The 144,179-nt window shown below is 45.4% G+C and overlaps 2 protein-coding genes across 2 annotated transcripts; one reads left to right on the top strand and one right to left on the bottom strand.

Moving 5' to 3' along the window:
• The first annotated feature begins 28,358 nt into the window (after positions 1–28,358).
• On the top strand, positions 28,359–44,769 carry si:ch73-15b2.5 (rho guanine nucleotide exchange factor 19). The gene is made up of 12 exons (XM_068016997.1): positions 28,359–28,438; positions 28,735–28,820; positions 29,900–30,144; positions 33,211–33,371; positions 34,367–34,519; positions 35,014–35,140; positions 35,936–36,010; positions 36,711–36,803; positions 42,037–42,188; positions 42,700–42,846; positions 43,267–43,337; positions 44,657–44,769. The coding sequence occupies exons 2-12, from the start codon at positions 28,766–28,768 to the stop codon at positions 44,680–44,682; spliced, it is 1,305 nt and encodes a 434-aa protein (XP_067873098.1). The 5' UTR covers positions 28,359–28,438; positions 28,735–28,765; the 3' UTR covers positions 44,683–44,769.
• A 3,441-nt stretch (positions 44,770–48,210) lies between these two features.
• arhgef19 (Rho guanine nucleotide exchange factor (GEF) 19) lies at positions 48,211–133,885 on the bottom strand. Its single transcript, XM_068017361.1, has 16 exons — positions 133,616–133,885; positions 98,844–99,500; positions 85,609–86,046; positions 75,026–75,158; positions 74,472–74,545; positions 69,236–69,483; positions 67,673–67,833; positions 65,519–65,671; positions 65,028–65,157; positions 64,562–64,636; positions 64,133–64,222; positions 59,649–59,812; positions 57,258–57,416; positions 54,188–54,270; positions 52,003–52,107; positions 48,211–51,154 (listed from the first exon to the last, which is right to left on the bottom strand). Exons 1-16 carry the CDS (start codon positions 133,668–133,670, stop codon positions 50,997–50,999), a joined length of 2,883 nt encoding a protein of 960 aa, XP_067873462.1. The 5' UTR covers positions 133,671–133,885; the 3' UTR covers positions 48,211–50,996.
• Positions 133,886–144,179: the final 10,294 nt, after the last annotated feature.

Genomic DNA, 144,179 nt, shown 5'->3' with positions numbered 1-144,179 from the left:
GGTCTGTGACCACTACAAGAGCTTCCTACATGTGTGCGCTCGCTTTCCTGGCTGCCATGACTCCTTCATCCTCTGCCAATCCAGACTGCCGCAGCTTTTCATTCCAGCCCCCCAAATTATGTGATTGGATTCTAGGGAACAAGGGATATCCCTTGAAGAGATGGTTCCTCACCCCTCTACGTGAACCCGAGACAGAGACACTACAGCTGAAGCTATCTGCTCACTAGGACCAACAATTGGGCTTCTGAAGATGCAGTTCCACTGCCTGGACCAGCCTGGTGGAACCCTGCAGGACACTCCTGCAAGGGTCTCGCGCATTGTGGTGGTCTGCTGCACTCTCCCTAATATCCCCCTCCAGAGAAATGTGGACCTTGAAGACGGTGATGCACTAGATCAACACAGCTCATCGGAGGAAGAGGAGGAGCAGGAGGTGGATGAGGAGGATGAAGAGGAAGGTGAAGAACGCAGAAGTGGCCCTCTGCACAGGGAGGTGGCCAGGCCCAGCATGGGACTTGAGGGTCTTGTCAGGATGCCATCAACATCAGCAATCATCTGATCCAGGCGTGTTTCAGCTGAGCCCCTCTAGGACAGGAGGGCAGCATGGTCTGGAACTCACTTTGAGCTGCCTATGAGAGTATTTCCATTGAAGGCGCAGTTTGGGATAGACTGGGAGAAGGTGGCATAGTGGTAATGTCACTGAACTATTAATCCAGAGGCCCAGCCTAGTGCCCTGGGAACACGGGTTCAAATCCCACCATGGCAGCTGGTGAAATTCAAATTAGTTAAATAAATTAAATTAATTTTTTTTAAAATCTGGAATTGAAAGCTAGTCTCAGTCATGGTGCTTTGAAACTCTCATTGATTGTTGTGAAAACCCATCTGGTTCAATAATGTCCTTTAGGGAAGGAAATCTGCTGTCCTTACCTGGTCTGGCCTACATGTGACTCCAGACCTACAGCAATTTGGCTGACTCTTAACTGCCCTCTTAAATGGCCTCGCAAGCCAATCAGTTCAAGGGCAATTAAAGATGGGCAATAAATGCTGGCTTAGCCAGTGATGCCCACATCCCATGAAAGAATAAAAAAAGTCTCACTGCCAATGAAGGATGCACATCTGTCCAGAGCTTTCACTATCTCCATTCAAGGACCTTGCTCCCCCTCACCACTTCATCCATTTTTCTGTCATTAATAAAAGGAAGTGCACACATCTGGCTTTACATGGTGTTCAAAAGGTGAAAAGTGCATAGTTATAGGTGAAACAAACCCCAGTGAACCACTCAGTGCTCTGCCCGACGCGATGGCCTCCACTCTTGGCCACTACATTGTGCTGACCTTGTGGCCTCAGATGAGGTGGAGACAGCTTGCTCTCTTGTCTCTGGTTGTGGCTGAGATGCCCGTGGCAGTCGTCCTTGTCGTGGAGGTGCCAGTGGGGATTATTGCAGGGGCAGCCTCGGTCACTGGGCCCTGCTGCATAGATGTTGCTCAGTCAGAGGGGCCGAGGAGACTGATGATGATGATGGTGCCCCATGAGGCGCGGCCCCCTCATCCTCCTTGGTGAGTGCCTCAGCCTTTGGCTGACACTCCGAATGGCTGAAGGGGTCCACCAGCTGGGGCACAACTGGCATCCCCTCCAAACATCTCCGCACCATCAGCGCCACTGACCAGTCAAGGCTACATAGTGTGGAATGCATCCTGGGAATGTCAGTACCAGTTCCTGCATGCACTCCGAGTGCTGCCACATATGGCTCTCCATGAGGTTGGCCACTCTCTCCATGGAGGAGTTCTTGCACTCAAAGCCCTGAGCCATGGTGGCACACATGAGCTTGATGGACTCCTCCATTCTCAGCCTTTGACCCCGCACTGCCTCAGGGAACTCCGACATGTGGGAGCACATCGCCTGCTGCTGGTCCAAGTAGACGCTCCTTTCTTGTGACTCAGAAGCCCTGCATTGGTGCCCAGCTGAGCAGGGCTGTATCTGTCCTCCATCCTCCAAGGGGAACTGCCCACAGCTGCCTCTGCCTCTCTCATCTCCTCCTGCGCACTCATGATGTGCTCATCACCCAGTGCCACCCATACTATGCGCATGTGAGGACCCACCAAGGTGACTGTATCTGAGCTGGTGGAGGGGGCACTTGTAAGTTATGACAGTGATTGCCCTGAAGTCTCTTCTGGCTTTGCTTGGCCTGGTGCAAAAACAATAATCTGTCCTTCTGCCCTATCGTTTGAAGCTGTGGGAGACACAAGAAGAGAGTATGAGAACTAGCCTTGGAGAGGGCTGAGTCTTCGCCATGCTGTCTGTCGGGCTGGAGTGCAATGCACCTCCTAAATCAATGCATTCCAGTTTATATTCACCCTCTCCACCAGGGATGCTCATCTCACCTTCCCTGACTTGCTCATGGTCAACCACCCTGGCAATCTCCAGTCTCCCTCTTCCATGGTGGTGTTGATGTGAAGGATGGGGACCCCTCATTGTCTGGGCCCTTTTGTGGGCATTATGAGCCCAATTCTCCTGCAAGTACAAAAGAGAATGAGATAAGGCACTCCTGGCCTTTATGGCAAATGCTGTCGGCTCATTGACATTAGGAACTGCATGTATCAGTGCTGGCACGTCCTCATCAGCACTATGGCTCTGAGACTTGCTGAGGGGTTAGTGAGTACCCTGGGTTCACATACCTCCCATGTTCAGGAGCAGCATGTGCCCTCAGGCTCCACAGCTGGAGTGTCTGCTGGAGAGTGAATACCCAGAGGCATGTCCTGAGGGTCTGGCGCACTCACCTTGCCAGAGCGAATAAGGGCATTGAACCTCTTCCTGCACTGCACCCGATTCCTCCTGACAACACTCAGTCTGCTCACAGTCTCCACATCCTCCATCCGGGGCTGCTTGGTCTGGGGGGGTGGCCTTCTCTTGCCACCCTCTGGAAAGAGGACCTCCCTCCTCTCCCTTACTGCCTCCATGAAAACCTTCATGACGATCTCCAGGTCTGCATCAGCAAAGTGAAAGCAGCCCTGCCCCAGGTTCCAACCCTCTGCCTTTCCTGCTCCATGAGTAGTACAGCAATTGATTCACTGAAATGGCAGCCACAGTAATGGATGCCGCAGTCTGTTTAAATCAGGCCTACACTTCTTCAGTCCCGTCTCCATTCCTGCCCGGCGACCACTAATTAGCCGCCCAACCCACCTTCCAGCCAATTAACAGGCTACCCTGTGAAAATCGGGTGCTGTGACTGTGTACTCCCAGCGGTGGGATTGGGAACCTGAAACAGTCCCAAAGTCCATTTCCCAAACCCGGAAGGAAAATCAGTCCCCAGTCTGTGCAATGATAGTTAGTCTCAGTCGGGATGGCAGTAGAGGAGCTGTAGGTGGCCTCAATGTCCCTTGGTTAGAAACTGGAATATCAGCCAGGGTTCCCGGTCCCCAACACAAACGAATTATCTCTGCTGGAAATTGTAATGTAAGTTGACATCAGATGTGGTTAGGATCGAATACCTCAGTGATGCCCTGCATGTCGAACAGTTCACTGATACTGGCTCATCCAAACATGAAGAACAGCCACTTTAGTGAGGCATTGCATAAGAATGTCAAACATTTTTTTATTATTATTCGTTCATGGGATGTGGGTGTCACTGGCCAGGCCAGCATTTATTGCCCATCCCTAATTGTCCTTGAATAGGTGAACTGCCTTCTTGAACCGCTGCAGTCCATGTGGTGTAGGTACACCAACAGTGCTGTTAGGGAGGGAGTTCCAGGATTTTGACCCAATGACAGCGAAGGAACAGCGATGTAGTTCCAAGTCAGGCTGGTGTGCGACTTGGATGGGATCTTGCAGGTGGTGGTGTTCCCATGCATTTGCTGCCCTTGTTCTTCTAGCTGGTAGAGGTTGCGGGTCTGAAAGGTGCTGTTGAAGGAGACTTGACGAGCTCCTGCAGTGCATCTTCTGGATGGCATCACTGAGGTATTCGATCGTAGCCACGTCTGATGTTAACATATGTCACACTTCCCAACAGAGATGACTGGTTAGTGTACAATGGGCTGCAAGGCTTCATTCTGCTTAAGGCCTGGAGCACTAAGGCCACAACCTGGTAACCAGAGCTTCGTAAGTCAGGCAGCATCTGCCTGACCTGCTGAGTATTTCCAGCACTTTCTGTTTTTATTTCAGCCTTCCAGCATCTGCAGTATTTCGCTTTTACACCGGAGCTTTGTGATTGACAATCATAACAACCAATGGTAAAGGGGCAGATTTGATGTTGCCAGTTCAGTTGCCCATTGACACTGTGGGGAGAAACACAGAACAAGCCAGCTTGAAATCAAACCACTCACCCTGACCCCAATGACTGGGCCTCCTTTTGTGGCTCGGTGTCATACTTTGTTTTATAATGCCCCTGTGAAACGCCTTATTATCTTAAAGGTGCTATATAAATATAAGTTGTTGTTGTATTGAATCTATAACTATATTGGCATCAATTTGGAATAATTGTCAGTACAACAACACCCAACATGCATTTATATAGTGCCTTTTAACGTAATAAACCATCCCAAGGCACTTCACAAGAACATTATGGAGCAAAATTTGACACTGAGCCACGTGAAGTGATATTAGGACAGGTGGCCAAAAGCTTGGCCAAAGAGGCAGGTGTTAAAAAGTGTCTTAAAGGAGGAAAGAGAGGTGGAGAAGCAGAGAGGTTTATGGTGGGAATTCCAGAGCTTCAGGCCTTGGCAGCTGAAGGCACGAGCACCAATCGTGGAGCGATTCAAACTGGGAATGCTCAAGAGGCCAGAATTAGATGAGTGCAGATATCTCAGAGGGTTGTGGGCTTGGAGGGGATTACAGAGATAGGGAGAGGCGAGGCCATGGAGGGATTTGAAAAGGAGGGTGAGGATATTAAAATCAAGGTGTTGCTTAACCGGGAGCCAATGTAGGTCAGCAAGCACAGGGGTGATGGGTGACTGGGTCTTGGTGCGAGTAAGGAAACGGGCGGCAGTGTTAGAAAATTAAGTTGCAGAAAACCATTTAAAACCTATGGGTATCATGAAAATGTTTGTAAAAATAACATCTAAATATAATTGTGTAAAATTTACAGCACAGAAACAGGCCACTTGGCCCAACTGGTCTATGCCAGTCTTTATGCCCTGCGTGAGCCTCCTCTCACCCATCTTCAGCTCACCCTATCAGCATAACCTTCTATTCCCTTCTCCTTCATATGTTTTTCCGGCTTCCCCTTGAATGGATCTACACTATTCACTGCTCCGTGTGGTAGCGAGTTCCACATTCTAAACAGTCTCTAGGTAAAGAAATTCCTCCTGAATTCCCTATTGGAATTACCGGTGATGATCTAATCTACTTATGGCCTGATATATCTAAATGTAAGGAAGTCCTTATATGGTTTATCATTATCTGTTCCTATGTTAATATTTGCTGAGTGTGGCTCATATCAAGGGCAGGATTTTTCCACATGGTTTGGGAAACAGTCACTCACCTGTGGTTTTCCTGATTTAGCCAATTAATGGCCAGAGGGCAGGCTCGCTGTCCAATTAAGGAGGCGCGTGAACTCTCGAAGCTGGGGGGGCCAATAGGAGGCCCTCCAGCTTGAAAGCAGGAGCAGGAGACCATGGTAGGTAAGTGAGAGAGAGGGCAGCTCAAAATGGAAGGGCCCGCCCTCTCTCCAACCTTTTCCAATTTAAAATAAAAAATAGATTCAGCATTCAGGCCAGCACTGTAGGGGTGGTGGGTGCAAAATGGCGGCCTGCAGCTGCAGCTGAACCCGAACCCAGGCAGGCAGGCAGGGCCTCTAAGCCTGTTTGGGGCCCTGGCTCCCTAGCTTGTTGCCAGGAGGCTGCCTCCTGAGCCAGGGCAATAATAAAGGAGAAGTGCAGCTATCTTATAGGAAGCCATTTTAAACTGAGGTCAATCAGAGTGCTGACCGCTACCTCGATGTGTTGTCACTTATTTTGAATTACTCACCCATTTTTCAGAAATTAACAAAATATTACTTTCAATTACAAAATATTGCAATTATTTAAGGATCTCCTATTTGTAATGGGCAGCCCTGACTCCAGAAAACTTGTGATAAAAATAGTTCAAACTTTGAGTTTAATTGATCTTTTAAAACGCTCTATATCTCAGTCAACAATTTTATGACAGGGTGGGGTGGATAACTTGAAACATTACGCATACAAATCTCCAAATAGCTCAACATCCTCTGCCCCTTTATAGCATTTATTAAACAATTCATCGAGTGGCTTTTCTGTTATTAGGTAAACAACTTTGGAAATCTGCCACTAAATTGCATAACAGTCAAGATCAGGGAGATACTTTCCATGAAATATTTTTGCTGCTTGTATAAACTCATAAAAACTGGGATCAGAACCAACGGCAGGCAGGAGTAACGGACAGGAATCAGAACTAGAATCGGAATCAGATTAGAATCAGAATCACAATCAGACTGGAGTAAAAACCAGAATTAGACTAGAATCAGAATTAGAACCAGAATTCGACTGGAATCAGAATCAGAACCAGAATCAGACTGGAATTTGACTGGAATTCGATTGGAATCAGAATCAGAACCAGAATCAGACAGGAATCAGAATCAGAACTGGAGTTCGACTGGAATCAGAACCGGAATTCGACTGGAATCAGAACCGGAATTCGACTTAAAACAGAATCAGAACCAGAATTCGACTGTAATCAGAACTGGAATTAGATTGGAATCAGAACCAGAATCAGACTGGAATCAGAATCAGAACCGGAATTCGACTGGAATCAGAATCAGAACCGGAATTCAACTGGAATTGGAACTGGAATTTGATTGGAATCAGAATCAGAACCCGAATCAGACTGGAATCAGAATCAGAACCCAAATCAGACTGGAATCAGAACCGGAATTCAACTGGAATCAGAATCAGAACCTGAATCAGAATCAGAACCCGAATCAGAAGTAGAAACAGAATCAGATTAGTATCAGAAGCTAAAGCCGATTGGAATCAGAACCAGAATCAGAACCAGACTAGAATAAAACTGTAATCAACACTGTTTTATTCCAGGGATAAGTTCAATTTCAGGGCAAATGGCACTTATCCATGGCTGAATTGGGAAATGCATTTCCCATTGTGGTACTGATCTATGTAAATCATGATCTCATGTTCTATCCTCAGTCAGTGCTAACTTAGCTGATCTCATTCAGAGTGGTAATGGGGCAGTACAGGTGGTCTTGGCACTTATGAGTTAGGGATGGGGGAAAGAAATTAGCCAGGGTTCTTGTAGTGTTCAATGGATTAATTGATCTGGGTTTGATTGTATTAGTCTGTTCACTGATCAGTGTTAACTGTGCTTGATTGCTTAAGCATGGAACTGATGAAACTGAAACTGCAGACAGGCTGGAATGTTCCAGCAAATACAAGAGTGTTCTGAAAGACACTATAATGAAATCTTGTAAGTGCTGAGATATTTTAAAGTACTGTAAACAAACTAGTTGTTGATTTAGAACTAGTGTCATATCTGCATTGTTCTGAGACAAATCAGATATATAAAATATCCAGCAAGCCGGTGAATGCATAACAGTTCTCACTTCTGACTGCTATCCAGTGCCTCCTATGTGCATGCATGTCCATCGTGGACAATATTGGGCTCAGTTATTGTGCCCTCTCACAGCTCACTATCTCTGCTTACACATGAAGAAAGCCCATTAGACAGGCTATTGGATGGCAACTGGCAACACTGGAGTTATACACCAGTAAATGTCAGCAGCTTAAGGAGCGAATATATAAAGAGTAGGGATAGATTTGAGAGAATACCCTTGGGAGCACGGAGGCAGGGGCAGCATGATGAAAGATGGATGTGACAATTTCACAAACTTACTGTCCCTACCTGGAATATTTCACATTGGTTTTCAGCCATTGCTAGTGAAGGTATCCTGCTCTCCCTCTCTGGGACATCTCCATATGACTTGTAGCACCACGCCACGAATGAAAATGTCCCCATGGGCGAGTGATAAGCTAATATATATCTATCTCTCTCTTAAATACCTTGACTAATGTTGAATACAGCCTATTGAAACAGTATTTTATATAACCCTTTGTACAAGAAATTGTTGCTGGATTTGCTTCCAACCATCTGAGCTTTAATTTTAACTTTATTCCCCTTTGTTCTGGGTTCTCCTAATCAGGTATTATGAACACTGGACTTGATAACATGATTATGTTTTAAAAACTGTGATTTTTAAAGAGGTTAAGATGGAGTCCAAGAGGTCAGGTGACCTCACATCCCCTCTGCTCAAGGACAAGACAGAAATCTTGCTTACCAGGACAGCAGAGAACACAGATCAAAGACTTTCTTGAGACTGCAGGGAATAACACCTGTAGGACAATGGGCTTCACCCTCCCAGACTTTTGGATCGTAAACAAGGAGTCAATGGCTCTGAGAATGTAAATGCACCAGGCAGCTACTAACACCTGGGAACAATGGAAGACCCAGGTGGCTCTGCAGAAACCAGACTTCTGCACTTTGCATACTGGAAAAGGACAATAAGCTATTGACATTTGATTCCAGATAAATTGAACAGATTTTCTGAAGGCAGACAGGCTGTAAGTACAGAAGACCAGTGATGGCAGCCTGAGAGCAGGCTGTAAAAATGGAAGACAACCAGCGGAATAAAAATAAGAAATGCTGGAAATACTCAGCAGGTCTGGCAGCATCTGTGGAGAGAGAAGCAGAGTTAATGTTTCAGGTCAGTGACCCTTCATCAGAACTGGTGCCTAAAGAGAGAGAGAGAGAGAGGGAACAACTGCTCTCAGAAAATACTAATACAGTGAAAGGCTGTGAAGACTTGAACCTATTTGAAAGTTGAGGTTTGCAGAGAGGTAAAATTTCAAGAGGATCACCAGGAATCACCTTATTCACGGACATCCAGATTGAACGTTCTCGGAGAAGTGAGCGAAGAGGACATTGACTTGGAGAAAGGTCATTGCAACTGAGAGGAGTACAAGACTTTTAACCATAAAGATTTCGCCATCAAATAGGACTGTGTAACGTATTAGTGTGGTGTGAGGTTTACAAGTGTTTTAATAAATAAAGAAAATACCTTTCTTCATAATTTGGAGCATCAGCTACTTACAAAATACGATTTAGTTCATGGGAATTTCTTTAGTTTAGTTGTTATAATAAAAGTCTTAAAACATGAAATCTTGTTGGGTAATTCTTTAAATTGATCTGAGGGTTCATATCTCATATTTCAATATTAACAGTCTCAGTGAAGTCGTAACACAGGTGACGAGACATTCTCTAACTACCCCATCAATTCCCTGATATTCAGGAACACAACACCTAAACCAACTGAGGAACTATTTATAGTCTGTGAAATCATACTTAGCAAACCTGGAATTTGACTGCAGTCGACCTTTTGCGCAACATCGCTGAGCTTTTCAGGGAATCTCATAGCCAGGAAATAGTAGCCCAACAGCCCTTATGTGAATGGGCTTTTCCATTTTCCAAATCGTCCATATTTTTGTTGAGGTTCCAGATAAAGCTTGGAATGTCTAGTATGTGATTTCCTGCACTATCTGCCGTCACCCATCCACCAACCCCACTTTCTACACCAGCAATCTTTGTAGCCTTTCGAAGTGAGATTGCCAATTAGTGCTGAATTACCGGCAGTTTTGATCTCTGGACTCATATGCTTTGGAACTGGAGTAAGACTACATGACCCACTTTATGTAAGGCCCTAGTAGTGGAAGAAGGGAGAGATTAGAACTAGCATGTGCTGGCTTCAAATCCAGGTCTCAGAGGTGAAGATGTGATTGAGTTTGCATATTAATCTTACAACTCCTCACTATTATAAGGATGGCAATTGCCACATCAATTCACAACCAGTCATTACTATTTTGACTCCTGGTAATTGGCAACAATTCTTACAGTCAATGACACATCTAGATTTACAGTAAATATAAAAATAAACACAAACTAAATTGTCTGCCCAGCCAGGAGGGAGAGGCAATTCATAGTATGAATCTCTCCATAGAACCCCAACCACAGACAAATCAATTTAGAAAATTGAATGAGGGGCAGTGTCTGATTATTTAAAAGACTATAAAAATAGATAAGGGACAAAGAAGGAATCCCATTTGCAGATAGGCCAAAAATAAAAGTGTACATCAGGAATGGGAATATTTGAGGGATGATGGAATGGAGCTATGTTTTATAACAGAGCCAGACTTTAGAGTGGCCCAGGATTTTGAATGAAGCCTGAGTTAAGAATGGGTCCAGGATTTAAACTGGGACCATGTTTAGAATAGGATCAAGGATTTAGATTAGAACCAGAATTTAGAATGAGCCCATACTTTTGAATCAACCCAGAGTTTAAAATGGACCTAGAATTGAGAATGGTCCCAAGGTTTAGAGTTCAGAATGGAGCCATTGATTAGAATAATGCCAAGATTTGGAATGTGCCTTGTGTTTAGAAGGGGTTCAGGCTTTAGCTCCTATTCTTCCCAAGCAGAGAGTAAAACCTGATCAGCAGAACAGCACAAAGCTGTGAATGGTTCATGTTTTGCAGGCCAGATAATGCTCTCACTTTATCTACTGTAAACGTGGCTGAGATTACACCTTAGATCTTTTATTTAACCAATAAAGAGATAATTGACCTTTAGTCGGATTGACACACAGACAAACCAACAAGGAAAATAGCTAAATGGAGCATAGATAGAGGGACTCACAGATAGAGAGGGCAAGGTACATATGGACAGAGAAGCAGGCAGAGGATAGATAGAGAATGATAACAGCATTTCACATCATGTGTGTACAATGCTCAAGAACCCATTCATTGTCTGACCTTTGAACTTCCTGTTTGTGCTTTGGAAAACAACATTTCAGGGATATGGAGCAGCCTTGCTCCATCAAACAAACACGATGGCTATAGAGAAACAGCTGCCTCAGCGCATCTCAGGATTATGCCGCCACCAATGGGAGCATTGGGCCTAGGCAGGAATGTGCCATTGAAACTCTTCCAACACAAAGCTTAACACTTTCATTACCAATGAGAGAGATGGTCAGTTCCACAGTTTCTCACTCAGCATCAGCAATAATTGAATTGGAAATTACACGTCAATAGCAAATGGTGCACTAGTGTTATGGAAAATCACAAAATTCATCAAAACCAGTACATACAAAGGGGGCCACTCAGCCCCTCTACCTTATCCTCATATAGACCTACAATCTCCTATCACAACACCTAGCTTCTTTTTGAATGGCTACAGAGTTTGTAGGCTTCCACCAGCCTACACAGAGTCCATTCTAGGTATTAATCGCTCTCTGTGTGAACAACAGTTCCTGGCATCAGTCCTGAATTTATCCTTTCTTAGAATCCAGTCTGAGATGCTTTTTCTATCTTACTGTTTTACTTGGAAGTTGACTAGTCGCAAGCTGGAACTCACTGCCCAGGCAGCAACAAATTCTGACAGGCAGCATTTCCATTTACTACTCGAGGGAAATTAGAAATGAGACAATTAGATTTCTGCTACTTGGATAACTATCAGGCCCCATCTCCCTCTTCCACTGGCAGCAGTTGAAAAAGAGCAGAAAGATCTACCTGGTCAACAATACCTCCCTCCCCCAACATTATCAAGAACAGATTACTTGGTCTTCATCACATTGTGGGAACCTGTGTTCAAAGTGGCTGCTATGTTTGCTCAAAAGTAATTAGTTGAGTGAATTATTTTGGGATGGTTCTGAGGGTTATGATAAGGAGCAAATCATTTCCTGTTCAGTCCCATTGGGCAGGATTTATTGTCTGGGATATTATTTATCTGGGTACAATTTTTAAATGCAGGATAATCTGAGTATCTAAGCGATCTTGACAATTGCCTGACAACAGTTGAAGTCAGCTCTTTGTATCCATGTCTTCTTGTGAAAGATGTGCTGCATCAACAATTGAGATTAAAATTATGGTGGCCATTGTTTATTCAGGAGGATTCTTATGTGATTAAAGGTAATAAGCTATAACCATAACTACTTTGTCTTGTCAGATTACCTCAGTATTTTAATTCTAGGAAATATGCTACTAAACCTTTGGGTTAATTACCCATTTCAGACCCAGGAATTTATCAGGTGAGAGAGATGCAGTGCTGAGGAACAGATGACAAAGACACCTTTGTTACAATGATCTCAACCATTATTTGATTGGATATAATTGTTGTGAGTCCACTTAAGTAACAAAGCCTTTCTGTTGGAACTAAAGCATATCATTATTACCGAGACATTGTGGGATCATTGCTGCTGAGGTGAAGTTGCAATTACCACAAGGTCTGCCGAACTGATCACACAGAATGGAGGGTGTTCCTCATTGTTAAGAAATAATGACTGTTATTACTTAAGTACACATGTCTTGACAATTAGTCTGCCTTAATGTTTCAACATGACCTCTGTACCATTTGGCAATGTTCATTGGCTCACAGATTTGCTGTGGTATTCAGTAATTGTTAATTAATGTGTTTCATTCCCCAGTGTGGAACGGATTGAGTGTGAGCTCTTTTTAAACAATGAGCTGATCTGTGTCATGGATTCATGGACATTGTTTAAACAAGTGTGTTATCTGATATACTGGGATTCTTTATCCCTCCAATTTTCTCCTTCACCTGAAGGTACTGCGTCAAGCCAGAATTCAGTTCCACTAGCACCTACAGCAAAGTGACCATTTTTTATATGATCCATAGGCTACTTGAGCAGGAGAGGCGTCACAATTGAGCCTGATCCAGTTCTCACCCAATGTCCACCTACTTTCCATTACAGCAATTCCTTAATTAGAGATTAAGGAGGATCTAATATATGCAGACTCCAATCCAGCACAGACCAGGGATCAATTCAAGAGTATAATGTTTGCCCTGCCAATTTGTTAGCAATGCCAGGTTTTTTTAAAATCCCTATCCCAGGTGGTGCATTTATCTACTCAATGAGCTCCTAAACCAGTAATGAGAGAATTTGTCTTTAAATGTGATATTGGCATTGTGTTCCAGCCAGACAAGACCTTGAGTATTGGGTCAATTTCTAGTCACTAAGTCATGGAGCCAACCATTCAAGCACTGGAAGCACTGCAATGAGGAACCATGAGGCTGATCTCTAGCCTTCGGGGTATGACTTTCAAGGAAAAACTGGAGAAACTTGGGCATTTCCACCATATAAGAGAGCACCTGAGCAAGGACGTTTTCCAGAGCAGACAATTAACAAACAACATGGAAAAGTTAAATTTGAAAAAGCTCCTTCAACTAAATTGTGACTTAGGACAAGTGAACACAGATTCAAACTAATACAAGACAAATTTAGGACTGATACCAGCAAATTCTTCACACAAAGACTAAACACTGGAGCCTGAAATCAAGCAGCGGAGCCAAAAACCCTGGAATCGTTCAAGGAACAATTTGATGCCGTAATTAATGAAGGAACTTTATAATCTGTCTGAATGGGTGAACAAAAATAGAGTAAATGGCTGCCCTCATCTGTAATTATTTTGTGATCATGAGTCTACTGAAGTGGGTGTGGACCTGTTTAAATAGTACATGGCTCCGAGTGACATCTCACCAGTAAAGTGACAAAGCAGTAAGCCCACACAGCTTTCTGTTTCCAACAAGGACGAAGAGCTGGAGGGGGGAGGGCAGGACCAGGCAACCCACTCAATTCAAAGCAATGCCCAATTAAGCCTGTTAACAAGCTTGTTGTCAGCTCATTTAGGGCTAGTCTGCAACTTTAGTGGGAAAGCACAGGTTCCACACTGGATCTGGAACAGTCCAAGTGGGAGGAGGAGCCAACACAGCTTGGAACCAATCATGGCTATGCCATTCAATGAGATAGGTTCATAAAAGGGTGAGGGGATGCATATCCATTGGCACACAGTTACTGTCTGGCGAGTAGAGTTTGCAGAGCAAGTGGTCAGTGTGCACTCGGTCAATTGAGGGGCTCGTGACCCTCCAGGGATTTTGTGGCCATAAGTGGGGTAGAGTGAGCATTGGGACTGCAGCTGACAACTTGCAAGGCAGCAGCTGGACATGCGATTAAGGTTCTCAGAGATAGGGATGGGTAGTGATTAGAATTAACATCTTCAGGAGCAGATGCAGAGCCCAAGGCATAAGGAGGGCAGAAGAGAGAAACAAGGGGCAGAAAGGCAACGAAGGTTATACCCTCAGTATCGAGTGTACTGCAAAAAAAGAAGCTACCTGGACATGCCAGAAAACCAGTGCCATAGGAGACTGTGCCTATCTAGGCAGATGGCATCTGAAATTTGTGCTCTTGTTGAAGAAGACCTCAGACCTCCCAGCACTGGCCACCATGTCCTGCCAGTAGTCATCAAAGTCAGTGTGGCCTTGAACTTCGTTGCTTCTGGCTCCTTCCAAGGATCAGCTGTGGACCTTGTTGGCGTCTCTCAAGCAACAGCACCCATTGCATCTCACAGGTCACTGGTGCCCTAAAGCTGGGCAGTACACACAATTTCAAATAGGTGGGGCCTCACAGGCACAAAGGGCAGTGTGATTCACCTCTATCACTGGATTCCCACATGTACAAGGCATCATCGATTGCACCCGTGTTGCATCAAGGCACCCAGTAAACAGCCAGTGAGATTCTTCAACAGGAAGGGTTTCCATTCCCTAAATGTTCAGCTGGTATCTGACCACAACAAGTGCTTTATGTATGTGTGTGCTCACTATCCTGGCAGTTGCCATGACGTCTTCATCCTCTGGCAGTCCAGGGTGCCGCGGCTCTTCACGTCACCACCGAAACTCCGTAGATGGCTGGCAGGGGACGAGGGTTATCCCTTGAAGAGATGGCTACTCCTACTTTAACTGGACCTCGAGACTGAGACACAGAGGCAGTTTAACCAAAGCCCATTTGCTCACTAGGACCATCATTGAGCAGGCCATCAGGCTTCTGAAGATGCAAACCCATTGCCTGGACCAGTCGGGTGGTGCCCTGCAGTACACCCGCATTGTGCATTGTGATGGTCTGCTGCACTCTCCATAACACTGCCCTGCAGAGAGCTATGGAACTTGAAGAGGGTGAAGCACTAGATCGACAAAGTTTATAGTAGGAGGAGGAAGAGGAGCAGGAAGATGCAGAGCAGAACAGTGCCCGTGCTCTGCAGGGAGATGGCAGGGGCTGTTTCAAGAGTCAAAGCACTTATCAGAATGGCGTGAATGCCAGGGCATATCTCCATCACAGGGCCTTGCGACATAGATGGTCCATCATTCAGAGGGTCCAAGAAGGTTGATAATGATGCTGCCTTGTGAGTGATAGCACCCTGATCCTCATCGGTGACTGCCTCAGCCCTTTAATGGTGCTCTGGATCACTGTCGAGGACAACCAGCTGGGGCGCAACTGACATCCACTCCATCTTTGCACCATCTGTGCCACTGACTGGTCAATGCTACAGAGTTGCATTCTGTGCATGTCAGTGCATTGTTCCTGTATCCACTCTGGGTGCTGCTGCATATGCCTCTCCATGAAGTTGTCCACTTTCTCAATGGAGGGGCTCATGCGTTCAAAACCCTGAGTCATGGCAGTGCACAGGAGCTGGATAGACTCCTCCAGTATTAGCCCATGATTCCGCACTGCCTCAGTGAACTCCGACATGTGGGTGCACATCTCACACTGCTGCTCAAAGTAGAACTACCATGCTTGTGACTCCTGAGGCCCTGCATCTACAGTCAGCTGAGTATAGGTGTGTCTATCCTCAATCCTCCAAGGGGTCTGCCCACAGCTGCCTCTGGATCTCTCACCTCCTCCTGCCCCCTAGTGACATGTTCTTCACCCAATGCTACCCTTTCTAACTGCGCACAAGAACCCTCCAATGTATCTGTGGTGGTGGAGAGTGTGTTTGAATGATGTGATGGTGCTGGGTCTGTGGATTCCATGTCACCGAGGATCCCAGTGATGCTGCAACAACACTGGCATGTTCCCCCTCCATACTTGGCCCTGTGGGAGACAGAAGAAGGAGATCGTGAGAACTCCCCTCTGACAACCAATGCCTCTGCAGAACTGAGGCTTCCCAGTGCAGCTGAAGTTTTAGCATGCTGTTGCATGGGGAGGAGTGCACTCCAGCCCTTTCATCTACACAATTCAATATCTTTTCACTCTCATCTACATTCCCATTTCTCCATCCCCCACTTCTTCAAGCAACGCCACCCTCGCGATTTCCATCACCACCTCCTCCATTGCAGTCAGGATGCTCCTCCGTCTGTGCGAGCCCTCTCCCGAGCATTTTGCACCTTCTTCTCCTGCAAGGACCAAAGAGAGAGCGCTGAGGAAATGCCGGCCTCTCTCTCCAATTCCAGTAGCTCCTTTAAATAAGATGCTGCATTAATCAGTGCTGCCAGCTCCTCAATAGTGCTAGAGCTTTGAGCCTTGCTGACGGGTCATTGATTACCCTGGGTGCACATTTCTCCCTTCAGCAGCACTATGTGTCCGCAAGTTGTTCAGCTAGTGTTTATGCTGGTGGCTGCAGTCTTAGAGGCCTGTCATCTGGGTGTCATGTTGCACTCACCTTGCCAGAACGAAGAAGGTCATTGAACCTCTTGCGGCACTACACCCAGGTCCTCCTGACGATACTGCGGCTGCTCACATGCTCTGCCACCTCCAGCCAGGCCTGCTTGGTTTAGCTGTGTGGCCTTCTCCTGCCACCCTCTGGGAACAAGACCTCTCGCCTTTCTCGCACCGCCCCCAGTATGACCTCAAAGGCGGCATCGCTAAACATTGTTTCAGCCCTGCCACAGGTGCCAGGCCTCAGTCTCTTCACCTGCTCACTTCTGCCTGCCATTGGGTTGCAAGATGGCTGCTACAATAATGGCTGCCGTCATGTCTTTAAATCGGGACCACCCTTTCAGCCTCCTTCCCCCTGCCTGCTGCCGCTAATTGGTCGCCAAACCTGCCCTCCAGCCAATTAGTGCCAACCTCAGGGAAAATCGGGACCAAGTTACTGCTTAGTCCTCGGAGCGGGGTCGGGACCTGGAATTGGTTCCGATGTCGGGGTCATGACCCCAAATGGAAAATCCTGCCCTAAGAGTTTGGGGTGTGTATAACAGGCGGCTGAGAGAAATGGTTAACAAAGATGAGGAAACAAATTTCCTGCCTCAATAATGTGTGACGATCTCCCGTCTAATAAATCTGAGTAAGGTGCTTGCGACAGGGTGGTCTGCTTAACCGACATTTCCACCCTCGACAAGTTCATGTTTCCCCTGTCAAAGGACCCCCATTATGTAAACTGGGCAGACACTCCAATGCAGTGCTGAGGGAGTGCACAAAGTATCTTTCAAAGATAGGCTGGGAAATAGCCAATTTAAACGAGATTGAAAGGAAATGAGCCCAGATAAACTGCAAAGAAAAGGTGGCATAACAGACAGTAGGCGAACAATGGGAAAGATTCCAAAAGGAAACGATTAGGGTACAGACTAGACATACTCCACAAGAAGTAAAGATTGAGCAGCAGAGGCGAAAGTTCCATGGATGAGGAGAGAAATTAAAATTAAATTAAAACTTAGAAAAGTCTATGAAAATCTAGGGCTAATAAAGCAAAAAGAAATCAAGTCGAACATAAAAAATATAAATGGGAAACAACATAGGTGAGGAAATATGAAGAAAGACTGGCAGGTAACATAAAGGCGAATAGCAAAGGATTCTATAATAAAGTAAAGGAACAGGTGAAGATAATTGAGGCACTAGGAAAGGACGAGAAAGAAGAGGAGTTAAATTAATTAAAGCATTAAGCAGATGCTAACAAAGAGGAAATATTAGCACAATCATTTATGTGCTGGCTTTGTGTATACAGCTCCTAACAGTATAACTGCTCTTCCTTTAGCAACTAGAGCTACCCCTCCAACAGGGATCGAATGGAGTTGTAATCTAACTGCTTATACAAGTGAAGACACAATACCGCAACTCTCTGTCTGCTCCTTAAGAAGAAATCCTAGAAAGATGGAAAAGCAAAGTGGGATACACATCACATGTCGATGTGTCCCCAACAGGAATCATAAAGCTATAAAATGATGTACAGCTAGATCATGCAAGCCATGAAAGATAAGAATCCCATTTGGGGGAGATTTATCTAAAAGCCTGGATGGTTAGAACAATTCCTGAACTGGCCACATAGAAAATAGGAGCAGGAGTAGGCCATTCAGCACTTCGAGCCTGCTCCGCCATTCATTATGATCATGGCTGATCATCCAACTCAGTAACCTGTCCCCGCTTTCCCCCCATATCCTTTGATCCCTTTCGCCCCAAGAGCTATATCTAACTCCTTCTTGAAAACATACAATGTTTTGGCCTCAACTACTTTCTGTGGTAGTTAATTCCACAGGATCACCACTCTCTGGGTGAAGAAATTTCTCTTCATCTCAGTCCTGAAAGGTTTACCCCGTATCCTTAGACTATGACCCCTGGTTCTGGACTCCCCCACCAATGAGAACATCCTTCCTGCATCTACCCTGTCAAGTCCTGTTAGAATTTTATAGGTTTCTATGAGATACCCCCTCACTCTTCTGAACTCAAGCGAATGTAATCCTAACCGACTCAATCTCTCCTCATATGTCAGTCCCACCATCCCAGGAATCAGACTGGTAAACCTTCGCTGCACTCCTGCCATAGCAAGAACATCCTTCCTCAGATAAGGAGACCAAAACTGCACACAATATTCCAGGTGTGGCCTCACCAAGGCCTTGTATAATTGCAGCAAGACATTCCTGCTCCTGTACTCGAATCCTCTCGCTATGAAGGCCAAAATACCATTTGCCTTTTTTACTGCCTGTTGCACCTGCATGCTTACCTTCAGCGACTGGTGTACGAGAACACCCAGGTCTCATTGCATATTCCCCTCTCTCAGTTTATAGCCGTTCAGATAATAATCTGCCTTCCTGTTTGTGCTACCAAAGTGGATAACCGCACATTTATCCACATTATACTGCATCTGCCATGCATTTGCCCACTCACTCAACTTGTCCAAATCACCCTGAAGCCTTTCTGCATCCACCTCACAACTCACCCTCCCACCCAGTTTTGTGTCATCTGCAAATTTGGAGATATAATATATATATCCTAGGAGACCCATTATAAGGATGGTGTGTGGAAGAATTTGTATGGCAAAACCTGCAACTGAAAAATCTCACAAATCTTTAAATCTGGTTCCAACTGTCCCAAGGTTAAGGGCAAAGGCCCCAGTAATGAATTAATGGTGACCAGACGCATGCAGCATTATATAATGATGCTAGATTTGAAATTATTCCAGTGTTGTTTGATCTAGCAAGTGTAACCTTTCCCAAGAGATTCTGCTAATCCCAAGTATGCCGTATTGTACAACCTTATGATGATAGAATTGACCCAAGATATTAGTCAAAGAAATAGAGAGAAAGACATGGATGAGAAATGGCCACTAGAGGTGGGAGGTCCAGAGAGCGAAACAGGAATGGACCCTTTGCTGGCCACTGCTAATGACATGGGCAATAACATTACACATAGGAGGGAAAGGAGAGGATTAGGAAGTGGATAGGAATAGGTGCCTCTGCTGAAATAATGGCTTGGAACCAAAAAGGTATTGAATCCTTATGATGAGGCTATGGGACAACAGTTAAAGGGGCTGTTGTCAGGAGTTAACAGACTGGGTGGAGACCTGATCCATGAACAGAATCAGGCATTTGTTTCCACAATGGAAATGACAGGAAAGATGACACAAATGATCAAGAAGGCCAGTGAGATAGTAACCAATATAAATCTGGAAGACTGGGACCATGGCATTTCTAGGGCGATAACCTGTTCCAAGTATGGACAACTCATGCTGAATCAAATTCAAGATGTGCTGAATGATGTTGAAAACAACCAAATCCCGAATGTTATTACTAAAGACCAGGTTAGCGAGTGGTACAATGAGTTGGAAACTCCCAAAACATAACCACTGCAAAGCAGGCCGATACGGGTCAGTGTACTATGTCAGAAAGGGCTGCACTAACTGACAAGTAAAATGGGGAACGGTCCCTGTAGTCGTGGCTCTTCACCTGTTAAATAATCAGCCCATCCCTTGAGAAGTATTTGAGGTGGCATTAACTGGTATCTTGGAAAATGTAATTTTCCCAAGACCCTTGTGTGGTGACCTGAGGGGCTGGAAAGTCCCAGATATCACACGTTGTTCAAAACGAAAGCTGGCCTGGATCTGTAAAAATGACAATCTACAAAACCTCTCATCCACCTGTGTTTTTTTCCTTGATGAGAACTCACTTAACTACTGTATGATTATAAAATGGGGATCAGAAATAAAACAGCCTCAGCTTATCTGGAAAGGGGTAAATCTCGTGTCATCACTGCAGCCACTCATTTGTTGCATGGCAAAGCTCTTGAACCCACGTTCTGTTTCACCCCAATAGAACTGATGAAGGTGGGTAGAATCATCCTGACCCCTGTCCAGGTGCACAATGTAACAAAAATGCAAGTCACCATCTCTCTACAGGCTGAGGCCTTAGGAGCAGAGGCCCAGACTGGACACCCAATTTCCACCCCACCCACCCCTACCCCTTACCCTTAGTCTTAAATCTATCATTGAATGGACAATCACTTCTCGGCAGCACCTGGTAGAGCTGAGACAACAAAATGTTACAATAAAGAAACAAATACAAACGCTGGGACATCATGATTGTTGGGAAGTCACGCATAATATCAGGCCACAGTCGTGGGTTAGGATTATGTCAATGTTGTTTGTGATTATACTGTTTATTATGGTCGTTGTTATGATTATTTTAATTTGTGTAATAGGAAGGGAGCGAGAGAGAAAACAGGGAGCTACAGACCTGTTAGCCTTACATCAGTCATTGGGAAAATGCTAGAATCTATTCTAAAGGATGGGCGGCACAGTGGCGCAGTGGTTAGCACCGCAGCCTCACAGCTCCAGCGACCTGGGTTCAGTTCTGGGTACTGCCTGTGCAGAGTTTGCAAGTTCTCCCTGTGTCTGCTCCGGTTTCCTCCCACCTCCAAAGACTTGCAGGTTGATAGGTAAATTGGCCATTGCAAATTGCCCCTAGTGTAGGTAGGTGGTAGGAGAATGGTGGGGATGTGTTAGAGAATATGGGGTTAATGTAGGATTAGTATAAATGGGTGGTTGTTGGTCGGCACAGACTCGGTGGGCCGAAGGGCCTGTTTCAGTGCTGTATCTAATTTTTAAAAAATGGACACTTGGATGATCTGATTGGGCATAGTCAACATGGATTTATGAATGGGAAATCATGTTTGACGAACCTGTTGGAGTTTTTTGAGGATGTTACTAACAGAATTGATAAACGGGTGTCGGTGGTATACTTGGATTTTCAGAGGCTTTTGATAAAGTCCCCCACAGGAGGTTGGTTAGCAAAATTAAAGCACATGGAATAGGAGGTAATATACTGGCATGGATTAAGGATTGGTTAACAGACAGAAAGAAGAGAGTAGGAATAAATGGGTCATTCCCGCATTGGCAGGCTGTGACTAGTGGGGTACCACAGGGATCAGTGCTTGGGCCCCAGCTGTTCACAATATATTTCAAAAATTTGGATGTGGGGACAAAATGTAGTATTTCCAAGTTCACGGATGACACAAAACTAAGTGGGAATGTATGTTGTGAGGAAGATGCAAAGCAGCTTCAAGGGGATTTGGACAGACTTAGTGAGTGGGCAATAATGAGGCAGATGGAATATAATGCATGAAAAATGTGAGGTTATCCACTTTGGTAGGAGGAATAAACGTGCAGAGTATTTCTTAAATGGTAAGAGATTAGAAAGTGTAGATGTACAAAGGGACCTGGGTGTCCTTGTCACTAAGTCACTGAAACCTAACATGCAGGTGCAGCAAGAAATTAAGAAGGCTAATGGTATGTTAGCCTTTATTGCAAGAGGATTTGAGCACAGGAGTAGTGAAGTTGTGCTTCAAATGCATAGAACCTTGGTTAGACCGCACCTGGAATACTGTGTGCAGTTTTGGTCCCCTTACCTTAGGAAGGATATTATTGCCGTAGAGGGAGTGCAACGAAGATTCACCAGACTTGTTCCTGAGATGGCAGGATTGACCTATGAAGAGAGAGTGGGGAAACTGGGCCTGTATTCTCTAGAGTTTCAAAGAATGAGAGGTGATGTCATTGAAACCTACAAAATACTTAAAGGGATAGACAGGGTAGATGCAGCTAAGATGTTTCCCCTGGTTGGGGAGTCTAGAACCAGGGGACACAATTTCAAAATAAGGGGCAGCCACTTAGGACAGAGATGAGGAGAAATTTCGTTACTCAGAGGGTTGTGAATCTTTGGAATTCTCTACCCCAGAGGGCTGTGGAAGCTCAGTCATTGAGTATGTTTAAAGCAGAGATTGACAGATTTCTATATATCAATGGCATAAGGGGATATGAGGATAGTGTGGGAAAAAGGCATTGAAGTGGATGATCAGCCATGATCATATTGAATGGCGTGACTGGCTTGATGGGCTGAATGGCCTACTCCTGCTCCTATGTTCCTATGTAAGACAAACCGTTAGTATGTCAAACATTTACGCACTCGGTACTGCATAAAGCATATACAAGGTAGGGCTTCGATTTTCTTTAAATTGTAAATACGTGAGAAATGGTATGGAGAGCAGCCCAAGGTGATAGGTGGAAATGACGTATGAAAGTGAAAGTTCATTATAATTACTTGAGGGGTGACAGAAGAACTATGGACCTATTAATACCAGTTTTAAGGAAAATTAAAAAGAAGCCCTGGATTTCTCAAAAAAGCAGAATTTGATCAGAAGTATAAACACAAAGGATAGAATACAGAATTGTTAACCTAACTGATTAGAAGACTAAATGAGACAGTGTACTTCCTTGGTGATAAGGGATGAGGTTGAAGAAGACAGCCACCCAGCTGGACCTTGAGAGACTGTGGGAACGTTAGAAAACTGCTTCTGCGTCAGAGACAGAGAGGGAGGATGGAAAGTTTCTAAGAAGTTTGCTTTGCAAGCAGCCAGGGTATAAAGAAAGAATGTTTAACCCTGTAAAAGGAAGAAGAGAGAAAAGCTGCAGTCGGTGAGAAAGGAGTCCACTGTCCAAAAAGGAAAACAAGGTCAAAAGTGTGCTGTCAGACAGGGTGTGATAAACATTTCGTTTTGAGTGGTGTACTCTTTCCTTTAAGATTGTTAACTGTTTATGGAATAATTTGTAGAAGTAATAAAGCATTGGTGATTTTTACCAGTATGTATGCGGCTGACCTTCCCTTTGGATTTGAACCTAAAATCTATAGACGTTAGAGTGAAAAGCTACAAAGTGGGGAACATCCTACACTAATACCACCAAAAAACAGATTAACTGGTCATTTAACTTATTAGTGTTTTTTTGGGACCTTGTGGTGTGCAAATTGGCTGCTGCATTGAGAACATTTCAATCATGACTGCATTTCAAAAAGTAATCAATTGCACTTTGGGATATCCTGAGGATGCTTTTTTTTGTTCATTCTTGGGATGTGAGCATTGCTGGCAAGGCCTGCATTTACTGCCCATCCCTAATTGCCCTTGAGAAGATGGTGGTGAGAGACCTTCTTAAATACAACTGAGTGGCTTGCTAGGCCATTTCAGAGGGCAACCATATTGCTGGAGTCACATATAGATCAGGCTGGACAAAGGCAACAGATTTCTTTCCCCAAAGGGCATCAGTGAACCATATGTGTTTTTACAACAATCTGGGAGATTCATGGTCACCATTACTGATACCGGCTTTTCATTACAGATTTTATTTAATTAATAATTTAATGGAATTCCTCAGCTGCTGTGGTGGAATTTGAACTCATGTCTCCAGATCATTAGTCCAGGCCTCTGGATTACTAGTTCAGTCACATACTCCTTTGCTACCATAATATGAAAAGGCACTATTAAAATGCATATTTTACATTTAAGACTTTAGTTACTCTGTTGTTACTCTAGGTATATGGTGTTTCCATGTCTCAGGCTACCCTTGCAAGTGAGCCCTATGTCCCAGAGGGAGTGTTTTCATTGCTTAGGTATCTACTTAAGTTCATAATGTCATAGAGTCATTACAGCACAGAAAGAGGCCATTCAGCCCGTTGAGTTCCTGCCAGCTCTCTGCAGAACAATCTAGTCAATGCCAATCCCCCGCTCTGTCCCTATAGCCCTGCAAGTTTAGTTCCTTCAGATGCCCATCCAATTTCCTTTCAAAATCATTCATCATCACCACTTCCACCACCCTTGTAGACATTGAGTTCCAGGTCATCACCATTTGTTGCATAAAAAAGTTCTTTTTTTTTATTCATTCATGGGATGTGGGCATCACTGGCCAGGCCAGCATTTATTGTCCATCCCTAATTGCCCTTGAGAAGATGGTGGTGAGCTGCCTTCTTGAACCGCTGCAGTCCAGGTGAGGTGGGTACACCCACAGTGCTGTAAGGAAGAGAGTTCCAGGATTTTGACCCAGTGACAGTGAAGGAGTGGCGATATAGTTCCAAGTCAGGATGGTGTGTGACTTGGAGGGGAACTTGCAGGTGGTGATGTTCCCATGCATCTGCTGCTCTTGTCCTTCGAGGTGGTAGAGGTTGCGGGTTTGGAAGGTGCTGTCTAAGGAGCCTTGATGCATTGCTGCAGTGCATCTTGTAGATGGCACACACTGCTGCCACTATGCGTCGGTGGTGGAGGGAGTGAAAGTTTGTGGATGGTGTGTCAATCAAGCGGGTTGCTTTGTCCTGGATGGTGTCTTGAGTGTTGTTGGAGCTGCACCCATCCAGGCAAGTGGAGAGTATTCCATCACACTCCTGACTTGTGTCTTGTAGATGGTGGACAGGCTTTGGGGAGTCAGGGGGTGAGTTACTCGCCGCAGAATTCCTAGCCTCTGACCTGCTCTTGTAACCACGATATTTATATGGCTACTCCAGTTCAGTTTCTGGTCAATGGTAGCCCCTAGGATGTTGATAGTGGGAGATTTATCTAGATTTAGAATGTCAAGGGGAGATGGTTAGATTCTCTCTTGTTGGAGATGGTCATTGCCTGGCACTTGTGTGGTGCGAATGTTACTTGCCACTTTTCAGCCCCAGCCTGGATATTGTCCAGGTCTTGCTGCATTTCTACACGGACTGCTTCAGTATCTGAGGTGTCACGAATGGTGCTGAATATTGTGCAATCATCAGTGAACATTCCCACTTCTGACCTTATGATTGAAGGAAGGTCATTGATGAAGCAGCTGAAGATGGTTGGGCCCAGGACACTACCCTGAGGAACTCCTGCAGTGATGTCCTGGAGCTCAGATGATTGACCTCCAACAACCACAACCATCTTCCTTTGCGCTAGGTATGACTCCAACCAGCAGAGAGTTTCCCCCCTGATTTCCATTGACCTCAGTTTTGCTAGGGCTCCTTGATGCCATACTCGGTCAAATGCTGCCTTGATGTCAAGGGAAGTCACTCTCACCTCACCTCTTGAGTTCAGCTCTTTTGTCCATGTTTGAACCAAGGCTGTAATGAGGTCAGGAGCTGAGTGGCCCTGGCGGAACCCAAACTGAGCATCACTGAGCAGGTTATTGCTAAGCAAGTGCTGCTTGATAGCACAGTTGATGACACCTTCCATCACTTTATTGATGATTGAGAGTAGACTGATGGGGCGGTAATAGGCCGGGTTGGACTTGTCTTGCTTTTTGTGTACAGGACATACCTGGGCAATTTTCCACATTGCAGGGTAGATGCCAGTGTTGTAGCTATACTGGAACAGCTTGGCTAGGGGTGTGGCAAGTTCTAGAGCACAGGTCTTCAGTACTATTGCTGGAATATTGTCAGGACCCATAGCCTTTGCAGTATCCAGTGCCTTCAGTCGTTTCTTGATATCACGCGGAGTGAATCGAATTGGCTGAAGTCTGGCATCTGTAATGCTGGGGACTTCAGGAGGAGGCCGAGATGGATCATCAACTCGGCACTTCTGGCTGAAGATTGTTGCAAATGCTTCAGCCTTATCTTTCGCACTGATGTGCTGGGCTCCCCATCATTGAAGATGGGGATATTTGTGGAGCCACCTCCTCCAGTTAGTTGTTTAATTGTCCACCTGCACCCACACATCCACCCTGCACCTCTCATCCAAAGCATTAAATCTGCATCCCCTAGCCATGTGGAACAAACCTTTCAACCACTGGTTTTAGTCTAAGCTTTCACATGATCCTTCTTGTTCTGGGAAGGTGGGAAATTAGCACCACATTAGACTTTGAAGAGTTTTACAGAAGCAAAATACGGCAGATGCTGGAAATCTGAAATAAAAAATAGAAAAATGCTGGAAATACTCAGCAGGTCGGGCAGCATCCGTGGAGAGAGAAACAAAGTTTTTTGTTTCAGGCCCATGACCTTTCTAATGATAGATTTTTACAATAACTGATAAGATTCGCTCATTGCAAAGTAAAAAAGGAATAATTTGCAACTATTGTGCTAAAATGTAGTATAAGTAATCTTCTGTAACAGTTGCTTTCCTTTTACTGTCATCTATGAAAGCAATTTAGCTTTACTGTCTCTCTCTCTGCAAACTATAGAACACAAGAACTAGGAGCAGAAGTAGACCATCGAGCCTTCTCCGCCATTCAATACCATCAGGGCTGATCTTGGGCTTCAATTCCACTTTTATTTTTTGAAAAGGGCAGGCTAATACTTTCAGAAAAGTGATCAGCACAAATTTCTGTTAAATTAAAAGAAAAAGCCTATCACACAATTATCTGAACAAATCCAAAAAACATTGTATTTGAATTGAGTTGCTGGACTGTCCCTGAGACCTCTGCCTCAGGGACTGACGCTATATCGGATTCTGAATTTCCTTTGCTATGTTTAGTTTAGTTTAGAGATACAGCACTGAAACAGGCCCTTCGGCCCACCGAGTCTGTGCTGACCATCAACCACCAATTTATACTAATCCTACACTAATCCCATATTCCTACCACATCCCCACCTGTACCTATATTTCACTACCACCTACCTATACTAGGGGCAATTTATAATGGCCAATTTACCTATCAACCTGCAAGTCTTTGGCATGTGAGAGGAAACTGGAGCACCCGGAGGAAACCCACGCAGACACAGGGAGAACTTGCAAACTCCACACAGGCAGTACCCAGAATTGAACCCGGGTCGCTGGAGCTGTGAGGCTGCGGTGCTAACCACTGCGCCACTGTGCCGCCCCTTGTCTCTAATGATTCTCTCATCAACAGGTAATGGGTGAATCCTCACTGCTGTCCACAGACACAGACGGACATTACCAACAGGAATGGCTGGTTAGCAATAAGAAGTAGACACTCTAAGAATTCCTCTCTCCTCTCCCCACCCCTCTCCATTTCTAATAGAGTACCCACGTCCACTATTAGACAGTTGCCAAAAGCAGTTGTTAAAGTGAAGTGGAGGAAGTCCTGCCAATGATGGCGGGCAATGAATGTAATTTAGATTTAGATATACAGCACTGAAACAGGCCCTTCGGCCCACCGAGTCTGTGCCGACCATCAACCACCCATTTATACTAATCCTACACTAATCCCATATTCCTAACACATCCCCACCTGTCCCTACCACCTACCTATACTAGGGGCAATTTATAACGGCCAATTTACCTATCAACCTGCAAGTCTTTTGGCATGTGGGAGGAAACCAGAGCACCCGGAGGAAACCCACCTTTATTTTAGTGGTAACTGTAGTAAGCATTCGTCACTGGAAGTGGGAGAGGATGAGGCCGTGCATTCTGAAACATATGGAACAATCTGGAGAGCACATTCAAACTCAGCAGACATGTGATTCTGATGGTGTCATTCTGATGGAATTTGCTGCCAGTGGTGGCAACCGCCTGCTTGACACCCCCACCCCCACCCCCACCCAACGAGAGCCATGGCCAAACTCACAGGCACCACCGTGTAAGGTCGCTCCTTCTGATTTGGCAGAATTCTATCTTTAAATTTAAGGGAAAAAAACAGAAGGACAAAGGGGCAGGACGCCAGTCAGGATGGAAAGAATAAAACAGACATTGAGGTAAACCAGGAAATGGTGATGCCAAGCCTGTAAATTGTGGGAGGAATTAATTCATTGTCTTCAGCCATTCAATTAAGCATTACAGATTGGGAAAATTAGTACAAGGGTGCAAATGAGGCAGGAGAATGGCACCATCAGGCTGTGGAGCTGGTCTGATCCTCTGCAATATGGATTCAGTCAGCTCTTGTTAATCAAATGTTTCAGGGGAAATCAGATTAAACGGGAGAGTTGAATGTGACGAAGGGGTTTAAAAATCAGGCGTCTCTGACAGTCGAGTTTTATTTCTTGATCCGTTTTAATTAATTTTGGCCGCGTTGTTCGTGCAGCCGATGTGAGCCCCTCCTATTGAATCGCATCGGCGTTTAACTCCTTATCTCAGGATTCCTCCTGTCTGTGGTTGAAGTGATTTCTACCAGTGACGGCTGGTCCCAGGCGATTGGGTCCAGGTATCGGTGAGCTGTGTACTTTGAGTTAAGGGTATTGTGAGCTATCGAGGAATGAAAGAATTTAGGATCTCGCCTTTTCCCCCTCCTTGCAGGGGATTTTTAGACTAAAAAACCTCCCCTTTTCCCCTCCCACTGTTTGGGTAACCTTCACTGCACATTGTCCTGTTAAGGCAAGGTCTGAGCCCTGGTATCCAGCAGCCCAGTTCAGTTTGGCTAGGCGACTGCTTGCAAACCTTTGAACTAGATAGGGTTCAGTTCTCAATTTGGAGCAACTAGCCAACATGGTCTTTTATGTTTTACAGAGCTTGGAAGGTGCCCACTGGCAAAAGGGAAATGTCTGAAAGAATTGAGTTACTGCAGAAAAGGGAATCCAAGTATGTCCTGACACGTAAGTGAATCTTGCCTCTGAGTCAGAAGGTTGCAGGTTCAAGACCCACTGCAGGGACCTGAGCACAAAAGTCTCTACTGACATTCCAGTGGAGTATCACGGGAATGCTGCAGTGTCGGAGGTGCTGTCTTTCGGATGAGATGTTGAACCGAGGCCCCCTCTGCCCTCTCGGGTGGATGCGAAAGATCCCATGGTGTTATTCTGAAGAAGTGCAGGGGAGCTCTTCCCCAGCTGTTCCAGACAATATTTATCCCTCAATGAACAGGGCGGCACAGTGGCGCAGTGGTTAGCACCGCAGCCTCACAGCTCCAGGGACCCGGGTTCGATTCCGGGTACTGCCTGTGTGGAGTTTGCAAGTTCTCCCTGTGTCTGCGTGGGTTTTCTCCGGGTGCTCCGGTTTCCTCCCACAAGCCAAAAGACTTGCAGGTTGATAGGTAAATTGGCCATTATAAATTGTCACTAGTATAGGTAGGTGGTAGGGAAATATAGGGACAGGTGGGGATGTTTGGTAGGAACATGGGATTAGTGTAGGATTAGTATAAATGGGTGGTTGATGTTCGGCACAGACTCGGTGGGCCGAAGGGCCTGTTTCAGTGCTGTATCTCTAATCTAATCTAAACATAAATTATCAGGGTGTTAACACGTTGCTGTTTGCTGTGTGCAAATTGGCCACACTTCAAAAGTGGCTGTAAAGTATTTTGAGATATGCTGATGTTGTGCAAGGTGCTATATAAATGCAAGTTTTTATTTCATTATCCCTGTGTTTTTCTGTTAAATTGGGGTAAGAGGAGATTTAATGGATGTTGGAGTGATGAAGAGACTTCTAGCTGGGGAGTTGTTAAATCATCAATTTAAAGGTTAGGAGAAACAACACAGGATGGCACAGGTGTGTGAGGAGAGAACAGGGCAGTAGGATTATTTTTGGATTTCCCCAGGAAAGAAATGGCACAGACGCAAAAGACCGAATGGTCGTCTCCTGTCCTGTAAAACATTTTATGGCCCTGTGCGTTCCCTCGTGGTAAAGTTGGAGCACCTTGTATATGAACAGGTTCTCATGTGTGGGTAATTGATCATTTCAGAGCCACTGTACCAGAATTATTGGCTCCAATCCATGTATGAAGCCCCAGCAACACCTGGGAAAGCCTCTTCTCTGGTGGATACAACACTCTCTCTTGCCGGCCTTGTTGCGTCTTCGATACTGAACTCTGCTTCCTCCCAGTTTTCTCCCAAAGACTCCAGCTTCACCTTCTGGCATGAGATCCCCGAAGTGAAGAAGAGTGGCCTGTTGGATGTAGTTAGTGCCCAGGAGCACAAGCTGCAAGAGGTGAGCATTAATGTCAAACCATGGGAGGGAGGGACCCCAGTGGCTATGAATTAACACATAAGCAAAATAGTGCAGATGCTGGCAATCTGAAATAAAAACAGAAAATGGTGGAAATACTCAGCAGGTCAGGCGAGATCAACACCGTTATCGTTTCAGGTCGATGACCTCTTGTCAGAACTGGATGAAGTTAGATGTATAACCATTTTATAAGCAAGTACAGAGCCAGGGAGGAGAGGAAGGAACAAAAGGGAAGGTCTGCAATAAGGTGGGAGGCAGGAATGATTAAATGACAAAAGGATTAATGGTGCAAGACGAAAGGGGGTGGTAATGGAACGATTAAAGAAACAAAAATGGATCTGGGGGAGCTGTAAATGGTAGCAGTAGAACCATTAGTAGTGCCTGCTGTCTGAAAAAATGGGAGCAGTGGTTATGATCTAAAGTTATGGAAATCAGTGAATTAACTACTGGATAAAAGGTCACTGACCTGCAATGTTAACTCTTCACTCTTGTTTCTCTCTCCACAGATGCTGCCTGACTAGCTCGGTGTTTCCAGCATTTTCTGTTTATAATTAACTGCAGCATTTTTAAATGGTCCTTTTGATCTATAGTCACTAAGCAATTGGTGTTCCATTATAAATTGTGGTTTAGGATCAGGACAATTGTCACGAAAAAAGACACCATGGTTGCTTTGATGGTTCAAATAATCAAACTGCTGGACGATAACCTCTTCAAGCCTTTAAGTAGAGTAAATGGCTGATGCAGCAGTGTTCATAATGAGTCGGAGGCAGGAGTGGGGCTTGAACTCTTGTCTGAAACTGCAGCAGTGTCTCCCAAGTACAGCAGGATTATTTCTCCAGCAAAATGCAGTGAGTGGGGGATAATTGCAGAATAGAAATGATGTGAGTAAAATCAATCCCAATTATTGGTAGCAGTGTTGGCTCCAGACCTGATTTTCATGGGGGAATTATTCAATCCTCTCCATTCTCACAGGGACTTGTCCCTACATGTGGCCTATTTTTAAATGGTGAGCTTAGTTGTTAATGTAGTGTAAATTTGATTTTCAGACATGATGGCCAGAATTCTTTGAGGCCGCCTGAGGTGGGGGGAGGCACGGAGAATGGCAACAGGGGTGGTGGGATGGAGGGGCCATCGCCCAGTGATCTTCCCATTGGTGGGATAGGGCAATGACAGCCTTCCCACCTAGATGCCAATTGAGACTCTTAAGTGGCCTATTAAGGACATTTTCTGCCGTGTCTGGGATCTTACCAATGGGCGGCGGGGGGAGGGTGCCTCCACTGCACAGGGAGGATGCTATTAAAATGAGGTGACCTCCTTGTGGGCTTGGGGAGGTGTGATCCCTCTCATGAACAATTTGTGGCACATAAAGGATCCCCACCAGGATCAACTTTACCCCTGGACTACCCTCCCCCTGGTGTGAGCCTCCCCACCCCACCCCCACTTGCTGGGGCTTTCCGGACTGGCCCCGGTGACCCTGCCTCACCTACCTCTGTTCCACCGCTGTAAAGGCCTGCTACCCGACTCGAACCTGACGAGACCTGTGACGTGTCGGGTTCGGGTTGGGTCGCACTTCCGGATCTGGCATTTGGGCTCTGGTCAGGTTGGATCGGACACACTCCATCACCACCTCAGGTAAGTGACTTTAATGTTAATTTACTTTTTGGACTTTAAAGGTGGTTTTGCTGCTGTTATTTTAAGCTTGTGCAGGTAAGGAAGAAAGTGAGAAACGGAAGGTAAGTTAACTGGTCGGGTCGGACGCGGGTAAAAATGGAAGGACTCGGGCCGGGTGGGATGGGGTTCTGCTGGGCTCAGGTCTGGTCTCATTTGCAGACCCAAGCAGGCCTTTACACCGCTGGGCCTGGGTCTGAGGCCTCTGCACTACTGGCAGTGGCCACTGATCCAGGTGGTGCTGCTGGCCCTTTGATTGTGCAGCAGCTCTTGAAGGTGGGATCTCTGTCCCTATTAAGTCATTTAAAGGGATGGGGATCCCACTTCGTTAAACTTTGACTTAACTAGATCACTCCAGGGGGCATGAAAAGGCAGAGGTGGGGTTCCCTCCCACTTTTTCGGACTGGCACCAGGTGTCCCACCTCTAGCACGAAGTCCAGCCCAATAGCTTGTCTCCATCTTTTTGATTCTAAATTTATTTAAAAGTAAGATAATACTTTGGACTGGTGTTTAGCCTGATTGCGGCTGTTGCAATTCAATCACTTATATAGTGCCTTTAAAAAAAAAAAAAAAAAATCCTAAGGAACTTGACAGATGCACAGAAAAGGAAAGTTTGCTAAGAATGACTGACTGAAAACTAGTTGAAAGAATTGGGTCTTGAAGTTTTTTTTTTAAAGGAGAGAAGTATCTAGGAAGGGAATTGCACAGAGTAGAATCAAGAGGCTGAAGGCCCTGCCACTAATGGTGGGTTGAAGGGGGGAGTGGGAAGGTCAGAGGAACAGCATTCACGGGAGTGGTGGGGGGAATGTAGAGCTGGAAGCAATTGTAGAAGTGGGTTGGGGCAAGGCCGTGAAGGGATTAAAGCTGAGCATTTAAAATGTAGGGGGATGAGGAATCAATGTAAATCAACGAGGTCAGGGGGGGATGTGTGAATGGGACTTAGTGCAAGATGTGCGGCTGCATTTTGGCCAAGTTGGAGTTTATGGAGAGTATGTTACTGTGCTGATTTGTATCCTCTATCCAGATTGATGGATGTCGACATGCTAGGTATTCTCTAGCTGACAATCTGCTGTGATTGAGGTCAATTATTAAACCAAGACTACAATAACCTAAACAGAGAAAAGAAACCGTTTCCAAGTCATGAGTAAAGGTTTTCTTTTTGGGGGGGGCGGGGAGGAAATGGGGGTGGGAAGTGAACTGTAACAGTTGAAAACCTATGTATTCAGCTACCAGTCCATCCCTCTAAATTTCAATCTAAATTTGTGGAAGTATAAATACTGTTCTTGCAATGTGTAGCTGGGAATGGCAGTGGTGTAATTCAGCAGAGGTTAGGATCCAGAAAGTTCTGCTCAACATAATGTGACTGTTTCCTCTCTTCAGGCAATGTTTGAAGTTATTACATCTGAAGCATCTCACCTGCGGAGTTTGACGGTAGCTGTCAATCATTTCAGTAAGTGCCCAGAGCTGTTGGATATTCTGACTCTCATGGACTGGCACATGCTGTTCTCCAACGTGCAGGAGGTGAAGGACACAAGTGAAAGGTGGGTGTGTACGGCAAAGGTTAGTAAATAATGCATAATCGTTCTTCCAGAAACCAAATCGGAAAATGATTTTCCAATGAGTGAGAAAGTGTCCGCCAGGACCTGGCAAAAAAAACTTGCTTAAGTGCAAATCACCATCTTCCTGATAGCTTGGGGTCAATGCGTCCTCGTAGTGCAGTGCATTGTGCAGACCACAATTGTGCTGCACAGTGGCGCAGTGGTTAGCACCGCAGCCTCACAGCTCCAGCGACCCGGGTTCGATTCTGGGTACCGCCTGTGCGGAGTTTGCAAGTTCTCCCTGTGACCGCGTGGGTTTTCGCCGGGTGCTCCGGTTTCCTCCCACAGCCAAAGACTTGCAGGTTGATAGGTAAATTGGCCATTATAAATTGCCCCTAGTGTAGGTAGGGGAATTGTGAGAGGGTACTGGGATTAATATAGGATTAGTATAAATGGGTGGTTGATGGTCGGCACAGACTCGGTGGGCTGAAGGGCCTGTTTCAGTGCTGTATCTCTAAATAAATAAATAAATATCCCCAGTTCAACTCTTGGTCTGTATAGAGGTAGCTGGGCAGTGGTGAGGGTTCTAGAAATTCGCCCCCAACCCAGGGCAAGTGCATGTGCAGGGAAAGGATTGCACTTGGCTCTGATGACCTTGACAGTTGAATGGCTTGCCAATGTTCATTGTTTAGGTTCAACCATCAATGGTCACTTAGGTAAGGACCCAAAAGCCTGCAGACATCCACGGAACTGGATCATAACAAGAGTTAGTGCTGTTTGGAGAGGGGCAGAATAGGGGAAAGACCAGTAAGGGGAGGCCTGACTGGCCAGCCAGAGGAAATTCTTCACAAATCATTGTCGCAGGGAAGTTCTTGGGTTTCCTTAATCATGCAGTAAATGTTATTGCCTTTGGTATGTCCCTTGGTGCATGTGCTGCATATTTATCTGCACACATGGCCACTTTAACCAGCAGGCTGTAACTTGTGGTTGTTCGACAGGTTTTTGTTGGACCTGGAGGAACGCCTGGAGGAGAATGTCTTTGTCAGAGACATCAGTGACATTGTGCTGCGACATTGCACTAACTTCCACAGAGTCTATATCCCATACGTCACCAATCTGATGTACCAGGAGAAGATGATGCAGCAGCTCATGTGAGTGAAGCTAACTCGCAATAGTCTCCTGAGTTAACTTGATGTAACGTCAGTGCAGCAACTGACCGAACGTCAATGAGCACTGCAGGTGTCCAGTGTAAAATTGTGCCAGAGATCAGGAGCAGGTCAGACTTGCTCTCTGAGTACCTGTGTATTCAAAAATGCTCAGTCATTGCTGTAACTATCCATCCCCCACACGATCTCTCCCTCTCTCTCCTTCCTCTCCTGCACACATCTCCACTTGTGCTGCGTGACCGACCAGTCAACAGACCCGAGTTCTGTTCTCCCTGTCCTAAGACCATGTATCCGGATGTTCTATGGGAGAAAGTGGCCAGCATATAACCCACTAATCAACTGGGCAGTGAATCCCAGATAGACCGGGAAGTATAATAGCAGGGATTAAAATTACAGTTTCAAAATATGCTGCATTCTTATCTGGGGGGAGGGGAGTGTGTGTGTGTGTGTCCTTAGCCCTCTGCTTGGTTCCCTGACAGGCTGAAGGAAGAATTTCTGCAGGTCCTGAAGAAACTGGAGGAACAGCTGATCTGCCAGCGGCAGCCACTGAAGTCCTTCCTGATCCTGCCATTCCAACGAATCATACGGCTGAAGATCATGCTTGAGGTAACCCCCTTCAGTTTCTCTTTGTGCATTTAATACTTTCTTCCCACAGCTATCTCTCTTTATCCCCCTCTGGCCACTGAGGGAAAGTGATCTGTCGAAGTGCAGCACCTGATGATTTTCACCCTATAGTTTTGGTACCAATGACATTATAACCCACCTAGAAGTCAAGGAAGTTTCCAGCTCCTACTGTTAAAGGCTACTTGTTCCATCTGCACATGGGCCACTCGCCTCAATCTATGGCAAACAACCAGTGCTGAGTGTGAGCAGAGCGTGCGCGGACTGTACGAGCAGCTGTTATGGTAACCAGCTGGAAACTCCTTTCTATCTTGGGTGGTTTGAGATGCAAAATCCTGGCACTTACTGTTGATTTTAAATGTAGAAGTACCTGTAAGGGGAGGGGAAACCTGATTTGGATTGTGAGATTAAAAGTTTCCTTAGCTCACTTCTGTTGGCAATGCTTTTGCTATCACATCACTTGCTTTACAGATTAATAAGCAGGTTGGAGTACAGTTGGTTTCACTGGATTTCTCCTTAAAACATTTCAAAGTCTTGAGGTTCCCCCACCCTAAGAGTGTTGAACTTGTGTTGCGTTCTGTGCCTTTACTTCATCAATATTTTAAACATAGTTGCTGAGATGAACTGTGCGAGTCGGCCGCTGTCATCAGAGGTGGAAAAAATTTCTCGCCTTGTTTAATGCATGTCAATTGTTAGGCCTTCATTGCCGGGTTGGAATGTGTAGAGCTTCATCTGTATTGGCTGCCTACTAACCAATTAATTATTTTTGGGTTCTTCCAGAATATCTTAATGCTGACTTCACCAGAGTGTCCGATGGCAGATTCAGTCCGGGAAGCTGCAGAAGCGATTAAGGAGGTGAGGCCTGTTGCCTTTTGTTTGGAGATCCCTCTGACATGAAGACAACCCCTGCCTGTCTGGGTAGCTGCTTTTACATTGTTCTCCCTAGGCCCAGGCAGCAATGTACATGCACTTCTCTCCCATATTAACTTCCCAAATGTGCAGCCCCTCTCTGTGAACTGAGACTCAAATGTTCTTTTCAGTTTTTTATTTGTAGCTCCTGCTGCCTAAGGGACTGGCTGGAAGAAATGTTCATGTCACGTGGAATGGTTTTGCATCTTGATCTTGCGTCAAGCTGCATAAAATCCCCAATACATGCTACAGGAGTGCATGTGCAGCACTGTGTAAACAAGTTATTCGTCACTGTAGCGTCCTATTTTCTGAAACCATTTAAAAATGGCCATGTTATGAAATCTGATAGTTTTAGTTTGATCTTGCCGCTGGGAATGCGAAGCCCATTGATTAGGTATTGTGCAACACAATACCTAATGTGCAGCAGTGGAAGACTGAACCAAAACTACTTTGAATGCTCCCCGTAGCCTTGATGCTGCTGTTTAATTGGAAAGGGACCTGTTTTTCAGGTTGGGTTAGGAGGGTGACTACTTCATGAGCAACATAAATGTGGGTAAGAGGGAGTGGTGGATATAATTATGGGAGGTGGTAATGTGGCTGGGGTTGAAGATTGGAGGAAGGTGACATTCTTCTGTTCCTCTTGCAGATAGTACATCAATGTAATGAAAATGTAAAGAGGATGAGACAGATTGAGGAGCTGGTCTCTCTGGAGAAGCAGCTGGAATTTGGCAGTACCAAGGTGTGCATTAGCAGAATGCAGTGTGGCTCTGAAATGAATTGAGGGAGTTGCTTGGCTTTTCTGATGCTTTTATAGAACAAAGAAAATTACAGCACAGGAACAGGCCCTTCGGCCCTCCAAGCCTACGCCGATCCAAGTCCTCTATCTAAACCTGTCGCCTATTTTCTAAGGGTCTGTATCTCTTTACTTCCTGCCCATTCATGTATCTGTCTAGATACATCTTAAAAGACGCTATCGTGCCCGCGTCTACCACCTCCGCTGGCAATGTGTTCCAGGCACCCACCACCCTCTGCGTAAAGAACTTTCCACGCATATCCCCCCTAAACTTTTCCCCTTTCACTTTGAACTCGTGTCCCCTAGTAATTGAATCCCCCACTCGGGGGGAAAAAGCTTCTTGCTATCCAACCTGTCTATACCTCTCATGATTTTGCACACCTCAATCAGGTTCCCCCCTCAACCTCCGTCTTTCTAATGAAAATAATCCTAATCTACTCAACCTCTCTTCATAGCTAGCGCCCTCCATACCAGGCAACATCCTGGTGAACCTCCTCTGCACCCTCTCCAAAGCATCCACATCCTTTTGGTAATGTGGCGACCAGAACTGCACGCAGTATTCCAAATGTGGCCGAACCAAAGTCCTATATAACTGTAACATGACCTGCCAACTCTTGTACTCAATACCCAGTCCGATGAAGGAAAGCATGCCGTATGCCTTCTTGACCACTCTATTGACCTGCGTTGCCACCTTCAGGGAACAATGGACCTGAACACCCAAATCTCTCTGTACATCAATTTTCCCCAGGACTTTTCCATTTACTGTATAGTTCATTCTTGAATTGGATCTTCCAAAATGCATCACCTCGCACTTGCCCTGATTGAACTCCATCTGCCATTTCTCTGCCCAACTCTCCAGTCTATCTATATTCTGCTGTATTCTCTGACAGTCCCCTTCACTATCTGCTACTCCACCAATCTTAGTGTCGTCTGCAAACTTGCTAATCAGACCACCTATTCTTTCCTCCAAATCATTTATGTATATCACAAACAACAGTGGTCCCAGCACAGATCCCTGTGGAACACCACTGGTCACACCTCTCCATTTTGAGAAACTCCCTTCCACTGCTACTCTGTCTCCTGTTGCCCAACCAGTTCTTTATCCATCTAGCTAGTACACCTTGGACCCCATGCGCCTTCACTTTCTCCATCAGCCTACCATGGGGAACCTTATCAAACGCCTTACTGAAGTCCATGTATATGACATCTACAGCCCTTCCCTCATCAATCAACTTTGTCACTTCCTCAAAGAATTCTATTAAGTTGGTAAGACATGACCTTCCCTGCACAAAACCATGTTGCCTATCACTGATAAGCCCATTTTCTTCCAAATGGGAATAGATCCTATCCCTCAGTATCTTCTCCAGCAGCTTCCCTACCACTGACGTCAGGCTCACCGGTCTATAATTACCTGGATTATCCCTGCTACCCTTAAACAAGGGGACAACATTAGCAATTCTCCAGTCCTCCGGGACCTCACCCGTGTTTAAGGATGTTGCAAAGATATCTGTTAAGGCCCCAACTATTTCCTCTCTCGCTTCCCACAGTAACCTGGGATAGATCCCATCCGGACCTGGGGACTTGTCCACCTTAATGCCCTTTAGAATACCCAACACTTCCTCCCTCCTTATGCCGACTTGACCTAGAGTAATCAAACATCTGTCCCTAACCTCAACATCCGTCATGTCCCTCTCCTCGGTGAATACCGATGCAAAGTACTCGTTTAGAATCTCACCCATTTTCTCTGACTCCATGCATAACTTTCCTCCTTTGTCCTTGAGTGGGCCAATCCTTTCTCTAGTTACCCTCTTGTTCCTTATATATGAATAAAAGACTTTGGGATTTTCCTTAACCCTGTTTGCTAAAGATATTTCATGACCCCTTTTAGCCCTCTTAATTCCTCGTTTCAGATTGCGCCTACAATCCCGATATTCTTTCAAAGCTTCGTCTTTCTTCAGCCGCCTAGACCTTATGTATGCTTCCTTTTTCCTCTTGGCTAGTCTCACAATTTCACCTGTCATCCATGATTCCCTAATCTTGCCATTTCTACCCCTCATTTTCACAGGAACATGTCTCTCCTGCACGCTAATCAACCTCTCTTTAAAAGCCTTCCACATATCAAATGTGGATTTACCTTCAAACAGCTGCTCCCAATCTACATTCCCCAGCTCCTGCCGAATTTTGGTATAGTTGGCCTTCCCCCAATTTAGCACTCTTCCTTTAGGACCACTCTCGTCTTTGTCCATGAGTATTCTAAAACTTACGGAATTGTGATCACTATTCCCAAAGTAGTCACCTACTGAAACGTCAACAACCTGGCCTGGCTCATTCCCCAACACCAGGTCCAGTATGGCCCCTTCCCGAGTTGGACTATTTACATACTGCTCTAGAAAACCCTCCTGGATGCTCCTTACAAATTCTGCTCCATCTAGACCTCTAACACTAAGGGAAACCCAGTCAATGTTGGGAAAATTAAAATCTCCTATCACCACCACCCTGTTGCTCCTACAGCTTTCCATAATCTGTTTACATATTTGCACCTCTATCTGACGCTCGCTGTTGGGAGGCCTGTAGTACAGCCCCAACATTGTTACCGCACCTTTCCTATTTCTGAGTTCTGCCCATATTGCCTCACAGCTCGAGTCCTCCATAGTGCCTTCCTTCAGCACAGCTGTGATATCCTCTTTGACCAGTAATGCAACTCCTCCACCCCTTTTACCTCCCTCTCTGTCCCGCCTGAAGCATCGGTATCCTGGGATATTTAGTTGCCAATCATGCCCTTCCCTTAACCAAGTCTCAGTAATAGCAATAACATCATACTCCCAGGTACTAATTCAAGCCCTAAGTTCATCTGCCTTACCTATTACACTTCTTGCATTAAAACAAATACACCTCAGACCACCAGTCCCTTTGCTTTCATCATCTGCTCCCTGCTTTACTCTTTCCCTTAGTCACGCTGATTTCATTATCTAGTTCCTTACAGGCTTTAGTTACTACATCCTTACTCTCCACTGACCTCCTTTGATTCCCATCCCCCTGCCACATTAGTTTAAACGCTCCCCAACAGCGTTAGCAAAAGCACCCCCAAGGACATTGGTTCCAGTTCGGCCCAGGTGTAGACCATCCAATTTGTAATAGTCCCACCTCCCCCAGAACCGGTCCCAATGTCCCAAAAATCTGAACCCCTCCCTCCTGCACCATCTCTCAAGCCACGCATTCATCCTGACTATTCTTTCATTTCTACTCTGACTATCGCGTGACACTGGTAGCAATCCTGAGATTACTACCTCTGAGGTCCTACTTTTTAACTTGGCTCCTAACTCCCTAAATTCTGCTTGTAGGACCTCATCCCTTTTTTTACCTATATCATTGGTGCCTATGTGCACAACGACAACTGGCTGTTCACCCTCCCCCTTCAGAATGTTCTGCAGCCGATCTGAGACATCCCTGACCCGTGCACCTGGGAGGCAACATACCATTCGGGAGTCTCGTTTTCGACCACAGAACCGCCTATCTACTCCCCTTACAATCGAATCCCCTATGACTATAGCCCTTCCACTCGTTTTCCCGCCCTTCTGAACAGCAGAGCCAGCCACGGTGCCATGAACCTGGCTACTGCTGCCTTCCCCTGGTGAGCCATCTCCCTCAACAGTATCCAAAACGGTATACCTGTTGTGGAGGGAGATGACCACAGGGGACACCTGCGCTGCCTTCCTGCTCTTTCTCTGCCTTTTGGTCACCCATTCCCTTTCTCCCTCAGCAATCCTAATCTGCGGTGTGACCAATTCGCTAAACGTGCTATCCACAACCTCCTCAGCATCGCGGATGCTCCAAACTGAGTCCATCCGCAGCTCCAGAGCCGTCATGCGGTCTAACAAGAGCTGCAGCTGGACACTTCCTGCACATGAAGGAGTCAGGGACATCAGCCATGTCCCTGAGCTCCCACATTGAGCAAGAGGAGCATGTCACGGGGTCTGAGATCTCCTGCCATTTTTAATCTTAAGCTTAAACTTAGTTAAACGTTTCGTTCCTTTTTCACCAATCACACGATAAAACGAAAAAGAGAAATAGAAAAAGCCTTACCTTATCTACACACCACCGAGTCCTTTTTTTTGGTTAGAGCAGGAGGGCGGGTGGGAGACACTACACGTGTAGTGTCTCGGGTTCAGAAACGGCCCAAATATATAGGGTTTTACTTACCCAGCAGCCCCCTGGTCTCCGCCGAAAACAAAAGGAAATTAAGTTTACTTTAAACTGACCTTCCCAGCTGCTCACTCGCTCGCACTCTCTGCTCCCGAAAAAGCTGCTGCAAAGCTTTGATATCCCATTAACTGCATGCTGTAGACAGTAAACGTGCACCATAAGGATGTCCATTAGCAAAATGCATTGATTCCTCACTGCAAGAGGTGGGCAACTTATTTTTTTCAAAGTCTTGTACTGAATATTTGCGACAAAACAAATGCAGCTGAAAAAGCTCAGCAAGTCAGGCACAGCATCTGTGGAGAGTAACAATGATTCAGGTCATTACTATTCATCAGAAGCTATATGTTGTTCCTGGCCTTGTGCAGATTTAAAAAACAATGCAGTTTTATTGCTGATCCACAATGAAATTGAGTTTGAGTGGAAACCACTTCCACTCCTGACTGCTGTGCATTCAATAATGAGCAGAAGTTGTTTAAACCAGCCAAATAAAAATTTTGCAAATGACATTGTTCAAATTTGAAACTTGTATTTCCACGTGGATATTCTTCTTTCACCCCCTCCCCTGCAGGCCCATTCCCAAATCTTCACAGCGAGTGTCACACACATCCGTATTGGATCATAAACTTTGGGGATTGTGACTCCATTTCAGTTGGTTCATTGCTAGCCAGCTTGGAGGATGTGAACTTCCATTTACGTACACTAAGGCATTGCTGTCCACATTTTGAAGGGGTGTCCACCAGGGGTGAAGGTGAACGCCTGGGGCTGTTTTTCGATGTTGAAATGGGGAAATGCCAATAATGGTGACAAATAATTTCTAGGAAGGAGTGTAATCCAATTAGCCTTGAGCAGCCTAACTCTGACAAGCCCAGAGTTTAGGGAGTGGGGAATATATTGAATTGAGATGTTTTAGTTTTTCAGGTTTCATCCTGATTTGCATAGTTACTGGTGATGAGTAACTCTTCCTCCTGCCCTGCAGTCTCTTCCTCTTATCTCTCAAACACGCTTCCTGGTCAAAGAAGGTGAACTTGTTGACATATCTGGCCATGAATCCGGACACACAACTGGAAGTGCAACCAAATCTATATATCTTCATCTATTTAATGATCTCCTGTTGCTGTCTAGGAAAGAGTAAGCATCTAATTACTAATTTTATTTTTTGCTTCTATTAACCAAAGACTAAATTGGCCATTTGCTTTGATTCTAAACTTTTAGATGCTGCTGAAATTTCACTCCAATAAATCCGTTCAGTATCTGGGTGGCAGGGCAGGTGACTGAAAGCTGTGCTCCATATGATGCATACAAAATGGCAACGGCCTTTATTTGCATACATTGACATCATAGGTCACGTGTGCGGCAAGCCAAAGTATACAAAGGTGTTTATCCGAATAGGCTACAATGGTCAGTCACAAACCCACAATGGGTGAGGGACCAACCCATGCCTTGCTACCAGTTCCACATACACCAGTCTACTAGTGAAACTATTTGAAATCTTCCTGAACTTGGGTTTCTGTAAAGTTCAATAGAATTAATCACATTCATGAGGTCATGTTTTAAATTGAAGTGGAAATGATTATTCGATTTTAATCCTCCAGCACCTCTGTTCTCTTAACTCGGAATCTTTTTTCCTCCCCTACTGCAGTAACGGTAGATACTTGGTGCTGGACTATGCCACGATCTCAAAAGTGAGAGCTGATTGTTTCGAGGCAAAGTCGCTGGTTTTTATTCTCTGTCTGGCTGGGAATCACAAAGGAACTAACAGAAATGTTATCGTGGGAGCAGGAAGTGAGTAAGTGTTTATGGATAAAGAACAGATAGCAATCTCAAGATCAAAGTAATGGAAATTCACAGCAGGTTAGTCGGTGTGATGAAGGGACTAGTTGACATTTAAAGTGAGTGGTTTATCATTCAAATGTTGACTGGCTCATCATACATTTTGCTTTTTTTTTTTCTTGCTGCTTCCTCTTGCTCGTGTGTGTGTGTCCCTGTCCTTCTATTACTCTTTCTTTCTGATGCAGGATTTCTGCGTCCTCTTCAGGGGAAATTCATGGTCCAACTCTAAATCTTGAAAGCAGTCAGTGATCGGGGCATCCTTTGCAGTATCGGTTTATTAATCCATTTTTATGAATATAATTTGTTATACGCCATTCTGAGTGGGCTGCATTGTAACCTCGCCCTTTCCTATCTCCTCTGTTCTTGGACTGAGCAGGTGTGAAATGCAAGAGTGGGTTGCAGCCATTTCTACTCTGCAACGAGCTGGAAGTGAGTCACCAAACAAAGGTGAGTAGACATGCAGCAGCGTCGGGAAGGAATGTTCCATTATATCAAGCATGGTGCGAGGAAAGGCCAATCATTTGTCCAGCTCAGGCCTCCAGGACACTATCTAATCTACCTTTTTTATCAATAACTCTACCCCACCCATTTAATTGCATTCAGTCACTGCACCTACTCCCTTCCAGTATGGCTCAGAATCTATTTCTTTACTCCTATTTGTGAAGCATCTTGATATTTCATTATGCTAGGTGCTATAGAAATGCATGTTTTTGTTGCAGGATTGCCCATATTTAATCTGTTCCATCATGGCCCCTACCCCACCTATTTAATCTAAATGAACGTTCCAAACCAATATCCCTCACCCACCAATGCTAATGCAGGGAAACTCCAGATTATTCATCCATCCTCGTGTCTCTACTGGCCTGCTGCGAGCCTCTATCTATCCCAACAATCTCCAATTCTGCTCATGACCAAATATTCTCCAGTTCATTTTTGAAGGAGTTAAGTGACTTGGCACCAATTGCTTTTGCTGGGACTCTATTCTCCGGGAGGGGTGAGAATGGACCCTCGTAAGGTTTCAATTTTAAGTCATTATTTATATTTATTATATATTTTGGTTTTGTGACGATTAGCCTCTAATAACCACCATCCTTTTGTGACTCCAGCCATAGGGTTTCCCTGTTGTGACCCATATCAGCCTCTGATTGACAGTGGCTGCCAAACTGGGGTCTTTGGATCCCTGGGGGTCTGCAGAGATCTTCCAGACATTCTGAGATGCAGACCCAGCCCACAGGTGGGTGACGCCCAAGGTGCCATGGTCAAAAGTAAATGAGTGAATGGTAGCCAGAGGCATGCTGTGCTCCCCGAGCTCCTGATCTCCCCCTGCTCTTGTGCACTCAGGGCTCCTGTTCTCAGTCGGGTGCGCTTTCCCATTGCTCTTAATACTTCCTCTCCCTGGGAATCTGCACTTTGTGCTCTTGCCAAAGATAGCCAGATATTGCAGGCACACCCATCTTACTGGCATCTGTTGAGTGAATACCTGTTTTATTAAAAGCGTTATTAAAACATGTTTTATATGCAACACTTCTGTATGAGTATTAAATAGTATTCTAGTTTAAATGGGGGTTTGTAATTACTAATCCATTTGAAGAGGCATCCTTCAACTAAAAAGGTTTGAAAACCAACTACTTGTATCTACACAATCGATTTGTTTTGTAGAATTGCAGAGATGGCACCATGTCTGCCTCAATTTTTTTTTTCTTGAAACTGGGATGTCCACCTCTTTGTTTTGTCTTGTAACTTTGCTCTACTCTGGTTTTACTTAGGAATCCTGGGAAAAGCAGAGCCCTGATTTGCGTCAGTATCTGGCAGGAATGAAATGGACCCAATGTCAGAGCTGTCTGTCTCCCCCTGTTCACCCTTCAGTTATGGTTTTTCTGTTGAATGATGATCATGATACTGAGGAACACCCATTGGGCTTGGCAGCTCCTTGCTTCTTATCTCACTTTCTTAACTATCTGTGAAGTTTAGGCTTGCGCGCTTTGCAAGAGTGAAATGACCTCCTGCGTAGGTGACTGTGACTGCTCCTCTGGGCAGGTGACTGTGACTGCTCCTCTGGGCAGCTGTTATCACTGAAGCAGTAATGTACCACAAACCAATCCCTTGTACATGAAGGTGAAGGAGCAATAACCTGTTTTAAATTGTACAGCAACTTGGTATGTACAAACAAGCAAATCCAATCACTCCACAGTCTGCAAATTCAGTGGCAACTAAAGAGCGTCTTGGGTGCTTGAAGAGATTGCAGTTGGAAGGTGAGATTGAAGAGCAATTTTAAACCAATATCGAAGATTTTGGTATGACGGCATCGTGAAGGATTCTGTGCAGTACTTTATTTTGATTAAGGATGAGCCGCGCCTTGTTAAAGATGTAGAATTCTCACGTATTGGGTTACACAGCCAAAGATATCAATTTCTAGCTGCCAGCGTTCTACTCATTTTTCTCTGCACAATTCTAGCTCCGATATTTGGCCTTATGGGATATAGACTGAGCAAGATGATCTACACCTCCCCATTGCAAACCTCTTCTGCCTTCTCACTGTGGCACGTCATCAGTTTCAGATTGGAGGAGGGGTCGTCTACTGTACATTGAATTGGTTGGAGTTCCTTGTGGAACTCGTAGGGATGCTTCTGAAAATGGGCATTTGTTTTAAGATGTAAAATTTACTAAAGCTACAAAATTTTTGATCATGTACGTTTTTTATGCAGAGGACTAATAAAGATTTTAGAGTTTACTAAACTTCCTCCCAAGTACAATTAATTTTTCTCCGCCTCTACCCTTCAGTGTAACTGGCTACTTTTGAATTTGGAACTGTTGCTGGATCTCGATGCCTAGTGAGAGTGACCAAGACTCCAGCTGGGTTCTTGATTAATGGCAAGTCATGAAATGGAGACAGATTAAGAGCTTTCTCAATTGGGACTCCTGTGTCAAAGTAGGGACTCTGTTGTTGGATAATGGGAAATCATCTTGAACAATGGGTGCGGGAGAATGGTGGTTAGTCTGCTTGCTACTAGAGTTGTGGGAATGAGCTGGGTAATGGCAGTTACTTGAAGGAACTGTGCCTTAATACTTCAGTTGAGGCGATGACTAGTCCACATCCAACATATAATCTGTGTATCAAGCTGGACACCTTGACACTATATTTTTGAAACAAATATAAAAGATCTAAGCAATAGAGCTGACATAGTATTGAAGTGTCCGAACTCAGTCTTTTCTGTACAAAGATGTAAAGTGCTTCACTCTCTGGATTTTTTCCCCTTCCTGTCTTTCCCTGTTCTATTGCCAGCATTGTTTGGTGACTTTCCATTCATTCTGTTTATCCCAATAATATACCTGAACTCAGAAATTCACAATAACCAGGTACATAATCGCTACAAATCAGTGTGACTGCACCTCCCATTGTTTTTCAAACATTGCTTTAACCATAAACAAAAGGAGTGTTACGTTGTCTGGGATCCGTGTGTGCTATTTCCATCTCCCTCCTCTGCAACATTGAGAATCTGTCTGTCTGGATGCATTTTGAGTGTTTCAGCACCAGCCCATTCTTTCATGGGATGTGGGCATCACTGGCAAGGCCAGTATTTATTGCATATCCCTAATTGTCTTGAACTGAGTGGTATGCTAGGCCATTTCAGAGGGCCATTAAGAGCCAGCCACATTGCTGTGGGTCTGGAGTCACATGTAGGCCAGACCAGGTCAGGATGGCAGATTTCCTTCCCTAAAGGGCATGAGTGAACCAGATGGGTTTTTACAACAATCATTGTTTAATTGGCTTTTAATTACAGATTTGTTAAATGAATTCAAATTTCGCCATCTGCCATGGTGAGATTCAAACCCATGTCCTCAGAGCATTAGGTGAGGACTCTGGATTACTAGTCCAATGACATTGCCACTATGCCACCGCCTCACTGCTGAGTGGTAGCTTGTTCCATAATTGGGCGGAATAATGTCTTCACATTTAAATTGTACTCCGTACATCCTTGTGCACAAATTTCCTCCCCATGCCAACGTTGCTGATTTTTTTTTTTCTTGATTTTCAAAAAATTTAAAGCATCATCCCCCTTCCCCCACATTTCATAGTAGCTGCCAGAATCCCCCTCTGAATGTCATGATGTAAAGTTTAAACGATCTTTGTTCCTTGTAGCTTGAATCTGGTGGGCTCTGATGCCTGTAGATGCTTCAATCTCTGTACATTTTGTGCTACTCTTCCTGTTTGTTAATGATTTATATACTTCACCTTTGTGATGGTTTTAAGTCAAAGAATGGACCCATTTTCTCACCCAAATCATTTTCTGCTTGGAAATTTGAGGTTTCAACAGATCAGAGAAAAGCAAGTTCAACATGTTTGAACCTTAATCGTAACTGTTGATGGGCCTTTCAATAATAGGTATTGGAACGAAGCACAATCCTGATCTCACCTGACCTCCTTTCCAGTAGGGATCACTAGACGAGAATCAGGAATGGGAATCCTGGCTGATTTCCCTCACCCCCTCCTTCCCTGCACCCTCACTGACTAAATCAGCTAATAGTACACGACTTTCTGCTTTGCTTCAGATCCCACACCACATTCTGCTTCTACTTAACCAATCCATGAGGCCCGGGAGACGACTGATTGTAGTAAACACAATGCCACACAACACTGGAACAATGCAGGCTCTTGCAGCATCATGAAATGAAAGTCCCATTAACAGTAGGAAGACTCTGATCCCCAAACACCCGATTAGTAACTGCAACTTGCACTCCTGCTGCCCAGTTTTCTAATCTGCTTTTACTGGTGACTGTGCAGGATGCATCTTGTGGATTACTCTGGAATTCCCTCCCTAATCCTCTCTACCTATAAATCACTCCTTAAAACTTACCTCTTTGCCCAAGCTTTTGGTCACCTGTCCTAATACCTCTTTATGGAGCCTGGTTTCAATTTTTGTTTGATAATGCTCCTGTGAAATGCCTTTGGATGTTTAACTATGTTAAAGCCACCAGATAAATACAAATCGCTTGGTGTGTGTGTATAGTTGGCTGATCTCAGCTGGGTGCTGCAATCTGCACCGACACCTATATGCCAAGAGCCAGGGGTTAAAAGTCAGCCAGGATTGCTGCTCATCATTGCTGTGTTGTGAGACCTGCTGGAAAATGTGTTGGATGAGGGCATTATCTAGCTTGCTCGTGTTGGATGACATGATCATTGAACCTGCCGCCACTCAGTCTTGGTTCACATATGCAAGCAATGTACTGGAAGGTGGAAGGTTCTTATGCATCTGTAGCCCAGTGGGAGTTGAGGGGAGAGGAAAAGGGAGAAATTTAGTAAAATGAATAATTACGCACATCAGAACTAATCACATGACAGCAGTCATGGATATCTTTAATTATTACACCAGAGTAGAAATGTTCCAACAATGTTTTGATGGTGTGTAATCATTAAACATCAGATGATATCTGGAAATTGCTGCATTATTCCAACATATAAATCAACTGTCAATAACTAATATATTTGATCCAAGCATCAAATCTTTGTGCTCAGGAACTCTCTGTTGATGCTGTGTACATGACCTGCGTACACTGCAGTACAGCAGCTCCATTATCTCCTGGAAATGTACAAAGTGCCTGTACAAGTGTGCCCCCAGTAGGAGCACCAGTTTAAGATGGCAGTGGTGAAACTGTCGCTAAGAAACCTTTGCAATAATGCTCCCGGTCATCAGCGACATGTTGGATTCGGATACAGGTTCTAGCGATGCTGAAGGTGAAGGATGTTCATAGGCATCCAACGCTTGATTCAACACCAAGTAATGGCCTTGGAGGCTTCTTTAATGGGACCAAGATCAAGTGTAGAGGAATGGCTTTCCAAACACTTTCTGCCTCAGTAGAACTTCTCAGTCTGCACCAGGCAGACTGGTTTGTGTCTCATGGCCTCTTTTTGTTCTGAAAAATACGCAAGCATAAATGCCATCATTCCGACAAATAACACCTGCACCCCTCCAGGCATCATTTAAACCAGGATCCCAAAGGTGAAATTTCAGTGTTTCATCACCTCCTACCAAGAGTTAATGTAAACTTGCATTCTCCTAGTGAAATATATATACACGGAGCAGGGGTGATTCCATATCAAAATTATAACAAGAGTATTTAGAAAATGGCAGCTTCCAAATCAAAGTAATAACTTAGCACCTTAGCAGAAATAGCAGTGTAACCATGGTTATGAGCACTGGGTACATGCAGCTCATGCCTGTCTTGCAGGCATCACCCTGTCATGATGAACACTTGGGTGTACAGAACGGTAGGGATACAGTGGGCAGCCTGGGGGCTGCTCTGATGATACAGTGAGTGGGTTCTGGGGCTGCTGTAATGATAGTGAGTGGGCATTCACTTTGTAGCGTCACCTCTTTTTGGTGATGTTGCGATGTGGGCAATCTTTGCAAGGGCACATTTATTGTCCATCACCAGGTGCCCTCGGGCAGTGGTGAATGATTGTTTATATTGGTTGACCACTTCAGAGGGAATTGAGTCCAGCAGTTGGGCCAGACTAGGTAGCAGTTGCAGGTTCCTTTTCCCTGAAAAAACATTAATGATCCAGTTGGGGTTTTAACAACCCTTTGCATTATTTTCCCCAGTCTCCTGTCTTGCCATGCTGGAAATTGGTGTCTGGATTGCTCGAGCAGTACCCTAACCTCTATGCCAGCTGTACCCCAGGCTGTGGCGACATGGGTGAGATGCCTGAGGGTAGTTGGTACCTAGATGGCAGAAGAGGTGGGGAGAGAATTGTCCATTACAAAATATGAAGTTTCCAGCAGTCGCATCCATAAAGTCACTTCCATTACCCTGCACGCTGAATAATCAAATGCTCGGCTCCTGCACTCTCCTCGGGCACTGTGGCCGGTCCTTGTTTCTCCCACAGCTTATGTCAGTCCCAGGCTGAGCTCCATCAGAATTCTGGAAGGTTCCTTTGTGAAATGATGGTGACTCGGGCAGACCCACCTTAAAACAACCTTTTTCCCCTCCAGGTCTGGTAGTTGGGTGAAGGGACCAGTCTTATTTACATAAGGAATTGGTGACCGAAACAGTGGCTGCTTTTGAGGAATTTGACCCTGGGTCGGAGAGTCCGTCTGCTCTGCCAGGGAGGTCATTGGCTACAGGGAACCATAGAAACACATGGCTGTTTGCACCAAGTCTGATCTATTGAGGCAATTGGATCCATTGTTCAGTAACTGTGATTATGGGCACATGGCCCCTTGACTCCAAACTGCTACTCAGTGGTGTAGAGGAGTCTCTGCTTGGCTGAACATTGGCTTTTTCATGGTTTGTATTTCGCAGGTGTTAAGGGGTGTGACACCAAGTCGCATTAAAGCTGTGGTGCTGTCAAAAATGAGTGGCAATGCAAGCTTTCCGACTGTGACTGACTCCTCCCCTTCACCTAGCAGAATGTACAGAACCGCAACAACTTTGTACGACTTCCCCACCCACACTCCCTGCGTACCAGAGGGAAAAGACCCAACAGCTCTTGGGGGAGATGCATCACGAGCCGGGCACAAAGGCACAGTCAGCATGCTCTACTCTGAGGACAGTGGCTTGAAGGTTCATTTTGAATTGTCGCCCATGAACGCTGAGCCTGTCCTGTCCAGGCAGAGCGAGGACAAAAATGAGAGCCTCTGGGCTTAACTGCGTCAGAAGTCATTTTCCCCTCTTACCTCGATTTCCACTGCATTGCTGCTTAACCCACCTTCCCACCGCACCACTCCCTTCCCCCAACCCCCGGTTACAAGTCTTGTAAATCAGATACAAAAGGAAGTCAGCCCTTTGCCACTCAGAGCTGCCACTGCAGCAGCTGCTGGGACACAGCCCCTGTAGCCTTTTCCTTCCAGCCCACTGGACTCCCACTGCAGAAACTTATGGACACTACTAGGTGTCTCCTTGAAAGCTGGGGAGTAAGGGGAATCTAACCTGTGATATACCACAACATTCCTGCAGGCACCAGAAATCAAAGTTGCTCACCAGGGGACATAGTCACTCAGGGACTCCACACTCAGTGCCTAGAACCTGTGCAGTTTCCCCATAAAACCTGGGATGTGCTCATTGTCCATGCTCCGCATATTCTCTCCAACACATCCCGGCCACTCGTTACTGGCATTCTTCCTGCAGTTTCTGGGTTGCGTGCTTAATCCGGTTCTTTTCCCATAGGTTTCGTATCCTGGCATTCCGGTTTGTTATCTCTTCCACATGACTCAGTGGAAACCACCCTCGCTCTCCGTCCGACAATCGAATCCCCTCGATCCAGCCTGGAATGAGATTCAGAAAGAAATGTCAATGAGAAGAATGGAACAGCACGGGATCAGTTCCAGGTAAAACTCCTCCTGATCACATCCACCACTTCACGCAAACTCCCAAAAACCTCAGGAGCTTTTGCATGTTTCAGTCCCTCTACTGTTTGAGGCACCTCCACGCCCTGGAGCCCTTCGTTACAGAATTATACCACTTTGAGCCTGGGAACACTGGTTCACATCCCATCACAGAAGATGATGGAATTAAAATTTTCTAATCAAGTGACATAATCTGCAGGGCTATGGACCAAATGCTGGAAGGTGGGATTAGAATGGGTGGATCGTTTTTTGGCCGGCACAGACCCAATGGGCCAAGTGGCCTCTTTCTGTGCCTTAAACGTTCTATGATTCTAATCAGGGTATTTAAAGTGTTAAAAGGATTGGATAGGGTAGATGTAGAGAAATGATTTCCTCTGCTGGGGGAGTCCAGAACAAGGGGACATAATGTTAAAATTATAGCTCAGCCGTTGAGCAAAATCTAGAAGCACTTTCTCACACGAAGGGTAGTAGAAATTTGGAACACTTTCCACCAAAAAGGTGGTGGATGCTCCCGGTCAACTGGAGTATTCAAGACTGAGATTGATTTTTTTGGTGTGTGTGGATATCAAGGGATATGAAGCAAAGGTGAGAAAATAGAGGTGAGGTGCTGATCAGCCATGATCTGGTTGAATGGAGGAGCAGGCCCGAGGGGCTGAATGGCCTCCTAATGTTCCTCTGTATTGATGCTCAAGTTTTCTGCATTCCCCAGGCACCCTCTGATGCTCACTTGTGCAGCAGTCTGAGGGCTCAAGCGATGTTTCTCTCACCGTCTTTCGTTCTTGTCTTCACTTCAAGGACGTCAGCCTTCTCCAGTGCCAGCTCATCAGCTTCCTGGGCCTTGTAGGTCTTGACACACTGAACCTGCGGAATGTCTGGTTGGAAAGTAAAATGTAAGCTGCTGGTCAGGTGGTTCATAAACAGATTTTTGTCTACTTTAACCCAAGAGCATTTCTTGTTTGGCATTTGTAGAACCTGAACTATGTAGAGCAGCTCCCATTCCCTAACCTGTACTGAGTTGACTGATCTCAGCCAGGACAGCAGCTGGAACACTGTATTAGCGCACAGAGTACCTGGGTTAGTGAGGGAGAGATTCAGCCATGGTCACTACACCTGATCCGCAATGGAAAAAAGCAAAGAAAGAACTTTCATTTATCTAGCACCTTTCACGACCTCGGGATGTCCCAAAGCACTTTATGGCCAATAAAGTACTTTTGATGTGTAGTCACTGTTGTAAGGAAAGCCAGCAGCCAACTTGCACACAGCAAGATCCCACAAACAGCAGTTAGAAAACAACCAGATGATCTGTTCTAGTGACGTTTGTTGACAGATAAATATTGGCCAAGACTCTGCGGATAACTTCTTTGTCCTTCGAAATAGTGCCGTGCAACCTTTTACGTCCACCTGAGAGGGCAGACGAGGCCTCGGTTTAACGTTTCATCTGAAAGATGGCACCTCTGACAGTGCAGCACCTCCTCTGTACTTCACTGGAGTGTCAGCCTAAAGTTTGTGCTCAAGTCTCTGGAGTGGATATTGTTCCCATAACCTTCAGACTCAGAGGCGAGAGTGAACCAACAGAGCCAAGGCTGACACTTGGGGTATATGTCTGTGTGGATGTTGAGAGATGGCCCAGCTCCAATATCCCCTGTGGTTGTATATCTTGCCCACACCCACCAGGTAGGTTCACACAGAAATGGTCACGTCAGTGAGTTACTGGAGAGTGGAACTGTACCTGAGCCAGGCTTGGAAAGGGAGGAGAGAACAGTTCCAAAGCATGATGTGCTGATATTACATTACAGTGTGACAGGCACGAAGTTCGAATGCAAAAGAGAAATGTTTCATGGGCTGAGTTTCTGTTTATAGAAGCAGTTCACAATGTCTGTGAGGACTGACATTATCCCATTGTATCCCATGGATAGCTCATCCCTTTTCCACAATTTCTGTACAAGCTAATCATTGGGATGTCATCCAGTACTTTAGTCAGCTGTGCAGTCACGCCCCACAGTCAGCGTGTGCAATCTTCATCCCTGAACTGAGCTTCTGACCCCAAATCCTCTCCAATATAAAGACCGCCCCCGCTTCAATCTTCATAACATCTCTATACATCAGCCCATCCGCTGCTGAAGCCCTCACGCCTGCCAATGTCTCCTCAATCAGACACTCCAGCACCTCCCATTCTTCACTTTTTGTCAACTCAAACTCATCCAAAACTCTGCTGCTCACAACCTACCCACACTCCTGCCTCGTTGACCTACATTGGCTCCAATTTAAAATCTTGTGTCTAGTTCCCTGCATGGTCTCACCTTCCCCTTACTCACTGTAATCTCTTCTAGCCCTATAGCCCTCCCTTTACTCTCAATTCTTTTGTGCAATACCCTCTCCCTTTGCCCCACTGTAAGCAGTTATGTCTTTAGCTGCCTAGGTCCCACTATCTGGAAATCTATTCTTAATCCACTTCACCTTCCTTCAAGCTCTTCTTAAAACCCAACTCTGTAACTAAGTTCAATGTCAGTTTTCATCACACGTTTGAAACACCTTGAGATATTCTCGTACATTTACAGATGGTTTATAAATGCAAATTTAGTTGTTATTACTTCTTGTGTGAGTCTGTGGACTGAGCCTGTCCCTGGACTGTCCAAAAGAATGAGACAGCTTTAGGGATTAATTAAACCACCTAGTTTAAGACTGAACACCCCTAAGAAGCTTTTTGGGGCACTTATGTTGAAAGGAACGATATAAATGCAAGTTGTTGTTAAAGTTGAGCTACCAACAGGGAACCTCAGCTATGTAGAGGCAGTCTCACCTATCAGCTACACCGATGGAGAAATTACCATTGCACAGCCCACAATTTCCCTTTCATTTAAATATTGGCAGTGTGCATGAAGAGCCAGCATAGCTTCCTGCTATTGGTGGAAACTCAGTAAACGACCCTACATGCATGTATGAAAATCTCACCTTCCTTCTCCAGCTCTATATGATCTGTGTTGACGTCTTTGTCCGTGAGCAGCATAGCCGTTATCCAACGTTGTTTCTCGTTCCTAAGGAAAGAGAAATGAGAAAAACACAATGGATTCTGTACATGAGCAGCACTGGGTACATGGACTCTGTGTGTGAGCAGGATTGGGTATGTGGGCAGTGTACGTGAGCAGCATTGAGTACATGGACTCTGTGTGTGAGCAGGATTGGGTATGTGGGCAGTGTACGTGAGCAGCATTGGGTACATGGACTCTGTAAGTGAGCAGGACTAGGTACGTGGGCAGTGTATGTGAGCAGCACGGGGTACCTGGGCTCTCTACATGAGCAGCATTGGGTACATGGGCTTTGTATGTGAACAGCGTTGGTTACATGGGCTCAGTATATAAGCAGTGTTGGGTACACAGGCTCTGTACATAAGCAGCATTGGGTACATGGGCTCTGTAAATGAGCAGCACTGGGTACGTGGGCAGTGTATGTGAGCAGCACGGGGTACCTGGGCTCTCTACATGAGCAGCATTGGGGACATGGGCTTTGTATGTGAACAGCGTTGGTTACATGGGCTCAGTATATAAGCAGTGTTGGGTACACAGGCTCTGTACATAAGCAGCATTGGGTACATGGGCTCTGTAAATGAGCAGCACTGGGTACATGGCTTCTGTATATCAGTAGCATTGGTTACATGGGCTCCGTACATGAGCAGCACTGGGTACATGGCTTCTGTACATGAGCAGCATTGGGTACATGGGCTGTGTACGTGAGCAGCCTTGGTTACATGAGCTCTGTTTATAAACAGCATTGGGTACATGGCCTCTGTTTATAAACAGCATTGGGTACATGGCCTCTGTTTATAAGCAGCCTTGGGTACATGGCCTCTGTTTATAAACAGCACTGGGTACATGGGCTGTGCACATGAGCAGCATTGGCTGTCTCTCTACCGATACTTACAGATCACTGTATTTCCTATGTTTTCTGTCCACCACTCCCACTTTCAGCTGCTCTTTCCCTGGGCACCTTCCCTTTGCAGCTTCAGTGGATGTAACCCCTCTCCATTCAGGTCTTCCCACACAATTGTCCGGAGCCCCAAACCCTGCTTCTATGTGAAACAACAACTTGCATACATGTCCTCCAATCCAGTAAACACTATTCACTGCTGAAAGTATCGTATCCTCAACAGGAAGGTCAGATGCGACCACATTACTAAGTACGTACATTCTGACCTTCCTGAACCCTGCGACCTGATTTCTTCCATTCCCACTCTGGCCTCTTACACTGTTCTCAACAGGTTCGACACAACGTCCCGCAACTTCTCCTAGGCACTCTGCAGCCCTCTGGCCTGACTACTGACTTTAAAACTTCAGACCTAAACTCTCTCTTTCATAGTGTTTACAACAGGAGGTGCTGGTGATGTGGGTTAAATAGAGAGGGAAGTTTGACATTTTGGGTTTCGTGCTGGTGGGAGGGAGGCTGCACCGATCATGTTGTTTGCTTTTACTCTCGAGGGACTGACAGACCTATTAATTTTCCTGCCAGCATTTTCTGTTTCCATTTCAGGCCTTCTACATTAGCATTTTTTTCTCTCTTCACTTTACCCCATTTCCTCATCAATCTCTTTGACTTGGTCTCACCCATAACCTTTCACCCCCTTAACTATTCACATTCTTTTGCTATCTTCACAAAAGCAAAATACTGCAGGTGCAATAGTTCTGATGAAAGGTCATCGACCTGAAACGTTAACTCTGTTTCTCTCTCCACAGATGCTGTGAGACCTGCTGAGTATTTCCAGCATTTTCTCTTTTAGTTTTGGCTTTTACTATCTTTCCTTTGCCTCGGTAAGATGCTTTTTAATAGTCTCTTTACCATTTCTATTAAGCAGTTTTCTAGTTATTTGACCCTTTAAAGTCCCTCTTTGTTATTGGAAGGTCTGTTGCACCCTGCCTCCCCCCATTTAGTTCTAACAAAGGGTGACATCCCAAATGGTAATTTGTCTTTTTCCTTTACAGATTTTGGGAGTTTGGTGGCACCTGCTGGTTCACTGGGTATGTGCACTGCCCAGAGTGATGGTGGTTTACTGTAGATTTGCAGGTCCCAGGTTTAATCCCTGTCTTGTGTCAAGTTAGCTGAGCTCAGCCAGCAGAGCAGCTGAGTCTCCATAGTTGGTCCCAGCACCCCGAGTTATACAGGGGAAACATCCGTCCAAGTGCTGTCCAGTGACTCCTGCTGGAAACTGGCTGTGAAAATCAGGTGGCAACAGGGTGGGAGCTCAGTTTGAGGGTCCCCTAGTCTGCTGCGACTCACTGCCCATGCTCACGAACAAAAGACTGCCACGTCTGAGATACTGGGGGGGCCCTTGGCATCTGTAGAACTCTACCCCCAGTCCTGAACTTCTGTCTGCAGGTGACTGGCCTCGACTGTCTGGCCCTATGTGGCTGCACCTGAGTGTCTGCCCTCAAATACCTGCTGATGATTGTCTGTCCCATGTGGCTGACCGCTTGTGGATTAACTCTATGGCGAAGCTGCTAAAACTCAGTTTCTCTTTTCCTCGCTTTCCCTCCAATCCAGTTGAGGACAAGCCGAGAGTCTCAGCCTTGTCACTTATAAGAGTGAAGTGGCCTCATGGATAATTGAGAGAAATGTGTTGTATGAATTCAGAGAAGGGCAGACTTGTGCTGTGCTGGTGTCCCTGCTACATGAAAGCAGTTTTAAATTAGCTAAATTATTTAACAAAAAAGGAATCATTGCACATGGCTTTGGGCGCTGCCAGACTTGTCAGATGCTAGAATAAATTATTACTGATTGATTGATTACTGATCAGAAGCAAACTTGCCAATCGGGTCTTTGTTGGTTCACATCAGTTAGTTTACCTTTTATGAAAAAATGATCTGTCCGATAATGGAATGGGTTAAGAGACCTTGTTTATTGGGAGTCTGTGCTCCCAGCACTATACTAGCACCAGAGTTTGCTCTATGCTGCAATAATGCTGCCCGTTACAATCGCACAGTAATGGCAGTGCCTGATTATTGTTCCGTTGTGCCAATGCCAGTTCACTCACTCAGTGCGGGCTCGCAAAAGGATCTGCTGCTTGGCGTGATGCTTCCCGAGCAGCTGCAGATGGAACACATGCCCTGGGATCCCGTGCACCTTCATGTTCAGGTCCTTCGCTCTCAGCTCCTGGGTCTTGGCGTGGACAAACACGGCGAATTTCCCTGTACTGAGAAAGGATCAGCAGCCACTTTGTAACATTACTGTAATCTGCCAAAAAAAGAACATGAAAACAACCCTCTCGGCCCTCAGAGGGCTGTTGGAGCACGGAATACTTGACTACTTTAACACTAGGAGCAGTTGAGAAGGAAACCATTGCATCTTTCGAGGGAAACAGAGGAAAATACAGATCTTTGGGAGAAAAGAGCAAAGCAGTAGGATTAGGTTTGCATTGCTCTAGCAAAGAATTGGCATAGCCATGCTGGACCAAATGGCCACTTTTTGTGCTGTAAAGTTACATGATTCACTTTGCCTTTGATTGAAAGGTTGGAATTCAGGCCAGGGCCTGGATCAGGAATGCAATTTTCTATTCATTCAGTAAGAAAGGGTTTGCATTTGTATAGAGCCTTTCATGACATCAAGATGTACCAAAGCCCTGTACAGCCAGTTAAGTACTTTTGATGTTATAATGTAGGAAATGCAGCAGCTGATTTGCGCACAGCAAGCTCCCACAAACAGCAAAGTGATAATGATCAGATAATCTGTTTTAGCAATGCTCATTAAGGGTTAAAAACTGTCCAGGATCCCGGGTATGACTCTCCTTGTTCTTCTTTGAAGCAGTGCCATGGGATCTTTACTTTGTCCAGAGATGTACCCAATTATATCTAACAGCATTTATATTGGCCACTTTGATGTCCTTTTCCTACTCCTGCCTTGCCCACTTGGGTCACTGGGATTTGATCCCTGCATTGCTATAAACAATGTTTCTGGATTAACTTTGTCAATTCCCTTCAGTTCTTATTCTGGAAAACTTCAATTAGGTGACCTCACAGTCTCCCCTTCGCCACAGTAAATATACTCAACCCCCTTTAACCTTTGCTTTATTTCAGTTCCTGGTGTTCAGTTATTGACTGTGGTGGGTCTGTGTATTTCTCAAGGATTTAGTTTCAATCCAGCTTGGAGTCCTTTTTTTTTTAATCAGCTCTGGCAGCCCCCGTTTTTTTTTTTTAGTTACATTTATCCCCTCTGGTTTTCTCTGCATGGATAAGGGTTCCCTGCTCAATGTGTAGACACAGAGAGTTGAGTGTCCAACAGGGTATATGATCTGAATTGGTATCTATGAGTATGATATGGGCAGCACAGTGGCGCAGTGGTTAGCACCGCAGCCTCACAGCTCCAGGGACCCGGGTTCAATTCTGGGTACTGCCTGTGTGGAGTTTGCAAGTTCTCCCTGTGTCTGTGTGGGTTTTCGCTGGGTGCTCCGGTTTCCTCCCACATCCAAAAGACTTGCAGGTGATAGGTAAATTGGCTGTTGTAAATTGCCCCTAGTGTAGGGAGGTGATAGGCAATATGGGATTACTGTAGGGTTAGTATAAATGGGTGGTTGTTGGTTGGCACAGACTCGGTGGGCCGAAGGCCCTGTTTCAGTGCTGTATCTCTGAATAGATATGCTGCAGTACCTGCAATGGGGCATTAAACAGGTAGGGGTGGGAGAGGGATGGAGCTGTACCTCATTGTAATGATCTGCTTCTTCATGGAATGCAATTTTTGACAATATTTTTAGAAATCCCAGAGCCAGGTTAGCTCACTGCCCTGTCATGTTATTGAGTTGTGTCGATCAGCACGGTCCCAGGTTCTGTCTCAGCACCAGCAGTCTTTGAAACACTACAATCAGTGTCAGAGCCCCTGAGGGGGAAGAATTAACCAAGGTTCCATTTCATCGTGCAGTGGCATGACTGGGAGGTGTAGGTGTGTGGACACAGGATATGTGGCCGGCGTGTGTATGTGTGTTTGTGAATGTTGCAGAAGGACACGTTGAGGGCCCGGACTGGCTAATACCCTGCAGACACTGACAGTCTACATCACAGATGAAAGTTGTAATCTTATCTGAGGTATTGTGCTTGTGGAACCAGACTACAGCAGAAGACAGCAGCTTTGGGAAAGTTGGGAAGCTGGATGAAGTATTTAGATTTATACAGGTAGATCTTGGTTGCTTCCTCTTTGTAAAACAATCTGATCAAAACCCATTTGAGCCTTTTCAACAGGGCCAGATGCTGCCACAGTGCCATCTAGTGGCACATGTCAGGAATTGGCCCCAGACTGGTTGAAATGTTTCATCAATCATCTGGAGCAAAGAGGAGGGGGCTTAAAGCAAAGCAAAGTAAAAAATGGAGATAATAACAGAGGCAGCAGCAGTGATTCATATTGAGGGAGAATATATGGTAACCGTGTGTACACTTACTCCTTCTTTCGGCTGACCAGGAGGCAATCATTGAAGAGATGCAGGTATATCAGCCTCGTGGAAATCTTGAACTTTGACCCGGCTGTATTATTGATCTGTGAATCCACTTCAGTCAACTCCCCGTGCTTCACCAGCCAGCGGGACTGTGAGATCAGCGGGATAATCTGGGGAGGGAGGCCACCAAAGTCAGAAATCCGTGACTGGACTTTGAGAACTCCAGACAATAATCCTTATCTACATCCTGACATTGGGCTCAGAATGTACGCTCAGGTACATCGGTCCATAACCTCACTGGTAGGAGTGACTACCATACAGTCCTTGTGGAGACAAAGTCCCATCTTCACACTGAGGACACCTTCCACTGTGTTGTGTGGCACTACCACCATGCTAAATGGGATAGACTCCGATCAGCTGCTCAAAACTGGGCATCCATGAGGCACTGTGGGCCATCAGCAACAGCAGAATTGTATTTAAGCACAATCTGTAACCTCATGGCCCGGTATATCCCTCGCCTCTACCATGACAATCAGGATGAGGGCCAACTCTGGTTCAATGAGAAGTGTAGGAGAGCATGCCAGGAGCAGCACTAGGCATACCTAAAAGTAAGCACCCAACCTGGTGAAGCTACAACACAGCACTAGGTACATGCTAAACAGCAGAAGCAGCATGCGGTACTGAGGGCTAAACGATCCCACAACTAATGGATCAGCTCAAAGCTCTGCAGTCCTGCCACATCCAGTTATGAATGTTGGTGGACAATTAAACTGACACGAGGAGGAGGCTCCAAAAACATTCCCATCCTCAATGACGGGGAGCAAAAGAACAGGCTGAAGCATTTGCAACCATCTTGAACCAGAAATGCCAAGTGGATGATCCATCTCAGCCTCCTCTTGAGGTTCCCCAATATTACAGATGCAACTCTTCAGACAATTTGACTCACCCCACATGATATCAAGAAACAGTTCAAGGCTCCAGATACAGCAAAGGCTATGGGCCCTGACAACATCCCGGCAGTATACTGAAGACTTGTGCTGCAGAACTAGCTGCGCCCTTAGCCAAGATGTTCCAGTACAGCTACAACACTGGCATCTACCCAACAATGTGGAAAATTGCCCAGGTATGTTCTATTCACAAAAAGCAGGACAAATTCAATCTGGCCAATTACTGTCCCATCAGTCTACTCTCAATGATCAGCAAAGTGATGGATGGGGTCATCGACAGTGCTATCAAGCAGCAATTACTCAGCAACAACCTGCTCACTGATGCTCAATTTGGTTTTCACCTGGGCCACAGCTCCTGACCTCATTACATCCTTGGTCCAAACATAGACAAAAGAGCTGAATTCCAGAGGTGCAGTTAGAGTGACTGCCGTTGACATCAAGGCAGAATTTGACCGAGTGTGACATCAAGGAGCCCTAGAAAAATTGAAGTCAATGACAATCAAGGGGAAAACTCTCCACTGGTTGGAGTCATACCTAGCGCAAAGGAAGATGGTTGTGGTTGTTGAAGGCCAATCATCTCAGCCCAGATCATCACTGCAGGAGTACCTCAGGGTAGTGTCCTAGGCCCAACCTTCTTCAGCTGCTTCATCAATGACCTTCCCTCCAACATATGGTCTGAAGTGGGGATGTTTGCTGATGATTGCACAGTGTTCAGTGCCTAGCACAACTCCTCAGATACTGAAGTAGTCCTTGCTCACATGCAGCAAGATATGGACAACATTCAGGCTTGGGCTGATAACTGGCAAGTAACATTCGCGCCACACAAGTGCCAGACAATGGCCATCTCCAACAAGAGAGAATCGAACTATCTCCCCTTGACACTCAATAGCATTACCATCACTGAATCCCCCACTATCAACATCCTGAGGGTTATCATTGACCAGAAACTTAACTGGACCAGCCATATAAATATCATGGCTACAAGAGCAGGTCAGAGGCTGGGAATTCTGCAGTGAGTAACTCACCACCTGACTCCCCAAAGCCTGTCCACCTACAAGGTACAAGTCAGGAGTGTGATGGAATACTCTCCACTTGCCTGAATGGGTGCAGCTCCAACAACACTCAAGAAGCTCGACAACATCCAGGACAAAGCAGCCCGCTTCTCAACACCCCATCCACCACCTTCAACATTCACCCCCTCCACCACTGACACATAGTGGCAGTAATGTGTACCATCTACAAGATGCACTGCAGAAAGTCGCCAAGGCTCCTTTGACAACACCTTCCAAACCCACGACTTCTGCCACATAGAAGAACAAGGGCAGCAGATGCATGGGAACACCATCATCTGCAACTTCCCCCCAGGATTCCACCCCCCCCACCCCCCACCCCCCCACTGTGGTTGACAGGTCCCTCAACCGTGTCCTGCCCATTTCCCAGAACTCTACTCTCACCCCTTCCCCTCCCTCCCAGAACCACAACAGGGTTCCCCTTGTCCTCACTTTCCACCCCACCAGCCTCCACATCCAAAGGATCATCCTCCGCCATTTCTGCCACGTCCACTGTGATGCCACTACCAAACGCATCTTCCTCTGTCAGCATTCTAAAGGGATCGTTCCCTCCATGAGACCCTCATCCACTCCTCCAGTACTCTCAACACCTCGTCCCCTTCCCACAGTACCTTCCTGTGCAATCGCAGGAGGTGTAATACCTGCACTTTTACCTCCTCTCTCCTCACTATCCAAGGCCCTAAACACTTCTTTCAGGTGAAGCAGCGATTTACTTGTACTTCTTTCAATGTAGTATACAGTATTCGCTGCTCACAATGTGGTCTGCTCTATATTGGGAAGACCAAACGCAGACTGGGTGACCGCTTTGCGGAACACCTCCGCTCAGTCTGAAAGCGTGACTCCGAGCTTCTGGTTGCTTGTCATTTCAACACTTCCCCCTACTCTCATGCTCACATCTCTGTCCTGGGATTGCTGCAGTGTTCCAGTGAGCATCAACGCAAGCTCGAGGAACAGCATTTCATTTACCGATTAGGCACACTACAGCCTGCCGGACTGAACATTGAGTTCAATAATTTCAGAGCATGATGAGCCCCCCTTTTTATTTTCAGTTTTTTTTCTTTTTTCTCTCATTTGGTTTGTTTCATCATTCATTTTTCTTACCATGTGCCTTTCCACTGTTTTTTTCATGTTTGTGCTTTGGGGCTGTTCATTTTTCTGTCCATTAACACCCTCTCTGCACTAACGCTTTGTCTTTCAGCACACCATTAACATTCCATTTGCCTTTGCTCCATGACCTTCTGGTCAGTTATTCTCTGTGACCCTGTCCTATCAGCACCTTTACTTTTGTTACCTCTTGCCCCACCTCCGCTTTATTTGCTTAAAACCTATTACATTTCTAATATTTGCCAGTACTGATGAAGGGTCACTGACCTGAAACGTTAACTCTGCTTCTCTCTCCACAGATGCTGCCAGACCTGCTGAGTATTTCCAGCATTTCTTGTTTTTATTTCGGATTTCCAGCATGTGCAGTATTTTGCTTTTATTTATTTAAGCCACACACCATCCAGTAGAGGAACTATATCACTGTTCCTTCACTGTCAGTGGGTCAAAATCCTGGAACTCCCTTCCTAACAGCACTGTGGGTGTACCTACACCACAAGGACTGCAGCGGTGACTCGCCACCACCTTCACAAGCACAGTTAGGGATGGGCAATAAATGCTAACCTTGTCAGTGACGCACATATCCCAAAAATGAATAAACAGAAACATTCTGACTCACACAGGTTTCTTCACACTCACTGGGATAAGGAGTGGAAGTGAAACTATAACTGCACTCTCCTTCCCAGAAAGCACGTGAGTATTCTGGAAATGCGAAATTCTCTGGGAATTGTGCAGTGGGTGGGACATTTTCCTTTCACTCTGGGAACTGAATTTGAATACAGCCCAGACTGATGGGGGCGAATTATCCTCTGTTCACTGGCTGTAAGTGTTCTATGTATAATCTGCTAGGCAGTTTCAATTCAGTTCCACGTCACAGCAACTCAAGCCACCCCATAATTAGCCACTCAGAAAGGCCACAGGATGGCTGGTGTTGCGATTAAAAGAAAGATTGCAGTGGAGGGTCATCTTCTGAGGTTGAGGTGCACCGTGTTGCAGTGAGTTTTACTGTGCATCAAATCTGCGCAGTACCTCACCTGGGAGTGCTTAATGCTGATAGTTAGTCACTCGCTCTTTCTCACACAGCCCAGCCAACAGGCTTTGCCTCAGCTTGTCTCTATAACTGGCAGCAGTTACAAATGAGGGGGGTTAAAAGCCCTTGTCTTGTGGTTTCCCTCAGATCCAGCCGCTGGTGACCCTTTTAACAAGGCTCTGCACTCACCTCTCCCACTAATACCACCGTGCACCTGGATTACTCCTTTTCCGGCTCATCCCTCCCTGCGAGGATGTTCCCGGCCTCTTCCCACAGCAGCATGGCTAAAATGAGGAACCATATTTGTGGGGGAGTCGCGATACTTGGTATATTGTAACCTACCTTACTTTCAAAATGGATTTTGTTGTTCAGATGAATGAGTTCCTCAGTTCTCTTCATTGACTGTACACTGGAATTACACTCCTGCGTGAGCTGGTGGACAGACAGAGAGAATTGAGTCACTTACACCTCCAGCATTCTCTTAGGTTGGCTCCATCTTTCATTATGATTTAAAACTCCCAGATTTAAAAAAAAGTGCGATTGAATTCTTCCTCACCCAATCCAGGCCAGAACCGCAAAACCTGTCTGAACTCCCAAGCCCCAACTGTCACCACCCCCCATTTCACCCCCCTCTCCCCCCACAAACTCTGCGTGTACCCTCAAATCCATAAGCCTGGCCTGGACCTCACCCAGGCTTCACCTGCACTCTCCAACCCTCTACGTCCTGTCCTATGTCTCCTCTAAAAAGGTCAGACATTCAAAGCCTTTCACCTTCTTGAGTTTGTCGAAGGCCTTTGTGGCTGTCTCTTCATCCTGGGAGCCCTGTTTGGTGCGTTTCAGTATATTCTGTAAGACAGAGGGTTCATCCTTTCGTTAAGTTGAAAGACTTGCGAAGCTGGGTCTGTTCTCAAAACAGAGAATGTTAACGAAGATTTAATAGAGTTGAAAATTTTGAGGGGAGGTGAGGAGAAATTATTTTACCGAGTGAGTTGTTATGATTTAGGAGGCACTGCTTGAAAGAGCAGCGGAAGCAGATTTCAAAAGGGAATTCCGTATATAATGGAAAGGAAAAAATTTGCAGGGCTATGGGGAAAGAACAGGGGATCCTGCACGTGGGACGATGGGCTGAATGGCCACCTTCTGTGTTGTAAGGTTCTATGATTTGTAGGTTTGTGGAATTTGCAGGGGTGTGATTCCCCGTTTTATGATTTGCAGATTTCTGACGTACGGGTTTTACCTCCACCAACATCTTGAGTCGCATTATCCTCTGGAATGGCAGGATTAGAAACGAGGTGAGGGGAAGCCGCTGACAAACCTGATCCTCCTCCAGCCTGGCCAAGATACCGGGAAACCTGGGATTCTCCTGTCTGCAAAGGTGATCCAAAGAACAACTGGGTCACCGTACGTGTTTACGTCATAAACAAAAAACAATTCCGAATCACACCTCCACTTTCCAGGTGGACTAACTGGATAGTGTTCAGGATGAGGAAACCCAGCTGATCTTCCCCCCCCCCCACCCCCCCTCCTTACACTGAGCAGCTAACTCAGCACTGGCAGGAGATCAAACCGGGACCTCGTGGTCTCTATATTCACTCTCACACCAGACATGCATTTATTCACTGAGCCATCCCAACCTCCCATTAGTTTGTGCAAGCAGATGTTGCAAAAGTGAAGACTGAGCTGCTCTCTCTCTGCTCTAACATGGCAATGGGAGGTTTTCGCACGTACAGCAGCCGTTGGTAGGTCTGTTCCTGGTAGGCCTGGTTGGTCACATAAGGCAGGTAGACTCTTCGGAAGGCAGGGCAGTGAGCCAGAACAATGTCACACACGTCAAAGTTTAAGATATTCTTCTCCAGCCTCTCCTCCAGCTCCTGCAGGAACCTTAGAACAACAGAGTAGAAAACACTGAGCTGGGGCCCAAGCTAGCAGTGAGAAAGCTAATGGCCAACATTTAGCAAACTGGTCGCAACTATAATTACAAAGGAAGCAGAAACCAACCAGTGTATGGAACATAAAGCTATAGGAGCCTGTCATTAGGCCCGAGAAGCATGGTTGACCACCATTTCTTCTCATTATATCCTCTAATCTCACATATCCACCTTCTCACCATATTTCCCCCAATCCCAACTACCCACATTCTCAACGTATCTCTCCTTCTCACTGGATTGTCATATATCTCAACCCCATCCATCCACCCTTCAAGTCATATCCCCCAATCCCACTTATCCACATTCTGAGCCTTACCCTTAAGACTTTCTTTCTCCAGAAACAGATATTATTGTCTCTTCACTCTACTTAAACTGCTCACATCAATGTTCATCCTTGCTAACTTCAACCACAACTCAATGATCCATTAGCTGAGGAGGTTCCACCTCACGTCCCTCCTTTGAGTTGGTTTATCCAATATTAGCAATGGTCTGTAGTGTCAACAAATGGAAATTTGATTATCTCATCCAGATGTGTCTGAGCCAGGCAGGCAGGTGGACTCTGAAGTCTTGGTTCTCCCTGAGCATAGCCATTTTGGCGGGGGGTTCCAACCCTAAGCCGCACATCTGTTAAACCACAAGCAGTTGTAGAAATGCCCTCCACTGAGATGGCAGAAAACAGCAGCCCAGTGTTTGGCACTCCACCCAGTGGCACGGTGCCAGCTATCTGCCTCAGTTCCATATTGGTAAAGTTGATGTGTCTGCATACCCTCCACCACTGATAATACACAAAAGGCACAAACAGAACTGTCTGCCCACCACAGAGAATCTCATTGAATAGAAGTAATAAATACATCAACTAGGACCAATCACATAAAGTATTCATTTGTAAATACTTATTAAAGTACTGTAGAATGCTCGCATCACAATGTGTGGTCAATATAATTTGTCTAAAGTATAATTCAATGGGCAATTTGACACATCAGCCTCACGCTGTAAACAGAGAGAGAAGAATCAGAGGCAAGTTTAATGTGGATTATTGCTGGCTGTGATATTTTAATCAGGCCCATTGGTTCAAGGTCAGGCTGAGCTAATACTGCATAGTTGTGGGAACGGGTGGTAATTTCGGCACAATTCCAGTTGCAACTTCTAAAGTTGCAGAAAAGGTTGCTTTGTTTTCCAGAAAATGGTTCTTTCCTAACAGCACTGTGGGTGTACCTACTCCACATGGACTGCAACGGTTCAAGAAGGCAGCTCACCACCACCTTCTCAAGGGACATTAGGGATGGGCAATAAATGCTGGCCTGGCCAGCGATGCCCACATCCCACGAACGAATAAAAAAACATTAGGCCACAATTAAAGCACCAGATCTTTTAACACAGTGTCACCTGACCCCAACACAAGCTGTGAAGAGCATGTGGAGAATTTCATACCATTAAGCAAACCAGGCAACTTTTCCACCTTGAATTTTTCCCCCTCCTCTCCTGATGGTGTCTCCTTGTGCCTAGGTGCAGGGTCCAGGGTACAGCTTCCACTGTGCCACCCACCCTGTGGTAACTCGCTCAATTCTGAAACCGAGACTTTGAGCATCAGCAGATGATTTACCCATGCAGAGCATCGAAGCCCATCCTAATCCTGCCCTACCCAATGCCTATAGACACAAACACACTTATTTTTCACAGGGGTCACTAGCAGCGGGGGCGGGGGGTGGGGGGGGGGGGGGGAGGCGGTGGGGGAATGCTGGCTGATTATTTTCTCTCTCTTAGCCAGGTCCTCTCAAGTCAGTTGTAACACCCCCTCCCTGATCTGTGTGGCTCAGTTTCACACGGAGAAAAAACGTTAACAACTGCGCTATTAGGGGAATTAACTATTGCTGATCCTATCATCCACATCCCATTGTCTCTGCAGCCTTGTTCGGTTACTCCAGTCCTTTGCTCCTTTTTCTGCAAGACTTACTTTTCGCTGACTTCTTTGACATCAGGCAGTTTTGAGAAGAGCCACTGCTTTTCCTGGGTGTTGAGACATTCCTGGAGTTCCCTGGAGTTCTGGAAATGTTCGACTGTGATGGTGAGACTCCGAAGGTAGGATCCTTCAGAGGTGACCAGTTCAAACTTGGCCTAATGGATACAGAGATTTCAGCTAAGGTGGAGCTTCAACAGAGACTACACAGAGCAGCTTGAATTCAATCCAGGTTCACAACCACTCATAAAAGGTGGAAAAGTGCCAAAGAAAACACACAAAGGAGTTGGACAGTAAACACTACACAGAACAGCCAGTGCCAGGAATCGGTTGGAGGGCAGCGTCAGCAAGGTGATGATCAGCAGAGTGCAGCCTGAATCTGAAGGGAGGGCCAGTCTGATGACTTGGCAGCAGTGCCAATGGCTCCTATATATTGAAGTGGTAACAATTAAGATACTCACAATGCAGCTAATGCTTCCAAATTTGTCTGCTTCAATCCCTCATCAGGGAATTTAGTGCGCAAAAATAATTTCTTAAGCACTAGTAGTGACTTATTGAGTCACTGAAGATATGCCCTTTCTCTGCTGCACTGTTGGAGATTAGACACTCAACTGGTTTCCCAATTCTTCATGTACCAATAGGTCTCACGTTTAATACTACAAGAGCTGTACAAACAGTTCCTAAGTCAGCTGTGCAACCTGGAAATTCCCAGGGAGAGGTTGAGCACTATGTGGAAAGAATGAAAACTGTTGACTCTGGACTTAGTCTAGGCAGCACCTAGCAATTTGCATACGTGCATACAAACTAGGAGCAGGAGTAGGCCATTCAGCCCCTTGAGCCTGCTCCGCCATTCTGTAAGAATATGGCTGATCTGTTTGTGGACTCAATTCCACTTTGCTGCCTACCTCCGATACTCTTTGAATCCCTTGTTTGTCAAGAATCTGTCTACCTCTGCCTTAAAAACATTCAATGACCCTGCCTCCACCGCTCTCCAGGAAAGAGAGTTCCACAGACTCATGACCTTCTGAGAGAAAACATTTCTCCTCATCTCTGTCTTAAATGGGAGACACCTTATTTTTAAACCGTGGCCCCTAGTTTTAGTCTCTCCCACATGGGGAAACATCCTTTCAACATCCACCCTGTCAAGTCCCCTCAGGATCTTATATATTTCAATATCACCTTTCACCCTTCCAAACTCTAATGAGTACAGACCTAACCTGTCTGACCTTTCCTCATAAGATAACCCTCTCATCCCAGGAATCAGTCGAGTGAACCTTCTCTGAACTGCATCCAATGCAATTATGTCCTTTTTTAAGTAAGGTACATGTGCCTCAGGCTAGGCTGTTTCACAATCAGGGAATGATGCAGATACAGGAAAGGAGGCAATAAATTGAAAGAGGTGTGAAACAGAAAATGTAAAAGAGCAAACAGACTCAAGCTTTCCTGAATGGTTGGGTTTTATCTGTGACACATAATGACCTGCAGCCTTGTTACTACATGGGGAGATCGGCACTATTGCTGCGTTACTGCGACTCTATTTAACACGAAGGGCGCACTGACCTCCTGCAGCTTCCGTTGCTCATTGCCCATTCGGTCCAGTAACCCACTTCTCCGCACATCAGGGATGTCCTGCCAAAGAGCAAATGCATTCCCTCGGACTGACCGCTGTGACCAAGATGTGTTATGCGGTAACGAGTTGTACTTGCTGCTTAGGATCACATCGTCGTCCTCGATGACCGTGTCTGCCCGTTTCTGTCGTTGGATTTCACGGTCACTCGCTACGTTGCTGTACTCCTGGTACAGGATCGCTGTGAAAACACACCCGGTAGAGTAATTAATACGAGGGGTGTGTATTGGACGTTATGTTTGGTGGATCTACCAGTACCAGAAAGCAAGGTTAATTGGGCAAATTTGTACCAGAAAAAGGTGCAGGGGCAACTGGCTAATGTTCAACTCCCAAGGACCAATATAATCTCCTCTGGAAGGTCCCAGACATTCCTTTGTATTGAATCACACCTCGACTTGTTTGCACCACATCATATGCGATTGTCTACTTTGTGGTTAATCTCTGAATGATTGTGAAAATCCTCCCTAATGGGTCAGTGCATTGCATTGCCCACTGTAGTCCTGAAGCAGACACACCAGAAGAGTCCCCTGTTTGACCTCTGGCCAGTGCTGAGTCAGCTGATTTCAGTCAGATTGACAGTACAGCACAACTGGCCTCAGTGCCCCAGAGTCAGGGAGGATTGAGTGCTGCTGTTGGGAACTGTTTACGTGTGCGAGGACATGATTCAGTTTGGTTCTACTCCATTCCAATGAAAAGAAAGACTTGCATTTATATAGTGCCTTTCACACCTACAGGACATCCCAAAGCACTTTACAGCCAATGAAGTACTTCTGAAGTGTAGTCACTGTTGTAATGTAGGAAACATGGCAGCCATTTTGCACACAACAAGCTCCCACAGACAACAATGTGATAATGACCAGATAATCTGTTGTTTGTTGATAAGTCCCCGGGACCTGATATTCTACATCCTAGAGTGTTGAAAGAGGTAGCTATGGAGATAGTGGATGCACTGGTGATCATCTTCCAAAATTCTATAGATTCTGGAATGGTTCCTGCAGGTTGTAAGTATTTAAGAAGGGAGGGAGAGAGAAAACAGGGAATTACAGACCCGTTAGCCTTACATCAGTCATTGGGAAAATGTTAGAATCTATTCTAAAGGATATACTAAATGGACACTTGGATAATAATGACCCGATTGGGCATAGTCAAGATGAACTTATGAATGGAAAATCATGTTTGACGAACCTGTTGGAGTTTTTTGAGGATGTTACTAACAGAATTAATTAAGGGGAGTTGGTGGACGTGGTATACTTGGATTTTCAGAAGGCTTTTGATAAAAGTCCCCCACAGGAGGTTGGTTAGCAAAATTAAAGCACATGGGATAGGAGGTAATATACTGGCATGGATTAAGGATTGGTTAACAGGCAGAAAACAGAGAGTAGGAATAAACGGGTCATTCTCGCGTTGGCAGGCTGTGACTCGTGGGGTACCGCAGGGATCAGTACTTGGGCCCCAGCTGTTCACAATATCTATCAATGATTTGGGTGTGGGAACCAAATGTAATATTTCCAAGTACGCAGATGACACAAAACTAGGTGGGAATGTGTGTTGTGAGGAAAATGCAAGGCGGCTTCAAGGGGATTTGGACAGACTTACTGAGTGGGCAAGAATGTGGCAGATGGAATATAATGTGAGGTTATCCACTTTGGTAGGAGGAATAGATGTGCAGAGTGTTTCTTAAATAGTAAGAGACTAGAATGTGTAGCTGTTCAAAGGGACCTGGGTGTCCTTGTCAATACGCCACTGAAAGCTAATATGCAGGTGCAGCAAGCAATTCGGAAGGCTAATGGTATTTAGAACATTACAGCGCAGTACAGGCCCTTCGGCCCTCGATGTTGCGCCGATCTGTGAAACCATCTGACCTACACTATTCCATTTTCATCCATATGTCTATCCAATGACCACTTAAATGCCCTTAAAGTTGGCAAGTCTACTACTGTTGCAGGCAGGGCGTTCCACGCCCCTACTATTCTCTGAGTAAAGAAACTACCTCTGACATCTGTCCTATATCTATCACCCCTCAACTTAAAGCTATGTCCCCTCGTGTTTGCCATCACCATCCGAGGAAAAAGACTCTCACTATCCACCCTATCTAACCCTCTGATTATCTTATACGTCTCTATTAAGTCACCTCTCCTCCTCCTTCTCTCCAACGAAAACAACCTCAAGTCCCTCAGCCTTTCCTCGTCAGACCTTCCCTCCATACCAGGCAACATCCTAGTAAATCTCCTCTGCACCCTTTCCATAGCTTCCACATCCTTCCTATAATGCGGTCTCACCAGAGTTTTGTACAGCTGCAGCATGACCTCGTGGCTCCGAAACTCGATCCCCCTACTAATAAAAGCTAACACACCATATGCCTTCTTAACAGCCCTATTAACCTGGGTAGCAACCTTCAGGGATTTATGCACCTGGACACCAAGATCTCTCTGTTCATCTACACTACCAAGAATCTTCCCATTAGCCCAGTACTCTGCATTCCTGTTACTCCTTCCAAAGTGAATCACCTCACACTTTTCCGCATTAAACTCCATTTGCCATCTCTCAGCCCAGCTCTGCAGCCTATCTATGTCCCTCTGTACCCTACAACATCCTTCGGCACTATCCACAACTCCACCGACCTTACTGTCATCCGCAAATTTACTAACCCACCCTTCTACACCCTCTTCCAGGTCATTTATAAAAATGACAAACAGCAGTGGCCCCAAAACAGATCCTTGCGGTACACCACTAGTAACTAAACTCCAGGATGAACATTTGCCATCAACCACCAGCTAGCCAATTTCTGATCCAAAGCTCTAAATCACCTTCAACCCCATACTTCCATATTTTCTGCAATAGCCTACCATGGGGAACCTTATCAAACGCCTTACTGAAATCCATATACACCACATCCACTGCTTTACCCTCATCCACCTGTTTGGTCACCTTCTCGAAAAACTCAATAAGGTTTGTGAGGCACGACCTACCGGTCACAAAACCGTGCTGACTATCGCTAATGAACTTATTCTTTTCAAGATGATTATAAATCCTGTCTCTTATAACCTTTTCCAACATTTTACCCACAACCGAAGTAAGGCTCACAGGTCTATAATTACCAGGGCTGTCTCTACTCCCCTTCTTGAACAAGGGGACAACATTTGCTATCCTCCAGTCTTCCGGCACTATTCCTGTCGACAATGACGACATAAAGATCAAGGACAAAGGCTCTGCAATCTCCTCCCTAGCTTCCCAGAGAATCCTAGGATAAATCCCATCTGGCCCAGGGGACTTATCTATTTTCACACTTTCCAAAATTGATAACACCTCCTCCTTGTGAACCTCAATCCCATCTAGCCTAGTAGCCTGAATCTCAGTATTCTCCTCGACAACATTTTCTTTCTCTATTGTAAATACTGACGCAAAATATTCATTTAACACTTCCCCTATCTCCTCTGATTCCACACACAACTTCCCACTACTATCCTTGATTGGCCCTAATCTAACTCTAGTCATTCTTTTATTCCTGATATACCTATAGAAAGCCTTAGGGTTTTCCCTGATCCTATCCGCCAATGACTTCTCGTGTCCTCTCCTTGCTCTTCTTAGCTCTCCCTTTAGATCCTTCCTGGCTAGCTTGTAACTCTCAAACGCCCTAACTGAGCCTTCACGTCTCATCCTAACATAAGCCTTCTTCTTCCTCTTGACAAGTGCTTCAACTTCTTTAGTAAACCACGGCTCCCTCGCTCGACAACTTCCTCCCTGCCTCACAGGTACATACTTATCAAGGACACGCAGTAGCTGCTCCTTGAATAAGCTCCACATTTCAATTATTCCCATCCCCTGCAGTTTGCTTCCCCATCCTACGCATCCTAAATCTTGCCTAATCGCATCATAATTTCCTTTCCCCCAGCTATAATTTTTGCCCTGCAGTATATACCTGTCCCTGCCCATCGCTAAGGTAAACCTAACCGAATTGTGATCACTATCACCAAAGTGCTCACCTACATCTAAATCTAACACCTGGCTGGCTTCATTACCCAGTACCAAATCCAATGTGGCATCACAAGAGGATTTGAGTACAGGAGTAGTGAAGTCCTGCTTCATTTGCATAGAACCTTAGACCGCACTGGACTACAGTGTGCAGTTTTGGTCCCCTTACCTTAGGAAGGATATTATTGCCTTAGAGGGAGTACAACAAAGGTTCACCAGACTTGTTCCCGGGATGGCGGGACAGTCCTATGAAGAGAGATTGGGGAAACTGGGCCTATTTTCTCTAGAGTTTCGAAGAATGAGAGGTGACCTCATTGAAACCTACAAAATACTTAAAGGGATAGACAGGGTAGATGCAGCTAAGATGTTTCCCCTGATTGGGGAGTCTAGAACCAGGGGACACAATTTCAAAATAAGGAGGAAGCCACTTAGGACAGAGATGAGGAGAAATTTCTTTACTCAGAGGGTTGTGAATCTTTGGAATTCTCTACCCCAGAGGGCTGTGGAAGCTCAGTCATTGAGTATGTTTAAAGCAAAGATTGACAGATTTCTAAATACCAATGATGTAAAGGGCTATGGGGATAGTGTGGGAAAAAGGCATTGAAGTGGATGATCAGCCATGATCGTATTGAATGGCGGAGCAGGCTCAATGGGCTGAATGGCCTACTCCTGCTCCTATGTGATGTTGATTGAGAGATAAATATTGGCCAGGACACCAGGAATAACTGCCTTGGTCTTCTCCAAAATAATACCATAGAGATGTTTCACATCCACCTGAGCAGGGAGGCAGGGCCTCAGTTTAACATCTCATCTGAAGAACAGCACCTCTGACAATACAGCACCCCCTCAGGTCTGCACTGGAGCATCAGCCTAGATTTTTGTGCTCAAGCCCTAGAGTGGGACTTGAACATAAAACCCTCTCAGTTAAAGGTGAGAGTGTTACCTCCTGAGCCATGACTGATTAGTTTTCCCACACTTATTGTCTTAGCTCACACATGAAGAATGATAGCTTAAAGGAGTTAAGAGGTGGTGTGGTGCATCACTGCAACCAAAGTACAGCAAGAGTCAGCATCTTTGAAGAGGAGGGAAAAAATTGGGCAAGACTCTGAACATCTCCTGCTGCCGATAGGACCTTAACACAACACAATTCAGAACTTTCAGGTGAGGAGGGAGGAGCATGAATTAATTTTTACTCACAGTTCAGTAGAAACATGGAGGGTCTCCTTCCTCTCAGCTGTTTTGCATTCAATTCCCCTTCCGATCCCACTCTCCTGACAAACAGAAGTCGAAACAGATGCGAGTCACATTTAATGTCATTCCTTCTCTAACACACAGTGTTGCTTTGATTTATTTACTGTTTGATATTTTACAGGGATTCCTATGAATCTGCCTAATTGACATTTCTATTGTTGATATTAATGTTGGAGAGCATATAAGTTACTGCATGTGTGAATGTGCATAAGTGCAAGTGTGTTAATGAGAGAATGCGAGATGTGTGACTACAAGTGTGTGTGGTGGTTGGGGGATGGGGTGGGTGGTGAATGTATGACTCTGTGTGTGTGTGTGAATATGTGTGATTGAATGTATATGTGAGTAATTGTGTTTTTGTGTATGTATGTGTTTAAGAGCATGTATTTATCACAGTGATACCTCCACGTGCCAGTCCCAAGTGCAAGAGTATAAGTTAGCCCCAGGAGTTGGTGTATGTGCCAGTCCCAAGTGCTGGTGTATAAACCAGACCCTAGCATTACCTTGGAACGAGGCTTGACTTCCATGAGTTGGGTGGAGGACTGTCAAAGATGAGGCCACCCCTTTGTGGCTTTGGAGACACATTGCTGTTGATTGCGATGAGAGATTTACTCTTCTGCTTGGCGCTCCCGCTACCTGAGGACAAAGTGCAAGAAGTGAAACAATGAGATAGCTAGGACATCAAGAGACACCCAGGGAGAGGGCTGGCATCACACACACACAAAGCCCAGGGAATACCAAGCAGAGGCAGTATATATAGGTGCCAAATATCAGCCACTGCCACGCCCTTCAAAAAACCTGGTTCAGGAGATGATTGGACAGTATTGCAGGGACAGAGTGGCCAGCCTTTGTGTGAGGGAGTTTCCCAGCCTTTCTACAAGCTGCTATGACATCGCAACACAAAGAAAGCCAATAATCCCTTTCACAACAACAACTTGCATTTATATAGCAGCTTTAACATCGTCAAACGTCCAAAGGGCCTCCACAGGAGCATTACAAAACAAAATTTGACAACGAGCCACATAAGGAGGCATTAGGACAGGTGACCAAAAGCTTGGTCAAAGAGGTAGGTTTTAAGCAGCGTCTTAAGGGACAAAAAAAGGGTGGAAAAGATGAGTTGAATCAAAGCCCACAGTGAGATCCATCACAAATAACGAAGAGTAAAACCGGAGCACTGAGTGGGACCAAATATGCAGAATTTCTAAGATGAAACGACATAAAAAGGCAACCATCGCAAAAATCGGAAATCTGAAGTAGAAACTGCAAGTAAACACAGGGGTTACACCAGCAACGAAAAGAGGAAATATTTCATGAAATATTTAGCATTCTGATGAAGGGGCGCAGACTGAAACATTAACTCTGTTTCTCTCTTCACAGGTGCTGCCAGACCTGCTGAGTATTTCCAGCACTTACTGTTTTTATTTCCGATGTCCACCATATGCAATATTTTGCTTTTGAATATTTAGTGAATGTTTCTAACCTTTCAGCAGAACCCAAGGATGACAATTGTAAAGAACTGCAGATACTCTGCTAGTGCAGTTGGGGGCAATCTTCTGCTACTGGGATTAAAGCATATTATGGGACGAAATAGAAACCACTGCACTCTGTGCCTGACTCACACTGCACCTGAATTAAACAGCGTCAGTCAATGCCCAAAGCAGGATAGCATCCCCATACAGAACTGTCAATGTTTATGACACAGAAGGAGCCCAGGTGGCCCATCATTACTTGGGCAGCTCTTTGCTACAGCAATGCAAAACTCATTCCACTGCAACTTTCTCTGCTTCAAATATTTCTCTTAAAAGATGCAGTGCTCACTGCTTCAACCATGCCCGGTGGACAGGCATTGGGGAGACGGTTACTCACTGCAGAATTCCTAGCCTCTGACTTAGTTCAATCTCTGGTCAATGGTAACCCCAGGATGTTGATAGTGGGGTATTCAGCAATGGTAATGCCATTGAACATCAAGGGGAGATAGTCAGATTCTCTCTTGTTGGAGATGGCCATTGCCTGGCACTTGTATGGCGCGAATATTACTTGCCAGTTATCAGCCCAAGCCTGGGTGATGTCCAGGTCTTGCTGCATCTGCACTCAGGCTGTTTCAGTATCTGATGAGTCATGAATGGTGTTGAACATTGTGCAATCATCAGCAAGCATTCCCACTTCTGACCTTATGATGGAGGGAAGGTCACTGACGAAGCAGCTGAAGATGGTTGGGCCAAGGATACTACCCTGAGGAACTCCTGCAGTGATGTCCTGGAGCTGAGATGATTGAGCTCCAACAACCACAACCATCTTCCTTTGCACTAGGTATGACTCCAGCCAGTGGAGAGTTTCTCTCCTGGTTCCCATTGACTCCAAAATAAAAGCAAAATACTGCGGATGCTGGAAATCTGAAACAAAAACAAGAAATGCTGGAATCACTCAGCAGGACTGGCAGCATCTGTGGAAAGAGAAGCAGAGTTAACGTTTCGGGTCAGTGACCCTTCTTCGGAACAGTTCCGAAGAAGGGTCACTGACCCGAAACGTTAACTCTGCTTCTCTTTCCACAGATGCTGCCAGACCTGCTGAGTGATTCCAGCATTTCTTGTTTTTGTTCCCATTGACTCCAGTTCTGCTAGGGCTCCTTGATGCCATACTCGGTCAAATGCTGCCTTGATGTCAAGGGCAGTCACCCGCACCTCATCTCTGGAGTTCAGCTCTTTTGTCCATGCTTAGACCAAGACTCTCAATAAGAAGAGTGGAATCAGCACTAACCCCTGGGGTACAGCACTTCCAACACTTCTCTAATCTGAGGAACACCTATTAGCCTTAATTCATTGCTTCCTGTCCATTAACCTACATTCTATCCATGCTGGCAGATTTCATTTTACACCATAAGCCTGAATTTTTGGAAATTTCTCCTTTGAAATTTCATACTGAACACTATCTGAATATACATCCATATGGATTTCTTCAAAAAACCTTTAATGCTATCAAGATGAAATACTCTGGGTACAAATAGCAAGGGCATTAGAACTGAGAAATATCTGTGTAACAGGGGATTTTAACTTCCCAAGTACTCAATGACCCACTAGTGCATCCATCTAGAATTTAGGACAGGACTGGTGAAAGATTGGTAGATATGTTTGCTTACAATGTTATGGCAGAAACACGGAGAAATCAGGTACTGGACCCAGTTTTCAGTGGTGACCCTTCATGTGGGGGAATCATCTGCCCAATAGTAAATATTTTTAGATTTAACTTGATCAACCAAACTAATGCTATTGGAAATTTAATTCTAACACCAGACCCAACCAGGCAGGGATAACACTGAAAAAAAAAAATGGAATGCATTTAAAACCATTCTTTAGCAGAAGGAAGCCATGAATGTAGCAAGGCACAATAGAAGGGTACCAGTAAAATAAAACCAAATTAACCAACTGGTCAAGTCCAAAGACAATTTGGACTAAAACAGAATTACTTTTATAGGTTTAAGGAAATTAACTCTCTGGTCAGTAAAGATGGGTGTTGAATTCAGTTGAGTGTGATAGCCAAAAAGGAGACTGGAAAAGAAATAGATAAGTGTATGGTAATAGTAAGATTTTTTCAGCTATCTTAGGAGTCAGGAGTAAAGACTGCATAGGGCCACTGAAGGATTTTACAGGGCAGATTCAGATGCAGTCCCAGAATATGGCAGAGATCTTAAACTTTGCATCAGTTTTTACTACTGAAGATGATGCTGAGTTGCTAATCGTGCAACATAGGGTTATGCTGAACGTTGCACATATTAAAGTGGACGTGGATATAGTCTGAGAAAATTAATGGAGCTGCGGGCTGACAAGTCCCCGGGTCCTGATGGACTTCATCCAAGGGTCTTAAAGGAGGTGGCTAATGAGGTAGTAGATGCGTTGGTGTTAATTTTTCAAAATTCGCTAGATTCTGGAAAGGTTCCCTCAGACTGGAAAGTAGCAATTCAAGAAGGGGGAAGGCAGAAAAAAGGTTACTATAGGCCAGTTAGTTTGATGTCTGTCCTGGGGAAGGTGTCAGAATTGATCATTAAGGAGGTTATAGCTGGGCACTTAGAAAAACTCAAGTTAATTGGGGATAGTCAACATGGTTTTGTGAAAGGGAAATCATGTTTAACCAATTTGTTGGAGTTCTTTGAAGGAGTAACATGTGCTGTGAATAAAGGGGAGCCCGTTGATGTACTGTACTTGGATTTCCAGAAAGCATTCGTCAAGGTGCCACATAAAAGGTTACTGCGCAAAGTAGGAGTTCATGGTGTAGGGGGTAACATATTAGCATGGATAAAAGATTGGCTGGCTGGCAGAAAACAGAGAGCATGCATAAATGGGTCCTTTTCTGACTGGCAGGATGTGACGAGTGGAGTCCTGCAGAGGTCTGTGCTGGGGCCTCAACTTTTTACAATTTATATCAATGACTTAGATGAAGGGAGTGATGGCCTGGTAGCTAAATTTGCAGACGGCACAAAGATAGGTAAGAAAGTTGTGAAGAAGACATAAGGAGGTTGCAGACCGATATAGATAAGGTTGAGTGAGTGGGCAAGTACTGGCAGATGGAGTATAATGTGGGAAAATGTGAAGTAGTTCACTTTGGCAGGAAGAATAAAAAAGCAGAGTATTACTTCAACAGAGAATGTCTGCAGAATTCCGAGGTGCAGAGGGATCTAGATGTTCTCATGCATGACTCACAAAATGTTAAGATGCAGGTACAGCAAGTAATAAAGAAGACTAATGGAATGCTATCCTTTATTATGAGAGGAATTGAAAATAAAAGTAAGGATGTTATGCTTCAGTTATACAGGGCATTGGTGAGACCACATCTCGAATACTCTGTGCAGTTTTGATCTCCTTATTTAAGGAAGGATGTGAATGCATTGGAGGCGGTTCAGAGGAGGTTTACTAGATTGATACCTGGAATGAGCGGGTTGTCTTATGAGGAAAGGTTGGACAGACTGGGCTTGTTTTCACTGGAGTTTAGAAGAGTGAGGGAAGACTTGATTGAAGTTTATAAGATCCTGAACAGTCCTGACAAGGTGGATGTGGAAAGGATGTTTCATCTTGTGCATGAGTCCAGAACTAGGGTGCACTGTTTTAAAATTAGGGGTCACCCTTTTAGGACAGAGAAGAGGAGAATTTCTTTTTCTCAGAGGGTTGTGTGACTTTGGAACTCTCTGCCTCAGAAGGTGGTGGAGGTGGGGGTCATTGAATATTTTTAAGGCAGAGGTAGATAGATTCTTGTTAAGCAAGGGAATCAAAGGTTATCGGGGGTGGTTGGGAGTGTGGAATTCGAAATACAAACAGATCAGCCATGATCTTATTGAATGACAGAGCAGGCTCAAGGGGCCGAATGGCCTACTTCTGCCCCTAATTCGTATGTTCATATGTATGTAGTCCTTAGCACAATGGGAAAAGGAAACTGAATGGCTACTTGAAGGAAATATACTTGCAGGGTTATGAGGATCAAGTGGGGGAGTGGGACTGACTGAATAGCTCCTTATAGTCGGCATGGGCTTGATGGGCTGATTGGCCTCCTTCTGTGCCATCAATGACTTTATGACTCTGAAACAAATGGGGCTGTTGACCCTGATGGCAATCACCTATGGGTGTTCAAAGAAATGTGGGCTGTGCCAGGAGGGTCACTTGCTGATATATTTAATAGCTTCGCAGGGGTCTGGTATTGTCCCCATGAGCTGGACAGAGGCTCATATGATGACAATATTTGAAAAGGGTAGTAAGTCAGGACTGAGAAACTGGAGGCTTATTAGTTTTACTCCAGCTATAGGCCGGAGTTTAGAAGAATGAGAGCTGATCTCAGAGAAACGTACAAGATTCTGTAGGGACTTGACAGGGGAGACACTGAGAGATTGTGTCCCCCTGGCTGCCGAATCTAGAACACAGGGGCACGGCCTCAGGATACGAAGTTGATCATTTTGGACTGAGATGAGGAGAAGCTTCTTCAGTCAAAGGGTTATGAATCTTTGGAATTGTCTACCCCAGGGTTCTGGATGCTTCATTGTTGAATATATTCAAGGCTGAGATAGACAGATTTTTGGTCTCTCAGGGAATCAAGGGATATGGTGAACAGGTGGGAAAGTGGAATCGAGGCAGAAGATCAGCCATGATCGCATTGAATGGCAGAACAGGCTCAAGGGGCCGAATGGTCTACTCCTGCTCCTATTTCCTATGTCCTTAAGTTGCTCGAATAAGCATTCAAGACTCACTGTATGATCAACCTGAAAGAAAAGGGGTTATCAGGGAATCTTAGTGTGGCTTCTCCTTATGAGCATGTCTTGTCTTACCAACCTAGTTGGTGCATGATGAAAGCTTGATTGATATTGGCTATCTAAACTTTCACAAGGCCTTTGATTAAAAAAATAGTGCTATGCCACCGATGTTGGACTGACTCCCCCTTCTTGAATAGAGGTGTTAAACTGGCTATCCTCCAGTTCACAGCACAATTTGCATATCAAAAAAAGACTGCAAAATTGTGGTCAGAACTACTGCTCTTTCCTCTCTTCTACCCTGTTCTTCTGTACGTTCTAAGCTGGGGTCAGTTAGTGGCATTCTGGCATCCGAGCCAGAGGATTAGTGAGTTCAAGCCCCTGGGGTGATGCTTAAAATTGTAAAAGTACAGCACAGAAGGATGTGGCTTTGCCATCACTTCAGTGTGATCATAGAAAATAGGAGCAGGAGTAGGCCATTCGGCCCTTCAGGCCTGCTCCGCCATTCAAAAAGGATCATGGCTGATTGTCTAATTCAGTACCCTGTTCCAGCTTTCTCCCCATATCCATTGATCCCTTTGACATTAAGAAATATATCTGTCTCCTTCTTGAATATATTTAATGACTTGGTCTCCACTGCCTTCTGGTGTAGAGAATTCCACAGGTTCACCACCCTCTGAGTGAAGAAATTTCTCCTCATCTCGGCTCTAAATGGCATACCCCGTATCCTGAGACTGTGACCCACTGGTTCTGGACTCTCCAGCCATCGGGAACATACTCCCTGCATCTAGCCTGTCTAGTCCTGTTAGAATTTTATAGGTTTCTATGAGATCCCCTCTCATTCTTCTAAACTCTAGTGAATATAGGCCTAGACAACCCAATCTCTCCTCATATGTCAATCATGCCATCCCAGGAATCAGCCTAGTAAATCTTCTTTGCAGTCCCTCCATAGCAAGAACATCCTTCCTCAGTTAAGGAGACCAAAACTGCACACAATACTCCAGATGTGGTTTCACCAAGGCCCTGTATAACTGCAGTAAGACATCCTTGCTCCTGTACTCGAATCCTCTTGCAATGAAGGCCAACATACCATTCGCCTGCCTAACTGGTTGCCGCACCTGAACGCTTGCTTTCAGCGACTGGTGTACAAGGACACCCAGGTCTCGTTGCACCTCCCCCTTTCACAATCTGTCACCATTCAGATAATAATCTGCCTTTCTGTTTTTACACCCAAAGTGGATAACCTCACATTTATTCATGTTATATTGCATCTGCCATGCATTTGCCCACTCACTCAACTTGTCCAAATCATATTGGAGCCTCTTTGCATCCTCCTCAGAGCTCATATTCCCCCCCCACCCCCAGCTTTGTGTCGTCTGCAAACTTGAAAATGTTACCTTTAGTTCCCTCACCCAAGTCATTAACATAGATTGTGAATAGCTGGGGCTCAAGCACTGATCCCTGCGGTACCCCACTAGTCACTGCTTGCCACCCGGAAAAAGACCCGTTTATTCTTACTCTCTGTTTCCTGTCTGTCAACCAATTCTCAATCCATGCTAGTATATTACCCCCAATCCCATGTGCTTTAATTTTGCACACTAACCTCTTATGTGGGACCTTATCAAAAGCCTTCTGAAAATCCAAATACATCACATCCACTGGTTCTCCCTTATCTACTCTGCTAGTTACATCCTCAAAAAACTCCCGTAGATTTGTTAAGCATGATTTCCCTTTTGTAAACCCATGCTGACTTTGTCCAATCCCGTTTATGCTTTCCAGGTGTTCTGCTATCACATCCTTTATAATAGACTCTAGCATTTTCCCCACTACTGATATAAGGCTAACTGGTCTGTAATTCCCTGTTTTTTCTCTCCCTCCTTTTTTAAATAGTAGGGTTATATTTTCCACCCTCCAATCTGTAGGAACTGCTCCAGAGTCAATAGAATTTTGGAAGGTGACCACCAATGCATCCATTATTTCCAGGGCCACTTCCTTTAATACTCTGGGATGTAGATTATCAGGCCCTGGGGATTTGTCAGCCTTTAACCCCATTAATTTCCCTAGCACTATTTTTTTACTAATACTGATTTCCTTCAGTTCCTCCCTCTCATTAGATCCTTGGTTCCCTAACATTTCTGGGAGGTTATTTGTGTCCCCCTTTGTGAAGACAGAACCAAAGTATGTGTTTAATTGTTCTGCCATTTCTTTGCTCCCTGTTATAATTTCGCCAATTTCTGACTGTAAGGGACCTACATTTGTCTTCACTAATCTTTTTCTCTTCACATATTTATAGAAGCTTTTACAGTCAGTTTTTATGTTCCTCACAGGTTTACTCTCATACTCTATTTTCCCCCGCTTAATCAACCTCTTTATCTTTTGCTGAATTCCAAACTGCTCCCAATCCTCAGACTTGCTGTTTTTTCTGGCAATTTTATGTGCCTCCTCTTCGGATCTAATACTATCCCTAATTTCTTTTGTAAGCCACGGTTGAGCCACCTTTCCGGTTTTATTTTTGTGCCAGACAGGAATGAATAATTGCTGTAATACATGCACACGTTCTTTAAATATTATCCATTGCCTATCCACTATCAACCCTTTTAGTAAAGTTCCCCAATCTACCATGGCCAACTCACGCCTCATACCTTTGTAGTTTCCTTTATTTAGATTCAGGGCCCTAGTTTCGGATTCCATTACTTCACTCTCCATCTTAATGAAGAATTCTATCATGTTATGGTCGCTCCTTCCCAAGGGACCCCGCACAACAAAATTGTTAATTAATCCTTTCTCATTGCACAATACCCAGTCTAAGATAGCCTGTTCTCTAGTTGGTTCCTCAACGTATTGGTCTAAAAAACCATCACATACACACTCCAGGAAATTCTCCTCCACAGTAATAGTGCTAATTTGGTTTGACCAATCTATCTGTAGATTAAAGTCACCCATGAGTACAGTTGTACCCTTATTGCATGCGTCTCTAATTTCCTGTTTAATGCCATTCCTTACATTTCCACTACTGTTTGGGGGCCTATCGACAACCCCCTACCAACATTTTCTGGCCCTTAGTGTTTCTCAGCTCCACCCATAAAGATTTCACATCATGATTTTCCGAGCCAATATCCTTCCTCACTATTGCATTGATTTCCTCCTTTACTAACAACGCTACCCCACCTCCTTTCCCTTTTTGCCTGTCCTTCCTAAATATTGAATACCCCTGGGTGTTCAGTTTCCATCCTTGGTCACCCTGCAGCCATGTCTCTGTGATCGCAACTATATCATAACCGTTTATTATATCTATTTGCGTTGTTAATTGCGAATGCTCCGCAGATTAAGACACAATGCCTTTAGACTTGTCCTTTTAACATTGTTAGTCATCTTAGCTTTATTTTGCACTTTGGCCATATTTATTTCTCGCCCTTGTTTTCTTTGCCTTCCACTTTTGCTTTTTACCTTTCTGTCTTTCATTTCTATCCTTGTTTCCCCCTCCTCTGTCTTCCTGCTCAGATTCCCATCCCCCTGCCATTCTAGTTTAAACCCTCCCCAACACTAGCAAACACCCCCCCACCCAAGGAAATTGGACCCGGTCCTGCCCAGATGCAACCCATCCAGCTTGTACTGGTCTCACCTTCCCTAGAACCGGACCCAAAGTCCCAGGAATCTGAATCCCTCCCCCCTACACCATTTCTCCAGCCATGTATTCATTGGATATATCCTGCTATTTCTGCTCTCGCTAGCACGTGACACTGGTAGTAATCCTGAGATTGATACCTTTGAGGTCCTACTTTTTAATTTACGCCCTAACTCTCTATATTCAGCTTGTAGGACCTTATCCCTTTTTTTACCTATGTCGTTGGTACCGATATGTACCACGACAACTGGCTGCTCGCCCTCCCCCCTCAGAAGGCCCTGCAGCTGCTCAGAGACATCCTTGACCCTAGCACCAGGGAGGCAACATACCATCCTGGAGTCTCCTTTGCAGCCGCAGAAACGCCTTTCTGTTCCCCTTACAATTGAGTCCCCTATCACTATAGCCCTGCCACTCTTCTTCCTTCCCTCCTGTGCAGCAAAGCCACCCATGGTGCCATGAACTTGGGTCTTGCTGCTTTCTCCTGAGCCATCTCCCCCAACAGTATCCAAAGCGGTATATCTGTTAGAAAGGGGGATGGCCACAGGGAACTCCTGCCCTACCTGCCTTCCTCTACTCTGCCTGGTGGTCATCCATTCTCTTTCTGCATTTGCAGCATTTGCCTGCGGTGTGACCACCTCGCTAAACGTGTTATCCACGACGATCTCAGCATCGCGGATGCTCCACAGTGAATCCACCCGCAGCTCCAGCTCCGTAATGCGGGTAGCCAGTAGCTGCAGATGGATACACTTCCTGCACACATGGTCGTCAGGGACACTGGAAGCGTCCCTGATTTCCCACATAGCGCAGGAGGAGCATATCACGGGTGCGAGTTCTCCTGCCATGACTTACCCTTAGATTACTTAGTTACTCCCTTTAATTAAAAAATACTGAGGGACTACTGCATTGCCAGTCCCATCTGTCTGTTCTAATCTTTCAGGTGGATGTTAAAGATCCCATGGCACTATTTGGAGGTGGCTTGGGCCAACATTCCTCCCTCAGTATCACTAAAAGAAAGATTAGTTGCTCATTCATCTCATTTACAGTTTGCAGAACCTTGCAATGTGAAAAATGGCTGACATTTTCCCACATACTGCATTTCAAACAGTAATTCATTGGATTTGGGAATATTTGGACAATAGTGATAGGATGCCATAGAATTCAAGTTATTTCTCTCTATTCCATCTTCCAGTGCAGAAATGAGCCGACCTTCCTCCCGTTTCACAGTTAAGGCTTACCTTCGAAGGAGAAAGTGGTCGCCTTCTCTCTAGACGCAGATCTTCCAGATAGGGACTTGCTGAGTTTCAGAGCTTGTGCTACCTTCTTCTGAGAGAGGTGCAGTCTGTTTATCAGTTCTGATGCTGAAAAGCGCCGTTTCTCCTGCTCCATGCAGCCAGCGATGCACGGCATCGGACTCAGGCTGCCTGTGACAGATAAGTCATTTTTTAGCGCTGGATCTGGCTCCAGTTCAGGCAGTGATTCTGGTGGGAGCTCATCAGAGGCAGAGTCATCCAGAGGAACTTCATCCTCCAGTGAGAAGCTGTTGCTTAGGAAATCATTGTCTTTCAAGTCATCGTCGAACAGGGTCCCTGTAAACATGGACTCACAGTCCAGACTCCCACTGCTGAAGGACTCATCACTCGGACAATCTGTAGAGTAAACTCTAATTTTTCTCCCTGGAAAAATAACAAGATTTTGTCAGCAAAAACTCAACATGCAAGCTTCAATCTGATGCCAAATGTTCTCGGGGAATTATAAACCAATCACCTGGAAGTTGTAACTTCCACGTCTGGGAAGGTTTTTCACCTTCGTCTCACACTCAACCTCTCTCTTTCTCCATCACAACCTTTCATGTCTGTCACCATTTTACCTGCACTGCTCTGGGATTTTGGGCCCTAAATGTTCCTCCCTTGTTTGTCCAGCTCTAAGTCTGCCACCTACACACTCTTCTTCTTCTCTACATCTTCATTGTGTTCAAATCCAGAGTCATTTCACTGCCTCCTACTCATTCTCAGACCACATAATCTATCGAGCCTCTCACCTCTTAGCCTCTCTATCCCTCTGCAAAATACAAGTTTTTCTAACTCAAGCCTGGTCTCACCCAATCACAACATCTTGATTTACCTTGTCTTGCCTTCCACTGCGTGAACCTAACTGGTGTCCTGCACGAAAGATCCCTCAATTTTTAAGCTGTCCGATCAGCCATCTACAAGTCAACTCTGGAGTCAGTAAACACTTTGCTGGAGGAAAATAAACTGCAATGATCTGTGTAAATTGTATAGGACCCAGCTCAGATCAGCTCACAGTGGGAAAAACCTCACTGGAGACTGTTTCGATCAAGTCAATAACAGCATTACATGTAGCCAATTTACACGTGGTCAATGGTCTGCCAACCACGTTGTCAGATAAGAAACTGTTTGCTCTTTTTCTCTCCTCCCCTCTACTCACCATCCCAGCAATGCAGCATCCAAGGAAAGCACCATCTGAGTGCTGCCTTGACCACTGAATGCGCTGTCTAAGGGATGCACCATCTGAGCGATGTACTGACCAAGGAATCCATCAACCAAGAAATGTACCCTCCAAGGAATTCACCGTCCAATTTGTGTGGGTCAATTTGTCATGATTAAAACAGATAGGAAAATGTAAAAGAGCCCATAGCAATCTATCCTGAAGTTAGGTGTCTTTTATTGAGGGCCACAAGGATCAAGGATCATAATCAGGAATAATAGGACAGGCCTATACCTCAATATAGTGAGTTCCTGACAAGATTCCTGTTGCTGTAGGCAGCACCAAGTGAAGGCTGGGCACTTCCACACAGGAAACTGATCAATTCAATAGTTCTATAAAATAGTTCCACTTTAATAAGGCTATTTCACTTGCTATATGGAAGCTGAGATAACTCCGCCTCCTAATAACTTTGGCCCGGAATTTGCAGGGCTTTTGAAGGCAAGCGGTCAGCACTTGCCATCATTACCCCACTGAATCTGACCACAACAAGCCTGGATTAACGGGGAAATCCTGAAGTTGCAGTCTGTCATTCGCTGCTCCACCATAGCCTGCACTGTGGATACCCCACCCAGAACTGGCAATCAGTGAAATCAGTTGGCTTGGTGAGAACTTCCTCTTATCTGCTCTTATCACAGTTAGGAACCCCACAAAAAGTTATGCCTCATTCAATGACTGGGTTTTTAAACAGTGATCTGAGTAGTAACAACTGGTGAACAACTGCTCTAGTCCTGAAAACATAATCTTATATTTGTGGAATGTTGTTAAATGTCTCCATTGTGATTAATTGCTAGATATTTTTAAACTAGATTTTTTGAAATTATTTTTTTTAAATGTAAAGTTTTTTCATGATATTTCGGCTTCCAACTTAACCCCATGTGTATGTCCCAATCTTTATTTCAATCTCTATAACATTTTAAAAAAGTGATTTGATTATTAGTGCTTTTCATTTCCTGCTTGGTTGTCTATGTGAATTCTTTAATGTGATTGGCTGCTTGGACAGATTGATGACATCGCTGCAGCTCCACGCTGGGAATTCCCATTAAAGAACACGACAATCAATTACACGTCGCAAGAGTTAAAGTTCGCATCACGGAGATCGGTAAGATATCTCAATGAGGCTTTTCTCGGGGTCAGCTGTGAACGCCCTTGCTTTGCCGTTGACCGCAAAATCCGAGTCATTACCTTGCTCTGCTAGAGGTGGAGGGGAAGTGGATAGTATTAAAGATTCTTAACATAACTCAACATCACTCATTGTCAGGTTCACCCTTGATGGAAACTTGTCTCAGGCCCAGAGATAGCCACCTGACTGTCAGTGAGGAGAACTGGATGGCTTAACAAGTACTCGAGTTCAATCACATTATGCACAGAAAAGTCTCAAAGTAATCTCAAGAAAGCATGGGTGGGTAAATATTCTGTTACCATGGCAACAGTCAGGCTGCCAAAAATCATTATCTTAGGAAATGTTCAAAATGTAAGTAAATACGGGCAGGTTCCTCCAAGAATTGTTTTGTTCCTACACCAACCCTCACCAGGTCATGTCTGGTGGAACAGCATAACAAATCTTTAAGGGCTAAAATTAGTAGCTATTTAATAACACCAAGCACACACGCACACCTCGTAACTCACACCTTCTCGTACACACACACCCACACACTCTTGCACATAAAGTCACAACCTCAGGCCTTATGCACACAGCAACAATTGTACCCTCAAGCTTTGCGTACTAATATATCCACACACAATTTCTCACGTGTACCCTCATTCCTTTGTGCACTCAGTCGAAACCTCACTTACACTCACATATAGGCTCGCACACATTCTCATCCACGATCACTTTTTCACACTTCCACATGTAAACTCGCACATGCACAGATACTTTCACTGGAGCATAAATAATCCTGTGCACACACATACTTACTCACATACCACCTTGCACTAGACACTGGCAGACACATAGGGCTGGATCAACAGCGAGCTCAAAAACTAGCAGCCCGCCCCCATGGGCCTCATGCCAAAGAGCTGCCACAGTCTCCAGTGCAGCGGCTCATTTAAATAACCAGGGCAGGCCGCCTCCCTCAATCACGTGGAGGGGGTGGACTGTCCGTCCCCTGTGCGCAGGCGCTGACGCCATTTTTAAAGGGCAGTCAGCCCTGCCAGCATATTTAAATACTTAAAGCTCTACACCAGCAAAATTAAATAAATAAAGTTCCAACGCCCATCCTCCCCCACCCCCAATAATAATTACATTAACTATTTGCCCTTTCCCCCCAAAACACAACTTAATCTGACCTTCCCCACCCAAACTGCACAAAGTTTAAAGTACAACCCTTCCCACCATCCCTTACACCCATGACGTTTATTTGACCCCTTCCACCACCCCTACATCCCGCACTGATAATCTTGCCTCCTCCCCCTTCCCCGCCAGTGTCGTGCCTTGTTTCCCCGGATGAGAATCTGCAGGCACGGGAGTGCCAGCCGCCCCACCAAAGATTGCGGTGGGCCCTCAATATTACAGGTAAGTATATGTTAATGTGTTCATTTAATTAATTTGCATATGTTGATTGTGGTCCCGTCGCCCAGCAGCCGGGTGGGGGGGTCGCCACACTGCCGCAGGGAGGGTCGGGCCGGGCCTTGTCAGCGTCGAGGTCCGTGGCGGGCCTCATCTGGAGCCATCTTCAGGCCCCACCCCGCCACGGATCTCAAAATTGACGGCTCCTTAAAATCCAACCCTTACACTAGTGCTCAACACACTAGCGGACGTTGTGCTTACATATGATGGTTTGCCCATACACTGAAGCACATGTGCACCAGTAATCACTCAAACATACACTAGTGGACACTCACACATACACTCACAGAAACATGTACTTATGGACATATACATAGGCACACATACAAACCTGCACTGCACACTGGTGCAAACATGTACTGGTACACACACATTTGCTCAGACAGAACCCTGGAGGAATCACACATTCGTGTACATTTGCACTGGTTAAACGCATAATCATGCATTATCCACCTGCTTATGCATTTATAATTCTGACCACATAATCCCCGCTATCACTAAGTCCGCTTACTTTCACCTCCGTAACATTGCCCACCTCTGCCCTGCCTCTGCTCATCTGCTGCTGAAACCCTCATCATGCCTTTGTTACCTCTAGACTTGACTATTCCAAGGCTGTTGTCCCACATTCTTCCCTCCATAAACTTGAAATCATCCAGAACTCTGCTACCTGTGTCCTTACTCGCACCGTCCCATTCACCAATCACCCCAGTGCTCGCGGACCTCCATTGGTGTCCAGTCAAGCAACACCTCGATTTTAAACGACTCATCCTTGTTTTCCAGTCTCTCCATGGCCTCACTCCTCCCTATCTCTGTAATCTCCTCCAGCTCCAACACTCTCTGAGATATCTGCACTCATCTAATTCGAGCCTCTTGAGCATCCCTGATTTTAATCACTCCACAATTTCTGACTTCAAATACCTAAGCCCTAAGCTCTGGAATTCCCTCCCTAAACCTTTCCACCTCCTTGTCACTCTTTTCTCCTTTAAGACGGTCCTAAACCTCTTTGACCAAGCTTTTGGCCATCTGCCCTAATATCGTTTAATACCTTATGTGGCTCAGTATCAAATTTTCCATTACAATGCTCCTGTAAAGTGGCTTGGGACACTTTATTTCATTAAAGGCGCTATATAAATACAAGTAGCTTAGTTTAGTTTAGAGATACAGCACTGAAACAGGCCCTTCGGCCCACCGAGTCTGTGCCGACCATCAACCACCCATTTATACTAATCCTACACTAATCCCATATTCCTACCACATCCCCACCTGTCCCTATATTTCCCTACCAGCTACCTATACTAGGGGCAATTTATAATGGCCAATTTACCTACCAACCTGCAAGTCTTTTGGCTGTGGGAGGAAACCGGAGCACCCGGAGAAAACCCGCGCAGACACAGGGAGAACTTGCAAACTCCACACAGGCAGTACCCAGAATTGAACCCGGGTCGCTGGAGCTGTGAGGCTGCGGTGCTAACCACTGCGCCACTGTGCCGCCCCAAGGAAGCGGAAGTGCTGAGTGTTCTTTCAGACACATGCACTCACACATATACCCTCAGCACACATACACTTGTGGAAAGATGTATTGCATTCATGCACTTGCATGTACATACACTTGTGTAAATATGCACACACACAAATACACATGCATACACACTCACACAAGCTCTCCTGATCACGTCATACAAGATAATTCATTAGGGCAGGAGCAGGTGCACATGGGTTTATTCTAGTGAATGGATGGGTTTAAATCTACTTTCCAGTATAAACATTGTACCACTCAGGCAGCCCAGGGCATTGACTCCCATAAAGCTCATTGCACAGGTACCAGCAGCAGACCCCCAGCAAAAGCAGGTCCATAGCCGGATGTGTGTGGGATTTCACTCCAAGAAACTTGGTTGTTACTGTATTGCTGGGGATGAGGGACAATGTTGTCTGGTGAGGATAGCAGACCAGGAATGGATCACGGAGAAGTGAAGTTAGCTGAATATTCTAGTGTTTTGGTTGGTAATCTTTGGAGATCAAGGATGTATTTGTGCAGAATTCTTCCCTCAGGAGGTTAGATGGTTTAATTGTAGTCCATGGTAGGATTCAGAATCATGAGGGATCTGGACAGAGTGGATAGGGAAAAAGCTGTTCCCACTTGTGAAAGGATCGAAGACCAGAGGGCACAGATACAAAATGATTGGCAAAAGAAGAAAAAGTGACATGAGGAAAAACTTCACGCAGCGAGTGGTTAGGATCTGGAATGCACAGTCTGAGAGTGTGGTGGAGGCAGGTTCGGTCGAAGCATTCAAAAGGGAGTTAGACTGTTATCTGAAAAGGAAGAATGTGCAGGGTTACAGGGAGAAGGCAGGGGAATGGCATTAGGTGAAGTGCTCATTCAGAGAGCTGGTGCAGACACGATGGGCTGAATGGCCTCCTTCTGCACTGTAACAATTCTGTGGGAGGAGATTAGATAGTACAGATAGAATTCATGGTCTATGGGTCATGAGAGGAGTGGGTTTGATTAGCCTGTTTTCATTCTGCACTTGCTTCTTCAAAGATGGCAGGTGTCCACTGGTACCTTGCCCAAGTGGAAACATTTTATGTGTGAGTCTTGACAGTGAGCATTGGGAGTATCACAGTTAAATCCAATTCCGTCCTCAGCCGATATCCACACACTTACACACTTTCCACCAGGGATAGCTATAGAGTGTCCAGCAGCATGAGTGAGTGGGCAAAGATCTGGCAGATGGAGTATAATCACTTTGGCAGGAAAAATAAAAAAGCAAAGTATTAAACAGAGAACGAGTGCAGAATTCCGAGGTGCAGAGGGATCTAGATGTTCTAGTGCATGAGTCACAAAAGGTTAGTATGCAGGTACAACAAGTCATAAAGAAGACTAATGGAATGCTATCCTTTATTACGAGAGGAACTGAAAATAAAAGTAAGGATGTTATGCTTCAGTTATACAGGGCACTGGTGAGACTACATCTCAAATATTGTGTGCAGTTTTGGTCTCCTTATTTAAGGAAGGATGTGAATGCGTTGGAGGTGGTTCAGAGGAGCTTTACTAGGTTGATACCTGGAATGAGCGGGTTGTCTTATGAGGAAAGGTTGGACAGACTGGGCTTGTTTTCACTGGAGTTTAGAAGAGTGAGGGGAGACTTGATTGAAGTTTATAAGATCCTGAACGGTCTCGACAAGGTGGATGTGGAAAGGATGTTTCCTCTTGTGGGTGAATCCAGAACTAGGGGGCACTGTTTTAAAATTAGGGATCACCCTTTTAGGACAGAGAAGAGGAGAGTTTCTTTCTCTCAGACAGTTGTGCAACTTTGGAACTCTCTGCCTCAGAAGGTGGTGGAGGCGGGGGTCATTGAATAATTTTAAGGCGGAGGTGGATAGATTCTTGTTAGGCAAGGGAATCAAAGGTTATCGGGGGTAGATGGGAGTGTGGAATTCGAGACAAAAACAGATCAGCCATGATCTTATTGAATGGCGGAGCAGGCTCAAGGGGCCGAATGGCCTACTTCTGCTCCTAATTCGTATGTTTGTATGTTTGTATTGAAGAGGTCCTGATTGCAATCATAGTGACCCAACCATCTCCCTGAGATCAAATAAGAGGAACTCCCTAATAAACTGGCAGAGCCATCTGAAGAAGCCCAGCAGTTCCTCGCAGTGCGCAATGTCCGGCTCCTTGGTTTAACAGCACTGAATCTGTAATTCTTTCTATTGGGCTCCAGATTCAGCTGCAGGAATGGGCGATGGTGGTGTAGTAGTACTGTTGCTGAACTAATAATCCAGAGGCCCTGGCTAATACCCTGGGGACACGGCTTCAAATCCCACCAATTTAAAAAAAGGTCAACTAATTAATTATTTAAAAAAATCTGGAATTGAAAGCCAGTCTCAGTAATGATGCCTTGAAACTATCATCAATTGTCATAAAAACTCATCTGGTTTACTAACGTCCTTCGAGGAAGGAAATCTGCCCTCCTTACCTGGTCTGGCCTACTACGACTCCATACCCATAGCAATGTGGTTGACTCTTACTCAGTTGTCAAGGGCAATTAGGGATGGGCAACAAGCACTGGCCTTGCCAGCAACGCCCACATCCCATGAAAGAATGAAAAGGCCTGAAGCAGCACAGCACTCCCACATAATACGCACAGACAGCCAGCAGCAGCTGAATAAGGAACAATCTGTGCTCCCGCTGTTAGTTGGCGTATTGCAGCTTCCCTCAGAGAAGAAAGGGGTTGGCGATCCCTGTTTATCAAACCTCTGCTAAGAGTGAATGTGTGTCAGTGGCCATTCAATGTACTTTTCCCATGGCGGGGACGGTTGAGATCAGCAGCTTTCTGTGAGGGGCACTACCTATATTCTCCTGCCCTTGGGAGACAGGAAGATGAAGAGACTGAATAGAAAACCAAACATTCACTTGTTCTATTCCCAGTGAAGGAGTCACAGTGACTGAATATTGCTTTCAGGGGGGGTCACTGGATGCTGTTGGAATAACTTTAAAAAAATAATAAAAGGGTTTTGTTTATAAATGTGAACAGTGGGGTGCAAATGGTTAAACAAGTGCAGTAACTTATTATAAAAGGAAAATACTGTGGCTGCTGGAAATCTGAAATAAGAACAAAACATGCTGGAAATGTTCAGCAGGTGTGGAAGCAGGACTGCATTTTCCCAGCCCATTAGAGACAGGCTGGGAGGCAGGAGAGCCAGCAGGGGAAGGGTTCAGGAGAGGAGCCCAATATCTTCCCACCACCATGGCTTTAATGCCAGTGCCAGGGAATGTGGTGGCACAGCCAGCACTTGGCGGCCAATTGTACTACTTAAGTGGCCAATAAGGGTCATTTCCCACCTCCGCGGGCATTTTGCCCCCATCGGGAAGACCCATTGGCAGCCTCCCAGTGGGTTCTGGGGGTGGCCCCTGTTTTATAGGCACTCCATGGCTCATGGTGGGGGTCCCCCCCCCCCCCAGCAGTAATGGCCACCCCTGTGGCAATGACATTGCCAGTGCACCATGAACCCCACCCCCCCCCACCCCGTGATCACTGGGGCCGGCCTGCCTGGCATCGGTGTCCCTCAATCTAACTTGAGGGCGCCCCACCATTGAGGTGCTGTCTCCCTGGAGCTGCGGCCTCAGCACTGGCCACCGCTAGCATAGGTGCTGCTGAGGCTACCGAGCTGCTGGCCCTCTGATTGGGCCAGCACCTCTTGGGGGCAGACTGCTGTCCTTATTTAGACGGCGGCCCGGGTGGGAGCCTCTTAATTGGCCACCACTGGCTATATGCTATCCCAGTCTTGCCACCTGCCGAAGTGGGGTCGCCTCTTGCTTTTGACCCCGGCATCGTGACTTTCAGTAAGCAGAGAAATTCATCCCAGAGTTAACATTTCTCCACAGATGCTGCCTGACCTACTGAGTATTTCCTACATTTTCTGTTTTTATTTCAGATTTCCAGCATTCACAGTATTTTGCTTTAATCAGGGGTCAGCCACATGTCTGTGCACGGACACCAATGTCTGTGGTAAAAGATTTTGAGGTCCTGGACTGGTAATTTCAGGGAGGAGAAATTTCCCATTGGCCTCTTCTTCCAGACCAGTCCATTTTTTAAAAAGAAATCGCAGCTGTCAGTTTCACAGCTGACAGGTGCTTAGAGCAGAGACAGCGCTTCCGAACCTCGGACAAGTTCATGGTTTTCCGGCGGGTTCTGATTTTTTTTAAAGCCCGCCGAGAACCACAAACTTGTCCGAAGTTCGGAAGCACTGTCTCTGCTCTAAGCACCTGTCAGCTGTGAAACTGACAGCTGCAATGCTTTTTTTAAAAACCTGATCAACCACAAAGCAGCTCAGCAGAGAGTTCCCACTCTCAGCAACTGACAGAGAGAAGAGAGAGAGAGAGAGAGGAAGGGGACCGAGGTGGGGGGGCAGAGAGAGGGACAGATAGAGAGAGAGAGGGGCAGAGGGAGAGAGAGCGGGACGGAGAGAGAATGAGGGCAGAGAGAGATGGGACAGAGAGAGAGAGGGGGGGCAGAGAGAGAGGGGGCAGAAAGAGAGAGAGGGGGCAGAAAGAGAGAGGGGGCAAAGAGAGAGGGGGCAGAAAGAGAGAGGGGGCAAAGAGAGAGGGGGCAGAGAGAGAGGGCAGAGAAAGAGAGGGGCAGAGAGAGAGAGGGGGCAGAAAGAGAGAGGGGACAGAGAGAGAGGGATGGTTGAGAGAGAGGGGGTCAGAAAGAGAGAGAGAGCAAAAAGAGAGAGAGGGCAGAAAGTGAGAGAGGGGACAGAGAGAGAGGGGGGCAGAAAGAGAGAGAGGGGCAGAGAGAGAGGGGACAGAGAGAGAGAGAGGTGACAGAGAGAGAGGGGGAAGAGAGGGGGGCATAGAGAGAGGCGGCAAAAAGAGAGAGAGGAGTGTGCAGAGAGAGAGAGAGGGCAGGGAGAGAGAGGGGGTGCAGCGAGAGAGAGAGAGAGGGGGATAGAGAGAAAGAGCGAGAAAGTGGGGAACGACACAGAGAGGGGAGGATAACACGATGGGGAGGGGACACAGAAAGGGTGACACAGAGAGCGGGAGAGAGAGAAGCACAGAGAGAGAGACAGACAGAGTGAGAGGGAAGTGGGAGAGAACGTGATCATGATCATTCCTGACAGATGGATATCTATCCGGAATACGCTGCATCGCTATGACAAGTGTGCGGGTAGACATTGGCTACTTGTGCAAGCAAAAGATGCCAGGTATCTCACTAAGTTAGTGTCCAACATAGTGACCAGAAAGTAAGTCAATAAATTAGTCTTCTCATGTAAAGCTTCTTCACAAAATGCACCCTTGTTGTTGTTTTGATTAATAGTAAGATACATTTTTAATGCCTTTATCTTTCCGAAATTGTCTCACCAGCCCCCTATGTTAAGGCAAAAGTTGTAATGTGGGCTCCCACCCGAAAATGTTGGACACCGCTGCTTCCAGCCTTTAACTTTGTATTTTTTTAAAAACCCAGCAACAAAAGTAATTATAAAAGTAATTCGTATTGGCATTGCATACTATTTTGCTTGCTAGCTAGCTAATACAGTTCTGCTGCTTTCCATTGATATTTGTACACTTAGCTACTCTATTTATTGGGAGAAATGGTTCTTAAATCAGACTGAGTTTCAATGCTATTAGATTTGCTCTCCACTTTATATACAGATTAATCGCCCTCATGTCCGTGACTGAATCAATAATTCTGTCAAAAGTCAGTGGTGCAACATATCAGTGCCTATCCCTGGCTTTCATACAGTAATCTTGTAGGGGAAGTGGAGAATTGCTTTGACTGCTGTGTGTGGTTTGTGAAGATTTCCTCCACTAAGTATAGAAAGTGTAGGGGGTACTTAAAAAAGTAATTAGGAGAGCAAAGAGGGGGGCATGAACAAACACTGGCGGGCAAGATAAAAGAACATCCCAAGGCGCTTTATAAGTATATTAAGGGCAAGAGGATAATCAGGGAAAGAGTAAGGCCTATTAATGACCAAAGTGGCAATGTGTGTGGAGCCGGAGGACGTAGGTGAGGTTTTAAATGATTACTTTTCATCTGCGTTCACTATGGAGAAGGCCGATGTAGGTGTAGAGATCAGGGAGGGGGGTTGTGATATACTTGAACAAATTAGCATTGAAAGGGAGGAAGTATTAGCGGTTTTAGCAGGCTTAAAAGTGGATAAATCCCCAGGCCCAGATGAGATGGATCCCAAGCTGCTATGTGAAGCAAGGGAGGCGATTGCAGGGGCTCTGACACAAATTTTCAAATCCTCTCTGGCCACAGGAAAAGTACCAGAGGACTGGAGGACAGCGAATGTGGTACCATTATTCAAGAAGGGTAGTAAGGAAAAACCAGCTAGTTACAGGCCTCTGAGTCTAACATCAGTGATAGGGAAACTACTGGAAAAAATTCTGAGGGACAGGATTAATCTCCACTTGGAGATGCAGGGATTAATCAAGGATAGTCAACATGGCTTTGTCAGGGGGAGATCATGTCGAACAAATTTGATTGAATTTTTTGAGGAGGTGACTAGGTGTGTAGATGAGGGTAAAGCAGTTGATGTAGTCTACATGGACTTCAGTAAGACTTTTGATAAGGATCCAGGATAATTTGGCAAATTGGATCCAAAATTGGCTTAGTGGCAGGAGGCAGAGGGTGATGGTCGAGGGTTGTTTTGCAAGTGGAAGCCTGTGACCAGTGGTGTACCGCAGGGATCGGTGCTGGGACCCTTACTGTTTGTAGTGTACATTAATGATTTAGATGTGAATTTAGGAGGTATGATCAGTAAGTTTGCAGATGACACGAAAATTGGTGGTGTCGTAAATAGTGAGGAGGAAAGCCTTAGATTACAGCATGATATAGATGGGCTGGTAAGATGGGCAGAGCAGTGGCAAATGGAATTTAATCCTGAGAAGTGTGAGGTGATGCATTTTGGGAGGACTAACAAGGCAAGGGAATGTACAATGGATGTTAGGACCCTAGGAGGTACAGAGGGTCAGAGGGACCTTGGTGTACTTGTCCATAGATTACTGAAGGCAGCAGCACAGGTAGATAAGGTGGTTAGAAAGGCATATGGGATACTTGCTTTTATTAGCCAACGCATAGAATATAAGAGCAGGGAGGTTATCATGGAGCTGTATAAAACGCTCGTTAGGCCACAGCTGGAGTATTGTGTACAGTTCTGGGCACCACACTATAGAAAGGATGTGATTGCACTGGAGAGGGTGCAGAGGAGATTTAGCAGAATGTTGCCTGGGCTGGAGCATTTCAGCTATGAAGAGAGACTGGATAGGCTAGGGTTGTTTTCCTGAGAGCAGAGAAGGCTGAGGGGGGACCTGATTGAGGTATACAAAATTATGATGGGTATAGATAGGATAGATAGGAAGAAATCTTTTCCCTTAGCGGAGGTGTCAATAACCAGGGGGCATAGATTTAAGGTAAGGGGCAGGAAGTTTGGAGGGGATTTGAGGAAAGATTTTTTCACCCAGAGGGTGGTTGGAATCTGGAACACACTGCCTGAAGGGGTGGTAGTGGCAGAAACCCTCACAACATTTAAGAAGTATTTAGATGAGCAATTGAAATGCCATAGCATACAAGGCTACGGGTCAAGTGCTGGAAAATGGGATTAGAATAGATAGGCTTGATGGCCGGCGCAGACACGATGGGCTGAAGGGCCGGTTTCTGTGCTCTATAACTCTATGACTCTATGTCACACACGGCAGTCAGAGCAATATTTACTGGCCCAGGTCACGAGTCATTAAGATCAAACCTTGCCAGTGACCGGACACTCCATCTCACCCTGGAGGCAGGTGAATCAAAAAGTAACGCCCTTTTTGTAAATATTCACATTACTTTTTTTTCATTCGGTAGTTGGAATAACTGGATAGAACAAAGCAGAGTAACGAGAAATATTTACTTGTTGTTTTCTCCTGGTCTGACCCTTGCGACGGCCGCCTCTGCAAACCGCTCGACTCGCCCCTCTCAGACTCCGCCAGCGGCGCATTGAGGGAGAAGTCACTCTTTGAAGTAGCTGTGAAGTTCCTCTCGGTGGCCAGGCTCTGGTGCGGCCAGCTGTCAGCCTTGCCCACCACCTGCCGGCCTGACAGGGAACAGATTCCTGGAGTCTCTTTGGCAGGTCCACTGCCCTCACCAGCATGGTACAGCATCAAGCTGTCTGCCGATGTTCGCACTCTAGTGGGTCCTGACTGCAAAGCTTTGAACCGCAGCTGAGTAACCCTGTCAGTGGTACAGTCACTGAGCGGCAAAGCTAGCTGCCTCTTGAGGTCTGCTTTGAGTCTCAAACCTTGCTGTCTGCAAAGACTGGGGCCGCAGTTTCTGTGTGCATCTGCCTCGAGCTTCTCTTTTGGCATCCCCTCCTCCCCATTTGGCTTCTCTGCCACATCAGGACTGAGGGAGGTGTTGATCCTCTTTTTACCATTCAGCATAAGGTCTGGCAGCACATTAAAGGAGACGCTCTCCTCTTTGCAGATGGCAATATGGTTTTTCAAGCAGGGTCGATCCTTCAGGCTGTCCTTGAGGGCTTCCATCTCCTCGCCATTGGAAATATGCATCTCTGAGAACATCAATGAGAACATCTACTCAGAACCACTAGAAAGTCAGGTATAGAAGACAAACCAACAACAGTGTCAGAGCTGAGAGAGAGCAAAATGCACTGAAGCAGCCTAATATTATTGTGATCGCAACACTCATTAAACTGCCCTAACACCTCAGTCGCTAAGTGCACTGCCCCAGGCGCAGCTGAGCACTATGCCACGGAAGATCCCAGGTTTGATTGTTCTCAGTTTGTTGGTCCCAACTTGGACAACCTGGAGGTTAGGGATAGGCAAAATCAAACAGGGCTCCCCCTCCTGATTACTAGCCAGGGACCTTCAGTTGGAAAGTAAATATGTCAGCTGAGGACAGAATACAGTCGAAAAGCACGCTGGCCTCACTGCCTAGGGTTCATCCATCAAGAATGACCACTTGGGCAAGGACGCAGTGGTAACTGGCATCAATGGAATGGTGCTGTAGCAGCTCCAGAAATAATTAATGTGACAACTGTAACCAGCAGAATGGGGCAAACCTTCAACCAGTCATTGGTGTCAGTGTGCTGGTTGCTGCAGAAAGCAGTACTGTAGAAGTGGGCGTGTGTGAGCTGAAGAATAATTTTATCTCTTTGGCTGTTTAAAACCAAAGGAACATTTATTTCTAAATAAATCAGCAACTCCCACAGGCAGTACAATATACAAATCTCCCATGTCAGTAGGTAAAGAAATCATTCATGTATTCAGATAAAATTAACCATGTTTGCTTCAAGATAAACAGTATCTGTTCATCACCATCCAATCACAACAACAACAAATACAGCCTTTAATGTAGTAAAATCTCCCAAGCCGCTTCGCAGGAGTGTTATCAAACAAAATTTGACACCGAGACACATAAGGAGATAATGGAACAGGTGACCAAAAACTTGGTCAAAGAGAGGTTTTAAGGAGGGTCTTAAAGTAGAACAGAGAGGTGGAGAAGTTTAGGGAAGGAATTCCAGAGCTTAGGACCTAGGCAGCTGAAAGGCATAGCTACCAGTTGTGGAGTGATTAAAATCAGGGATGTGCAAGGGGCTAGAATTGGAGGAGTGCAGAGATCTCAAAGGGTTGTAGGGCAGGAAGAGGTCACAGTGATAGGGAGGAGTGAGACCATGGAGGGATTTGAAAACAACAATGAGAATTTTTAAATCAAAGCATTGGCAGTTGGGGTGCAATGTAGGACAGCAATCACCAGGGTTATGAGTGATTGGGCCTTGATGCAAATTAGGATACTTGCTGCAGAGTTTTGGATGAGCACACATTTATGGAGTGTGGGAGGTAGGAAGGCTGGCCAGGAGAGCATTGGTATAGTCAAGTCTATGGATGAGGATTTCAGCAGCAGACCAGCCAAGGCAGGAGCAGAGACAGGTCATATTATGGAGGTGGAGGTGGATGTTCTTTGCGATGGAGAGGAAGTGGAGAAGCTCAGCTGTGTGTCAAATAGCACAGCAAGGTTGTGAAGAGTCTGGTTCAGTGGAGACAGTGGCCAGGGAGAGGAATGTGGCAGTTGTGGCAGTGACTGGACGATAGATAGGAATGAAAGCAGGTGAGATCAGTCCCACCCAGCCTGACAACAATGGAGAGGTGTTGGAGGAGGATGGTGTGGTCAACTGTGTCAAAGACTGCAATCAGTTTAAGAGGCATGAAGGAGAGTTCACCACAGTCGCCTAGGATGTCATTTGATAAGGGCTGTTTCAGTGATACGGCAGAAGTGGAAAACTAATTGGAGGGGTTTAAACATAGAGTGGCAGGAAAGATGGGCAGAGATTTAGGATGTGACAACACGTTCGAAGACTTTGGAGTGGAAAGTTAGGTTGGAGTGATAGTTTGTGTGGACAGAGGGTTCAAGGCCCCCTCCCCACCCCCATCCCATTCCCTCCCTTCCTGTCATGAGGGTACTGACTCATAGTGGATGTAGTTTTACAGCATCCTTCAGCTTTTGCTACCTCCCACATCTGCTCACTCTTCACACCCTGGTCTAATTCCCAGTCCATCTACTTCCACCTCCATAACATTACCTGACTCTGCTCTGCCTCAGCTCACCTGCTGCTGAAACCCTCATCCATGCCTTTGTTACCTCTCGACTTGACTATTCCAATGCTCTCCTGCTTTTCCACCTTACACAAACATGAGTTCATCCAGAGAACTGCTGCATGCATCCTAACTCGCACCAATATCCCATTTACCCATTGGCCCTGTGCTCGCTGACCTACATTGGTCCCTGGTCCGCCACTGTCTCAATTTTAAAATTCTCATCCTTGTTTTCAAATCCCTCCATGACCTCACTCCCTCCCTCCCTATCTCTGTAATCTCCTCCAGCCCTACAACCCTTTGAGATCTCTGTGTTCCTCCAATTCTGAGCCCTTGAGCATCTCCGATTTTAATGGTTAGTGGCCATGGCTTCAGCTGCCTAGACCCTAAACTCTGGAATTCCCTCCCTAAAACTCTCCACCTCACTACCTATCTTCCCTTCTTTATGACGCTCCTTAATACCTACCTGTTTGATCAAGCTTTTGGTATTCTGACCTAATATCTCCTTATGTGACTTAATGTAATATTTTGTTCGATAACGCTCCTGTGAAGTGCCTTGGGATGTTATAAAGGTGCTCTAGAAATGCAAGTTGCAAGCACGTGCTTCTTAATGATGGTGTCTCCAGAGTGAGGGCTGAGTGGCGGTGTCATTGACAGCAGGCTGGGAGGCCAAGACCATGCCAGTTTGGCATGTTTCAGGGAGGGGGGATTCAATAACATTTATTGTAAGGACTGCTGCAGGGGGTCCAGGCCTGGCACAAGCTTTGCGATCCTGAGGGCCCAGGCCTGGCACAAGCTTTGCGATCCTGAGGGCCCAGGCCTGGCGGTGAGTTTTGCAGCCTTGACGGGGGGAGGGCTGTGTGGAGTGCATGGGAGGATCAGTCTCAGTGGCGAGAAGAGAGACCCTGGTGGGGGATGAGGTGCGGCACTGGCGATGAAAGCGCGGCCTCCCTCGTGTGAGGGAGGGTGTGGGAGAGAGGAGGAAAGGAGGGGAAGGGACTGTCGGAGACAGCAGCAGGGAGAAAAGCAGGTAGGTTTAGAGGGAGAGGGAGACGGGGCTGCAGCCAAAGCAGGTGGCTATGGGTGGGGGAGGCTCCAGGGACGGAGAGGAAGAGATAATCTGGGAGAGGGGATGACTTAGGGTTTGAGGGTGGGGGTGTGTTTTAGAAGGATCCTGTGGGAGAGTGGGTGAGGCAGGTTTAGGGGTGGATGAGAGTGGAGGGGGGGTGGGGGGGCAGGTATTCTGTTTGTATCCCTGTGTCTGTCTTATGTATGTCCATGAGTCAGTTGTGTTAGTGCTATGCCGCAGAATCTGGTCTCCAATCGTCTCGGACCTCTTTGCCATTGGATTAATACCTCACTGTGTCTAGAGTGTGTGGTAGCGGGTGTGCAATGGCCACTCCACATTAATAGAACTCACACACAGGCATCTTCCACTCCTAAGAAGGAGAAATGCAGGTTGTTGTGTTATCTGGCCTCAATTGGGGTGACACTAGCGGATGTTATAACTGGCATCTGTGGCCCTGGCAGTTGTGGGGTGGGGAGTGAGGCGGGAGGGAATCAGACAAGGTTCCTGCTCCTGCTCCTGAATGTGTGATTCCTGCTGGAAAGTGCATGTGTGTAGCTGTTGGACAAGGACAGCATCGGGCCTCCCAATGTCGAATATCCTGCCAGTATCCACTGAGCTCACACGTGAAGAATGGTCAATTGGGTGAGGAGAAATAATGTATCACTTTAGACCAAATGAAATTGTAACAAATTGGATCCAACTACTGGGAAGCTTAAAAAAGTGAGTTTTAAAATGAGACCTTTCACATTGTTGAGGGGCAATGGTGGTGTAGTAGTAATATTACTGAACTAGTAATGTGGGGATATGGGTCCAAATCCCACCACAGCAGCTGATGGAATTTAAATTCAATTAATTAATAAAAACCTGGAATTGAAAGCTAGTCTCAGTAATGGTGTCATGAAACTATCATTGATTGTCATAAAAATCCATTTGGTTCAGTAATGTCCTTTAGGGAAGGAAATCTGCTGTCCTTACCTGGTCTGGCCTACATGTGACTCCAGACCTACAGCAATGTGGTTGACTCTTAACTGCTGATTACAAGCCACTCAGTGCTCAATGGCAATTTAGGGAATGGCAACAAATGCTGGACTTGCCAGCAACACCCACATCCTATGAAAGAATATAAAAGAACATCACTGCAAACTTGGGAGCTTTAGTTTAGCTCACACCCTGTCGTCACCAACCTGATGACCTTTTAACTATTTTCAACATTCGAGGAATTTATAACCTGTCACCTCTGGAGTGAGACTTTGGTTGAATAAAGGTTGTAGACTACAAATCAAGGAAGTGGGGAATGTAGAACATACACATCCGGGGAACAATCAAACTTAACAAAAAGGGCAGAAACTTCTATCAAAGAAACACAGCCCGTTTTTATTCATCTCATTGAGTGAAGAAACATCCCTTTATAAGTTTAGACAGGTTTCTGATCAGTCTGACTCCTACGCCTAAAGTTTATCTGCTAGTGCTGGCTGTCTCTGAATGCTACTTTCTCCTTTCCAGAGTCTATCCCCATGGGTTCCTGTGCAGCATCTGTTGAGTGCGGGCTTGTTGGTGCTGGTTATACAGCAGCTTGCTGTGACTTGACAGGGTGTGGCGATGTTCTCCAGGCAAATGGCATTGATCCACAGAATCCTTTCTGCGCGCTGTAATATGTAGTTATTTACTGCGCGTCTGGCCCAGCTTTCACATGCATCCTTGCAGTTTTACGAAGAGGAGTTGCTCTGTCCATCTCTGTGTAAACAAATAAACTACAGGCAAAACACCAACTCCCAAAGACAAAACGAAACTGTCTAGGGTGAGATCGACTCTCTGTGGCGGGGGAATGACTGGGGAAGCGCTCAGAGTGCCAGAGCAGAGCAGGAAAATGATCTGAACATCCTAAAGTACTTTACACAGTGAATTTGTGTTTGGAGAGCACAGTTGTTTAGTAAGGCCCATTCCAGCTCATCATTGCGTGCAACATTTGCAAGAGTGGTAGGAAATTGTGTAAAATTCGTTTTGATGTGAACAACCATCCGCCTACACACGCCTGGAGCACCTGATCGGTGTAAAATACACCGCATCTGGTGTCTCACTCAGCCATGCTGAAATCTGCCCGGAATCACAGCATCACTGCACCCAAACTGGAATGAGATCAGGGCTCCCGTGTTGTGAGATCATCAAATGCTTTAACGAAGATTTTGTCTGGTGGGTGTTTCAGACTCGAATTTCCTTTTTTCAGCAGAAACACAAATGCTTGCACTGTCCCCCTACACTTAGCGGCCTTGACAATTCATTTGGGAGAGTTTCACTGTCACCCATCGCCCCTCAGTCGCTGTGATCTATCGCCCCCGCGATGCTTGACCGTCACTGATGTATTGCCCCGGGCTTACAGCGACCCTTGCTCTCTCTTATTGTCAAGATTAAACTACAGGTCACGAAAAGAATGGTTCAACTGTATAGACACAGAGGAAAGTGGTGGCGTAGTGGACACTAGACTAGTAATCCAGAGCCCAGGCTAATGATCTGGGTTCAATTCCCACCACGGCAGGTGGTGAAATTTGAATTCAATTAATAAATCGGGAATTAAAAGCTAGTCTACCGGTGACCATGAAACCATTGTCGATTGTTGTAAAAACCCATGTGCTTCACTAATGTCCTTCAGAGAAGGAAATCTGCCATCCTTACCTGGTCTGGCCTACACGTGACTGCAGACCCACAGCAATGTGGTTGACCTTTTAGCCTGGCAGGCTACTCAATTCAAGGGCCAATTAGGGATGGGCAGTAAATGCTGGCCTAGCCAGCGACACCCACATCCCATAAATGAATTTTTAAAAACACAAATATGATCCGTGTGTATGTCATATCTTCCTTTAAATTCAAACTATACCCTGCGCAACCCATTAAAGCAGCAGTGTCCCAAGATCTTTGTTTTCATAAGTTGTTTAGCTGCACATCATGTTCCCTTTAATTTGCATGTAACTGTTGGTAACTAACTGTGGAATTCTGATTGTGGATTTATTCCACAATGAGCACTAAGAAAAGCCCTTTCCAAATTCCCAGACTCAGGAAATTCAAGCAAGTCAAGCCAGCAAGTAAGAAATGTGCACAAGTACAAACTGAGTTTCCTGGGCTTTGATGGCCAGATTGCCAAGCTTTTGGGTTTTTGGGATTTGGGGACTATAACCAGTCCACAAGCTGCACTGAACAAAAGCATTAGGAGCCACAAAAACACGAACCAGTGCTATAGATTGATGCCAGAACATTAGCAGAGCAGCTCTCCCCACTTTTTACATTCACCAGTGCATTGTCATAGAAACAGGAGTAGGCCATTTAGCCTCTCGAGCCTATTCCCCATTCAATGAGATGATGGCTGCTCTGCAGCCGAACTCTATATAGCCCCCTTTTCCCCATAGCCTTTTATACTTCTTGTTAACAAAAATCTATCAATATCAGATTTAAAATTAACAATTGAGCTAACATCGATTGTCATTTGTGGAATAGAGTTCCAAACAATTCTTTGTGTGTAGAAGTGTTTCCTAATTTCATTCCTGAAAGGTCTGGCTCTAATTTTTTAGTCTAAGCCCCCTATAGCTAGATGCCTCAATCAGCAGTAGTTTCCCTCTGAAATAGTTTCCCTCTATCTACTCTATCTGTTCCCTTTCTCTCTTTATCAGAGGGCCAGTAGAAAAGTGCACTGTGGTTTTTGCGACTCAGTCAGGCAATGTTCCCTCTAAGCTGCGAGGCCTCGCAGCAATCTGAGAGTCCCCACACAGGCCACACACAAGTTGGCTGCTTTAAATTATTGCCCGCGCGTGGCCATGCAAAAACATTTAAAGGGGCCACGGACTTAAACAAATTGCCCGCGCGCTTGGAAAAAAAATTACAGGGATCATTGGTGTTCATGATGGACCTTGGCCGGTAGCAGCAGCAAACACTACCAACGTAAAATGCTTTCACTGTTTGGAGGCAGCACTCGGTGATGTTACACAGGGTGTCGGCCGTAGAATTTAAAAACAGTCAAATATTTGGGAACAGGAAAATGCCACTGTGACCAACAATCCTGTCCCTTTTTCATAGATCAATCCCAACTGCCCACCTTCTCACCATATGCCTCAATCTCATTACCCATCTCTTCCGACATCCCTCTATTCCTTTTCTCTCTATTAACACATTAATTGGAAAACAAGTGTAAAACAGTCATCAGACTGCAGCCCTGCATCCAGATCATTACCACCAACTTAACTAAGAGGAATAATCATTAGGAACAGATTCAGGAGATGCTGCCTTTGTTGTTTGCACAGAGGCAGCAACATAGCACCAACTCACAGACATCACACTGAACAAGTCAAAGCTTTATAAATAATTAAATCAACGCTGAATTTGGGAGACAGAATATCTAACCATGGCAGTCACTAGGATGATAGTATGAAGCAGGTACACAATCAAGGGATGTCCACCATGCAAGATGAAGTAGATTTGACTGCAACTATTGAATATGCATTGAAAATATCCTGGTCGTCCAACAAGGCCACTCATTTACTGAGGACATATACAACTTCGGTTTATTCCCAACACTATTCTGATGTTGCAGCCTATATGAAAGTTTCATAAATGAACCGAGTCTCTTATGAAGCAAGATCTGTATTTTTATTTTCTGCTATAGTTTTCATAGTCCGGATCTAAAAATTAACTCCAAATTACAATAAATTGCTGACTGGAGGATATGTGGAGTGCCTTTAGTGGACAGAAAAAAATAACAGATTGTTAAACCATTTCATCCAGACAAAGAAATTATTTGGCTAGAATTACGTACATCTAAACTTCCACAGAAGAAAGACTAACAAGATACAAATGCGGTACTAAATCAAACTTATACTAAACATAAACAATGTTAACTCCTTAAAATGAAACAAACATGGCCCAAAAATCTTACATTGACCATCCGCAAGTGCTTGGGAGTATAGCCTTTTGAATGGGAAATTAGATCATTCATCATGAAGTTCCTCATACGCAGGACAGGGAACTGAAGATCATGAAAGGATCTTTATTGTTTTACTAGGCAGGGCAGTTGGAGGTAGAAGGATATGAGTTGAAACCTTCAGGAATACATCCAGCTAGAGTTGCAAACCCTATGCTAGGCCCAGAACTGGAAATGCAGGTGATCCCAGGACTGGTTGGAAGCAATGAGCTTTGGGTGTGCCACTTTTGTTTAGTACCCAGGAAACTTGCACCTAATAATTCTTCACTTTCTTGGGAAAACAGGACAAGGGAACAGATGATTCACGTTTTAAAAACGCCATTTTTAATGTGCTGTTTTGCCATTGAGGGTTCCCTCATTGTCCTGGCCAACGCTCCTCCCTCAACTAACACGACAAAAAACAGACTAATTGGTCATTTATCACATTGCTGTTTGTGGTATGCAGAAATGTGCAAAATGGCCACTGCGTTCCCTATCTTAACAACACACGGGCAGGGCTTATTTTTCAGTGATACATTGTGATGTGTAGGTGCATGTGATTCATTTCTGGTATCTAAGAGAATAAACTGATTTCATTTTGCAGTAATCTTTGGCAAAGTGAATCATCCTGCAACTTCCTGATTCTGGTTGTTCTGAGAGAATGGTTTTGTTCTCAGAAAATATTGAGAACGTTAAAAATGTTGCAAGACCGTAACGTGTAGCTGCTTGACTATATCAGAACATAAGAAATAGGAGCAGGAGTAGGACATTCGGCCCCTCAATTTGTTCCCCCATTTGATAAGATCATGGCTGATCTGACTGTGGCTTTAACTCCACTTCCCTATCTGCCCCCCATAAGCCTTGACTCCCTTGTAGATCAAAACTCTGTCTAACTTGGTTTTGAATATATTCAATGTCTCAGTCTAAACTGCCCGTTGGGGAAGAGAATTCCAACGATTAACTGTCCTCTGAGAGAAGGAATTCCTCCTCATCTCCGTCTTAAAATGGAGACCCCTTATTTTGAAACTGTGCCCCCTAGTTCTAGATTCCCCCACGAGGAGAAACATCTTCTCAGCATCCACTCTGTCAAGCCCCCTCAGAATCTTATAGGTTTCAATAAGATCACCTCTCATTCTTCTAAACTCCTATGAGTACAGGCCCAACCTGCTCAACCTTTCCTTATAAAGAAAATCCCATCATCCCAGGAATCAGCCCAGTGAATCTTGTCTGAATTGCTTCCAATGCAAGTATATCCCTTCTTACGTAAAGAGACCAAAACTGTACACAGTACTCTAGGTGCGGTCTCACCAATGCTCTGTACAGTTGTAGCAAGACTTCCCTACTTTTATAATCCAACCCCTTTGCAGTAAATGACAACATTCCATTTGCCTTCCTAATTACTTGCTGTACCGCATGCTAATTTTTTGTGATGTACAAGGGTTGCTTGCCAGCTCCAGTGGGGAGTGCCTCATTAAAAGGCAGTTATGCCCGAATGAGGGACCCGGCATTGGGAAGGTGTGGGGGGGCCCTGAGAGCCAAATGCTGCCCTTGCTATTGTTCCCCCTACACCCTCCTTCCCCACGATCCCCTACCTCACGAGTTGCTCCTGCCCTGACCTATCTGTGGCCTGGGTCCAGTGCCGCTCCTAGGCCTTGGGTGAGTGCTCCACCGGCAGCAGACACCGCCTCTGTGGTGGCGCTGCTCAGTTAAAGAGCTGCCGCCCTCTGATTGGCTGGCAGCTCTCAGAAACTAGGGCTTCCGTTGCCGGGGTCCTTGATCCCGTGGAAGGCCTGCCGCTGTCCACTTAAGTGCCTAATCGGCACTGGATTCAGTGGACTTCCCACAGAAGAGGTGACATGGCGGTCTTGGCATCGCTTTTGGATGTCGAGACCGCTGTCTTCTGGATAAAATCCTGGAATTTGCATCCTCCTCACAACTTGCTTTCCTACCTATCTTTGTATCGTCCACCAATTTGGTCCCTCCATCCAAGCCATTAATATAGATCATAAATAGTTGAGGCTCCAACACTAATCCTTGTAACACTCCACGAGTTACAGTTTGCCAACCTGAAAATGCCCCAATTATCCCGAATCTGTTTCCTGTTGGTTAGCCAATCCTCTATCCATGCTAATATATTACCCCAACACCATGCGCTCTTATTTTGTGTAGTAACCTTTTATGTGGCACCTTATTGAATGCCTTTTGGAAATCAAAATACATTACATCTACTGGTTCCCCTTTATCTACCCTGCTTGTTACATCCTCAAGGAACTTTAATAAATTTGTCAGAGTTGGTGTGATAAGAGTCATATCTTCAGACTCATACATGTGTTACACTAACACTGAAGATGGGTGAGACTAATCCCTTGATGAGGTAAGTAAAGCAACGCCCGAACAGGAGTTACACAATGTTGACTTTTGACCTGCATTGCCGCAAATTACTGTTGTTGTCAGTTAAGAGAGAGAACACCAAATTGGATGGTTCGGCAGCAGGGCACAGCAGGCCAGTGTTTCCGTCATTCAAAGAAAGCTTTTTTTAAATTATTGGAATTTTCTAAGTTTTTATCGTGAACCAAGCAACCAGTGAGAGAGGTGACTTGCACAACAAAAACAAGAAATGCTGGAATCACTCAGCAGGTCTGGCAGCATCTGTGGAAAGAGAAGCAGAGTTAACGTTTCGGGTCAGTGACCCTTCTTCGGAACTGTCAGTTCCGAAGAAGGGTCACTGACCCGAAACGTTAACTCTGCTGCTCTTTCCACAGATGCTGCCAGACCTGCTGAGTGATTCCAGCATTTCTTGTTTTTGTTTCAGATTTCCAGCATCCGCAGTATTTTGCTTTTATTAGAGAGGTGACTTGCAACTGGCATCAACAATTTACCAACGGAAATGCATGTCCAATCGTTTAGTCAGGTATAAGTTTTTGAGGGAGAGGATTAACGTAGCAAGGCAGGAAGGGTTTAGGATACAAAAAACACTGTGGCGCAAAGAGTAGAACGAGGAGCATTGCCTTAATCAGGCTGAACCTGACTGTTCACAACCTCTCCCTCCTATGTGACCCTGAGCTGAGCTTCCGATGCCATATCCACTCTATCTATTGCCACCTCTGTAATATCGATCGACTCTGCTGCTGCCTCAGCCCATCTGCTGTTGAAATCCTCATCCATGCTTTTGTTACCTCCAGACTTGACTATTCCAATGCTCTCCTGGCCAGCCACCATCATCCACCCTCTGTAAACTTGAACTTATCCAAAATGCTGCTGCCAGTATCCTAGTTCGGCACCACCCATTCTCCCATCACCCCTCCGATCTTGTTGAGCTACATGGGCGCCCGGTCCACCAATGCCACAAATTAAAAATTGTCACCCTTGTTTTCAAATAACTCCATAGCCTCACCTCCCCCCTATCTTTATAATCTCTTCCAGTCCTACAACCCTCCAAAAGCTCTGCGTTCTTCCAATTCTGGCCTCTTGTGCATCCCCGATTTAAATTGCTCCACCATTGGCAGCTGCGCCTTCAGCTGTTTAGGCCCGAAGTTCTAGAATTTCCTCCTTAACCCTCTCTGCCCCTCTGGCCTCCTTTAAAATGCTGCTTAAAACCTATCTGTTTGACCAAGCTTTTGGTCACTTGGCCTAACATCCCCTTTGGCCCGATGTCAATTTCTCTCTGATTACACTCCTGTGAAGCACCTTGGGACATTTTACTGTGTTAAAGGTGCTATATAAATGCAACTTGTTGTTGTTGTGATGCTCTTAGGCACCTTGTTGGGTGTTGCCAGGAGACACTGCCAAAGATCAGGGTGTGTAGGACCTCTTGGGCAGGTTACTACAGGCAGGAGAGAGAGAGCAAGTAAAAGGTTCAGATAATGCAGAGAATCCTAAAGGATGGCATAATTGTTGATCCCAATCCAGTCCTCGCCTGAAGTCCTTACAATTGCTTCCAGCAGGAGTTATTTGATATGATCAGGAATGGGAGATCAGAATCATTTATCCCTCTCTTGTCCAGGGGTGATGAGTCCAGTTGTTTTTCCCTGACTACTGCCACTCCAAATGAGATCTGATAATGCAGTACTGACTGAGATCAGACCCTGAGACCTTCAGGTCTGGATGACTCAGTATCATATCAAGTTGTTCATTTCCCATTGAACCATCAGCAGAACGTGACATTTCAGACTAGGACCTCAGATATGCATGACTGTACCCTCACTGGCCCTGACCTATTCTGTGTGTCCCACTATTGTACTGGATCAGCAAAGCCTGTTCTCAGCCCCGTGCCACAACCTGCACGCATTCCGACAACTTTCACTCCTTTTTCTAAAAGCTTCCCAGCTACTAACAAATGTTCTCAGCGCAACAATCTGGCCGGGTGTGGGGGTGGGGGTTGCTGTTGGGGAAGAAAATCATACATGACAACCACTAGCGTCATGGAGCCCAATCCACTTGAGATCAGCCCCTCATCGGCAAGCGCCAGCTGCCACTGGAAGTGATGCCGTCCCCTGCATGCTGCAGGCGGGGAATTTTCAAGAGAGCAGATACTTACATCATGCAACAGTGAGAGTGATTTCCATCAGCAGAAACATGGGGAGAGGGGAGAGAAAATGAAGGAGAAAGGGAAGTGGGAAATTAAGGGGTAAGGAATTAGGAAATCAAAAGGAAAGGAAAGCAGGGGTCGAAGCTGTACTTTGAGGGGAAGAAGGGAAAAGCTTGGAGTTGTGCTTGCGCATGGGGAAGGATGGAGAGCAACCGTGCTTAGAGGGGGCTGGGGTGGGGTAAAGCAGGGAGAGAAGACTGCCAGCGTGAACTGAGGGGAGGAAGTTGCCAGCGTGAACTGAGAGGGGGCAGAAAGAGTACCAGCTTGAAGTGATGAATTTTGAGGAGGAAATCATGGCAGCTTGAACTGGGGATGTGAGGAAGAGTGACAGGTAAAATGGAGTGGTGAAATAAAGTTTCAGCTTGAAGTAGGATGAAAGAATTATCAGGTTGAGTTGAGATGAAGGGGCAGGTTAGGGGGAGGGGATGAAGGGCTGAGATGTGAACTGGAAAGGCTGGTGGAAAAGAATCTCTGTGAAAGGGTAAGGAGTTGGAATGAATCTGTGAACTGGGTCAGAGTGGGCAGAGGTTAAGAAATTAGATCTGGGAAAGTGATCTTTGAAGTAAATTTTTGAGGAGTGATGTGTTTGATCTGCTGAAAAAAAACAATCATCACTTTGTTTTTCTTTCTCTTTTTGGTTTAAAAAGACTTTAAATAGTGAAATATTGCTGAAACTTAGCCACAAAACATAATGATTAATGAAAAAATGCAGAAACCTTAAGGGAGCACACTCCCAGTCTTCACCAAATGCAGCACCAAGTTTGACCCTTCAGTGTTTGGATTTTCCTTTTCAGACATTCCTGTGTTTATATTTTATCTACTCCAATCAATATGAGTGAAGGAATGCTGAGTATACTAACCGTTTAAGTTCTAAACCCTGCGTCGAACTGCTGGTTTTCACTTGTGATAGGCTTATAATTAAGGCCACCCTTGAGTCACCAGGTTTTTCTCAAGCTATTTGTTAACTATCTCTAATTTTCTAGGTTGACGTATCTGGAAGATGCAGCTCAGGGTTGCTACCTTTGCTGTCCCAGCTATTCTACTTACAATTAGTCACCAGTGTCTTGGTGGTGTAAACTTGTTTATCGTACTCTTTGTGTCCTGATTGAATATCTCAAGCAAATGCCCAGTAATAATGTTGCATCCAGACTCAAGGGGCACCCTGCATATGTGGGAGGGGTGGAGTTTCTGTCGGGAAGGGTTCCCTGCAAGCTGTGGCATTTTGACTCCACAGCATATGTAGTTTTACTTTGACAGGGTTCCACCTGGAAGTCAGCCTGATTGACAAACTTGGCTTCCAGTCGGGCCGGGGCTGCTACTGGTGGGACTGTGGAAAGGGGGCAGAAGGGTCCAGTCCCCAACCCCAGTGGGGGTTGTATGGAGGGGGAGGGTCTGATGGGAGGAGGAGCTTGGGGGACGGATTTCCCAAGGCCTAGGAAACCTGTCCAGCCAGGGTTAAGCAGGTTAAATCAAAGGTTGCCAGTCTCATTAATACAATTAATTGGCCAACCCGCCTCCTGGGAGTGAGTTGGCGGTTGGCCCTTGTCCTGCCTCCATTAAACCCAGAAAGATTGGAGGGGGGTGCTTGACATAGGTTTGAGATTTTCAAAGTTTTACCATCTTACCTGACCACAAACCATCTGTTTTTGAGAGTTAAGACCAACATCCCCTCCAGGTTTTATTTGTTGTGCATGTCCTATTCATTTAAGTATGCAGGCCCTTTAAAGTTTTTTGCACAGTAACTTAAAGGGGCCAACTAATGCTTCCAGGAACTTCCAGGTTGCTGTGCAGCTTAGAAAGAGCATTGGTTAAGATCAATCTTCCCTCTAATTTTTCTTTGATACGTGCGGCCCATGTATTGCTCTGCATGGTACATTCCAGATTGCTACGTGGTTGCACAACCACACAACTTAGAACTTGCCATTTCACATAACTGTCAGCTGAAGCACTCCCAGGTCAGGTACAGAATGAGTTAGTACAGTGTAGGAATTTGAATGAGGTGTTGCCACCCAGGTGACAGAGCACGGGATGTAACAGAGCAGGTACAAAAGATTCTGCAGGGGGAAGGGAAATGGCCAGAGTCATTGTTCACATTGGAACCACTGACATAGGAAGGAATGTAATTGAGATCCTATGAAAAAGAGTCTCAGAAATTGGGATAAAAGCAAATTACTATGGATGCTGGAAATCTGAAATAAAAATAGAAAGTGCTGGAAATACTCAGCAGATCTGGCAGCATCTGTGGAGAGAGAAACAGAGTTAATGTTTCAGGTCTGTGACCTTTCGTCAGAACTGGCAAAGGTCAGAAATGGAATAAGTTTTGAGCAAGTGAAAGGTGGGAAAGAGTGCGAATGGTTGTAGTAAAAGACAAAGCATTAGTCCAGAGTGAGTGTTAATGGCAGAATAATGAAAAGCTCTGTCCGAAAGCTAAAACATGAAAAACAAGTTTTAAGGCAGGCACGAGGTTAAAACAAAACGTAAAATAAAAAATTAAAAATTAAATCTTTTTAAGAAAAAAGGCAGTCATGCTCTGAAATTGTTAAACTCAATGTTGAGTCCAGAAGGCTGTAGAGTGCCTGATTGGAAGATGAGGTGCTGTTCCTCAAGCTTACAGTGAGCTTCATTAGAACACTGCAGCAGGCCCAGGATGGAAATGTGGGTGTGAGAGCAGGGTGGTGAATTGAAATGGCAAGCAACCGGAAGCTCAGGGACTGAGTGGAGATGTTCCGCAAAGCAGTCGCCCAATCTGCGTTCGGTCTCCCCAAAGTAGAGGTGACCGCTTTGTGAGCAGCGAATACAGTAGACTAAATTGAAAGAAGTACAAGTAAATCACTGCTTCACCTGGAAGGAGTGTTTGGGGCCTTGGATGGTGAGGAGAGAGGAGGTAAAAGGGCAGGTATTGCACCTCCTGCGATTGCATGGGAAGGTGCCGTGGGAAGGGGCTGAGGTGTGGGGGCGGGGTGGGGGGGGGGTTGATGGACCAGAGTGTCGCAGAGGGAATGATTCCTTCGGAATGCTGACAGGGGAGGGGAGGGGAAGGTGTGTTTGGCGGTGGTATCACACTAGAGGGGGTGTAAATGGTGGAGGATAATCCTTTGGATGTGGAGGCTGGTGGGGTGGAAAATGAAGACAAAGGGGAACCCTGTTGCGGTTCTGGGAGGGGGGGGGGAAGGGGGGAGGGCAGAAATGCAGGAAATGAGTTGGAAATGGTCAAGGGCCCTGTCACCACAGTGGGGCGGAATCCTTGGTTGAGGAAAAAGACACATCAGAAGCGCTGTTGTGGAAGTTAGCATGATCAAAACAATGCATTGGAGATGGCGAAACTGGGAGAATGGAATGGAGTCCTTACAGGAGGCAGAGTGTGAGGAAGTGTAGTCGAGGTAGCTGTGGGAGTCGGTGGGCTTATAATGGATATCAGTGCACAGCCTATCCCCAGAGATGGAGACAGAGAAGTCGAGGAAGGGAAATTGGGAGATAGATTAAAAGGCAAGCCTTCCAGATGTCACGCATTAATCAATAAGGAAATAGGATTGGTGTAGAAAGGGAGTGACTTGGATTCCCGGAACACTGAGACAATTTTGAGGAAAGGTAAACCTTCACCTGCTCAGGGCTGGGAACAAAGTCCTCAATACAATAATAACTTGTGTTGTGAGGAAGGTTTAAGAACATTAGCAGGGTGCCAGGTGGTACGTTTGGATGCAGTGGAGACACCATGAGGAAACAGAGAAAAGCAGAAAGGGGCAAGCTGTTCAGATAAACAAAAATAAAATAAGGAAGGTAATAAAGAGCAGATCAAAAAGGAGAGATTAAAATGGATAAGATCGCCAAATGGACAGAAGTTGATTTGAGTTCTGTGCAAATATGCAAAATATTCTGAATAACATTGGTGAGCTACAGGTAGAAATTAATTTGAGGGGGCTGTAACATAGTCACAATGTTCCTTGTAAAGTTTTGTTGTTGTGCACAACCTATTTTTTTCAATGTGTGATACCTTTAAATCGTTTTGCGTGGCCACTGCAAAGCCAAGCACACACAGTATTTAACACAGAACAAGGTTTGCGTGGTACAGGCTGCTGTGCATCACACATGCCGCAGCTTAATGGGAACATTGCACAGGAGGATCAACAGCGACAAGGTTAGGGCAGGACTGGGACATCCTGGTCACAAAATATTCAGGAGAGTTTGAGCATCCAGAGAAGGAGGGATGGCAATATTAACCAAAGATTCTATTAGAGCAATGGAATATAAAATTGATTCAGGGGATGATGCAGATGTTGGACCTATTTGGTTGGAGCAAAGGAATACTTTCCTGGAAATATAAACAGCTTAACAGTGGAAATTAGATAGAGGGAGAGGTATGTAACAAATTAGAAAAATATGCAGCAACAACAGGGTTATAATAATGGATGGATTATTCTAAGATAGATTGCAGTAAAAGTAATGTATGCTGATACAAGGAGGTATTTACAATACATCTAGGGCTGTTTTCTAGATCAAGTATGATTATGTGTCAGCTGTGGCTCAGGTAGTAGCACTCTTGCCTCTGAGTTATAAGCTTCCAGGTTGAAGTCCCACTCCAGGCTTGAGCACAGAAATTGTGGCTGACACTCCAGTGTAGCATTGTGTGAGGGCTACACTGTTGGAGGCACTGTCTTTTTCATGAGATGTTAAACTGAGGCCCCATCTGCCTGTTCGGGTGGATGTAAAAGACCCTACGGCACTATTTCGAAGAAGAGCCGGGGAGTTATGCCTGGTCTCCTGGCCAATATTTATCCCTCACTCAACATCACAAAAACAGATTATCTGGCCTTAATCACATTGCTGTTTGTGGGAGCATGCTGTGCACAAATAGGCTGCCATGTTTCCTACATTACAACAGTGACTGCCCTTCAAAAAATACTTCATCGGCTGTAAAGCGCTTTGAGACCTCCCAGCAGTCGTGAAAAGTGCTATGTAAATGCATGTCTTTATAGAATATAGAATCATAGAATGATTACAGCGCAGGAGGAGGCCATTTGGCCGGTCATGTCCATGCCAGCTCTCTGCAAGAACAACTCCCTAGTGCCACTGCCCTGCCTTTTCCCCATAGCCCTGCAAATTTTTTTCTCTTCGGATAATTATTCAATTCTCTTTTGAAAGCTTTGATTGAATCTGCCTCCACTACACTCTCAGGCTGTGTATTCCTGATCGTAACCACTCGCTGTGTAAAACGGTTTTTCCTTATGTTACCGTTGCTTCTTTTGCTATTCACCTTAAATCAGTGCCCTCTCGTTCTGGATCCCTCTGCTAATGGAAACAGATTCTCCCTATCTACTCTGTCTAGTCCCCTCATGATTTTAGTCCAACAAAAGCAGAAGCAGTGAAAACAGAAATGCTGAAAATACTCAGCAGGTCAGGCAGCATTTATGGAGAGAGAAAGAGAGTTAATGTTTCAGGTCAATGGCCTTTCATCAGATATTTCAGCGACCTGACTTGTTAACCCTGTTTCTCTCTCCACAGATGCTACCTGACCTGCTGAGTATTTCCAACATTTTCTCTTTTTATTTCAGATTTCCAGCATCCGCAGTATTTTGCTTTTGTGTAAGGGCAGAGGCAGTGTTGGATCCAGATGTAGAAAACAAAGTGGACCAAATAGATAAAGTAAGGGTAAGGGGAACATCTCGGTAACAGCAACAAGAATACAACTAGGTTTCATATAAAAATTGAAAAGAAGATAAAGACTAGGAAAAAAGCAGATAAAAAGGGAATTAGTGCAGATAAATTGGTAAGAAAAATTATTAGATGAGAGAACAATGGGCAACTTTCAAACAGGAGATGATTGAAGGACAATTAAGCATATTCACATTTGGGGATGCAGCAAAAGCTGAAGTTGTTAGACAAATTAACATTAAAATGAGACACACGGTACATCTGAGACTAATGCAAAAGAAAATGAAGCAGAGTGTGGAAAGAATAGAGAAGTTAAAAAAAAAGAAAGGCTTGATTTATATAGCGCCTGTCACGACCTCAGGATGTCCTAAAGTGCTGTATAGCCAATGAAGTACTTTTGAAGTGCAGTCACTGCTGTAATGTAGGAAACATGGCAGCCAATTTGTGCACAGCAAGCTCCCACAAACAGCAATGTGATAATGACCAGATAATCTGTGTTTTTGTGGTGTTGTTTCAGGAAGAAATATTAGCCAGCACACCATAGATGACTCCCTGCCCGTCTCCAAAATAATGCCATGGGAACTTTTACATCCACCCGAGAGAGCAGACAAGGCTTTGGTTTAGTAACTCTTCGGAAAGACAGCACCCCGACAGTGCAGCACACCCTGCACGCTGCATTAGAGTGTCAGCCTTAGATTTTTGTACTCAAGTCTGGAGTGGGACGTGAAGCCCAACCTTCTAAGGCAGAGGCGAGAGTGCTACCAACTGAGCCACGGCTAACACAAAAGACTAGAAAGACCAAAGGGAAATATAAAGAAAGATTGGTCAGAGAAGATAAAGCACAGTAATAAAAGATATAATAAACACATCAAAAGTAAAAGCGTGGTTAAAGAATAGGACTAAAAAAGAAATCTCACGGAAGATGAAAATATGGCAGAGACATTAAATGAATATCTTGCTTGGGTTTTCACAGAAGAGTGTGATAGTGAGAATGGAGGGGTACAAAAGGGGGAAATGGAAAAATTAGATAAGATAATTGTCAATAGGAAGTAGTCCTGAAAATACGGTAGAACTCAAAGTAGAAAAGGCACTAATCCTGATGACTTGCAGCCTAGAATGCTGAGGGAAATCAGAGATGAACTAGCAGGGACTATAACCACAATCTTTCCTTGAGTGGATTAGTGAGATGGAAATTTTACCAGCGGACTGAAGCATTGCCAATGTAATGTCTCTGGTCAAAAAGAGATAAGCCAGGGAACTGTAGACCAGTCAGCCTAACATTGGTAAGCTAACAAAAACCATAATAAGGGGCAACATTAATACCCATATCAAAAATTACATGCGTTAAGAACAGCCAGCATGTATTTATAAAAGGTAAATCATGCCAGATAAATTTAATATAGTTCTTTGCAGAAATAATGGAATACATTTATAAAGGAAATGCAATAGATCTTGCTGACCTACATTGGTTTGATTTTAAAATTAACATCTTCCTTTACAAATCCCTCCATGGCCTCGCCCGCCCTCTCTCTGCAACTTCCTCCCACCCTACAATCCTCCGAGATCTCGGCACTCCTCCAATTCTGGCCTCTTGCACACCCCTGATTTTCATTGCTGCACCATTGGCAGCCATGCCTTCAGCTGCCTGGGTCCTAAGATCTAAGCTCTGGTATTCCCTCCCTAAAACTCTCCACCCCTCTCTCCTCTTTTAAGACACTCATTAAAACCTAACTCTTTAATGAAATTTTTGGCCAGCTATCCTAATATCTCCTGATGTGGCTCCGTATTAAACTTGTATAACGCTCCTATGAAATGCCTTGGGATGTTTTACTACATTAAAGGCACTATACAAATGTAAGTTGTTTCTGCGTTTATTGATTTTGAAAAGATATTTCAATAAGGTGCTGCATAGGAGGCTTGTTGACAAATTAAAATACGAGGTCTTATCGGGAGTGTGGCAAATTGGACTAGCTGTTGGCAACAGGACAGAAAGCATTAAGTAGTGGGTAATAGATGCTTTCCATACAGGAGGAATGCAAATAATGGCATCCCCAGGAGTTAGTTTTAGATCTATTGCTCTTTTCGATACAGATTTAGGTATAGGGGACACAATAACAAAATGTGCACACTACACAAAAATAGGGAAAATGGCTAACTTTAGAAGACTATAAATAACTGCAAGAGGACATAGATAGGTTTGTAGATTGGCAAATAAATGATAAATTAAAATTAATCCAGAGAGATATGAGATGATATTGAGAGGAAGAATATGGAGGAAATATACACAATAGTAAAACCAGGAGTAGAAAGGGCAGAGAAACTTCAGGGGTTCAGAGACACAAAGCTGTTTAAAGAAAAGTATTGCAGATCCAAGGTTTTATAATTAGGAGCTAAAGCAAAGAGGTGATGTTAAACCTGTACAGATCAGTGGTAGGCTACTGTTAAAATATTATGTGTATTTTAGGGTGCCCTACTTTAGGAATAATACCAAAGGCTTGGAGAGAATACGGAATAGATTTACGACAATGATGCTAAGGATGAAACAAGAGAAACTGGGTCACCTTTCACCAGAATAGAGAGGGTTAAGAGGGGATATGATAAAGGTGTTCACAATTATAATGGGCTTTGATAGGATAAATAGGAAACTACTGGGCATAAATATAAAGGGTGAGATAAAGGTTTTATTTTACACTGTTGGTTGTTAGGACATGGACTGCCCAAACAGGAACAGTCGTGGAAGCAAGTTCATAATACCTTTTAGAAGGGAAGTGAATAAACGTTTGAAGAATAAAATAAAATGGATGGGGAAAGGGCTTGAAATGGCACAAACATGGTATGTTAAATCTATGATTTGTAAATTGTCTCATCAGCATGCCTAAATGCAACGTGCATTAGATATAAAGTAAATCTTCCTCTGCACTATCCCATCAAGGACTTGCAGGTAAAGCCAGTTTTATATACAGTTAAATCTTCCTGTACACTGTTATCACATACAGTATGGGCTAGGTGCAGAGTAAAGCTTCCTTTACACTAAGAATATCCAAGTTTTGACCTTGTCAGCTGCACAGGTGTATGTCATGGGGGTCTCAGGTGCCACACATAAAGTTTAAAATGATAGTCTCATTAACTTGCATATACCCCAACCTCCTCCTCTCCACAGCTCTTGCTATTCTAATTTAGGATTTATCCACTAATGAGGCCACACTAAAAATAGCCCTTTTCAAACGACCAGGCCTACAAAATTCAAAGAGAACAAGCCAGCTAATAACAAATATAAGCACAAAAAGGACTGGATTGTTTGGGCTTCAAAAGCTGAGGGCTGCTTGTGGCCTTAATGTTGGACGCCCCTACTCCACTGGTCCATCAATAGTTCCAGGTTGGATACAGTCTAAATCTTCAAATACTCTGCCTCACCAAGGACTACCAGGTTAGGCTCAGCATGGGTTAGCTACAGAGTAAAACTCCCTCTTCCCTGCCCCATCAAGTATTCCAAAGTACAGTGATGGGTTGGATACAGAGTAAATATCCCTCCCCAATGCATTATTGGGGAGGCATAGCACAGTCTCGGTACAGAATAAAGTTCCCTCTGTACTCCTCGGTCAACAGTTGTGCTCTCTACACATGTCCACTAGGAACTGAGTTGTAACTGTCTGAAATTATTGCACAGATAAAAAACAATTATTCAGGTTGGAAATCTGATATAAAAGCAGAAAATACTGAAAATAGGGGTCTTGACCTGCTGTATATATTCTGTTTTTATTCAAAAATATTTTGGCTATAATTCCTCCAGCTGGCAAAGAGCGGAGCCTTATACCCACTGAGTCCTAGAAGTGAATGAACAATGTGCAATCCATTGCACCTACTAGTCTCCTGGTACTGAATGATTTAATTGTGTTGGCAATACAGGATTGGCATCCAAGGTAGGGATGGACGCCAGCCACTTCTCAGCATGCTGGCAGCTGCCTGAAGTCTAATCTTCTGCTTATGTCACCAGAAGGAATCTCTTCTGATCTGGAGACCCAGTCTGATGACCTTGCAGTGGCCTGTTCTCATTTAGAAAATGTTTGTGAGCAAAATGCATGATTTTGACAGATGTCGGCTTACTTCGTCAGTAAGAACCTCAACATTGTATTGCACTGCGACGATACTTCAAACAGCAGGAGCTGACTTTTTAAATAGCCAAGGAGACAGGACTGGAAGCAGAAGGGTCCGTAATTTCCCACCACCGGCCAGCATGTTCCCACCTCCAGGCCATTTTTAAACATGCCAGTTCAGGGAGGCTGACAGCTAACCCCCTGCAAGCAGCGGGAGGCCTTAATGGGCCTATTAAGGCCCCACTATGCAGATACTGTCTGGAATTTGAGGGCCAGTTGAGGCCAAATTCCAGCCAATGAATGGAGGCGGCCTCCTGGCTTAAGTGAGAGCTCTATACAAAAACGCACATAGCATAAGGAAGAAAACAAGCAGATTCCAAGCACAAATCCAGTTTAAAGGGTATCATGTACTGGCCATCACGGAGACCTGGCTACTAGCTTGGCATTTACTAAGTCTGCTATTTCCTTATGTTCAATTACAGTATCACCTATATCTTACTTTAAAAGGCCCACATTATCCATTGCCACCCCCGTTCTCTTAATATACTCGTAAAAACCTTTAATTTTGCTCTTAATGCCCCTTGCGAGTTTTCTCTTGTGTTCCCTTTTTGCAGCTCTTACCAGTTGCTTTGCATCACTTAACTGTTCTTTACAACCCTCCCAGTCTGTGGAATCTCCACTACTCGTCACATTTGTAGAAGCCCTTTAGTTTTACCGCTTTTGTTGACCAAGATTGTTTTATTACACAAATAGAGCTCTTGCCCTTTAGGGGTATGTACAAGTCATGTACTGTATCTAATACATCTTTGAACATTTCCCACTGTTCTTAGTATTGCATAGTATTTACAGCACAGTAAACAGGCCATTTAGCCCCACAGGTCCATGACGGTGTTTATGCTCCACATAAGCTTCCTCCCACCCTTCTTCATCTAACTCCATCAACATATCCTTCTAATCCTTTCTCCCAAATGTGCTTATCTCGCATCCCTTAAATACATCTATGCTAGGCGACTCAACTACTTCACATTCTAACCACTCTCTGGGTAAAGAAGTTTCTGCTGAATTCCCTATAGAATTTGTTACTAAGTAAAATACATTTAGGGTCCCCAATTCCACTCTCACCTGCAAGTGCAAATGGAGAAAATGAATGATTTCAAAAGGAAATTGGATGGGCACTCGAGGGAAATAAACTTGCAGGGCTAAAGGGATAGAGTGGGGGAATGGGACTGACTGGATTGCTCTACAGAGAGCCGGCATGTACTCAATGGGCCGAATGGCTTCCTTCTGTTCATAAATGAATCTATGACTGTATCTCCCCTATGTCTACCTGATCAAACCCTCTCATAACCTTAAAAACCACTATCAAGTTATCCCTCATTCTTCTCTTTTCTAGAAAAAAGAGCCCAGCCTGTTCAATCTTTCCTGATAGGTATAACCTCTCAGTTCTGGTATCAGTCTAGTCAATCTCTTTTGCACCTTCACCAATGCCTCTATATTCTTTTTTATAATACGGGGACCAGAATTGTTCACAATGTGGTCTAACCAAGGTTCTATACAAGTTTAATGTAACGTCTACAATTTTATCTGTTAACAGTTCTGCCCAGCCTACTGTGGATAATTTCTGTCACATCCCTTCAAATTCAACCTTACCTAAATTTGAAACCTTGGATAGTGACCCACTCTTGTCCCTTTCAAACCTGTTATCAAATTCAATCACGCTATGGTCACTGTTGCTAGGTATTCCATACCGTTAGATTGTTAACTAATTCTGTCGCATTACTCATCACTAAATTTAGTATGGCCGGTCCTCTTGTTGGTTCAAGGGCATGTTGTTCCAGCAAACCTTCTCAAACACACTCAAGACATTTTCTGCCTTTGGGACATAAGCTTTTCTGTTTCTCTCAGTTTATGTAAAAATTGAAATCTCCCATTATAATGATCGACATCTACAACAAACTTTTTGATCTCCGTATTTATGCAGCCCGCTACTTTATCACTACTTTCAGGAGATCGATGGACTACTCCCACCAAGGTTTCACACCTTTTTCTATTCCTCAATTCTACCCAGTGCATTTCTTCTGCCTGCTTACCCGCTCCTTCTAATGCTGTAATACTGTACTTCCCATCAATATTGCTACTTCTCCTACTTTTCCAATTTCCTTGTCCTTTGTAATGTCCTTATGACCTGGCGTATTTATCCCCCAGTCATGCCAAGCTTATAGCCAGGTCTCAGTGATGGCCACTAGATCATACCCTTTAAACTGGATTTGCACTTGGAATTTGCTTGTTTCCTTCCCTATGCTATGTGTGTTTTGTACAGAACTCTTATTTGGGCAACAGACCCTATCCTGCCCTTTTGCCTTGATACTGTTTTTCTCATGCTTTTTAACTTACCACACTTCTTGTTTTTCATCACTCCTGCTGTATTTTTTATCAACTATTTTGTTATTATTTCCTATTTGTTTCTGAACCTATAGTATTTATATTACCTTTAACACTACTTATGATCTGGACTTTACTCTCAACCTGTTTTCTTATCTTTGGGCTATTTTCATTTGTATTATTATTCCTGCCCCTCCCCACTTCCTATCTCTCTCTGTCCCCCCTCTTTCTCTCTCTCTCTGTTACCCCTAGCTCTCTCTCTGTCCCCAATCTCTCTGACCCCCTCTCTCTGTCCCCCCTCTCTCTCTCTCTCTGTCCCCCTTTCTCTCTTTCTGCCTCCTTTCTCTGTCCCCCTTTCTCTCTTTCTCCCCCTCCCCTCTCTCGCTCCCCCATCTCTTTGTTCCCCCTCTCTCTTTCTCTCTCTAGCTCTCTCTCTCTCTGCCCCCTCTCACTTTCTCTCTGTCTCCCCCCTCTCTCTGCTCCCCTCCTCCCTCCTTCTGTCCCCTCCACCCATTCCCCCGTCCCTCCCTCTCTCTGACAGTTGCAGAGAGCGGAATAGGTGATCAGTTTTTTAAAAAATTGGAAGTCTGTTTCACAGCTGACTGGTGCTCAGAGCTAAAGCCTCGTTCGGGTATAAAATTAAAACCCAACCCGGGCCCGACCAGACAACAGCCAACCCGAACTCGACCCAGGCTTGAGTCCTTTAATTTTTTCAAATGCCCAACCTGACCAGAAAATAACAAACATATTATTTAACAGATAAAAATGGTAGATTATGAAGCTAAACAAAACGACCTGATCCGAGCCCGAATGCTGGACACAGAATACAGACCTGATCCGAACCGGACACACGTAGTTGGGTTTGGTCGGGTTCGGGTCGGGTAGCCAGGCTTTACTCAGAGCGTGCAAAGCAGTTTCTGAACTTCAGACAGATTTGGGGTTTTCTGGCGGGCTTTTAAAAAACCCCAAATCTGTCCGAAGTTGGGAAACGGCTGTTCCCAATGTCAGCTGTGAAATTGACTTGAGATTTTTTAAAAAGCCGGTCCGCAAGAAGACGACAGTGGGAAATTTCTCGGATCCCTGGTAAGGATGAGGAATGGCCTGGGTATAGTTTACACCTGTGGGTCAGTGGAAACCTTTGGCGGCCGGATTCTGGCCCGCGGGCTGTATGTTGGACAACGGTGGTTTGAAGTCTTTCCTACAGCCATATTTATCCTTTCCACTAGAACCTTGGTCCCAGACCAGTTCAGGTGCAGCCCATCCCAGCGTTACAGCTCTTTCATGTCCCAGTATTGGTGCCAGTGTCCCATGAAATGGAAATCCTCTTCCCCATTCCAATCCTTCGGCCACGTATTTAGATTCCTGATCTGTTTGTCCCTATGCCAAATTTTACGTGGCTCAGGTGATCATTTAAAGATAATTTCACTCAAGGTCCTGCTTGTTAATTTAGCTCCTGTCTCCTGATACTCTTTTGGCTGGGCCTTTTCACTGCCATTGATCCCAAAAATGGACCATGACAACTGGCTCTTCACTTCCCTTTCCAGGTTCCTTTCCTGCTTCGAGATATCTTTTACCCTGGCACCGGGTAGGAAACATACTATTTGGGACCCATTACTGCAGAAGGTGCTATCTACCCCCACTAATTTCAAATAAGGACCAAGGAAATGGAGGAATATCCATGTATTAAGTTTGGAGAAACTGCTCACACTTGGTTAAAGCTGTTGAATTGATTAATACGTGATTCACTGGGAATTGATCGTGATGGGAACTTGTGTTATATGAAACCAAGATAGCATTAATGACAAAGAAAACCAAGGTCTCGCCACCACCACTAATATCTGGAGGGGCCTTCTCGGTGTCGTGGGTCATGGCGGGCCACTCCCGCGAGCATTTTAAGAGCCTCCCCACCACAACCCACGCCATCAAGGGGCTGGTAAAATCTAACCTTGAGAGATTGTTTTCCCTGGCTGAGGAATCTAGAACATGGGGGCACAGTCTCAGGATATAGGCCAATCGTTTAGGACTGAGATGAGGAGAAATTTCTTCAATCAAAGGGTTGTGAATCTTGAGAATTTTCTACCCCAGAGGGTTGTGGACGCTCCATCATTGAATATATTTAAGGCTGAGATAGAAAGATTTTTGGTTCATCAGGGAATCAAGGGATATGGAGAGCGGGCGGGAAAGTAGAGTTGAGGCCGAGGATCAGCAATGATCATATTGAATGGTGGAGTGGGCTCAAGGGGCTGTATGGTCTACTCCTGCTATTTCTTATGTTATTATGTTCGCCAGGGAGCTAACTATAGAAAGAAAGAAGAGCAAACTTGCATTTACGTAGCATCTTTCACTTCCTATGGATGTACTTTCAAGGTGTAGTCACTGTCGTAATGTAGGAAAGGATAGGCGGATGTAGGACCAAGAAGAAAACCTTGAAATATTTCACCTTGTTCCACAGGACAAGAACCAAGTGCTGGACACTCCAGTAACAGATGTCAGCTGCTGCGAACCCAGATGGGGCATGGCAGAGATAAAATGTATATTTAGGGATATCCATCTTCCCTGTTTTCAAAAGAGCTAGGCACATCCAATGGGAAATTGGCTTAAGTGGAATTAAATTCAGATCCGTACAAACAAACATGAAAAAGCTCACTTCATGGCCTTGTGTTCGATAATGGATTTAACTCGATTACCTATAATTATGTATCTTTCTGTTGGGTCGGTAAAGTGAAAAGATCACCCTGGATAAGCCGATCCTGGATAGATCTGAACTTGGCCAACCCAACCACAGACAGGGACCACAATAGAGCCATCGTAATCCTGGTTGGTTTCAAAGGGATATCTCAGACAAGGTAAGCAATTTAATTAATACATTGATTAAATACATCGAAGAATGAGTCAGACTCTGAGTCAATTTCTTCATCGGGAGGAGCTTAGCCAGGGAGGATTAAAGAAAACTCAATCACAGTGATCAAAATCCTCAAAAACCACTCCTCATTGAGCTAACACAACAGCTCACGTTCTGGCGCGGTCTGTAGCCAGGTTAAGAAGGTTTCAGTTCAAACCCCAGGCAGTGCTGAGTTAACTAAGCTCAGCCAAGGGGAGTTTTGGAGCCCCTAGGTTAGGAAGACAAAAAACAGCCAGGGTTCTGTTCCTGATCACTAACAACCCTGAGAAGTGTGTGTGTGAGAATGTGAGATGAGGACAGAATTGAATTTTGCCATGATGTAACCCATCATGTATACTTATACCCATGGGTGAGCTTTAACTCCTCGGGTTGCCGATGGCCTTCCTACCTGAGAGAGGCCTTGGCTGATTTTAACAGCCAGGTCTCACTTACAACCCGGCAAGCAGCTGCTCACCACAGTCAGGCACAAAGAGGCAGCTGGTTGGCTTTGGGCAGGTCATAATTGTGGGGCCCAGAAACTGCCCACCAGCACCAAGGTAGGTTGCGGGGGTGAGAACAGGGGGTTACCCAGGCCATCAAAGTTCCAGAGCAGTCCTGCTCATCTTGGTCCCATTAAGGAGTTTTTGACTTATCTCTTTTCTTGTTCCCCTGCCAGATTTTACTGAGCAGGGAACCTGCTACTGCTGTCCCATTCAGTTTGCCATTACAATACTATTGAGTGCCTATGAACCTCATTGGACCCCAATTTGCACATAATAAAAGAGGATCCCATCTGAGACAGGCAAACACTCAGGCATCTGAAACAAAAGACCCAGTTAAGATGGTGGCAGATAGTACTCAAGCAGGAATGGGGTGGATGTTTGTTAGTTCCCAATCCCATTATTGCCAGGCAGGGGTGAGTTAAAATCCCCTTTCACAGTCTCCCCTTACATGTGAAGAATGGCAGATTAGGTGAGGTATGAGAGGACTGCTGGTACAGAAAGAGAAGTATCACAGCTCAGCTCATTGTGGTGATGCTGACATCAACCCCAGGAGTTCTGGTACAGCACCAATCACAGGAAGCAGTTACTATATGACCCTGACCATATAACACATGTGCTGTTTATACAGAGGTGAGGTTACCTGTCAGACCCTGGCTTCTATAACACAGGCACTGTCTATACAGGGGAGAAGTTACCTGTCAGACCCTGCTGCATAACACAAGCACTCTATACAGGAGAGAGGTTATCTGTCAGACCCTGGCTGTATAACACAGGCACTGTCTATACAGGGGAGAGGTTACCTGTCAGACCCTGCTGCATAACACAAGCACTTTATACAGGAGAGAGGTTACCTGTCAGACCCTGGCTGTATAGCACAGGCACTGTCTATACAGGGGAGAGGTTACCTGTCAGACCCTGGCTGTATAACAAAGGCACTGTCTATACAGGGGTGAGGTTACCTGTCAGAGCCTGGCTGTATAACATAGGCACTGTCTATACAGGGGTGAGGTTACCTGTCAGAGCCTGGCTGTATAACATAGGCACTGTCTATACAGGGGTGAGGTTACCTGTCAGAGCCTGGCTGTATAACACAGGCACTGTCTATACAGGGGTGAGGTTACCTGTCAGAGCCTGGCTGTATAACACAGGCACTGTCTATACAGGGGTGAGGTTATCTGTCAGAGCCTGGCTGTATAACACAGGCACTGTCTATACAGGGGAGAGGTTACCTGTCAGACCCTGGCTGTATAACACAGGCACTGTCTATACAGGGATGAGGTTACCTGTTAGAGCCTGGCTGTATAACACAGGCACTGTCTATACAGGGGAGAGGTTACCTGTCAGAGCCTGGCTGTCTAACACAGGCACTGTCTATACAGGGGAGAGGTTACCTGTCAGAGCCTGGCTGTATAACATAGGCACTGTCTATACAGGGGTGAGGTTACCTGTCAGAGCCTGGCTGTATAACACAGGCACTGTCTATACAGGGATGAGGTTACCTGTCAGAGCCTGGCTGTATAACACAGGCACTGTCTATACAGGGGAGAGGTTACCTGTCAGAGCCTGGCTGTATAACATAGGCACTGTCTATACAGGGGAGAGGTTACCTGTCAGACCCTGGCTGTATAACAAAGGCACTGTCTATACAGGGGAGAAGTTACCTGTCAGACCCTGGCTGTATAACATAGGCACTGTCTATACAGGGGTGAGGTTACCTGTCAGAGCCTGGCTGTAATACACAGGCACTGTCTATACAGGGGAGAGGTTACCTGTCAGAGCCTGGCTGTATAACACAGGCACTGTCTATACAGGGATGAGGTTACCTGTCAGAGCCTGGCTGTATAACACAGGCACTGTCTATACAGGGGTGAGGTTATCTGTCAGAGCCTGGCTGTATAACACAGGCACTGTCTATACAGGGGAGAGGTTACCTGTCAGACCCTGGCTGTATAACACAGGCACTGTCTATACAGGGATGAGGTTACCTGTCAGAGCCTGGCTGTATAACACAGGCACTGTCTATACAGGGGAGAGGTTACCTGTCAGACCCTGGCTGTATAACAAAGGCACTGTCTATACAGGGGTGAGGTTACCTGTCAGAGCCTGGCTGTATAACATAGGCACTGTCTATACAGGGGTGAGGTTACCTGTCAGACCCTGGCTGTATAACATAGGCACTGTCTATACAGGGGTGAGGTTACCTGTCAGAGCCTGGCTGTATAACACAGGCACTGTCTATACAGGGGTGAGGTTATCTGTCAGAGCCTGGCTGTATAACACAGGCACTGTCTATACAGGGGAGAGGTTACCTGTCAGAGCCTGGCTGTATAACACAGGCACTCTATACAGGGGAGAGGTTACCTGTCAGACCCTGGCTGTATAACACAGGCACTGTCTATACAGGGATGAGGTTACCTGTCAGAGCCTGGCTGTATAACACAGGCACTGTCTATACAGGGGAGAGGTTACCTGTCAGAGCCTGGCTGTATAACACAGGCACTGTCTATACAGGGGAGAGGTTACCTGTCAGAGCCTGGCTGTATAACATAGGCACTGTCTATACAGGGGTGAGGTTACCTGTCAGAGCCTGGCTGTATAACACAGGCACTGTCTATACAGGGGAGAGGATACCTGTCAGAGCCTGGCTGTATAACACAGGCACTCTATACAGGGGAGAGGTTACCTGTCAGACCCTGGCTGTATAACACAGGCACTGTCTATACAGGGGTGAGGTTACCTGTCAGAGCCTGGCTGTATAACACAGGCACTGTCTATACAGGGATGAGGTTACCTGTCAGAGCCTGGCTGTATAACACAGGCACTGTCTATACAGGGGAGAGGTTACCTGTCAGAGCCTGGCTGTATAACACAGGCACTGTCTATACAGGGGAGAGGTTACCTGTCAGAGCCTGGCTGTATAACATAGGCACTGTCTATACAGGGGTGAGGTTACCTGTCAGAGCCTGGCTGTATAACACAGGCACTGTCTATACAGGGGAGAGGATACCTGTCAGAGCCTGGCTGTATAACACAGGCACTCTATACAGGGGAGAGGTTACCTGTCAGACCCTGGCTGTATAACACAGGCACTGTCTATACAGGGGTGAGGTTACCTGTCAGAGCCTGGCTGTCTAACACAGGCACTGTCTATACAGGGGTGAAGTTACCTGTCAGAGCCTGGCTGTATAACACAGGCACTGTCTATACAGGGGAGAGGTTACCTGTCAGAGCCTGACTGTATAACATAGGCACTGTCTATGCAGGGGAGAGGTTAACTGTCAGAGCCTGGCTGTATAACATAGGCACTGTCTATACAGGGGTGAGGTTACCTGTCAGAGCCTGGCTGTATAACACAGGCACTGTCTATACAGGGATGAGGTTACCTGTCAGAGCCTGGCTGTATAACACAGGCACTGTCTATACAGGGGAGAGGTTACCTGTCAGAGCCTGGCTGTATAACATAGGCACTGTCTATACAGGGGAGAGGTTACCTGTCAGACCCTGGCTGTATAACAAAGGCACTGTCTATACAGGGGAGAAGTTACCTGTCAGACCCTGGCTGTATAACATAGGCACTGTCTATACAGGGGTGAGGTTACCTGTCAGAGCCTGGCTGTAATACACAGGCACTGTCTATACAGGGGAGAGGTTACCTGTCAGAGCCTGGCTGTATAACACAGGCACTGTCTATACAGGGATGAGGTTACCTGTCAGAGCCTGGCTGTATAACACAGGCACTGTCTATACAGGGGTGAGGTTATCTGTCAGAGCCTGGCTGTATAACACAGGCACTGTCTATACAGGGGAGAGGTTACCTGTCAGACCCTGGCTGTATAACACAGGCACTGTCTATACAGGGATGAGGTTACCTGTCAGAGCCTGGCTGTATAACACAGGCACTGTCTATACAGGGGAGAGGTTACCTGTCAGACCCTGGCTGTATAACAAAGGCACTGTCTATACAGGGGTGAGGTTACCTGTCAGAGCCTGGCTGTATAACATAGGCACTGTCTATACAGGGGTGAGGTTACCTGTCAGACCCTGGCTGTATAACATAGGCACTGTCTATACAGGGGTGAGGTTACCTGTCAGAGCCTGGCTGTATAACACAGGCACTGTCTATACAGGGGTGAGGTTATCTGTCAGAGCCTGGCTGTATAACACAGGCACTGTCTATACAGGGGAGAGGTTACCTGTCAGAGCCTGGCTGTATAACACAGGCACTCTATACAGGGGAGAGGTTACCTGTCAGACCCTGGCTGTATAACACAGGCACTGTCTATACAGGGATGAGGTTACCTGTCAGAGCCTGGCTGTATAACACAGGCACTGTCTATACAGGGGAGAGGTTACCTGTCAGAGCCTGGCTGTATAACACAGGCACTGTCTATACAGGGGAGAGGTTACCTGTCAGAGCCTGGCTGTATAACATAGGCACTGTCTATACAGGGGTGAGGTTACCTGTCAGAGCCTGGCTGTATAACACAGGCACTGTCTATACAGGGGAGAGGATACCTGTCAGAGCCTGGCTGTATAACACAGGCACTCTATACAGGGGAGAGGTTACCTGTCAGACCCTGGCTGTATAACACAGGCACTGTCTATACAGGGGTGAGGTTACCTGTCAGAGCCTGGCTGTATAACACAGGCACTGTCTATACAGGGATGAGGTTACCTGTCAGAGCCTGGCTGTATAACACAGGCACTGTCTATACAGGGGAGAGGTTACCTGTCAGAGCCTGGCTGTATAACACAGGCACTGTCTATACAGGGGAGAGGTTACCTGTCAGAGCCTGGCTGTATAACATAGGCACTGTCTATACAGGGGTGAGGTTACCTGTCAGAGCCTGGCTGTATAACACAGGCACTGTCTATACAGGGGAGAGGATACCTGTCAGAGCCTGGCTGTATAACACAGGCACTCTATACAGGGGAGAGGTTACCTGTCAGACCCTGGCTGTATAACACAGGCACTGTCTATACAGGGGTGAGGTTACCTGTCAGAGCCTGGCTGTCTAACACAGGCACTGTCTATACAGGGGTGAAGTTACCTGTCAGAGCCTGGCTGTATAACACAGGCACTGTCTATACAGGGGAGAGGTTACCTGTCAGAGCCTGACTGTATAACATAGGCACTGTCTATGCAGGGGAGAGGTTAACTGTCAGAGCCTGGCTGTATAACACAGGCACTGTCTATACAGGGGAGAGGATACCTGTCAGAGCCTGGCTGTATAACACAGGCACTCTATACAGGGGAGAGGTTACCTGTCAGACCCTGGCTGTATAACACAGGCACTGTCTATACAGGGGTGAGGTTACCTGTCAGACCTTGCCTTTGTGGTGCACACACTATTCTTTCCAAATCTCAGCCTATACCAGCTCACTTCAGATTCGGTTAGTTTACTTTTTGGTGAGTGAATGAATTGTTACTTGAGCTGTGTGAATCATAAATGAAGGAAATCGTCTACATCCCAAACAAAGTTTCCTGCATTGAGCCCTATCGAATCTCCCATTGCCCCAGCTGCTCATTGGAGATGAGATTTGGCTGAGGCAGTCCCACATACTGAACTTTCTGATCAGCAGGGCAGATGTTCATGAGTCCTGATTTCTTCCCCAGCCTTTTGTTAGCTGAGGCTGAAATAAGGCTATATTTACATGAACTTCAGCCCAAACTCAGACCAGCTCCCCAAACCCCAGACAATTGTTGCAGCACAGGCTATAAGATGGACTGATGGAGCCTGGAGTGTGGCTGTCACAACAGTAAAGACAGGCCCGATAACACAGCTAATGTGTTGCCAAACAGCCAAACAATGATTTACATGGTTACGTCTGGTTCAGAAGACTGTGTACTCCTGAGTGGGATTGATTACTCTGTGTGACAGGACCCATTATTTCTGTTTAAAGGAATGTACATCTTTCCTCACAACACGGTAGACTGTAATTGCTAAAACTCTGTGATTGCTCACCTCTTAGACGCTGTCGTTTCCTTCCTTGCCTGATCCTCCTGTGCCCCAAGTCCATTTCATATCCTGTGCCTGGGGTTTGGTGTATTGATAATTCCTCAGCAGTTGTCTGTGTGGTCCCTAAAAGTCCCCATACACGCTGTTGCTTTAACCCTCTCCCGACAATCAGTGAGACTGGAGTCCAAAACAAACAGCTTGACCGCCTCTCAGCAGACACTCTGACATTCCTTATCTACAGACTTACAAGATCTGTGTTCTCAGCACCTGCTGCCTGACTACAAGGAGGTACTCTCTGCCTAAGGCAGTCCCCGAGATCTGCTTAAAGAGCCGTTTCTCACTCTTTGGGTTCCGCACAAGGCAAGAGATTTGGTCAGAGTGCTGTGCTAACATGCCTAGTAACCTCCCACTGAAGCGTTTCAAACAGGTTCTACTGGTGTGGATCAGTACAGACACAGAGTAAGAGAGAGAAAGGGAGAAGTCTTGTTAATATTCACACTAAATAACATTCAGTGCTAATTAAAAGCCAATCCCACATGGCACGATGTAAATAATGCAAATGAACTTGTCCAAATAAGTAATAAACTTTAAAAACTTGGCGCTTCCTCAAATCTGCATAACTATAATAATAACATACTCCACCATGGCTGACAAATCAGTTCATTGAATAATTTACAGACTAAACATGACTTCACTTAACGCCCACTCCTGATTCTATTTGGTTGCCATTTGGAATTCTGCGGAAAAAAAGTTTATACTATGAAGCTGTGGCCTTCATAAAACCATCGAAATTACAGCATGGAAGCAGGTCATTTGACCCATCATGTCTGTGTTGCACTAGCTCTATAACTGGGGCTGTCTATTCTAATTCTATTTCCCTGTGATCTTTTACAAACAGTGCAAGGGGTCACCAGAGCTAGGAAATGCTGTAAGTTCAGCATGCAGAAAGTTGCATTACGAGGTGAGAATGTGTCCTGTTCTGTGATTAAAAGGAAAGATTTGCATTCATACTTCAACATCTCTCAAAGAACTTCATTGTTTCACCCAGAGGGTGATTGGAATCTGGAACACACTGCCTGAAGAGGTGGTAGAGGCAGGAACCCTCACAACATTTAAAAAGTATTTAGATGAGCACTTGAAACGCCATAGCATACAAGGCTAAAGGCCAAGTGCAGGAATATGGGATTAGAATAGTTAGGTACTGGATGGCCGGTACAGACACGATGGGCCGAAGGGCATGTTTCTGTCCTATATAACTCTATGACTCTGTGACTATGACATACAATGAATAACTTTAAAGTGCAGCGATTGTGACCCACACAAACACAGCTGCCATTTTGTGCACAGCAACATCCCACACTTAGCAGTTAATCTGTTTTTGATGGTGTTGGTTGAATAAGGACACCAGAATCCCCTGTTCTTCTCCCAGTAGTGCCATGGGATCTTTTACAGGCAGCCAGGGGTACAGTCTAACGTTTCATCCAAAGAATTGCACCTCTGACAATGCAGCACTCCATTGCGACTGCATTGATTACAAGCACAAGTACTGGAGTTGGAACCAGCACTTTGACTCGGAGGCAGAATGTTACCAACTGAGCCAGGTTAACACATAGTAGCCATGAGTAGCACTGTCTTAAGCGGCGGTGCTGTGAATTTTATTTAATCCTGTCCCATAACAACAAGCTGCAGCAGGAGATAGCTGAGGGCCAATTCTCACAAGTTTGATCCTGGCAGTTGCTAGCTGCACAAAATTCTTGAAGTAATTGTGCTTTAGTATCAAGATGAAGCTTGGAGATTTTCCACGGCTTAATTAATGGAGGCTTCTGCAAACCTGGCCTGGCAAACAATTGTGTGAGTGTCTTCCAACAAAGGACAAATGACAAAAGTGTCTGCGAGAGGGAACAGATGGGTAATGTTCTGCCGCTGCTTATTTCCAGTAGATTTTTGTGTTTGAATGCAGAATCTTCTTCTACAATCTTTCACTCCAGGGTTGTCGGTCCTTAGGTGACCGAATAGTCCAATTGTGGATCTGCACACTCTGCCACAGGTGGGGCAGGTGGTGTTTGGTGAGGTGAGTGAATGGGATGCTCAAATTTCCGAATGCTCATTGCGCTGTTTGCACTTGGTCGCTGCCTGGGCATGTCGACATTGTTTGAACTGGCTGGCACCATCGCGGATGCTCCTTCTCCATTTTGGGTGGTCTCGGACAAGAGATTTCCATGAATCAGTGGAGATATCATATTTTTTCAGGCAGGCTTTAAGCACATCCTTGTAGCGTTTCCTCTGCCCTCCTGGTAGCCTCTTGCCGTGACGGAGCTCGGAGTAAAAAGCTTGTTTTGGGAGTCTTGTGTCAATTATGCAGACGATCTGGCCCACCCAGCGTAACTGACTAGCCATGACCAGTATCACGATACTGAGGATGTTGGCCTGAGAGAGGACACGGATACTGGAGTGCCTGTCTGGCCACTGAACTTGCAGGATCTTGCGCAGGCACCGCTGGTAATATCTCCCCAGGGCTTTGAGATGTCTGCTATACAGTGTCCATGTTTCTGACGCAAACAGGAGAGCAGATAACACTGCGGCTCTGTAGATCTTGAGCTTGGTGCCAAGTTTGAGGTCTTTGTCGTCAAACACTCTTTTCCTCAAACGACCAAAGGCTGTGCTGGCACACTGGAGGCAATGCTGAGTTTCATCGTCGATGTCTACCCTTGCTGAGGAGACTCCCAAGGTATGAGAAGTGATCCACATTGTCCAGTGGTTCGCCGTGGATCTTGATAGTCGGGGGCAATATTGCACTGCGGGGAGCAGATTGGTAGAGGGCCTTTGTCTTCTGGATGTTTAGTTTAAGGCCCATTCTTTCATACGCCTCCTGATGCAGAATAGTCAAGATGTAGCTGTGCTGGCATTCCTGTTATCAACATGGACACTGGGCTTAAGCATCAGCAACTCTTCAGCTTCTGCTGGAGTCCCGGAGCGGTACAGGACTGGCAGATCTGGCATATCTTTTTGCTGCTGTAGAGGTGGGACTCAGGCAGAGCGTAAAGCTTTCTCGTTTAATCTGCTGGGCTCTACCACTTTCAACTGCACTGAGGTCAGGAGCAAAAGGTAGGTATGTCTGCAGCCTGTTGAATAGGGCTGCAATTTCCCATCACTGGACAGATACGGGTTTGTGAAACAGAGTCGCTGCTCTGGTGACCAGTGGGACTGGACCTTCTTGAAGATCTTCTCTCTGAGCAGAATTTTTAGGTCCTTTCCCTGGCTGTTGTGTTTAACCCAATGTAGCTCAGGTGCAATTATTAAACCAAGGAGCTGATACCTGTAAGAGGAGTGGACAACATCACTGTTGATCTTCATAGTGCTACTGACCTGATTACAGCGCTGACATTTCCCCCAGTTACCTGCTCAATGTGCAGTTCTATTCATATCCGGTTGAAATAAGTCAGTCCCAAATTGCCCAACAGGTGAGAAGTGAATTCTTATTCCTCACAAACTGCAAACACATCATCCTAATTACTCTTCTACTTCCCACTCTTGCACCATCTGCTACTCTAACTCAGTCTTTCCCAGGATCTCAAATTGTGGAGCTTCTTACCTCCTTCACTTGTTCCCTTCCTCCTACAATTCCAAGAAGACCTCATCTTCTGTCCTATTCTTTTCAACGTGGTGCTTTCCTGTTGGTCTTGATTCTTTACCTTATGTTTCACAATTTAATTTAACATTCTTGAGGACATTTTGGGAAGAAGGTTACGGCACTTTCAACAATGCATCCTGAGAAATAAGGATGAGGAACAACAGACAATGGATCTGCGAGACTTTGTATGAGAGAAAATGTGTATGAGAGAGAATTGTGCGAGAGAGAATGTTTGGAAGTGAATACCTGAGATTGTGAGTTAGTGTGTTAGAGAACCTAAGTGCATGCAAGAGAGTGAGTAGGAGATAGTGTAACGCAATGTTAGAGCTTGAGTGAATGCATGGGTATGAGTCTGAGCATTTGAGAGAGTGTGTGAGAGCATGAGTGGGAAAGTGAGAGTCCAGTGTGAGAAATCTGCATGTGTGAGGAATGTGTCAGAGTGTGACAGCGTGAGTGAGTGAATAAGAAAGTGTGTGTAAGTATGAAATACAACACAACACAATGCTTAATGGCATTTCTAAATTCATTGTTTTATTCATTTTCACAGTGAATTTGGGTACCAGTTAAATTAAGTATAGATAACACACTACTGCATACTTGTAGAATTAATTCCATGTGCGGAAAATGATAGTGTACTGATGAACAGAGGGCACCTTCCTGAGGGTGAGGCAATGTCACAATAATGAGTGAATGAAGAGCTTCACACTTGATCAATGCTGCAGTGAGTGAGTGAGGAACTCCACACTCAATCTGATCACTGGTGTTTACATGGGAGGGGTCTTGGTGCTGTCACGAAGGAACTTACACTCTCTTCCTACTCTGTCTTAGTTCTTGAGCTTTAGGGTCTGATGTCGAGGTGTGGGTAATGACTACAGTATCAGACTATGGATTGCAAGTCTCATTCTCAGTCTCCCAGGTAATTATAACACATCAGATAGCACTCTTAAAATCTCTAGTTGTTTTTCCTTCATGTCATCCCATATTTTGTAACAACTCTATTTATCCTTATCAGACACACTGCTGATTGGGTGATGCTGAGTAACATTGAGTAACCTCATACTGACAGGGTGTAATGGTGAGTAATTCTGAGTGACCCCCAGTAACACTGTAGAACATGGAGTGACACCTACCCCCACTCCCCCTTACCTATTAAATCACAGGGTGAAACTTCCCACTGGACACCAAATCATTTGGTTGGATGTTAGATCTTATGATCTGAATTAAGTCATTCTGTTATTCCCTACACTCCCAGGAATGAAAAGGTAGTGCAACGTGTAAATGTATGTGAACGTTATATGTATCTGTATGATGCAGGGATAATCTTAATGGAAGGTTTCTGGATTTGAGTTGATAATAAGCAGTATTTGCAGATTAAAAAGCATATTATTGACAATAACATCTAAGGTCTGGTTAAAAAGCACACTTGTGTAAGTGCCTGGATTTGTTAGACTTCCTGGGAGTAGATATTAAATAGCAGAGAGATGCCTGTCCTCCTCATGCAGGCCTCAACAGGCAGCCAACAGATTACCTTCTGTTGTCTGGGTACCAGCCAAACTCTTCACATCACCAAATAGCAAACAGGAAGCGCCAAGCAGAGCTGTTTAAACAGATAGCGGCAAGGCAAACTTGGCTGATCTCACAAGCCAACTGGCAAGTCTCATGGAAGGCCATAGTTTCAAAGAAATATTGAAGGGACCACAACCTCAACCAAAGCCATGGTCCCATCAATAGGTGCTTGAAACAAGTTCTGATGAAAGGTCACAGACCTAAAACGTTAACTCTGCTTCTCTCTCCACAGATGCTGCCAGACCTGCTGAGTATTTCCAGCACTTTCTGTTCTAAGCTCAACCCTTAGTTTCTGAAGAGCTGTTTTGATTCTTCTTACGGTGTTGCTAAGCTACAATTATAACATTAAGTCAGGTAAATCACTCCTGTGAACCCCCTTGGTATGTTTTCGCTACAAGAAATGGCTGAAGGCACTGGATACTGCAAAGGCTATGGGTCCTGACAACATCCCAGCTGTAGCACTGAAGACTTGTGCTGCAGAATAGGCCACATCCCTAACCAAGCTGTTCCAATACAGCTACAACACTGGCATCTACCTGACAATGTGGAAAATTGCCCAGATATGTCCTGTCCACCAAAAGCACGACAAATCCAATCCAGCCAATTACTACCCCATCAGCCTCCTCTTGATCATCAGCAAAGTGATGGAAGGTGTTATCGACAGTGCTATCAATCGGTACTTACACAGCAATAACCTGCTAGCTGATGCTCAGTTTGGGTTCTGCCAGGGCCACTCAGCTCCTGACCTCATTACAGCCAGTCCAAATGTGGACAAAAGAGCTGAACTCAAGAGGTGAGGTGAGAGTGACTGCCCTAGACATCAAGGCAGCATTTGACCGAGTATGGCGTCAAGGAGCCCTAGCCAAAATGAAGTTAATGGGATTCAGGGCGAAAATTCAGTGGTTGGAATCATACCCAGCACAGAGGAAAATGTAGTTGTTGGAGGTCAATCATCTTAGCCCCAGGACATTGCAGCAGGAGTTCCTCAGGGTAGTGTCCTAAGCACAACCATCTTCAGCTGCTTCATCAATGACCTTCCCTCCATCATAACGTCAGAAGTGGGGATGTTCGCTGATGATTGTACAATGTTCAGGACCATTCGCAACTCCTCAGATGCTGAAGCAGGCCGTGTCCATATGCAGCAAGACCTGGACAACATTCAGGCTTGGACGGATAAGCGGCAAGTAACATTCACGCCACACAAGTGGCGGACAATGACGATCTCCCACAAGAGAGAATCTAACCATCCCTCCTTGACATTCAATGGCATTACCATCGTTGAATCACTATAAACACCCTGGGGGTTACCATTGACAAGAAACTGAACTGGAATATCCACATAAATACTGTGACTACAAGAGCAGGTCAGAGGCTGGAAATTCTGTGGCAGGCAACCCACCTCCTGACTTCCCTGATTGACCAAAGCCTGTTCACCATCTACAAGGCACAAGTCAGGAGTGTGACGGAATAGTCTCCACTTGCCTGGATGAGTGCGGCTGCAACAACACTCAAGAAGCTTGACACCATCCAGGACAAAGCAATCCGCTTGATCAGCACCCCGTCCACTAACGTCACACAGTGGCAGCAGTGTGTGCCATATACAAGATGCACTGCAGCAACTCACCATGCCTCCTTCAACAGCACCTTCCAAACCCGCAACCTCTTCCACCTAGAAGGACAAGGGCAGCAGACGTGTGGGAACATCACCATCCAAGCCACAGACCATCTTGATTTGGAATTATATCACTGTTCCTTCACTGTCGCTGAATCAAAATCCTGGAACTTCCTCCCTAACAGCACTGTGGTAGTGCCCGCACCAGGTGAACTGCAGCAGTTCATGAAAACAGCTCACCACCATCATCTCAGGGGCAATTAGGATAGACAGCAAATGCTGGTCTTGCCAGCGATGCCTACATCCCATGAAACGAATAAAAAAAATTAAGGATGCAATGTAAGTGAAAGTTGGTTTTGTTGTTATGAACACAGTAAACAGAAGGAACCTGCCCAGGTCTGGCTTTGTTGAGTTCACTATCAGTTTCTGACTGTGTAAACATTGTAAGAGTTTGAATATTGGGGTGATAGAATCCATTGGATCATCCAAACCCAGGGATGACTCATGGGGCCTTGCAGGCTCACAGCAATTCTGTGTTTGTTTCAAAATGCTTGCCATTCAACTCCCCAGTGGTTCAATGGGTAAATGCCTGTGGTACTCATCATACAGGCTAGGAAGGTCCCAGGTTCCACCTCTGGTCCCTAGTTGATTGGCAATAAGGTGACAGTTACTGCTATTACGACCGAGGTGGGAGGAGTGCACTGTTAATTCTAATCCCACTTCTCCACAGGTCAGATTTTCCCACTTATCAATACGGTCAATAATATACTCTATTTTCCCCAGAATAAAACAAACTAACCAGGTTTCTTTAATAAACAACAAAATTATCAGCTTATAATAAAACAAGTCTTAACCAATAATGAAGTAAAGCATAAACACACAGATTGAAATATTAAAGTTCCTTTTTTACCTTAGCCCCTCACACACACACATACACTGGTTAACTGGAAAATAAAGGAATTTGTTTTTAGAGCTCTATTACAGACAAAAAAAACACAATTGGGCTGAATACATGCTCATTCTTGACATAAGAGCAAATGAGATATGTTGTGTTCCAAAACTGGCATACAGTCTGGCCTCCGAGTACATGTAGACTGGTTACTGTGATCTTTTAGAACAGTTCTTTTCAGGCAGCTTTGAGAATTAATTTAGCAGGCTTTTCTTCAAAGACAGGAGACGAGATGAGTTGACACTGTGGACTTCTCAGGGTCTTTTAGAGAGGTGCTGGAAAGCTGAGTTGGGTTGTGGTCTTCTCTCCTTCCTTGGGAATTCGCCTCTCCTTGGAAGTTCTCTCCCTTTTTATACAGTTCAACCCCAACTCAAAACAATTCAAAAGCAAAACTGACAACAGCAGGTCAACCTTTTGACCTCCATCAATCGTGACCTGTCACTTCTTTATAAACAATTTCTCTAGGTGTCCAAAGTTCTCTGTTTATTGAGCCATACGTCAGGTGGTTTCCCAGAAAGGCTTGTTTTCCTCACAAGACCTCTCAGTCCCCGTTTTTAAAAAACATTGCCAGGGACTGTTTTTCTAAGTCAAGTGGCCTTTACATGACCCCCTTTGAAAACCCCAAAGTTTAACATTTCTTCAATCTTTCAAAAATGAATCCTCAAAAAATAGATTTAACAAAACAGAGGCATTTTCGTAACACTACAAAGGTGAGGAGAAAAATTAGTCAGTGTTCCCACATCTGATCATTATAAAGTGACCTCTCCTGGAAAGGGCATGTATGTGGATGTTCAGGTGAGACCAGGATCAGGTTCAGCTGTGATTCCTCATGGTAAAATATTCTCCTGACAGTCACCGTACAGGCTCACAGGCAAAGAATCTTAATTTGGGTGAAGTACCAGAGAGAATTAAAATTGTCATCCTCATGTTCAAATCCCTCCACAGTCTCTCCCCTCCCCATCTCTGTAACCTCCGCCAGCCCTACAAACCACCCTGCATTACTCTTGACCCTTATGGATCCCCCACTCCCTTCACAACACTATTGGCAGCCGTGCCTTCTGCTCTCTAGGGCCTAAGCTCTGGAACTCCCCCCTATCCTCTCCTCCTTTAGAATCTTCCTTAAAAACGACATCTTTGATCAAGCTTTTAGTTACCCATTTCCTAATATCTTCTTCTTTGGTTCAGTGCCAGTTGCTGTCTGATTACACTCCAGTGAAGCTCCTTGGGATGTTTTCTTACATTAAAGGTGCTATATAAATGCAAATTATCCTTGCTGTTGTGAACACAGAAAACAGAAGTAGTTGGAGGGACCTGTGTAGGTTTGACCGGAGAGTGCATTATCAGTTACTGGCTGACTAAGTTTGTTGTTCTTGCAGAGGTCCCCAATTTACAAATAGCTTGTACCCATCCATCCCTTGCAGCTTATCTGAGCTCACAAAGGCTGTGATGGGAGATAGTTCAGAGTTTTAGGGGAGTCAGCAGATTCTGTGAGCACCCAGAAACAACATCAACCTCCAACTGGATCTCTCAAAGTCCGGCTGTTGAAAGTCACAATGGGCAGAGTTCACTTCCATCAGTAGCTGATGATGTTCAGTCCTTTCAAAACCCATGTGAACCCCATTTATACACTAGTCCTTCTGAGACAGGCAAGTTTGCAAATGGTCTACAAAGAGGGGCATTGGTCCATGACTGGGTGATGTGCATCTCCACAACCATGTGTGCTTATAGAGGTTTCGGTCTGTGTTTCCTAAGACTTTGTTTTGTTCTTCCCTAGTTAAGTACCTAGAATGAATGCATCTTTATACTTGTCATGGCCAGTCAATTAGTCACAGTGGTAACTCCTCTCTGCTCGCACCAGTGGTAGTTGAGCTCACAAAAGAAACATTTCTCCTCCCAAATGCCACATAAAGGACATTATATTAGATAAAAAGTTAAGTTTCAATGTTCTTATTCATTTTGTGACTGTAGATTAACTATAACATGACCCAAACCATTATATACTTGCCCTGACGCATAGCCAAACCTTGTACTCAGTGATACTAGTGAAAAGTTATTTGGCTGCACACCAACTACAACTTCTAGTGGCAGTGATGTCAGTGCTAGAGCTGGGCAGCAATAACTTCTTGTTTTAGCAAATTGGGTGAGGCCATTTGAAAATGTTGGGGTATTACAGTGTGCCCTTTGAAATGTTCAAAATCACCAATGTGGACAATGACACACTGAAGGCAGAAGATTGTATATCATCAATGAACCTAAAAGATAGACAAAAAAAGTTAACAGATTGTGGATGGTCATATCATTGCGTCAAAGATATTTCTGACCTTTCGTAGTACACTTCTCCAAAGAAGCTTCTTGATCTCAGCTCTCATCTGGCCGAGTTTGGCCTGTGCTTGGATTAAATTCCAAAGGGGCCATCGCAGTCTACCATGAATCTATCGCCAACCAACATTTAACTCTTGCAGGAGTCACTAGATTATGATCAGCAAAGGGAAATTAAGCTAATTGTTTCCACCCTTAGCGCCGAGCCATTGAAGCCAATTCTAGGCCCCCGCCCCCATGTCCACTGCTGATCAGCTAACTCAGTTTAGACCTAGATTTAACCTGGGACCATTTAACCTGAATGGTCTGGCACCACACCTGGTGGCAGAAAATCCAACAAGTCATTGGGGAAGCAGGGCTTGACCTTCAATACTCCCTTCCTGCGTAGGAGACACAGAGCCTGTGCAGACCTGCCTGAAGCACAGGCTGTAAAACAGACAGCTGCACCACACCTGACACAACACATTCCTGGCAGAATTTGCCACTCCTGCTC

Source organism: Heterodontus francisci, chromosome 37 (genome assembly GCF_036365525.1).
Source record: "Heterodontus francisci isolate sHetFra1 chromosome 37, sHetFra1.hap1, whole genome shotgun sequence".
Lineage (NCBI taxonomy): Eukaryota > Metazoa > Chordata > Chondrichthyes > Heterodontiformes > Heterodontidae > Heterodontus > Heterodontus francisci.
This window is presented reverse-complemented; position numbering and strand designations above follow the sequence as displayed.

Bases quoted from the DNA above. Each gene is read 5' to 3' on its own strand.
- si:ch73-15b2.5 (XM_068016997.1), top strand. From the start codon at position 28,766: ATGTCTGAAAGAATTGAGTTACTGCAGAAAAGGGAATCCAAGTATGTC. The intron at 28,821-29,899 runs GTAAGTGAATCT...TGATCATTTCAG, and splicing joins ATCCAAGTATGTCCTGACAC to AGCCACTGTACCAGAATTAT. The intron at 35,141-35,935 runs GTAACCCCCTTC...GGGTTCTTCCAG, and splicing joins GGCTGAAGATCATGCTTGAG to AATATCTTAATGCTGACTTC.
- arhgef19 (XM_068017361.1), bottom strand. From the start codon at position 133,670: ATGGACTTGGGGCACAGGAGGATCAGGCAAGGAAGGAAACGACAGCGT. The intron at 69,484-74,471 runs GTGAGTAAAAAT...GTGTTTTCACAG, and splicing joins CTCCATGTTTCTACTGAACT to CGATCCTGTACCAGGAGTAC. The intron at 67,834-69,235 runs GTCAGTGCGCCC...TGTATCCATTAG, and splicing joins AGCAACGGAAGCTGCAGGAG to GCCAAGTTTGAACTGGTCAC.